The sequence below is a fragment of the Triplophysa dalaica genome, chromosome 6 (assembly GCF_015846415.1).
Source record: "Triplophysa dalaica isolate WHDGS20190420 chromosome 6, ASM1584641v1, whole genome shotgun sequence".
NCBI classification, from domain to species: domain Eukaryota; kingdom Metazoa; phylum Chordata; class Actinopteri; order Cypriniformes; family Nemacheilidae; genus Triplophysa; species Triplophysa dalaica.
In genome coordinates this window covers 20,260,553-20,382,020 of record NC_079547.1, presented here as the reverse complement: position 1 = coordinate 20,382,020, position 121,468 = coordinate 20,260,553, and the positions used below count along the sequence as shown (strand labels likewise).

Sequence of the window (121,468 nt, the reverse complement as noted above, 5' to 3'; positions counted from 1 at the left end):
AATTTAACTTTTTAACCACTTTATTGGTTTGATTTAGCAATTTGACATTGATTTTAACACAGATAGGTTCCACATGATATAAACATCTACACACTTTCATGAATCCTCTGATGACTTATATATCTTAGCATCTTTATCAAGGACTCGATGGAACATGTCTCATCAGCAACCCATCATTATGCCAAAAAATGTCTATCATCCAGACCGACTGACAGGGATAGCCCAGGAACGCCTAAAACACGTGAGAACTGGGCTCAGAAACCGCCTCCGGGAAAATACCTGTTAAATGAAACCGTGCCTTTCAAACTCTCACCTCAAACACAGATTGTGTCAATCAAACCATTTCACTTACAAAATCATCTGCTTCTGAAATTGCAATGAATCTCAGGTGGCATCAGGGTTTGACCTTAAGGTAGGGTGTCTCCCCACAACCACTTAAATAATCTTAATAAGCTTTGTAAAAATGAGATGAAATGAACAAAGTGTTTAAAAAAACACTGGGCTCCATGGTTTCCATTTCTATGAGGAGAGCCTGTTCACGCAACTTATTCTTTGTTTTGATTTTGCAATACAAAATCTTCTCCAGCGTCTGATTGGCTGTTGCATATAACACAAAAAAGTATTTATGTAACATGCCAGTCATGCCTGACAAATAGCAGGTGAATAGCCCATGTCAACACATTTAACAACGCTCTCATGACTGGAATTCTTAGCATACAAATTTGACTTTTACATTAATTTTAAAATTAAATGCATCTGCAACAAAATACTGACATACATTTTTTATTTATTTACTTATTCACATGGGTTATTTACATAAATAGTGACACATATCATGCTAGAAAATAGCTATTTGAGATATGGTTTAATGACGTATCTTATATTTGTATAATATAGAATTGTATTGACTGTCTCCCAAAAATGCGTCCTCTCTTTCGTCACATCCATAATGTGTAATTCCCTTATCTTAAATAGAAACGTGAATAAACAAATATTTTTCTGATGTCTGCACTCTATCAGCAGGGATTTCGGAACATATAAACAGATGGTTCAATATATCTGTAATAAATAAATACTTTCTATTTTTTTTTCAAGTTTTGACTGCAAATGTCACAACAATGAAGTCTGGGGAATTGGCAATCGGCAATTGGCAATTTTAAATTTGCAGTCTTTTCTGTAATTCGACAGTTTTTGGCTATATTTAATAAAATATTTTAATTCCTGGAAAATCTGTAAAAAAAAGCATAGAATTCTGTAAAAATCACTATTTAACAATGGCAAATATTTTATATTTAATTAATTTTATGATTTATTGCATGCTGATGGTCAGTTGTAGGGGAAATGTGTTGATAAAATCGGCCTATTACTTTCCCAGTATTTTGTTCAATATTTTTTTTTGTTGGTTGATTCTAGTCTAAAGAATCAATCGTGAGTGTTGAGGCACGGCTCACAGCTTCTATTTTGTAAACTTTAGGACTTTTGTAACCTGAACACCAATCAGGAAAAAGCTAAAGTTATATAATCACTAAATATACACACCCATCTCTTCCCAGAAGAATTGTTTTGATCACACTACAGACATTTCAGTTCATATTTTGATCAGCAGTAATCTTGCTAATCTTGTCATTCTGCCACAATGCAGCTATAAACTAAATATAATCTATGCAACAACCTAAAACCTCTTTACTAACAAATGTTGAATCCATGTACCTTACCAAAACATGTTTATATTTTGTTTTTGTAAAGAAGAGTCTTTTTATAATTATACAAATTTCCTTCATCTTTAAACACATTTTACATAAAGTTTCATAAGACATTATCCATTCATGCTGGTGACAGGTATATCCAATAGATGGAGCCAAACAACTCTTCCTGACTGTTAACCTACTTGTACCCACTAGGTGGGAGTAAAGAGTACATTAAGAGTACGAAAGAAGCAGGGCTGTGCAGAGAGCTTTAAAGGGGCAGGGTCTCAAAGTATAAAAGGGGCACATGGAACAAGGATTTAAATAGGGCTGTGCTCAAAACATCAATACTTTATATTGCGATGCATTCCTTGCCGATACGTGTATCAATACAGCTGCTTCTGTATTGATACATCAGCAATTCCCATAATGCATTTTTGAAAAAGAAAAACCTTTTAATATTTTCAAGTTTTATTCTATGACATAGAACACACCATTTATAACCCGCTTGTGATGTTTAAAGCCTTATTGTGTCTTAAAAACGGCGGTGCTAACAAGTTGCTAAAAGTGACAACTTCATACGTAATCGTGCTTATAAAGCTCACAAATAATGCAACATGGGCACAAATCTCTTAAAACGTAGATGCGGATTCATTCACGGAGTAATTACTGACCAGGGAACACATTTTTAATCAAGTTTGAAAGAGTTGTTGGAGGCTTGTTGGTGGTGCCGTTGATTTTGAGTGACCTTAAGTCTGTTTATTGCATAAACGTTTTACTTCTGCCGATTGTATTTCAGCTTTACAAATGATCATCACATTTGTTATTTTTGAAGAAAATCTTGATTAACAAAGGTTTATGATGTTTACACGTTTTGTCTATCACAGAGCTTATTTTTGAATGCATAAAACTGCATAGGCTTTCGGTTGAGGGAACCAGCGTGGCGCTTACTTCTGGGTTAGCCAACAAAACTACATAGTCTGTGAGGAACTGGATAGGGACCAATGGTTTTGTTACCAACATTATTCAAATGATATTCTTCCGTGTTCTGCCGAAGTAAATCATACAGGTTTAAAATATCATTAGGGTGTGTAAATGATGACAAAACTTTCCTTTTATGGGTGAACTGAATGTATCCCTTTAATAGCACGATAGTAGTCAGTCATCCATTGAACAGTAGAGAGGTCAGTGTGGTTTTCTGCAGGCCAACATCTTTCCAGGCCTCTTGATGTCAGCAGCTGGGTCTCACGGAAAAAACAGAAGACCTGCAATACAAACAATACAATTCATACCCATTACAAATCCATTCAGTCAAAAACTGTCACAACAACAACAGAACATAACTGTGACATGCAAAAATGGGCTAGTTACACTAGATGCTGCAGGTGAGCTTTGGTGACGCCAAGTTCCGCAGACTAATTTCCGGTCCTATAACACTATTGAGTTGTATTGGTTTAATGAAGTGGTCAGCAATGTAAAGAGGATCTGTCATGTCGATGATATATTACTTCCATAACTGCAGGCCAAAAATCCTCCTTTTCCCGTACAGTGTTATACGACAGGAAATTAGTCTGCCAACTCTGGCGTCCCAAAAGCTCATCGGCGCCAACTTGTTCAACTAGCGAATTCTGTGGCCACCACACAAACAAAAAATCTACTCTGTGTGTATGGAACCAAACTAAACAACTAGCTGTTGTTGATGACATCGCCGTACACACATGGAACAATAATTTAGGAGATTAATTCCTGCATTTTAAAGGAATTGTTTGCATAAAAATTTGTCAGGATTTGCTCACCCTCAGTTGTTACAAACCTTTAACACAAATTAAAAAAATTTAATGAAACTCTGTTATAAAGGCATTCTGGGTCACAACTGACTTCGATAGTAGTCTTTTGTCCTATTAGCTTTCCTGTAGCTCAGCCGTTAGAGCATGGCACTAGCAATGCGATATCGTCAATATAGGCAGCCGCAAAAGTCAGACCATGCAACACTCGATCCATTAACCTCTGAAAGGTTGCACCGGCCCCATGAAGGCCAAAAGGTAAAACCTTGAATTGATACAGGCCTCGTGGTGTTCGGAATGCAATCAGGGGTCTGGAAGACATGGTTAACGGTATCTGCCAATACCCTTTAGATAAGTCCATAGTTGTAATGTACCTTGTGTGACCCAACCGATCAATCCAATTGCTCACACGCGGAGTAGGGTATGAATCAAATTGAGATACAGAATTCAAATACCTGAAATCTATGCAGAAGCGGATATCCCCATCCTTCTTAGGTACAAGGACTGCTGGATGACACCACTCGCCATACGCAGGTTCTATGCCACCTAAGCTTAACATGAAGGCCCCCTCCCTCTTCAGGCTCTCTTGACATCTCTCTGGCACTCTGTAACTTCGTCTCCTCACCACGGCCTTGGGCTTCAACACCACATCATGTTGAACCAATCTTGTGAATCCCGGATATGCAGAAAATACCTTGTTAGTGCAAAGAGATCTCATGCTCCTCACCTTGGTTTGCTCTTGAACGTGTAACTGCCACATTACATTTTTGTACTGGAGACAACAGTTCAAACAATGCAGGCATATCTCTTCCCAGAAGAAGAATACATTTTATATACTTGTTGTTTGAAGTAAATAGAAAACTCTAATGTGCTGGCCCTGTTTTTCCTTTATACATTTTCTTGCAGCACTATTGTTTCTGTTTAAAAGAGGTTTTCCATTGTATTGAGAATTGACACTCCCTTCCTTCCCCCATCCTTCTTTCACCAGCTCTCTCCTCTCTTTCTCTTTCTGTTCTGTTGACAATGTTAACAATTATTTCCATTTAGGGCAACGCATGTCATTTAAAATGGCCAGTGTTTTAGTGTTCAATGCACATCTGATGAGCATCATAATAATTTTTGAATACAAATACTGGATAAAAATGTGTTTTTGATATTAGTACAAAAAAGTGTTTACACTACAAAATGTGTATTTCAGGGCTGTTTTAGAGTGTTAAGTTTCATATTCTGTTATTCATTTTAGAACCAATCTTGCATCTCTAAACTAAATTTTAGTCTGCAGTGCATACACATGTTTCATGTTTGTGTGTGTGTGCTGTATATTTTTATCCATAAGTTGCAGTAAGTCATAGTTTTAGGTATGAGCTGTATGACATTCGACGGCTTTATCACCATCAGTTTTGTAGGATACAGTTCTAGTGTGCTCTACATTGAATTAGAAATAAAGCAAAGGTTTTTGACACCCCTGTTGGTAATTATGAATTGATTGGACTTAGTTTAAAAGTGTTAGTATATTTAATAAAGTATGTATATTGCCCTTTTCAAAATTTCCTGCAATAGTGCTTATCTAATGTGTGTCTGAAGATGTCCAGTCACTTGCTGTGGTCAGTGAGGTGACCAGAAATTTTCTCCAGTGACAAGCTCGGAGAACTCATTAACCCACCTTCCTGAATAATCATCTGAATCCAAATAGATTTGGGAGGTGAGCAAGTATCGCAGTGCTGTCTAGACCAAGCCATGTGTGAAATCATCAATCCTGGATAAGATGGCATCCATCTCCCACACTCTTCTTTCACCTTCAAATTTCAAACTATAACATGAGAAAAGGTCAAAGTTAAAAGAACATGAGATTGTGAAAGAACATTTTTGATTGTTTTAACATGATATTTATCTTGCAGGGCTTGACATTAGGCAGTGTCGTGTCATTCACTTGACCGAGTACAAAAATGACTTGTCCAGGCAGTGTTATGTCATTCACTTGTCCGAGTACAAAGATTACTTGTCTGAAGATAAAAAAAATGACATTTCATTTGAAGTGTCAATAATTTAGATTCTGATTGGTCAAGTTTGCTTCTAAGCATTTTACCTAGTGTCCGCTGCACCTGAATTTGGTTATACTCTCCATGACTGCCATAGAACAAAGACAAGCAGTAATTGTTATTAGTGCATCAGGTCTGTACGTTCACTTTTCTTGCACATAGCACTGTTGCTTCAGAGGTTTAAAGTTGAATAGCACAGCCCAAACAGTAGCAACAATAGCCATCATTAAAAAATATGCAAGTGCAGTTCCTCATATGAATAGGCAGGTAATTGACAATGACATTAATTTTACATACTGATGGATAAATTAGGGGCTAATAATTTATAGTTTAACTAAATCTGTTTTATTTTTTCTAAGTTCTGTGTTTTTAATTTTTTAACTATTCAATACTGGTATATTCGTCCACATAAATTACTGTAGTGTACTATTGTATTATTTACTATAGTAAACCACAGTAAAATTCCTAGATACAATAGTATTTTGAACCTTACTGTAGTATAATACAGTGTTTACTACTAAAGTTTATCAATTTACTAGAAGGGCACTACAATTTTCTATAGCAAATACTATAGTACACTAGAGTATTTTGTCTGTGTGTTTGAGTTTAAGGTGCAGTTTGTAACAATGTTGCAGTAAAATATGAAAAAACCTCTAAGCTAGTGTTATATATTTTGTTCAGCTGAGAATTTACAATATCTCAAATGTTTCCAACTACTTGTAGATCATGAGAAAATTCTCACCATTCTAAAAAGTGACACCGGGTGTGCAGTCACCTGTCGATGGCGTCGTATACGCGTTCCCCTATGTTAAAAAAACGGATGACAACAGTGTCCTGGACAAATAAGGAAGTAGTGTCTAGCAAGCCACTCACTTGTTTCGAGCAGTCACTTATCTATGGACCACAATTATTTGCAACAATCATAAAACTTTACCTCATTTGCTAACATGATTTCTCGTTCCCGTTTGATTGAAGTTGAAGACAACAGATCCCATTATTCCACCCTCCTTCACAGCGTCATCAAGACACGGGATTGTTGTTGATTTGATCGTGAGCGATCTAGCGGCGGTTTTTACAAACTGCACCTTTAAACGAACTTTTATTTTGATGGTTTATCGGGAAGACGCTCGAGTTTTGTGTGTTTTAGGATAGCTCTACTTTAACAGTTAAATACTCGTGAAATAAACCATTAATTGATGTCACACAGAAATAAAGACACCGACAAACGCACTTCACACAAACGCACATGTCAAACTGTATCGCAGGCACGCTACACTGGCTAATTTATTGTTAGCACAGACAGATTTTATCGTAGCACGTGTCGCGATTTACAGCCCTTATTATGCTTATTATTTTCAAATTAAAAGTAAGTGATCTCTCATACAAAAAACTTGTCTTTACAGTTTGTTAAAATTATTGAGCCGATAATTGATTAATAATGTAGGGTTATCGTAGACTTAGATACAAAATTGACCACCCCCAGGTTTGTGTTTTAGCTCCGTTACATATTGTAATAATTAAGTTTCAGTCGAATATTCGTTTGTGTAAATTGTATCATTTTGTGAATACTGTTCATAACGTGTCTGTTAAATCAAGATGTTAGTCGAAAGATTTGTCTTCTGAAGCGTGTCACCTCAAATTGGCCGGTGCAAATTACGTTGCGCGCCATCACTCACCACTTACGTCAAAAGACCTGACGTCATATCCGGTAAGAATTTTAGGAATCAATTTTACGGTGTACTGGAAGGATTGTGTTGTGTTTTTAATAATAATAAAAATAGCAATAATAATAAACCATTATGTAAATTATCTTTTAAAATGAATTACTAAAATAATTGTATATGATCATTTATTTTATATAATAAGATCATGAATCATTACTTATTATTATTAGTAGTAGCAATAGTATTATACTCTAGATTGGAGTAGGCTCGTGCGTCAATGGCGTTCATGTCTCCATAGTAACGGCAGAGGGAAATTCGTCTACTCCGGCTGGAGTGAACAGATAGGGGCGGAGGAGGGGTAGATGTGTAAATGGACGGGACTTTAACGACACAGCCTGTGTCCTCACAAACCTGACATGAAGTGTATCACCGGCGGGATACATTTTGTGCATCGGTTTTCATTTTATGTTCATGACTGCGCTCTCGAGATCACGGAGACAACAGGGATATTTCACACTCGCGTAGCAAACAAGACAAAAGATTTTCGCAAACCTGGGGCTTAAACAGAACAATACGGACGATAAAGAGAGGTGAGTTCCGCTTGCTTATGACTGCGTAGTGTGCGTGTTTTTCCCTTTTTTGTTTTGCAGACGATTTAATACTTACAATAACTTATGTTCAGTTTCGTTAGCGCTGCGCTTTTTTATATATATGCTTGATGCATGATATTTGACAACCTCAACGCTTGACTGATGACATAAACATAACCTCGTATGCCATGGTCACTACATACTGCTTTTAGTACACAAACAGGTTATTCTTTCCCTGCTTGTATGTGGACTGTAAGCTATGAGACAAACTCTGTGGAAAGTGTTTATTTGTGAAACACAAGGTGTCATTTTGCCAGGAGCACCTGACTCTCAGATGGGCTTTTCAATGGTTGATGGCAGATCGATTTGTTTTACTTTGTTGTTAAAAAGAAAAACGCACTCTATCTTAATCTAACTAATCTAAAAACTCTTCGTATTCATTGTTCATTTTAGCAAAAATACCCAATAATATGGCTTGTGCATCCATGTTTCCTTGTTCACACATGTGAGAGCTGTTAATAAGGCACAAACTAAGAAACTAGAATGTTTTTAAACAACGAGGAAGACAAAACTATCAAAAAGCCCCATTTCCCACCGTTCCTGCAGACGCTGAACTTCCTGCTTCCCGTAAAAGACAAACAATAGGAGACAGAACATGTGACATCCTGAATATTATGTGAGGGTGACACACTTCAATCCAAATATTGGCGATACAATTTTTTGTGAAAAGCTTTTCTTTTGTTTTAGGAAGCAGGTGATCTTATTAAGAAAAAAGAGATTTGTGGGATTGTATTCTAGGGCTTTATTATGTGACTCAACAATTGATGTAAGCCAGAATATATTTTGAGCCGACAAAGGCTGTATTCAGATAGGGCTTTGTAGGAAGTGGACGGCATGTGCCGTCTAACAGACATGCATAATAAAATTACAGTAAGTGGCCTACTTCAGTTTAATGCATTGTATTGGGTCAGTTTCAATTGAATAGAGCTATTAACAGATTTAAAGAGTTCCATGAGTGCATCAATGGGTTTGCTTATAGAAAATGCTTTTAATGTGTAGAACATGCCCTTTCACATTAATGGATTAACTGAAGAACAACATTTTCAACAATCAACCCTTCCTGGTTATGTTTCTGTCTAAATGGTTGTTAGAGGCATCTTATCTTACTGCCCTTGTCAAATTTCTCTGTTTTTATCTAACACCACACACAAGACGATGATGTTACATGATATAGTTGTATATCCAGTATGTTCACGATGTGTAACCTGACACCCGACTCCCCTACCTGTTAGACGACAAAGGAAGACTCACCACAAAAGATAATATACCGCTCTTACGTATACACTGTGAGATGACTCTTCCAAGAGTGTAACCTGAACATATTTGCCCTTTAAGGAAGTGAGTCAGTTTTGGTTCAGTGAGAAGTATCTTAGAATTATTTTTGCACTTGTTAAATGTAGATTTAAATCTGCTTCTGAAAAAAAGAAGCCTGGTGGTCAATTTCTCTGTATGGGTCAGCAGTAATCTTTAAGCGCTGTGGTACAAATCAATTCAAAGCCACCACATTTGGTGGTACTGGCCATGCCTCTGAGGGGTTTGTGGATTCAGTTCAATTCAATTATACCAACTCGGTTACAAAGCAAGTTTGACCCAGTGTGAGGTAATTGATCCCTCATTGCATTAAGGACACTGGTGTCAGTCCAATTGACTGTGTCCTTAAAAAGGCATATTGGCAAATACAGAATTAGAGGGTTTATGTTGAAATGAACAAAGTATTGTGTGACAGAGTGTGTCAGTGTGGGTTTTTGAGTTGTATTATGCCGGCTGTCTGTGCATGTGCTTATGTTTAGTTAAATGAATCTAACACATCAATATCTGTGACGAATTGCTGTTAAATTCTGTCTGTGGACAGCTGTCAGAACACAGAGGGACCTTACTGTAAACTGTCAACCTGATCTCATGAGAATTCATTTTTTGTTAATATTTTACGAGGTGGCAAATTTAGATTTGTATGAATAGATACGATTATTAGAAAAAAGCAACACTGAAGGGCGTCCCCGAAACCTAACATCACTGGCATTAAATCAAACATGTACAAATTAAATCATACAAATGAGCCACCTCGTGGCTTTTGTCTTTGATGTCATTCTTTAGGTCTTTTTAGTGTCAAACTAGTTTTTTGTCAGTTAATACATTACTCTATAAATCTTCCACCCAAAAATGAAAATTCTGTTATCATTTACTCTCCCTCAGGTTGTTCCAAACCAGTTTAAATTTCTTTTTCTGCTGAACACAGAAAAAGATATTTGGAAGAAGGGTGAGTAAATAATGATAGAATTTCCATTTTTGTTTCTTTTTTGTTATCCCTTTAAAGGTTCATTAGAACCACTTAAAAATACAATTCGAGCTACAAAGCTAAATGTTTTATTGCGTATTGCTGTTCTGCGCGAGTTTGAACTTCCATGTTTCCTTTTACAGTTCTCGAGGGAAACTGTGCATAATCCCTATAATTATAACCCGTTTTCTCCTTTTCACTGGCAGGCAGATGTTCAATTACATTCCATCAATGCCCAAATGCGTCTATTAATATCAGACCACCTAGACACAAAGGGGAAGAATGGATGATAATGGTTCATCCGCTACTTTCTCTCCTGTCACTGCGACTGTAAATGTGCATGTTTCCCCTCTTGAGAAACATTGGGGTTGAATCTATGAAAACATCTTTACAGGGAAAATAGAAATCGCCTACAGTGTAAATCAATAGAGTTGTTTGGCACGGTTTCACAAAAATGGTAGCGCTGGAGGGGGGAATTTGTCAGTTAGCGAGTTGATTCTTCAGGTTTTCTTTATCTCCGTATTTCACACGAGTCTGGAAAATGTGTAATATGCTACACTTTATTAAAATACTATTTCATAAATGGTAAAATGTGTCAGTAGCACTTAAACAGCTTGTGACAACAAACTGAAGGAAGGAAATGGACAGAGGTCAGGCGACGGTCTAGCAGATGGTTTTCCATATTAGAATGACAGTCAAATAGACCACGTGTCCTCTTCCTTTGTGATGTTTATTCAATCTTAAAAGTATATAATCTGTCCGTGTAACAGATGTTGTATTATAATGGCAGTTCATTCTTTAAATGGCATTGAAGGATTGTTATTTAAAGATACTACATTACAGTCATTACTTTTGGGGTGCATGAAAACCCACACAACACAGGAAATGCAAATGTTTAATAATTAAATAAATAACGGTGCGTTCATATTTGGTCCGGACCAAAAAAATTATAATTTAGTCCTTAGCGTTCAGACTGGCATTTTAACAGCGAATCTAAAGAAATCGAACCTAAAAGCTTATGTGTGAAGTCGCAACATGATTATTATGAATTATATTTTAAAACAGACCTTACAGGACATCCAAAACATGCTGGGTTACACATACATGCTCATTGTATGCCTCCATATATGAGGGGATTTCTAGCAAGCCGGTAACTCGTGAAGATCTCACGAAGTGTTTAAAGTAGTAAGTTACAAATATTCTTAAAAACATTTTCCGCAGTGTGTTCTGCAGAAGAAAAAAGTCATATAGGTTTGAAATGACAAGCGAGGAATGAATGTTGACTAAAGCAGGTGTTTTGTAAGCTGAGCATCATATGACTAGCCTCAGGGTGGGGCATAGTCATTTATAAGATCTTGACAAAGGGCGACGACCTTGTCATGCCGTGAATGACCAGCAAAAGGTGATTGAATTGTTACCCAGAGGGGTGAGTAAAGCTTTAGAGGATTTTGTGACTAATTTGTCACTCACTACAAAATCAGCACTTCACAATGTAGTCTTAGTCATTTTTATGAGAAATGCTGAGCTTTTGCTGAAATGTTTTTTTTTATGCATGCAAAGCAAGATTTCTCGTATGGCTGGATCATTGTGATAAGATTTAAAGATTAGACTTAATGCGGCTTGTTGGGATCTAACTTATCATGCATGTGAATTTCGTAGCCGTGCAATTGTTTGCACTGTTGTACTGCCTTGTTTATACTGACACGGAGCAGGTGGCTGTGGGCTATTCACCAACATAAGACATGCATGATTTCTCTAAAAGTCATTTTGAATCTCTTTTCGCTTTGTTGCCCGTTTATGAATAAAGGGAAACTTGATTACAATACTGTATCGTACCACACTTCTATATATTTCAATACTGTACTATTACTATTTCACCACGTTCAAACACAGACAGCGAGTTCTGGATAATTTTGTCGTTTTGTTCTAGTTCTCTGCATCAATATAAGAAATAATGTGAGATCAGGTATAAACACTTTAAAGAAGAGAATAAGCTTCTTTGTGTGAAAAAACAGCATACAATGTGGCTTTTTACGGCACTAAACTTTATTGTTGAACCCAGTTTGTTCCAATAAAAATATTATTATTCATCTTTCAGCCAATTTCACAGCGTCAGGCATCCAGAAAGGGATACAGTTTTACTTTAGTGTGACTAAAGTGATTTGAACAAAGTATGACAAGAGACAAGATCAAGTGGTTTAGACCAAATGCTTTAAAATGTGGTGAAGTGATACTTTGCATAATGTATTAGGAGATGTGCTGTTAGGTTGTATGGACCTTTAAATATTAATAAGGACAAGAGACAGGGGATATGCTAAACATTCATGCCTCAGCAATCTTATGATTACCAATGCACAAAATGTGCATATTTAAACATGTTAGGATGAAGGTTCGATGAGTGTTGAGTTCATGTATTTCCCAGCAAATTGTTGCTGGTGTGATGCATATTTAATAAGGTTATGTAGATAACATATAATTTTGTGTTCTATGCAAAAATATTTAAATATATGAGTGATGAAATTCATAAATTAGTGTAACATTACAATAAAGATACTGTGAAAATGTATGAGGTACGAGGGTATCCTGTATGAGGGTAAGGTATGGTGACAGCCGCTATTCTAGAATATTGAATATAATAAATTGTAGATTACTTGACAAAAGATCTTTTATCGATCTTTCATAAAGGGTATATTTTGCAATAATGACTTCTTAGACATGCTACTTTAATGTACGTGAGCTATCTGTGATGGAAAAGACGGCAATGTAATAAAACTAGTACAGAAATAGGTTGAAATTGGCTGTCAATCATGCAGTGTATGGGTCATTATACAAAATAATTGATTCTGTGATTGACCAATCAGAATCAAGTATTCCAGAGAGCCCTGTATTAAAATCATAGATACCCCATCTGTCTTTATCAGATTTCTCCCCAGCTCTTCCCTGCTTACTCACTCATTCACATTTTATTCATTGTCTATCTAGCCCCCTACAGTGAAACTACATAGAATCCATTCATGGTTTTCATCTTCTGCAAATGACATTGAAAGGCAGTGGCCCCACATCCTTAATCTATCGTTCTGAAAAGTCCCTGCACCCACAATCCCGCTGGGACCTTATTAGAGGGGGCAGACAGACAGTATGCGCCAAACGCCGGGCAGAAGCAGCAGTGGCCGCCTCCCCCCTTGCTCCGTGGCATCTGTGTTATGCGCACACACCCTTTCTTTTCGTCATGGTTCAGAGGTTTCAACATAACCTAGCTCTGTGTGCTGTGGCCTACATCAGCCCCAAATCCCGGTCAAACAGACACTTCAATGGGCTCACTGTGACAGCCCAGATGCTAAAGACCCAACAAATACACATGAAGCAAGGCACTAAGATAAATACCCAGCTTTAAATATTTATAAAGGTAAATTCTTTTCGTTCCTTAAAATTTGTTTTGACAAGTGTTACTTGTCCAACCAAAAAATAATTTATTAAAACATATTTATTAGATCTCAGTTGTGAAGAAGCATTATTATTTTTACAGTGTAGCTATTTAAAGGGATAGTTTTCCCAAAAATGAAAAATTCTGTCATCATTTACTCACCTTTTGGTAAATTTGTTAACCGAACAGTGCTGGCACCTATTCACTTCTATTGTATGGACACAAAACCAATGCAAGTCAATTGGTTCCGGTTAACAGCATTCTTCAAAATATCTTCTTCTGTGTTCTGCGGAAGAAAATAACAAGAGGTCAATGAGCTTTTGGGTGAACTATTACTTTAACACGTTTGTTTATATTATAATGTATCTTTTTTTCAATCAGAATTCATTATCCAAAATAAATTCCTCTGCCAGCAATCCACCTGTCAAACCATCTGTAACCTAACAAAGACTGCAGTCATTGAGTGGACTGTTCAAACAGCCGTTTGGCGTTGCCTCTATAGTCTGACTGTGCAGTACTGTACACGATTGGGTTCAAAAGGCATTCCAGAAATGAGAATGCCAATGCAGACGCTGCACATCCTCCAAGCACAGTCATACACACTTTTAGGGCCATCAGCTGTTGATATGCACACGTGTAGTTCAAAGGAGCTTCATGTCATGTTCATGTTCTGTGCATGTGTGTGCCCTTTGGATGTATAAAATGCCTTCACCTTACAGGCAATTCATCGTGTTCATATTTCATTTGGTAATTGATGTCACATTTCAGCTATGCCGGGGGAAAGTACGAGATGAGGAGGCTGGCTGTTCGGCCCTCCTCTGGGTTCTCAGTGGAAATTAGCTCATTAATACAAATCAGAGTTTGAGGGTATCTATGGGACTGTTTCTGAGCAACATTGGAGCAGGGAAAGACAAAGAAAGATAGAAACGAAATGAGATTGATTGACAAAGGTACCATGAAAGGGAATTTATATTAACCAAGTCAATGTGTCCACGTGAAATTTCTGACTGTCCCTTTGTATCTTAACCAAAAGCTTTTGTGTTCATAACATGATTTGGAAATGAGACCTGAAAAGAGAAATCTCCTTCCTCCCCACCCCTGACAAGTCTAAGTAAAGGGTAGCAGAACGATCTCTGTCTTGACGTTTTAAAACACAACATACGATTGTCCTGTTTTTGTTTAAAATACAATACGCATTTACTTGTCAGCGGGGTGCCATCATGAGTCAATGAATGGGATCTCATGTCTGTAAGGCTTGAGGGCACGCACATGACACCAGACGAGTGCCAGAGTATGAGGTCATCATTTAATGTGTGGGGATTGTTGCTTTAATAGAGCAACATTTGTAACGGTCCTGGGGTCCGTTTCAATAAGTATGTTCAACCCACACAGAGTTAAAAGTTGATTTACAATCAGATCCGAAACTTTTTGGTTTCAGAACAGGTGATTTGAGTAAGTTCTATCAACTCTGGGTAGGCTTACCTTGAGTTGAGCGCGTTCACCACGACTACGACAAGCCATGATCAATAGAGCTCCGATATTACGATTCACCATGGCAACGGTACCAAAGGAGAAAGCAACATGGCGGTAGAAAGCGCTTGAGAGCGAGGCACACTTTACCCTCTGCACACAGTGGATTTTCTAATGTGCTGAAAATGACTTAAGTTTAAATTTATAAACAGGTTCCAAGAAACAAACAAATTAACCAGTAAATGAATAAATGAATGAAACAACAAATATAAAACAGAAATAACAAAAAAATGTTGTCTGTATTTATTCATTTCTTTATTCATGCACTTTATTTATACACTTTATTAAGTCATTTCCCATCCTCCACATTGTGAGATAATGTAAGGGAAAGAATATGCTTTGATGTAATACAGCCACGATGGCTGATGTTAGTGATGTAAGGATTGATGATATGTTTTGATATATCTAATTCACTGTACAGAATAATGGTACAGTTTTAATAAAAATGCACAGGGAAATGACAGAATTCCACTCGGGTCCTAAATTGCTCTCCTGAAATCAAAGGACATCCCTATAATGCAGCCTCTTCACACACAGGATTCTCTCAAGGGACATATGACATTTAAGTTACTGAGATGGTGTCTGTGTGATGAAAATGTGTTCCATTACTGTTTTAATGAATGAATGAGTTAAAGCACTCGCAATTTAAAAGGGGGATGAGATCGAAAGAAACTCTGGATTTAACAAAGAAAACCAGGTTAGGTTCACAGAGTAAGTTACTATGGTAACAATCTCTGAGCATAAGTAACCTCTTTTAGAAACGGGCTTGAGTTACCCTGCATCCTCGGGTTTGACATACCTCGCATTCTGAAACGGAAAACCCAGTTTCCCTCATTTCAGGGTTAATATACTAAAGCTCCTTTATGTAACGGGCACGCAAACCAAAGCAAAAGCCATCAATAGTCTCTAGGCATACTTCTGCCACATGTTATTTTCCCTTTTGAACATAACGTCGGTATGTAGAAAGAGGATATTGCATGTGCCATTTGATGTTTTGACGCGTTGATGTAAAAGCTGGTAGTCTTTGTTTTAGTTCAGATACATCCTTTTGGGTTCGACCGAAACAGCTTCAAAAGGCACAGCTGTGTTTACTTTTAAAGGTGCAGGTCGAATGTGAACTTCGGTTGCTCTTGTTTGTGCATGCAGGCATTATTTTCTCTGTATAGAGGAGCACTTTATCTGAAACTAGTCTCCTTTCTTTGTGTCTGTGTGATTGTATTTGTTTGTAGTTGCATTCCATTAACAATCTGCATGGAAGTTAGGAGTGTGTCTAGATGGCTTGTCTTTGTTTTGGTCTTGCATTAAGTGTCCTGTTGTCTCTCTCTTTATTTCTCTCTCTCTCCCTCTCTCACCTGAGAAGTTTCACTAGATTTGTCTCACTAGTTTTTATAAGGGATCCTCCAAGTAGGACCTTCCATCGGGAATGACTTTCAGTTGTTGTTTTTTGTTTTCTATTTGTACTATATTCTGTAAATTTAAATTCTGTGATGTTAATGAAGAAATGATATAGTCATAAAATGTGAGTTTGTTTGTGCAAATATATGTTTCAACTATATGGGTATTAGCTTTGATTTTGATAATGAATGATCTTTATTAGAAATGTTCTTATTGGAAAGGACAAACGGCTGTCATTTTTTTCAATTAACCCCATTAGGAGACTTTTTGCATGATCCTGCAGGGCTTGATTTTGTGAGTATGATCCACTGACTGCACATTTCCCTTTATTAAACTTCTGTACAGTAAAATAATATTATGAAATGAACAATAACACTCTTATTTTCTGGTGAATGTGAATCTTCAGATGTTCACACTAAGGTTAAGGAGTGACGCTTGTAAAGATCAATGCCAGACTTAAGGGTGTCCTGTTTCTAACCCCTGTGTTCATTCATACCAATGCTGCAGGGTCTTTAATTCCCAGAATGCACTTAAAACCTTGCCTCCGAGCATCCAATCACTGGTTACCATCAATGTCTCCTTTACCATCAGTCAACTGTTGAACATGCGTCATAACTATTTCAGTCATGGTTAAAGGCTCTTTACACTACTGTCTGAATAAATAAGCATATTTTTTGGCCTGTAAATAAATGCAAGGAGCTGTGAAATCTTTAGGATGGAAGATATCAATCTCATTTAACTGTAGCATCTAAGTAAATAATATATCATCGGTTGATCTTGAACTCAATTTTATTTCGTTTAATTTCTTGTTCTGTTAAATTTTCAAATTGAATATTGTTCTAACGTTGCTAGGTCCACAGGATAACATTGTAGTTGTTTACATTGATGAAGATGTGATGGGATTTGCTACTAATGGCTGGAATACACAACAAGACTTAAACTAGTCACTACAATTGCAGACTTTTTGAAAGTTTCACATAGAAACACACTAACTGATGAATTCTGCAGACTGGCACAGACTTTCTGCAACAAGTCCAGAATGAATATCTGGGCAAAATCTGAGCAAAAGTCTTGTAGTGTATTTTGGCCTTTATACACATGTCTAAGTAAGATATGTGGCTTGAAGTCCCTGTGAACCGGAAGTTGCTATCGTTTTTACTTCTGTATTTTGATGCATTTCCGTGTGAAATGGAATTTTAAATGATAAAAATAGTGGGTGTGGCTTTCGTCTTTCTTTGCGATTTGATGTATAAAAACAGCCGTTGCATTTTGAAATGGAACTGGCAGCAGACTGACAGTTTAAGGGGAGGAGTTAACGGCACCCTCCGCCCAACCCGTCTAACATACATCATTTAAAATGTATACACATTACAGGACGGAATGGCTTTTCTAGATTTTAACTAAAAGATAATGAGGGCACACGATTAAAAAAACAGAATAACCCATATTGATAAGCTATGTACAATTAATGCTGCAATATTTCATAAAAAAATAGGCATTGTAATTTTTTTTTCATTTCACTGGGAGTTTTAACGTACCAAAAATATTGGTAGTGCAAAAATTGAACTACTAGCTGGGTCAAACCAGTAGAATATCTTGTTTTTGCATGTATGCAAATTGCTTGACTTGTAGGTGACAAGCATAGAAAAGCAGCTTTTCTTGTCCCCATATTAACAGATGTGACCTTATTCTTTGAATAACCTCCTGAAGACGGCTGCGTCATATTAAAGTATTTAATTTATTTCTTGTCATGTCTGTTTATTTCTAATGCCTTCTACAAACAGAAAAATAAGACAGCTGTGTGCACTGCATATGCTGTGAACTTCTGTGTTATGCAAGACCCCAATAACACATGCAAGCACAAAATAGATTTTTGTTCATCAACAGTAGTTTTAAACTTTTTCCTTTTTTAATGCTAAACAGAATTTGAACAAGTTGTTAAACTGTACAATGCAGCTGTTTCGCGAGACTAATTTGGCGTTGGAAAATGTAGCCTTGTATTCCATTTTGTCAGACCACTATAATTTTGCACAGGAGTTCAAGCATGGGTGTTAGTCATAACACATCAGTCTCTTATATTCCAGATGGTTCCAAAGAAAGCATTTTTATATATTCCCTTTATGGAATATGCCGGGTGGAGATGTGAACTGTCTGATGGAAACTACGCCCAACAGACACACACTTACACACACATGTACACGCGGTCAGAAACAGCTATTGGTAACCCCAACATTCATACAATGCAGGTGAAGGAATCACTTTTGAAATCATGAAACAAAGTGACGGTTTTTGATGCACAGTTCATTTTAATAGTCAGTAAGTGTCTGTTTATACATTGCTCACAAAGAACAAAACAATGAGGATCTGTTTTATTGGCTGTATGAGCATCTGTAAAAGTTGGTCATGAGAGCCATACCCTTGTGAAAAGCATAGAAAAACCACAACGTTTGTTTATGAGTAGGGAGTGGAATGGTTGGGGCAGACATTGTGCGCGATTTGCGTAAAAAAGCGTGCGATTGTGTTCTCGCAGGCTTCTCTCAATAAGTGTGTAGATACTCATTGTGCATCGCTAAGAATGAGTATGTGTGTCATTGTGTGTGTTACGTGGCTCCAGTAGGCTCGTCTCTGACTTCGGATTGTTTGTGGCCTGCCCTCTCTCTATGCGTTACTCCAAGGGGGAAAGTCTTGGACGGAAGCCTACACAGAAAGCCTGAAACCCAGCCGGTGGCATACCGACCCTGGCTCTTCCAGGCTCCAGTGTAGTTACATCAGCTCCAGAAGGATCGCAGCTTTCTAGTGTGCAGGACAAACAGGCATGGCGCTAGGCATGTTTTGTGGCATAGAGGATCTCCTGGCCTCTGGGAGTCAGTTTATGTGGAGTTTGACTGAACAGGTGTTGAGAAGATGCTACGGTGATGGACTTGTGCCCTGTAGGAGATTCCTGCAAGCATGGTGTCTTCTGGGAGATGTTTATGAGGTAGGAGTAAAAAAATTATGACATTTCTAAATTGATAGTTAGAGTTTCAAAATGGTTTGGTCTTTGAATTTGGTGTAGCTGGAGATTGTCTATATTTTTGAGTTGTTGATGATATGCGAGTTGACTTTGTTCAGCATACCACATACATATCTTTTTAAGAGACAGATCTCAAGTATCATTATCAAGGTAAATGAAATAGAAAAATACAATGTAAAATGTGTTTTACATACATTTTTTTATTATTTTTGTACTTGTACTGTGTGAGCGAGTCAGTTGATTTTAAATAGTTTTATGTATGTTTTTTCATAGCACCATCTGCTCTTTTCGTTTAATATATATGAATGCTTCAATGTTGACTGAGGATGTTGTTTCTTATCTTATTGTTGCTAGTGCTGTGGTCTGTCTGCTGCCATTGTGTCTAATGAATGCTATTCTAGAAACCTTAACCTGGATTCAGTCATTCATGAGATCTAATATATAATATATGCTGCATAAACAAAGGTGTTGTTTTTTGAAAGGTTAAAGACCCAGTGAAATCAAAATGAAGGTTTTTGTCTTTTATTAAAAATGAGTGAGCCGCATTTAGGAGATATAACCATTTAAAACTGACAGTCTGGCACGTAGGCTCAAACAAATATAGAAGTTACATGACATCACGCTACACTTCAGGCTCCATTTCAAAGTTCTTGTCCAATCAAATCTTTAGAATCAGTGTCACTCACCAATGTATGTCAAACCACACATCACTGATCCTCTTATTTTTTTCAATAGATTTACACCACTGTCACTGTGGCTTTCACGCTGTAACATGCAGGTTTGCTAGGCTGAGACTGAATGTGTTGTAAACAAAACGCTACCGGTTGTTTTAAAAGGGGGAAGGGTGATATGCGCGAGATATGAGATATGAGAGCGTGAGATATGTCTCATTTTTCAGTTGCTATAACATCAACACATCAAATAATGCTACGTGTTCGAAAGCGATTGAGTGCGTCTTTAAGTGGAGCCGAACAGATGCTATTTTTTGCTACTTATTTATTGACCATATGGACATTGATTACACAACATTTACACAGACATACATATAAATTCTCTGCGGAAAAATCCAGATAATGCTGCGCTTTTAAGAAAGCCTGTTTCAATTCAGACTCATAATACTTTTTTTCAAAATAAAATTTTAGTTTGCTATATTTCTCTTAATTAAGTCATTAGAAAGTTTTTATTGAGAGTGATGTAACAGTCGAGTGATATTTATATATCCAGACAGATCTTCTCTCCAGATGTTTGCTCAACAATGTGTAGCAGTTTGTGACGGGTACTGTGAATCATTACATCCTTTTGTTTTTCTTGTGACTTGTAGAACAGATTTGTTTGTAGTTTTGTAAAGCAGTGTCTTTTTTTGCACCCCCCCCTAACCCTAACCCCCCCCCCAATAAAGACTTATAATCTTAAACTTAGAGCTTTATATAAACTGAATACATCTTCAGTTATACAATTCTGTAACATCAATTCTTTTGATTGGTGATCTAAAATGCCACAAAATCTGTGATCCCCTAGATCCATTTTGTGGTCCCCAGTTTGAGAACCACTGTTGTAGAGTATGTTTTTATAGCAATGACGAATCAAAGTGAATAAAATGCAAGATTTTTTATGTCATATGAAGTGTTTTTTGGCAAATAGACAAGCTTAGAGATGTATTTGAAGGTTTAAGTTGTATTTGTTAATTGACTAGTTGTGGAAGTCTGTCTGAGTACTTATAGGACCATGTGTTTGTGTTGGGGAGGGAGTGTAGGGCTTTGTTTAAACTCAGATTATAATTCGCGGTCAATGACCCATATGTCAAAAGCATTACACGTCACATGACCCTTTCTTTTTGGATGGTCACTCATTGCCTGACCCCAGCTTCTATGTACACACACAAACAGATAAAATGCATGTACTTATCATTATTTCAGGGTAGTTACATTTTCCTTTCCCAAATTAAGTTTAAACCATGTAATATATTCATTACAAAATTCTGTATTTTTAAAAAATCTATTGTTTGGTACATAATGATTTTACTGGCTGTTCAGTCAGACTGACATAACATCCATTCGGTGGCTGGCACAGTGATGACCTTATAGTCTGCAACTACACAAACAAGAGAGCTCTCAGCATCAGTAAATCTATGACAAGCAAGCAGATAACATATAAGTGGAGGATTGTTTTGGGGGGTCAGTGGAGGGCTTTTGGATGGGGGAATGCAGAAAGACTTATGGGGGCAGGGATGTGGTGCCGCATTAAGCTTATATAATGCTGAGTCGGGTACAAAGAGCTTTCAAGAACATTGGTGTTGGCAAGGTAAAGCTCAACCTGAAGCCATGAGGCTTTCTGCTGTGATAGTGGGGCAGATTTTCCTAATGTATGGTAATGGGTGTTGCTGCCTATAGGATCGATCTAAACAAAATGAAAAGGTTGACTCCCAAACTTGACGTTGTCGAATAGTTCCTCTGTTAAAGATCTATATTGAAACTAGTACCAATACATTTTGTAAGTGAATGTATGTTCTGTCATAACAATGAAACATTTTATAAAGCAACTGTTGTTCTTTAAAGGGATTACTTAAGTGACTAATTCAGGCTTAGACTGTGTAATTAACAAGTGCCGTAATTCTTTTACAGTAAGATGTCTTTAATGTGGGTTCCTATTTTTATAGGGACTAGCCAATTGTTTTATTTTATTGTTATTTATAAATGATTCTATTGTTTTAGTATTTCATTTACATTTGTAATGCTTTGCTCTTTATAAACAACACAAGTATTAAATCATAAACCCACTTAACAGATAAAGAGGTCACATTAAACTGGTTAATTCCCATGAGAGTGGTTCATTATCTTATCAGTGCATTATGCTGGTGAATCTGGTGAGGAGAGATAATATGGTTCTTATTAATCAAGCAAAATTGATGCACGGTCTGTGTTGATTGCTCATGCTTGAATAATTTTTTTAAGTTATGATGAAGCTAATTTTGTATATTATTAATGTTGTAATTAATTTGAAGTCATATGAAAGCTGATAAGATGAGGGCAGATTGATTACGTGCAAATATGGTAATATTATCATAATAAAGCTTAGCTTTTAAAAATAAAAAGCAGATTCACACAACGATGATTCACTTAGATTTGATTAAATTCTATTATGGTTCAGTCTTTTAAATACCCTGGGTTACGCAGTTGTGCAGCCATTGTGTAAGAAAACATGGTGTAAACCTAAAAAAATAAATATAAGCATTGTAGCAGTCTTCTCATGGTGAAGAGAACAATGTCTTCTTACAAGTTCAGGTTTACAAGAGTTCAAATCGGTTTAAGCCTCGTTGTAGTTGTATAAGTCTCTCTCTCTCTCTCTCTCTCTATCTATCTCCAAGTCTAGAGCATGCCAAGAAAAGCTAGGGCGATGACAAGATTTTAAAACCTGTGTTTGGCATATTGTAAAATATGGAACTTTATTTTTTATCATAAATACAAGTATGTTACAACATAAAGGTGAACAAATATTTATAGATTTAGTGGTTAAATATTGTCATTAAAATATGTAGAAATGAATGGTAGTAACTTTATCATTTAGATTTTTTTTATTTGTGTGCAGCTGAGACTACACAGAGATTATTCTTCACAATGAGATAATCCAATATATTTACTCCGTATAAGAGGACACACTCCCTTCACATTAGATTAGTGTTTATAAAACCATAGAAGGTTATGACTGATGTTCACATTTCTCAAGATGTAATTTTATATCATAGACATACTGTACATACGCATATATTGAATAATAAACATGTTCTACTTATTACCGCATTTACGTGCAGTGATAAGATGTGTAGAATAGATAGTGAATATATTTAGACTAATGTGATGCGTGTCTGACTTTGCCAGATGACGGAGGGCCGGCTGTGCCAGGTGCTTCTGCTGGATGACAGGCAGTTGGAACTGCTGGTTCAGGTAAAGCTATCATTTCCACCACATTAAACCATTAAATAAACTAATGAATGAGTGGATTCAAGATCAAATAAAATAAATATTTTATTTATAATAACAGCTGTTTTCTCTATCACAGCCAAAACTGTTGTCCCGAGATCTCTTGGACCTGGTTTCATCCCATTTCAACTTGAAGGAGAAAGAATATTTTGGAATTTCCTTCACTGATGAGAGGTAAGTTGATAAAAATGATTTATAGTCAGATTTATGAAATGACATTGCTGCAGATGAGCATTTTAGTTTCCACTACAGTGTCACTGGAAAGATGATTCTTGGCAGTCATTTAAATAATTAGATTCGTTGATGCCCTAGAACTGTGCAATTGTGTTATATTCCCTTAGCACCTGATGATGTGACAAATGAGGAAACAAAAAGTAATTTTACACTAAACTTCTGAGTGAAGTGGTGACTGTACCACCATTAATCTTGTAGATCTTACAATATTTCATTTTGACTCAAGTATTGAATTTGTATTTCAATTTGTTATCTTTTTTCATAAGGGGTCAGACAAAATGGCTACAACTGGACCGCAGAGTGCTGGACCATGACTTTTCCAAAAAGACAGGACCGGTTGATCTCAAATTCCAAGTCAGGTATGTTCAGAGATTGTATTATTGTCCATGCAAACGTATCCAGTAGGGGGCACCCCCGGCACAGTATGAGTCAAACTGCATCATTCAAAAACATGTTTTTTAGTCTTGTGAAAGAGGGTACATGATCTTACTGATTATTGTTTTGTTTTCTGTAGGTTTTACATCGAGAGTGTTGCATATCTGAAAGATGCCATCACTGTCGAACTGTTTTTCAGGAATGCTAAGATATCTGTATACAATGTAAGTGGTCTAAGTTTAAAATACCATAGTACGTTTTTACAGACGTAAGAGTTTTAAGATGTTCTTGTTTTAAGGAATAGTATCCAACACTTTTCCCCTTGAATTTTTGAGTGTTTGTTCAAGTCTTTCAAAGAGCATGGCAGGTGGGCGCCATTAGGGTGTTTTTTATTATGGGCATTTACACAAGGCAGCACTGGCACAGCAGGTTTACTGGATACCCTTTAGCCTCTTTTAAACTAAAATGGTTGCATTAAACCACCAAGGCTAATTCATTCAGAGATGAATGGGGGTCTTACATATTTCCTTGTTCTTTGGCACTCACATGATTTAGGCAAAATGTATTTTGATGCTGTAATGAGAAAGAAAAAAAGAAGAAATTGTAAATTGTTTTTTTTAAATCAGACATGGCATCACCAGAGTTAGGAAATATATTTGTATTATCTTTCCTGTAATAGCAGAAAATAAAAGTCTGGATCATATTATATTATATATATATATATATATAATATCTGCAAGATTGCTGTTCATTATAAGTGCATTGTAAGACTAAGCAGTGTGATCTGAGCTGTATATGGCGTGATGATGGGCTTGAGGGATTTTCTACGTTGCGGGACAGCGACCCCATGTTAACTCGTTAAACATGTACTCTTTCAACTGTCTTAAAGCCGCAAACTTTAATAATATTACCCCTGCGCACTAGAGAACAGTAAACGAGACATTCGTATTTATAAACATCGTGAATTAGCTTCGTGAGACATCAAAGTTACTTTTTTTGCTTTCCATTGATGCAAGTTGAAACACGAGCGCTGAACCTGCTTCAGACTCTACCACTTCGTTCTGGGGGTGATTCAAGTGATTTGTCGCAAAAATTGCGAATATGTTTATGGATTTTTTGTTTAATGCCCTAAAGTTGTTTATTAACGTTTGTTGTAAGTCATGAGATACATTGAACGTATGGGAGATCGAGTGTTTCATTTCTAAAGTTACGCTTTGTTGTACACATGGTATCGTCCAAAGAACCTGTGTGTGGAAAGTGGTCGGGTAAATAGTTTGATAACGTTACAGTGTGAGTGCTCGATGATAAAAGGGTGAAGCTGTAATTTTTCTTGTATTCTTTTCCTTTCAAAAATCTACAGGGAAACCTTGAGGTGGAGAGTGAGACCGTTTTTAAGTTAGCAGCATATACAGTGCAGGTGAGTGAGTAACGTTATTTTGAATTGCTTGCGTTACGTTTGACAGGCTCCCCGCGAGCTATTTTCACAAGCGATTTGAATCCGAACTGATTTAAAGCGGTTTTACATATAAATGCGTTTCAATGCTATACCGTCGTTGCATATTTGTGTTGTGTTGCAAGGAATTGTATATTTTAAGTAAATGTGTAAATATGAGATTTTACCGGAGTGCATGTCGAATATAAAGTTTGCAGACGTGAGACAAACCTCTTCAGAGTTTTTAAGCTTCTTACAGCATTGAACTGATTCACCAACACAACTCTTGTTTTTTCTTTAGGAGGCAAACGGAGACCACACAAGGTAAGAACAAATTTAACGTTAGTAGTTTTGTTGCTTTAAAGTTTCCGTTTTTATTTAGATTGAGAGATATATTAAAAAGGTCAGGGTTGAACGTTCAGTGGCATCCGAATTTTTTTGGACGCTCTAGGACACCGTAAGATACAGTGTATGGTTGTTTTTGGTGCCTTAACGTTGACAAAACCATTAAAAGGATATTTGATTTGACATGTTTTTCTAGCATTACTAGTTCCTGTTCTCAGAGTTATAATAAAGTGTACTGAACATTTTCAATATCACACAAATGTTTGCACGGGTAGATTATACATTGTATTGCGTCAGTAGATTTAATATTCGTTCAGAACTCCGACTTTATTTAGATGTTCTTGTTAAGTTGTCAAGTCAGACATGAGACATTCAAAATTCATATTTCAGAGTATTGGCAATGGCATTATCAGAGATCCCTAATATTTATTATTAAATTACAGAACCCTGATATTGGAACACTGCAATAGGGAAGATACAGTAGGAATAATGTAAAACGACAGAGACAGGCAGATTGGTGTCTTTTCAAGTTAATGTTTAGGCTTGTGCTTAAATGTTTTGTTTTAAAGCCTGGCCTGGTTGATCATTTACAAGTGGTACATTTAATGAAAGTGAGCATAACTGTCAGTCGTGTAAATAAATCTGATATATTCATCCATGTTTAGATATAACAAAGCTATGGTGTCTTTGGACTTATACCTTAAAAGGAACTGTGACCTGTGCATTTTGTGAAATCCATTCCATTTGTTTCTTTTTGGGTTAAATTGTTTAGAAATGTTTACTTTGTGAGCACAATGTTACAGGTTGGCCCGTGTCTTGGTTCTGCTTTTATAAATATTCTGCCAGTTTGTACGTCATGCTTAGCCGTAGAGACATTCATGTACACAATGTTAACATGAAGGACTGGTCTTGCAGCAGTGAATGGGAATACAGACAAATGATCTGTTGACCATAACAAATTAAAAGAATGACTTGGTCAGAAAGGGTTAAACCTTTGTTCTGTTCATTCTTTCTCAGTAGTCTTGTGGTGCATTATTGGAGTACGAAGCTTGTGAACTGTTAAGCAGAGTACAACGTTTTATCCCTCTTTTACTCTGAAAAAATTGACCATGCAACAACTGCTATTGTTTAGGTTATATTGGGGAACTTATTAAAGACCCCTTGGCTCTTTTCCGAGTAGGGATAACGGTAAAAAGTACACTTAAGTTTGCTAAAAGTGTATTTTGACAACTTTTAGGAGGATTATTCTAACATATAAATGGCCTTAAAGCCAAACATGGAATACAGTTCTAATTTTGCTTTGGCAGTGTTTTGACAATAATGTATTTATGGAGCTTTGGTTATTTTCTGTAGTATAATCGTTCAAAATGATGCTTATAGGTTGTGTTGCCTTCATTTGAAATTGCTGTCTGTTTGCACTTTAATCCAACAGGCACAATCTTAATTTTTTGGTAGGAGGTCTGATTAGGTAATGCAACTTAGTTCATTTTTATAGCTGATAGTCTATTCCTTTTGTTTTTTGCTGGCATATTACTAAGCAGTGTGTTTAAGTGGTTCTGGTAGCAGCATATCAGTACTGATAGCACCCTCTTATAGGTGAAGTGTGTTTAGGATCAAGCAAACTCTCAGACCTGTCTCTTTCTGTTTTTTGTTATTCCCATGTGCACGCAGGCTTGCAGATCTCGTAAAGCTGGAGCTGTAACATGTGGGCTGATCTGGAGGCCCAGGGCTCTAAGTTTATGTAGGAAGTTAGGAAGACCCCTGCGTCTTTTCGTATAAACCTACTCCTCTCAAAGTGTAAAGCGCGAGGGAGTGGAGACATCTCTCGTTGGCAGACGATATAGGGCGTCAAGCAGGATGCTGATGTCATCGGTCTGTAGTTTATGTCAAGGGTAACCAGGCGTGGGGCTATACTACATATGTACATGTTCGGTAGAGGAAGAAGCGGAAATGTTTGGAAGTCGTGTCATTTAATAAAATTATCCTTTTATGAAATTGTATGATGGTTTTTGATCTCGTTATATCCTGTTTGATTCACTTTGTGAGAAAATGACTATATGAAATGATATGATGATGATGGTGGTTGTAATCTGATAATACTATAAGCAAAGTCATATAAACATTCGTTTCAGCATCAGGTGGTACGGAGTGCCACATCAGACATTTTGCTCTCTAGCGGTCACCTTTGTTCCAAAGACATCGACATCAAATGACCCATTTCCCACCAGTTTTCATTCAATGAAGGCAGTTAAAAATAGCTGACACATGAGTAACTCATCCATGCGTTGCTTATGCTGGGTTAAGCGTTAAACCACCTTTCCTTGCCAACTTTTTGATAGTACAGACGGTGTAATGAATTCCAGATTGCTGACAGTGCATTTCGGTCTCATGGCGCCATTTTACCACATCATCAACCCAGCCTGCTAGATTTATACCATCAAACTTTTAAATCGCTGAACCGCAAAAGAAATAGCTTGAAAAGCTAATTGTGCCAGCAAAGTCAATCAAGGTTTTAATGGCGTGATAAGCTAGAGATGTCGCCGCTTCAATTTACAGGTGTCAATTCTGTACTCGGCTTCCTTTGTTTTCAATTAATTTTCAAAGTATTCTAACTCAGATGTTGTGTTTTTATCCAAACATTGCATCAGTTTAGAGTCTTTGTTTTCTGAGTAATTGTTTCCTTAAGAAAACCCACTTCACCCTTAACACGGGTATGAAAAAAATCTGTTCAAAGGTTTCTAAATCAGATCAGATGTTTGGAAACCCATGACATGAGGGTTTTCTAGGACATGGCTTTATAGTTTTGAATCCAGGTGTTGTGTCTTTTCTACTATCGTGTTGGTACCAGACAGAAATGTTCTCGTTTTGTGTAGCTTTTGTTCTAGTTTAATTGTATAATGTAAGAGTATTTTGCTACACCTGTTAAGACTCATAGGTGGTATTAACATGGGCTTTGATATTAAAGTATAGCACACTTTTTTTTTTAGATAAGAAGTTATTAGCATAAATAATACAGCATCTCTAACTGCCGTCTGTAACCTTACATGAGAGATCTCTGTAAATCTGTTTAAAATGTAGGCTCAATGTGAATCCAGTTTTTGTGGTTCTAGAATAGTAATAACTAACGCCGTTAACGCAGTGAGACTATTATCGCGCGTTAAAAAAAATGTCGTCGTTAATCTATTCTCAAAGTTGGGTTGGCAGCTGGGTCTATACTACGCAAGCTATGATGACTTTCACCTTGATATTTTAGCGCGGATGTATACCAGCTTAACTGCACTGTACGAGGCGAGAACGAGATTTTTCAACTCGCGTGATTCGCGTCATTCGCGGAAGCAGAAGCCGCCTCATCATCTCATAACCAGGGCTTCATTCGCGCGATTCGCGCAGCAAGTAGGTCTATTGGCTCTTTGCATTAACATATAAATCACTCGCGCTTGACGCGCCATTCGCGTTTGGTCTGAACACAACATAACGTTACTGTGAAATTACCGCATCAAACGTGACGTGCTAACATGGATGCAGCTATGAAGCCGCCGGGTTTGCTTCAGTGAATATTAATTTTTAAGAAGCTTCCCAATAGAAACATCGACAAGACTAAGGTTGTTTGCACCTTGTGCAATGCGGAATTGGTTTAAAAAAAACCACTTTCTCTCAACAGGTAGTGGTCTAGCTTTAGTTGAAACCAGTAACTTTGTATTGAGATCTGATGTATTATGGCTCCTGTATGACATATCGCTTGTTGCTCCCTCACTCTTTGTAAGTCGCTTTGGATAAAAGCGTCTGCTAAATGACTAAATGTAAATGTACTGTAGGAGCTCTTCCAGTCTCAAGTACCACCTAAACGGAAATCATCCCTTAGCTAATGCGGAAGTAAACACAAGTTCATCTTATTGAACATAATTTAATTTTCATCACCAATTATCATAGTAGAACAGCTTTCTCAAGCAGTTTGTGATGCATTTTGGAAACAGGAGATGAGCCCCTGGTCTAATGCGCCACCTGGCTTGAGAAACCCGTTCTCAAAGACTTACTTTTAGTCATTATTTGGGTAGCACACATATTCTGAATGCCTTCGGCAGAATTCAAATGAGCCATTTTAATCTAGATTAATCTAGATTAATTTTGGAATTAATCTAGATTAATCTAGATTAAAAAAATTAATCTATGCCCACCACTAGTAATAACATGCAGTTGTTTTATTTAATCGATCAGTGATTTCAAATGTTAATTCTGAGGGTTTAGTTAATAATTCTGCTGCTTGTTTTCAATATGAGAACCACTTTATCTAGACGTAAATTCCATTTAAGAGGCAAAATAAAACCAACATGCTCGCTCAACATCAAAATTGTACTTGAACATTACTTCATCCGTGTCATCACTTATCACTGCGGTGTACTATTTCAAAAGAATGACATATGGACTCCTCAGACAAGTTTTATCACTTAAATCACATTTTTTAACTTGAAGATATTCCCTACAATACTATTGTTATATTGCAAGTAAATATCATTCTTTGTGTACTGTTATTAATTATGTCTAAGTTAGGCTGATAAGTCCCATTAATAAGTCTATTAAGTAGACTTCATTTAAATCTAATAATGTTTTGTTTTCAAACTTTTAGTGATGAAAGCACAAGAACGGATATCAAGAAGCTTCCGGTTTTTCCCACCACTGTTTTAAAGGAGCATCCATCATTAGCCTTCTGGTAAGACTTGGAATTCACATCCACAGTTATACCAAGTGTGAAGACAGTCTAGAACCTCATACTTTAACCACACAAGTTAACAGCTCTGATATGTTGATGTGTTACTTAATATTATTCAGTGTCTAAAACTTACAAATAACACACAAATATTCCTGTCTAGTGTGCGTACTTAGAAGGTCCAAGCTGCAAGTCTTGGTGCTGATTTGTAGTGTGTAGTGTGCTTAGCCTGCAAACTGCAGTCAGTGTGTTTCTAACCAGCCTTGTTAATTAATTTGACTGTTAATTTAACCTGCCTTGTAGCTTCTGTAACTCCTAACGTGGTTGATGTCTACATCCTTAACAGGGATTGATGTGGCAGCTTTAATCAATGAGTATTTAGTGTGAGGAGCAGACAGATTGAAGTCACAGAACAGCCAGTGATCACTGAAGTGTGTGTGTGTGTGTATGAGTATGCAGTTAAACAGCTGTGCATCAGTGCAAGTGTGTGAGAGACAGCTGTGCAAGTGAACACAGACGCAGCTGTGTGTGTGCGTGCTATTGGGAGTGTAAAGCGGATTTTTGTTAGCATATGAAAACATAGATAGTTTTCACGATTCCTTTTGCGTATTATTGAACATGAATGGAAACTTAAAATTTGTGTGTTTACGTGGAACTGGATAAGGAGAACCACCAGAAACAGTGTGTATGTGATTCACAGGGCAGCCAGACAGATGGCATTTCACACATGGGTGCACCTGGCATAATATCTGACTAGTTTAATAGTTCGACCAGCCACGTCATTTAAACGGCACATTCACATCTTGGTCTCGTGCACAATCGCTGTTTGTTTCGCTTGTGTGGGTGGTAACCATGCTCTCTCTTTGTTTCATCTCTCTAGTGAAGATAAAGTAATCCACCATCATAAAAAGCTAAAAGGACTCAGTCGTGGACAGGCCATCATACGGTAAGCGCACTAATCATTTATATGGGTAATTTATAGAAAGCTAAAACAAAGAAACTTAACAGCAGAAACGGCAAGTCTGAGCTTGTTGCCTTTCTTCAGATAATTGCAGAGTTTGCTTATGCAAGATAGAAACTGCGTTGTTAATTAAACCCCGTTATTTAAAATGACTGCCAAGCCTATCAACACTGTCCTAATTTATTGTTAGCTCATTGAGATGAGACAAGGTCAGTTCTGTCAACCTGATTTGTCTCCCTGTATTGAAATATTGACCGTGCGCCACAGTGAAAGCACAGAGAGAAATCGATTGTGGGAATACCATCAGTAACACATTAAGAGATTTACCATTTACTAGGTGTAAAGGTTCCCCATCCTTGTTTTTGTGTGAAACACCTGCTTATTTAACCTTGTGTTATTATTTAATGACGTTTGTTACTTATCAACAGGTATCTTACATTAGTTGAATCCTTACCTGCTTATGGAGTTCATTACTACAAAGTGAAGGTATGTGTTTTTTTATTATTTTAGGCAACTGGAAACATTTCAGGCAGTAAATGCAAATTAGAATGTATATCTTAATGCTGGCTTAAATAATGGGATCTTGATTTGTAGTTGGTGAAATAATTAACAATAGTAAAATATGTGCAGTGTAATTATAATTGTGCTTAGCTAGCTCACTAAAATGTCTGCCGAGATCAAACAGGTTGTACCCATTTGATCTTTCTGTTTTACTGCTGTTGCAAAACATAAGTGGCAATTACCACTGCAATTACTTTTCTTTTCAAAACAATCCCTTATTTTTTGCAGGATAAGCAAGGTTTACCATGGTGGTTGGGAATTAGCTACAAAGGCATTGGCCAGTACGACCTGCAAGACAAGCTCAAGCCACGCAAGGTTTGCTTTTTGTTATTGAGCACAGGTTAAAGTGATAGTTCACCTTAAATATTGCTGAACACAAAAAGGATATTTGTAAGAATGTTAGCAACCAAAGAGCAATATTGACTACTATAGTAGGAAAAAAATATATTATGGTAGTTAATGGTGCCCCAAATCGTTTCCCACATTCTTTAGAATATCTTCTTTTGTGTTATACACAACAAGAAATGTATACTGGTTTGGAACAACTAAGTTATGGCAGAATTCAAATTTTGGGCAAGTTTCAGAGCCTTTCTTAAAGTCACTGTGGTTATGGTGATGCCGTTGCCATTTATACTAGGTTTGAACTCAACACATTTAGAAACGTGTTTATCCGACATGGTTAAAGTGACTGATCACGCAAATTTTTTTATTATGTTATCATTTACTCACCCTTATATAATTTAATACCTGAATAAATTAGTTTGTTCTGATGAACACAATGAAAGATATTTGGAAGAATGTTAGCAATTTTCAGTTCTGAGACATGATTGACTACCATAGTTGGAAAAAATAAATGGTAGTCAAAGGTGCCCCACCTTTCCTAAATTCTTCAAAAATCTCTCATTTTGGGTCCATCAGAAAAATAAATATACAATAATTTATTACTACTATGGTAGTGGATTTTGTCTTTTTTTTTTTTGCTAACATTCTGGTAACAAAATATCTTTCTTTGTATTCATCAGAACAAAGAAATGTATAAAGGTTTAAAACAACCTGGGGTATATGATGACAGAATTTTCATTTTGGGGTAAACTCTCCCTTGAACAGCACAATAGATAAATTGTGGCTCATGTACCAAACGCAGAGCCGCACCTCCGACATGCAAGTCTGATTTGGATGTTGTTTGGAAAAGCAGATTATATGTTCAGTGAAACGGTGAAATCTCTGTCTTGTAATAAGCCTACAAAATGTTCTACACTTATAATTAATTTCCCATTTTTAGACACTCGCATCACCCTTTCCTATTTGAGAGCTCAGAAACCATTGCTCTTTTTATTGCAAAGAGATTCCATACCACACTCATTACAGCAGTTGTTAATTGGCATTCATTACTTCAGTTCTCTGTAGGATGCAGCTGGTTGTGTATGTTCAGCCCTATTCCAGAGTGTTAATGGGCATGTCCCATTCTGTAACCGGGTTGCACGACTGCTATGAACACAAGCCCCTCCCTGTGCAGGGTGTAATTATGGAGCTTCATGGGGAGCGGGGATGGTCGCAGGGGCTGGAGCATTGCCAACAATCTGATGTCTGAAGGGGGACTGGATCCTTTGGCGGTGCCCCAATCAGCTCTTCCCCTGGCAATGCTATAAAGGTCCATGGGAGGTTTAGTGTAAACGGTGCTCTTTTTTCCCTTTTTGTCTTTTTTTCCCCTAGCAGGCAAATAAAGTAGTTTCATTTACGAGGAATTATCTTAAATGATTACACCAAGGTACTTGGATTATTATAGATGGATATTCAAACCTTAGTTTTTACATTCCTAGGAGAAATGTACATGGGGGGGTATGGTACAGTAATGATTTCAGATGGCATTACCGTGGTGCTTTAATGTATGCATTTGGGCTGAAATTATTTATAAGTGGTACATTAAGGTACTTTCAAAAACACCATGGTAGAACCAAAGTGAGTTAGGACTTTCTTGTAAGTGATTATACTACAAGCATAGTAAACAGCACAGTATTCCAGAGTATTCTCTATAAGAATACCTTAAAAATACATTGGTTTACCATGGTACATGTCCAAATCCCATGGTTTACCATAGTAAATATAATGCCTCTAAATCTAGTCATTTTTTTCTATCATCTCCTTTGTTTATTTTCTTGTCTTCTCGCTCAACTGAGTTCTCAACCGATTTTTTTAAAGTACACTAGCTCCTGTCAGAATCCAACCCATCATCTTGCCAGTATTGATTGTGCTTCCTGCCAAGGAGGGCAGTCTCTTTGTGCACCCACCCCCCAATTTTCTTCCAGTACGCCAAGCTCATTATGCAGATCTGGCCATCATTGTGCATTTCTCTAAGCCCAGACAATTGATCAAGCAATAAAACACAATTAGCTTAGCAGGGGGGCTTTAGAAGAGAGCGAGGGGTCTTGCAGCTTTAACTCTTCCACAGGCAGGAGCCATTGGGGTGGGTCTTGAATTAGATGCTTTCAAAACTTTTCGTCCAAACTTTCCCGGGCTCTGAAGCGCTGCCCGTGAAAGTGATGAATGAAGTGTTGTTTTTCTTGATTTTGGTCAGTTTCTTAAACCATTTTACACTCTAATATCATATAATTGCATTTAGAGGGATTTATTGCTTGAAACTGCTAAAGATCATTGCAACTTTATAGCTTTTTTCCCAGCAATTACCTACAACAGCCTGGCTTTGTGGCAGGGAAGAGTGCACAGACAAGCACCCGTTCAATTTTTTCTTTTTAAAAAAGGTCTGTTTTAAAGTTTTGAATATGATGTACTTCCATTGGGGTTTATGTGGTTTAGCATGTCTTTGTGTGAATGAGTTTTGTGTAAAAATACAGACAAAACATTTTTTAGACATGATGACTGTTGTGTCTGGGCAATCTTAAATGTGGTCATGACAAGTCATATAAAGAACAGAGATAATCTAAGTCCATTCAGGCAGTAAACTATGCTTATTTGATCTCATTTAGATACTATAACTTTACCTCTTTGAGGCTTTGAAGAGATTAGCACTTCACACCTGTGCACATTTACATCTCATTAAAGTTTCAATATGTGTATTCGTGGTGTCTCATGTCGCCTTTCTTTTTTGTTTCTAAAAATAATGTTCAGGGTTCCCACAGTTCATGGAATTTCTGGAATATCATGGGATTTTTCAGACATTGAAAGTCATAAAATTTTATACAGTATATTTTCTGTCAAACTCATGGAATATGGAAAAAATTTAAGTAAAAACGTATCATTTTTTTTCCATTTATCAAAATGTAAATGATCAACACTGTATTTTTTTATCGTGTTTTTTTACATTTTTGCGTATTGTTATGTTTATCTTCAGCGCCATTTTATTCCTTTCCCGCTTGTCACCTGGCAATCACTTAAGTCAAATGCAGTCACCTGTAGCTCTTAACTTAGGCAAAATGCTAGGAAAATGTAAATTTCAAGAGCTTTGTCTAAAAAACAACCACTTCAGAGACTGGGTTTCATTCAGGTCATAAAAATTCAACCTTTTACTCAGGAAAAAGTCAGGGAATTTGACATTTGGCCTAGGCCACGTTTACATGATAAAAATGGAAAAGTTTTTCCTTTTTGAATAGTTTCAAGAACACATGACAGCGCTATCAAAACTGTCTCCATTTACACGGATCCAGGAAAACGGATAAAACCGCTGTAGTATGCATGCCAGGCCAGTGGATGGCGATGTTGGTGTGTAAAGAAACAGGACGTGCCATAGCACTTGCACAGTTTTAAAATCAAAGTGCTTTTAATACCGTTTGTCGACGTATATATGTGTTTAACGTCTGGCGAATGTAAATAGTGTGTCTCTCCGTTGGTGTTATTGGTGCAGCAAATCCACATTTTGCTGGGGAAATGTTAATACATAAGCAGCGAGAGCTCACAGTACGGGAAGCTGCCATATTGTTTTGGCTATACTCATGCGTAATACGCATGTGCATGACGTCATCGTTTTCAGACTGTTGTGTCTTGCAGTTTACATGGAAACGAAAAACCTGTCTAAACGAATAGCCAGGACGCATAATGCGTTTGCATTTTCAGCTCAAAACGGTCTTGTGTAAACGGTCCCTCAGAGTGAGACCCTTAATGTTGCTTTTTTAATCATTTGATTTTCGCTTAAAGCCTTGCTTATCTTGAGTCTCTCGTTTATTTTGTTTAAATATTTCGGTTTTGCGCTGCAGTTTCCATTCAGAAAAGTATTGAGAAAAAGTTTTTGCTTCACACAAAATGTAAATGTTATAGTAACTAGGTTCATGCAGACAGTATTTGAGTCATGCAGGCTAGTAAACGTCCCAAACACTGACTGTGTGAACGTGGCCCATATGCTTTAAAGTGCCAGTGACACATCTTGGTTGAGGGTGTGTCCGTGTTCTTGACATATTTTTGTCATGCTTCATCACAATGATTTAAGGCGTGTTTAATTGTAAAATACTACTTTCACACATGCAGCGTGTGCATGTGCCGGTCTTTAGGTGTGTTAACAGTACAAGTATCGATACTGGTGCTAAAAATCTGTAATGAAGCTAATTGGTATCTTATTTTAGCATCAGCATTTCTTTCAAATGCTGGTTGTGCAGGTTTTGGGACTTTGCATTAAAACTATAAGGCCGCCAAATGGTTTCTTATTCTTTTTATTTCTTCATTCATTTGGTCTTTATTGTATTTGTTAATCAGCAGTTCTGAGACATGTCTTTCTTTCTTTATCAAGCGCAGACAGTTAAGAGGTGTTAAAAGATTGTTCCCATTGTCTTTCCATCTGTACAATTTCCATTTTCCTCCTATCTGTTATTAAATTGACTTGGGCTAAAAGAATTATGCTGAATAGCTTGTCTCGGCTTTGTAGACGACTGCTGTTATTGTATTGTCTTACAATAATTTATCTCACCCTGTCGTCTTTGGGGCTTAAATTGGCTGATTTTGCATTTAAGATTTTGGTGTCGTTATTCTGTAACTTAATAACTGTAAAGGAAGAAAATACTCCATGCTATGGTTAATGTAAAATAACCATACTACAATTTCAATATTTGCTCGTTTATGTTCAAATAAGACAGGTATTTTTGTTTATTCTGTACAAATTGTCAAAGACAGGTCGCAGGTTTGTCAGTGTAATAATTTGTTGTTGGATCTATCTGTCATTCAAACATTGTGAGGCTGGGTTTTTTTACCAAGAGGTGAAGAGTGCCATGGTCAAAGATTAATGATTACATGAAACTATTAGATTCCTCACATATTTGTCCTGGGAAGCGTAAGGAAGCCGTTGATGATGAGTTATGACCAATGGGAGGTGGATTACGATTCACATCACAAAGATGCAACACCGGGACGTGGATTAATGAGTAGCTATTGTAGGGTGTGTGAGTAATAATAAATGCATCCAGTCCTCTCCCAAGTCTAAACGAGAGGAATGCCTTTCTATGTATGTGTATTTCAGAGAAGGTGAACCTGTTTGACTGGTTCCTCTGGGAGAGGAAGCGAGTATCAGAGTAGGAGGGAGGCGGAGGTAGCAAAAGTATTAGGTGGTAAAATGGAAAGAGTTAGAGTTTCAGGAAGATGTTGCTGTAATCGGCGAGACGGATGAGGAGAGAAGCAAGTACTCGAAGAGAAGTTGTCTGACTCAAGGTGCTTGTGATGTCAATGGATGGGGGAGTAAAGGGGCGGAGCTAACACGCCTGAAACTCTTGCAACACCTTTCGGGCGCTTCGAAAGCACACAAGAGAGAGTATTGTTCAAGGAAGCTGCTGCTGGGAAACTTTAGAACAGGATTGTGCTGGACATATCCAAATACCCAGGGCTTCTTTTGAACTGGTAAGGTCGTGTTTATTTATTTAGAGTAGATTATAATGTTTCATGTCAATTTTGTGATTTAAATGTAAGTGTCAGGAACGCTTTACCGTTGTTTTAATCTGCTTTTGATAGTCAAATCCGATGATGTTACAGATCCTGTACAGGCGGTCATGTTACTGATAGACTCGTTCGTGCTGTACCTGGTGGGGAACGTTTATTAACATTCCTGGTTAATCCTCACCCCCACTAACTGATAGTAGCTGGATATTGTACTTTCCCTGTCGGAGTCGGAGTGAGCGGTGACTGAGCTCAGGGGAAAAGCTCTTTGAAAGAAAAGTTCCCATGAATGGCTGATCTCTCAGCAGCAGATGTTGTGCAAGGCTTTAACAAACCTGTTCTCCGTGCACTCGCTTTAGGGCAAATTTGATATTAAAGTCCGTCGTTCAGTGGACGCTTGTATTCTGTGATGGTTCTATTGAATGGGCAACTGTTTCATTGGTTTTATACGGGCTTCCTGCGAAATATATCAGATTCTATTGTTTATAGTCTAGTAGGGCATTAATAATATAATTCTCCCTCTGTGTTTGCTTTTGTAATGTATATATAAATGCTTAAATAAAAGGATGTAGATGTTTTGGATTGTTAAATCTCATAAAAACATTTTTGGGAATTGTATGTATTAGTATATGTGCATTTATTCATGATTTGTATGAATAAAATATATAAAAAATGAGAGACTTCAAAAACAAATATGGACATTTTGATGTATTTCCTTTAACTGTGTTCCTGGTATAGTTCCTGTTTAAACCCGTGTTCTTTCTCTTTGTAGCTCTTTCTGTGGAAGCAGCTTGAGAACTTGTATTTCCGTGAGAAGAAATTCGCCGTAGAGGTCAACGACCCTAAAAGGTTAGAAGATAAGATCATTTAACAATCAAGTCCAATGCTTTGACGTATCTTACATACATCATAAACCTCCATGATATTGTCGCTTCACACATACTTGCTTATGCACATTTTCTTTCTCAGCATCATTTCTGCATCCCTCACACTAGAGTGAATATTTATACGTTTATAATGATGCAATTTCTGTTGTTGTAGCTGCCGTGTTTCTGTCACTTAAATGTAACTGTGAGCCAGAGTCATTTACTCTGCATTGTAGTAGTAGTAAAGCCGGCAGGTTTGATCTGTAAACAAAAATGATGTCATCTCAGTTCTTGTGTACCAACCTGCCATATTGTAAATTGTGCCATATGTTGTAACAATGTTATGTCAGGTATCCTAAAAACTGGTTGTTTGATGACTATTGACTTATAAGTCGATATTACAAAATAATATTATTCAATCATCCTGAATACATATTACACTAATGAAAGTCATTTTTTAAGGCTCAGGTTAGGTAGAAATTGTGTCTTTAGGTAATAACTCCATAATTTTACTTTCTTCAAAGCAATAGAGGTGTTTGTAAACTAATGAACATGGAATTAACATAGCTGTTGATCTCAATCTTATTAGATATGTTAAGAATCTTTGTATACTATACAAATTGACCTGTACATGTGTTCATGTACAGAAGGACAGCCTCTAGACGCACATTTGGTCAGTCTGGTCAGGTCATCCACACGTGGTATGCCAGCCACTCTTTGATCAAAACCATCTGGGTGATGGCAATAAGCCAACACCAGTTCTATCTGGACCGCAAACAGACTAAAGTGAGTATGCAGTAGTAGCATCAGTAATATAAATGTACTCTTTGAAGTTGTTGAGATAATGTTATTAATATTTGACCTGTTGTTTTACCCTCAAGGCTAAAATAACCACAGCAAGAAGTTTGGGTGACATTGCCATGGATCTCACTGAGACCAGAGCCCCGAGGAACAGTAAGATGGTCAGGATGGAAAGTAAAGACAAACTCATCATGGCCAGCAATGGAAGCTTGGGCTCCTCAAGTAAGAGAGTCTATCTCACTTTTCTCAATGACAAGCCTAATGTACTCGGATGTTCAATAGTAAACTTTTTTACTTGCATTTAGATTCTGCAGACAATGAGGTGAATGAGGAGCAGAAGAAAGAAAAGATTGAAGAACTTAAGAATAAGCAAAAGAAACTGGAGGATCTTCTAGCGCAAAAGCTGGATGAGCTGAAGAAAGTCTGCCTTCGAGAAGCGGTTAGTGGTTTTGTCACTTTCCATAGACTCTATAATGTGTATCTTTAACAACCAATGAAAAAATATGTATATTTTTTGATCAGGAGTTGACCGGTACGTTACCTAAAGAGTATCCTCTGGTGCAAGGAGAGAAGCCCCCCGCCGTTCGCAAGCGAATGGGAACCGAATTCAAATTAGATGACCTTTTCCCTTATGATGCTGTAGGTTGCACTTATCTCAAACATTTACAAAAAGAGACGCTTAATATTGTAGACTTCCTTGTTTACTTATTTGAACTTTGTACTTGCAGGACCCAAGCTTAAGAAACCTCGAGGGCCGCTTTGCTCTTCAGAAGAAGATTGTGGAAGCAGCAAAAAAATTAGCTTATGAAAATGAACTCTGTAAAACTGTGAGGAAAAAGCGGAGGAGAAACCTTTTGGATGCTACGAAAAAGCTCCAAGTGATCGAGAATGAAATTAATGCTTACAGAGTGAAGATTGGCAAGGAGCCCACACAAAGAGCTTCGGTCATCATTGCTGGTGAGTATCTGTTTTAATAATAGAAATTGTTGTTTTTTAGAGGCAAATATTGGGAGATTTCACATTCACTAATAAGATTAGAGAGGCTGTGTTGTGAATAAATAGTAATGTTTAGGCACACCATATAAAATTGCTCATAGAAGTAAAATCTCTCGTCTTTTAGATAATGTGAGCCTTGACAACCTTTCCGACTGCTTGACTTTGGATGATGGTGAGTATTGATGATATTTAATGCCTGGTATAAAGACTGTCCCACTTAATGCTTCAAGCTGGACTAGTTTTGTCCCCTCTTAACCATAACTTTTCTCTTAGATGACTCTTCATCGCATAGATCACGTTCCCGTTCAGTGCAGTATTCCCCACGTCCCAACTCGACAAACTCCTTTCCTGCGCAATACCATTCAGATCGCACTAATCCCATCAATGACGACAACCAGGACTACAGCGGGTGAGAATCTCATTTATAAACATACATTATTACTTCATCTTCCTTTTCTCTGCCCACGGCTGCTGTTTACCTTTGTGCCAGTCGAGCTAGTAGAGACCTGCGAGTAACAAATCAGCTCCGCATTCCTGCCTACCCCGGCCTCTCCTTCCTTCACAATCTGCTCTTATCAGCACAAACACTCACAGTGTTAAAAATAGTGCCCCAGGAATAAGCGTGTCACTGCTTGACTGCACAAACTCCGGCAATAATAGCAGAGTGGGTGGAACGGGTATATACACACAGGAAAACTGGTCTGGAAAATTTCACAGGGACAACTGAGCAATTTTAGAACGAGCCGTTGATGGAGAAGTTCAATTGGGGCGGATTGTTGGAATCTGTGAATATAATTGTAATACAGTGGACGTACACTATTGTTATTTGATCATTGTTCTTCAAAAGCATTAACTAGTAGGTGTTGTATTAGTTCTAAGATGGTAAATAGGTGGCATTCCGAGTAAAGCCCTTTTCTTTTTGCACGATAAGAACTCCACCCATAAAGCATTGTTCTTATCTGTGTTTTAGATTAAATCATGTCGAAGTCCGAGAATCTTTGGGCTATGTACATGAAGATACTTTATCAACACACAGCAGTCCCTACCATCAACCCTGCCGTCAACCCCATGATTCCCGGAGCATGCCCCCCACCCCGCAGCTTCCCCGCAATGCCTACAGCAGTATCCAGCTCAGGTAGCTAGATAAGCCCCCTCGCTTGCATGACCTTGCAAATGTCATATAGGTTGAATAAGTTATTATGTTAAGTTAATACAGTACACGTTGTTTATTTTACTGTTCTCTGCATGCAGCACTTATTTTCGGCAGCGCAGTGGCAGTCTGGAGTCACAGTCACAGTTCCTTACAGAGAGCGAGCCACCTGAGCCAGTCTACTCGGGCTCTCCTCGCCGTAGCAACAGTACCGAAATCCTCGACGACGGGTCCTCCTACACCAGCCAGTCCAGCGTAGAGTACAGCGTACCCGGCTATCATTCCCGCGCCCAAAATCGCCACAGACGGAGGCAAGGCAATATTTACGCCAACACTGGCAGCATGCCCAATCTAGCCCAGCCTCGGCATCAACCAAGCACTATGGCCTATTACATAACCGGATACCCACAGTACATGGAGCCTGAAACGTACCCAAAAGAACCGTACATGTACGAGACTGAGATGGAGGGACACTATAACGTTAACACCTCCTACCACAGACACCAGCCCCCAGGGGTCTACGGTCAGGATGAGATGGACGGTATTGCACACAACATGTATGCCACATTAAGGCCATCAAGGAACCGTCCACCATCTAGGAACGATAATGTTGCCATGAGCATGCCAAAGGCTGAAGTGGTGGAACACTTGAGGGGTTGGTATAACCGACAACACAGACAACAGGGTTATGATACGTACCGACACCCCCAGCAAAACCTCGGCTATAGGACCATATCACCTGGTTATGTACGCAGTGACAGTATGGCTTCCTACTCAACAGGTAGAGAAGAATGTTTAATTTGGCTCTAGTTGCTTTTAACATCTCCATGTTAGAAATTACATTTAAATGTTCGGGTCGTACTTTACATGAGAATTTAAAGAAAGTATATTTTGCAAGTAAGGCTGTCAAACAACTAATCTAGATAAATAGCTTTTCAGAATAAAAGTTTGTGTTCACATAATATGTCTGTGTACTGTGTGCATATGAATTTTGTATTTATAAACACATCCACACACATATTTAGCAAACATTTACATGTATTTGTTTATATTTTGGAGTTATTTAAGTTATATTTGGATTTTTATTAAGTTTTATATTTTTCTGAAATGTATACACTATGCATGTGTGTGTGTTTTTATAAATATTTCATTAATATGCACAGTACACAGGGATGTATAATGTAAACAAACTTTTATTCTGGATGCGATTAATTGTTTAACAGCTATATTTGCCAGTGTTCTTTGTGTTGCCGTAATAATGTTTTTTGCATTCTGACATAAAAACTACTTTAGTTATTTTTGTGTATTGTTGCAAATCGCAATGTTTGCTAAATGTTTTGTAATGCAAATTTAAAACTGTACCTTAAACATTTTTGTAGTGTTAAAACTTTGCCATTACCATAGTGTCACAAGGCAAAAATACAGAGCATTCCTAAATTGTGAAAATCTTTCTGCGAAATATAACTTATTTATTAGTAATTTTATGTAAAATACAACTCTAGTATTTAGATTCTTATCTGCATAGCTGTGATTCACTTTAATATGATAAATGGTAATGTTTTCTACATAAGGTTCAGCATTCATTTCCTTTTATCTTTATTTTATTGGCAGTGAGTTCAGGGAATTGGAACGGTCGAGCGGTCATGGGAATGCCTCATGAGTATGAAATGCCTCTTGCACACCATCAGTCTTATGGCTATGCCAGTCTCCATCACGGTCACTCCTTACACAGCAGGTAAGACTCTTCTGTGTTCCATCTTTGATAATTATCTCGTTAGCGTTTTACAGAACTCTTATTTAGAGTTAATTATCACCATCTAAATGCAATGCCAAGAGCCGACCTATAATAATCCCTCACACCCACAACACCTAAGTAGCCACAAAGCATCACACAAAAACAGCCTTGCACTCTTCGTCAAATGCATATTAATGCCTTTGCAACCACTTTTTAAAGTGTGATCTAGTTCATTAATGTACATGAATGTAAAATAGTAAAGAATCTAGCTGAGATATTGCTAACAATCTGCCTGACGTTTTGCTCCCGGTACCTGCTCTCACGAAATTTTCTCCCCATGACCGTTCTTTTCCTCACAGACCCGAACGTGCTTGGCACTACCCTGCCAGCCCTCCGTACTATCCTCCTCATTACTCCCAAGCTTGCTTTTCCTCCCTTCCTCCTCCTCCTCCTCCCTCTTGCTATCAGACGAAGCAGACCGGCTTATCCCCGCCTCAAACCGTCGGTGCAAAACTTGAAAGGGTTAATAATGCTTCGTTTTCTAAGTGTAGCCCCTGATAGTAAGTAGACGCCAGCGTGTGGGCTTGATCTGTCTGTACTTGCCGTTATTTGTTTTGTCGACGTCCAAGGGCGTCTGGCTTGTGTGTTGCAAAAGTTTGGCTTTCGCCTGCATGGCTTACTTTGTGAACTTGCCTGTGTTTCTGCAAACAAACGTTTAAGTTAGTTGTTCACCTATAAATGACAATTCTGTTGTTTACTCATCTTCATGGTGTTCCAGCCGTCTCACAAAGAGAGAGGATGTAAGAAACATATTACGGCTTTGTGGAGCAGGCTGTCATTCACAGAAACCAACCCACCGTGGCTTTTAAATGTCATTCAATTCAAACACGACACATCAAGACGTATCTATGACGAATGACAAAGCTGGCGCGGAACAAGTGACGTTTTGTCATGCCGTGTTTGAATCGAATGCAAGCACGAGATTTAGGGGCCAAGTTTTGGAGCTCACTATTTATTTTTGTTCCACGGAGAAAAGTCGGTCATACAGGTTTGGAATAACATGAGGGTGAGCAAAAGATTGTCATTTTAGGGTGAGCAAACCCCCATCAACAAACATCTGTGGTAGTCAACACTGTCTGGCTGTGCGACAGACACACACAAGCACTTATTATCAGTTTTATCTGACTGCTTACCCTTCCTCCCAAAGCAGCCGTGACCCCCATCTGCTGCCTCTGCCTCCTGACCCTCTTTTGGACACATTCCCACCCGAGTTCGGGTGGATGACTCCGGGCAGGAGAAGCCCGTTGCCAATGGCTTTAGAAGTGCCTGGTGCCGTTGGCAGCGATTATGCGATTTTGTAGTCATAACTAATGGCACAGACAGCACATAAAGTGGTGAGATGTGTATATATGAACCCACAATGACTCTTAAAGGCGAATCACTCAGGGGGTGCAAATCTTTTCTTGAGCTCTAAGGCTGCAGTGTTTTCCAATGCACGTTCTGCTGCATAAATCTACTCACGGGTGGTGGTGTGGTTGTGTGTCTTTTTTAAGTGGTTTTAAGGGAAAGCATGTGACTCATGCACTGTGTTTTTGATTGCTACGTGTAAGTTATGACTAGCATTTGTGTGTTTTCGTACGGTCTGCTAACACTGTGATGCATTGACTTACAGATTCTGTCCAACAAACACATTTATTAATCAAAACTATTTATTTTATTGACTGCCACATAAGGAAATAAAGCTAGTTTCTCGACCAGATATACTGAATCCCTCGTTACAAAGTGAAAAAATGCTGCAAAACTAGCTTTACAAGACATGCAAACCATTGGCCTTTAACTGGGTTTTGAGTATATCTGCTGCTTAAAGCTGCAATCCGTACGTTGGTTAGTTAATTGCGTTAAAAAAAATAATGTTGAAAATTGTAACCTTTCTTTACTTGGATTCGCAGCGGTAAGCTTATAAATGAGATAAATTATTGTAATATTAACTGTAGAATATGAATTTGCAGAAAATGGCTTAGATGAGTACGTAGAGACTGCAATTTTATTTTTTAAACAGGGATGGTGATAAAGTGTCAAGTTATGGATTGCAGCTTTTATATCTATATTGTGTAAACAGTTTCCTAAATTTGGGATTAAAATATTAGTAAGTCTTTGTCCTTTCGTGTTTTTCTTGTTAAATGTCCTCATGTGCATTTACTGTAGGAATGCAAATGGTTATTTCATCCAAAATGACAAGAAAGCAACTGAAATTATCATAAAAGTAGTCCCTACAGTCTGTGGGCCATGTTTTAAGACAGCTAACGTCATGCAAACGCTAGATGGATACAGCAGGAACTTCTTTTATTACACTATTGTGATGCTTTTACATCATTTTGGAGCTGGAATCACTTAAAGAAAAACAGCTTTTGTATTCCATTTAAAAATAAAATGTTTTATTCATTTGTTCTCTATTTGCAGATCGTACATGGACATAACCCAACACGATTCATACACGAGCAGTCCAATTGACAGCGGTTTTGACTCTGAAGACCAGCAGAAACTTTATTGGCACACAGACTCAAAACCGGGAACAATTGTGTAGAGAGGGAGTGGAAAAAATCTCACAGACTCTCATGTGCCTTGCTCTCAAAGATGGAAACACACCAGCCTTAACAGGAATGTAACCAGACAAGAGCCTTTAAACATGTGGATGGTTGATCCTGCTGGGCGACTTCTAAAAAGGGCAATGCCTTTTCTTTGAGAACTGACTTTCGGAGAGCTTCAGGTTGCAACCTTTTTAAAGTGATAGCACTTGGGTGTTAAGACTGAACTGTATTTGGACGAAGCTGCTTTGGAAACTTGGGGTGGAACTTTTAATCCTGTATTGTACAGCAGGTCGAATGGAGTGGTTGTGTTTTCAGCCAGTGTGTACAGAATAATCTCATAACACTCATGTGACTTTGAAGGATACGGCAAACATTGCAATTACAGCAGACACAGGCAAACAATAATATGAAGGATTGAGCCCGGACAAATTTATTTTGTGCTTAGCTTCACCATAATACCTTTCAGTGCTTTTTCGCCCTCTTTCATATGCTGATCTAATCTTTTCTAAAGAAAAGTTTTACTTCGTGTTCGGTTTTGTTTGAACCAGTAGTATGTGGAATGTGATTGTGCAGGAAAAGCCTTTGTATTCAGTATTTTCTCACACTAATGTCTCACTTTAAGTTTATTTACACTACAGTTGTCATTTCAGGTGCATGTGTCTGCACTTGTACACCGGTGCATCAACCAGTAACACACTGTTTTTGATTCATGTGCAACTGATACTTGAACCAATCACAAGCAGTATTACTGAGCTTGTTTTTGTGTATTCCAAGTAGTTGTCTGTCATGCCTGGGGTCAACTTTTTACTTTGCGTGAGCCAGTGCAAGTGTTATTTTTTTCTAATTCTGCTGAAACAGAGAGTGAATCTTTTTAGAAACAAACAATTTTTGGCTAAAGTGGCAGATGTAATGCGATGGCAATTGTTTTCATACATTCATTAACAAACTGCCAGGTAGAGTACAAGTAATTCTAGGCGTTTATAACTGCACTTTTGAACTGTAATGGATTTTGCTCAACTCTTAAGATTGGAACTATGATGTAGCGCACAGTTTTTTTTCTTTTTCCAACAGAAATGTAAATGTATTTGTAAATAATGTAAAAAGTTTGTTACATTTTTCACCTTTTAGAAAGATTTGTTTTTATCATTTGGAAAAAATTGTTTTGAAAACATAATATATAGTTTGGATTTGTCAAGCTGGTTCTTAGAAAATTCTCTACAAAAATGTAATGGGAATTAAAAAATACAAAAATCCATTGTCTTGTTTTTCAACATTTTAATCCTTTTTTGAACAGGAATGATTTTATATACTGCTTGTATCAAACTTTTCAAAAGTTCTTATATAATAGTATGCATGAAGAAGTCATTTAAACCATGTGCAGCTAGGATGACGTCAGGAATAACAAAATCTTGTTGACAGCCATTCAGTAAACAGCAGGGCTAGTTATTACAATTTAAATCGTTTTTAATAGTTTAGCACTCGCATCCAAAAAAGTGATTTTGTGAAGTATAAAAGTTCTGCATACAGAGACAAAAACAGTACGATGGTTTGCTCAGATAAGTAGTTAATTGCTTCAATTGAATAAAATGCTTCTAGGAAAATAAAACCACAGTAATGGTTGGGCATTGCTGATTTGTGTTTCTCTCACTTGCTTTGAGGGCTTTGTCATTATTTTCATTGTTACGTTCACATGTGAAGAATCAAACCAGTTGAACATGTTATGGCACTCAAAGAGCACGAGCCACTCCCCTAAAGATAAGCAAAGATATATATCCAGTTGCCATGGTGTCATGTGTTCACACTGTGAAGTAACAACAGTTTACTTGCTTTTTATATGTACCTTTGATAAATGCTTCCAATTTAATACTTCAATGTCTATTTGTAGAGAAAATAACAAAACACAATTTGAAGAGCATGACTGACAATAACCCCCTTCTAAGTTTGTGTTGAGTTGTCTAAAACAATCTTGTGACCCTTGTGCATGTAGATTTTATGCGTCAGGCAGATTCTTTGATTCAAAGCGTCAAGGTATAGTTTTTATCTGTGTTGCCAGGGAATTTAACCCATGACGTTCGCTTTACCAACTAAACAGAAACCACTTTACTGTGGCCTTTGATCTGCTAATAAAAAAATATGTTTGATCAGTGTATATTAAAGCAATAAACCCCAAGAAGCAGTGGGTTACAGTGCATTTTATAACATCTAAGGGCGTTGTGCTAAGGGCATGCTTTTATAAAACGGTTAATCCAAATGCTTAGCAAGGTTTCATAAAATAAAGTAAATTAAATGATATTTTGGCTATGGGGTGTGGTCAGCCGTTATATATCGGGGTATTTTATAACTGCTTAGAACTACGCTCAGCCAATCAGAATCAAGCACCAGAACTGACCGTTTTATAATTTATATTACAGTAATGAGAAAAACAAAACCAAATCCTGCACACTATAAATCCTTGCAAAAAATATACAAATACATCTACATTGTATGTTTTTGCCAGGATTTGTCCTTTTCAAACATATGAGAATTTGGAGGAATAAGTTCATATAAAATAGCCAGACATTACTTTAGATTTTACAGTAAAATGTGATCTTCACCTCAAGTTCAACTCCGCGAGAGATCGCAAGATAATATTTTAAGTGCACTGTACAAGTACCTTTAGGAAAAGTATCTGCCAAATGCACAAATGTATAAAAACACCCTGAAATTCAGCCTGCTTGAAGTACCTCTCCCCACCCCCTCGTGTGATCTCACCTCAGAGAAAGACACAGAGGTTTTGTTCTGATGAACTGTGTCCCAAGGCTGTTTGCCCTTCACTCTTACTGAAGTGTAATGAGATGTTTGCACTGCAGCTGTGCTCCTCTGTCTAACCTCCTCTAGCTCTCGTAGACACCAGCTGTGCCAAACTATCACAGAGGTCATCCCCAGCTGACACAAACCTTATATTAGACTACCTTGTATTCCGTTTGTCAAGTGGGTTTCCGATAATGCGCCTTACCTAACCATGTCAGAAAACTCTTTTATCCACCTGTTTGCAATGTAATGTAACCATACTGTATATACAGCGACACCACTAGTGAACCAACATGTTATAACCATTCACAGTTTGCTCTCACAAGAGATTGTTGCTATAATGTGGTTGCCTTTTTATCAGTTACTATTTTCATATGCATTACTTGACAGTATTTGCAAAAAAACAAAAACATGTGATATCACATTTGGTTTTATTATCTTTTGCATAGATTGATGTAGACAAAGATTAGTACAGCATTACTAAAAATTCAACAAATACCACAAAGATTGAGTTATTACACCTTGAGGGTTAAAGTGGATAGTTCACCCAAAACTGAAAATTCTATCATTATTTACTCGCCCTCATTATTTTCTTTGTTCTGCGAAATACAAAGGAAGATATTTGCAAAAATGTCAGTAACTAAACATCTCATCCCCCATTTACTGCCATATAGCAGGGTAAACAAATACTATGGGAGTCAAAGGGGGATGAGATCTGTTTGGTTACTGACATTCTTCTCAATATATTCCTGTGTTTAGCAGAACAAAGAAATTTAAAAATGGTAAATGATGACAAAATTCTATACCTTTGAGGTAATAACCATGATTTAATAAGCTCATTTAAATAACTGTGTGATCTGCATATTATTGCACAACACATAACACTGCAAACATTTGAATATTGCATAAAACTGATGACATTTTGATTTTGTATGACACTATAACATCACCTTGGTTTTTTCACAGCGTGGAGATTAAAATCAGAATGGCACCCACACATTGCTGACCTCATAAATACATGACCTGAAATGTAAACAAATCTGTGGTTCGTCACATCATGTAAATGTAAAAATACAGATTCCCAGCCTGTCATTTTCCCACAACATTTCCATTTTATCTTCATTTTAATTATATGCGCAATAGACATTTTCAGGTTTGACTCATATTCATGTTTTGTAAAACTGTTTAAAATGTTCCTGATATTTCCAGGTTGTGCAAAAACATGGGAACCCGAGTACACTGAGGACGCCAAGAAGCTCAACGTGCATGTTGTTGAGAGAAATACAGTAGATTTTACAAATTGCGCCACTTGAAAACATTTCTTCATTTATTTGTGAGAACATCAGAAAGGAAAAATATTGTTTATTCGTTGAGTTTGCTCTCCAGAAAGCTTTGAACCTTACTGAGGTTCTCTTCTTGTTGCCCCAGTGCTTCAAGTATGATACTCATGGGTGATTTTTTGAGTCCTGCACTTTCCATCTTATTCTCCAGTTTGTTTTTCATGTTCCGGAGGCGGAGTGATGCATGTGCGAAGATCACTGAAATGCAAAATGACCACAAAAAAAATGAGTTTTACCTCTTGTTTAATATCTACGTCATGTTAGCTCTATGACTTAAATTACATAGCAGTTACCAAATCCAGAATGATTTTGCACAGACATACTTCTAATGAGATATGTCACATTATTTCTTAACACATATTACCATCAACTGACAACAGACTGGTTTCTTTTGCTTTTACTTCTAAATTGTAAGCACTGTATGACATTGACAATATTTCTCATACACTTACAAAGAAGCGGTAGCTTAATGCCAAGCAGGAACACCATGACTCCACCAAAGAGTGACATAAGGAGGTAGCTCACCACCAAGACTAGGAAAACAAATAAGGTAGGGTTGTCCCTTTTGAAGCTCTTGATCATTGCCTTGTTCTCCCCTGCCCATACAGAGCCAATGATGACTGAAGTGATCACTGCTCCGCCGGTGAACATGCCAACAGGATTCCATAACCTGCGGAGATAGAATTGTACAGTGATAGGAAGTTAATAAAACTAAAATTGTGTTAATTCAAAGGCTGCATCAATGGTGACACCTACTGGTTATAACGTATAAGTACATGAGCATACAATGCTTGTTTTAAAACATAATAAAGCCCCAAACAACTCAAATTCATGCTTGTTGGTTTAGACTTTTATTAGTGTTTTAACGAAATATTAATATTAATAATAAAAATATATTAATATGAAAATATATATATTTAAAGCAGGTCAGAGAAACCTCATGTGTTCATCACATCTACTGTTAACAACTTAAAATATATCAAAATACTTTGTGCCACTATTAACATTATGTATTTGAGCAGTTTTTAATTCCATTGGGATTGATGTTGGCATTATAGTGGCATGCTATTGTATTACCTAATGCATTCATGTAAGTGTTGCTTCAGTGTTCAAACTTTTTGGGCTACTGCATACCAACTCTCATTGGTCAGTGCCATGAGTTTCCCCCTTTGTTATTGTTCAGTCTTAGCAACTGGTTTGAACATTTCACCAAATCCCCAGACATAGACTAGCCCTCCAGATTACTGACACCGCTGTCCAGATATACATAGATACACATTAGATCATGTTCTAAATTAGATATAAAACATTATTCTTTAACTTGAGCACATGATACAGACAATGTCTAAGGAATAGTCACTTGTCTTATGCACAACATTCAATTCCTTATAGTGATGGTGCCAGATGCCACACCATGGTGATGAATGATTACCATTCACTTACCATGGTATTTACTTTTAGTCAAAAGAAGAATACCATGGTTTTACCTGTAAGAGTAACATGGCACTTTTTGTTAGTGTTATATTATAAGAAGAAAGCACTTTCAGTACAGTACAGTATTTATATTTATCGTCAACGTCACGTTTACCAAATATGACCCATTGTTCACGTTGACATGCCCAAGAGATGTTTACAATACTCTTTCAAAGTGTGACATTAATCGAATACTGCAATCGATTTACAACCCACATTATACACACAACATGCATGAGGTTCACTGACGACACATTTTGTTATCGACGAGCACTTACCCTACAAGCATGAAAATAACGATGATCACTAACAGATAGTTTGTCTGATAGTACAAAAGATTGCTGACCACCCTGTTGTTCCATTTCGCCAAATCTTGAGTGTCTGGTTTGGAGAAACGCTCTGAACCTGGGAAGAAATCATCCAAAGATCTCAGAGGAGCGATCTCCACTTTAGCCATTAAACAACTTTAACCGGACAGGAGCCGTACAACTGTCTGTCACTACTTTTGTGCCACTTCCTCTCGCGATGTCATTTGGGTTCATATGGGCGGTTACTTTAATAGTAAACAAAGTGAACCGGAAGCTGCGATGTTTTTTCCTTCCGTATTCTGACACATTTCCGAGATAAAATGAATTTCAGTGGAGAAAATTAGTGATTGTTTGATAGTTTCAAATTAGATCTGGAGAATTCTTGCGACTTTTGTGGTGTAACAAACGAATCTGTGAGACATCTTTTCTTTGATTGTATATATTAAAAAACGTTTTGGTTTGACGTCTCAAATTTAATAACTTCAGTTCAAATGGAACTTTATGATGTCATATTTGTTTTTGTACAAGATACCATTGATTATAAAAGTATAATATATTTTCTGGTACAACTTTTTATTTTTCTTCAATATCAGTCATGTGAAAAAATGGGCTTAAGAGAAGCCAAATTTGAAACTTTTTTTTAAGAAATATTATATCAATATAAAAAACAAAAAAAAGACTTACAAAGCACTATGTAATTTTCATTTATGTACTTATTTTTTTTTAATCCATGACATAAATTGAGTTTTGTATGTTTTTACACTTTTGTACTATAATAATAATAAGAATGGTAAGTCTATAAACGCCAAAAAATTTGACAATTAGTGGGCGTGGCCTGCCTTTTCCACTGCGATTTGATTGGATGTGTAAAACAGCTGTTGCATTGATTTTGATATTAGTTGAAGTGGAGGGCGGAAGTGCATTTTCCGATTCTAACTAAATATTATGAGGGTACATGAATTTTAAGTAGAAAATGACCCACATTGATAAGGTATTTGCTATAAACGCTGCAATATTTAAGGAAAAAATAAAAATGGTAATTTTACTGGGACTTTAAGTTTGAAGACTTGATACAATCGACAACCAGATAATCTTAATATTATCACATCGCATCCTTGCCCATTCACAAAATAATTAACAAAACATTTACTATCTGATTAAATTACGTAAAATAAACGTTTTACGCGCACAAGATGGGCGGGACTTTAAAAATCTAATCCAATCAGCAATCTTCATTGCTTGTTCTCGCTCCTTATGCGTGCTTCCCGGAAATGCTGTGTGAGACGTGGCTCCGCCTATTCTTGCTGTCATGGCTGAACGCGGTGCAGTAAGGTAGTTTTTCGTCTGCTTCAGGTGAATATATATGTATATATACATATTTGACATTTCATGTGTTTGTGTTCATTGTTTAGGAACCACAATTATAGTCATTCGTAGTTTGTATAATTTTTATGTGCCGCTAAACCGAGTTGCCTCAAAGAGTGTCTCACAATCATTTGCATTTAACTTACAAAACATAGTTATCTTTGTAACGGGGATATTAGATGTCATACTGACGCCATTTGTTTGTTGTTTCAGTATCACAGATGTGGGCTAGAGTATTTCTGCGTCCCAAGCTGTTCAACCGAGTTCATCTCACGCGGAGTCTGAGGTCATTCATCACCATGCAACTGAAAACTAAAGAGTTAAAATCTTTATTCACTGAGGGGCTTGTTAGCCTTGCGGGTAAGTTCACTTAATATTCATTCAAAATGTTAAATAGCTAACATATTGCCATATTATGCTATTTGTTTTGTAAGAAATGTACAGTGATTTTAAATATTGTTTGACAAATATTTAGACCAAGGTCGTGGGTTGGATCCCAGGGGATTGCACATACTTAGAAACAAATGTATAGGACAATGCAATGTAAGTCGCTTTGGATAGAAGCGTCTGCCAAATGCGTAAATGTAAATTAATATTTATATAAATGATGTATCAGTTGTTGAATGCTTTTAATTTTTTAAGGGCTTTTCATGTACCCTGTACGTTTGTTTGGTGCTTTTCATTCATTTTCCAGTACAAATAATTCATAAAAAGTCAGCAGTTCCAGACAACTCATGTAATAAGTATTTATAAACAATACATTAACAAATGTCTACCAAACTATGTTTAAGCATTAGACTTTAAAATAAGCAGATGTATTAATGAACTTCATTCTAAATCCTCAGAAATATTTGAAAAGCAACAGTTTGAGCTGAGAATCGCAGGAGGTGCTGTGCGGGACCTCCTGTCAGGAAAACGGCCTGAAGATGTGGATTTTGCCACCACTGCCACACCTGAGGAGATGAAGACCATGTTTCAGAAAGCAGGAATCAGAATGATCAATAACAAAGGGGAGAAGCATGGGACCATCACTGCCAGGGTACTATTCAGCTGTTTGGATTAGACCCACATACAGTATTTGTGCCTGTGTGCACCCTGATGCATCCTGTCTACCCAGAAATTCTTTCTTTTGTTGGGTAATCTTCATATGAGTTTGGCTGTTCGTCTGACTTTGTATATTGGTTGTGTAGCTTCATAATGAAAACTTTGAGGTGACCACTTTACGAGTGGACGTACAGACAGACGGGCGGCATGCAGAGGTGGAGTTTACCACTGACTGGCAGAAAGATGCCGAGCGCAGAGACCTTACTATAAACTCCATGTTCTTAGGTAATGTATACCATTTTAAATTTATATGAATGGATTCCTTGTTAATTTGATGTTGGCCATTTCAGATTTTTTAATACACAATTTTGTATTCTTGATTTGTGTATGTACAGGGTTAGATGGAACTCTGTACGATTATTTCCAGGGCTATGAGGACCTCAAGAACAGGAAAGTACGGTTTGTCGGCAGCGCTTCACTAAGGATCCAGGAGGACTATCTGCGAATTTTGAGATATTTCAGGTACTAGAAAAAAAGCAGACGAAGCAAACTCTAAATTAGTTGATTAAAAAGATGATCGGTCATTCGTTTGACACTTTTTACCTTGAGAAAGGTTGTCAGTTTATTATCTCGGTGTCAATTTGTGGTTAAAAAATATTTAATGATGGACAATATCTGTTCATTTCCACTATATTTAAATGGACGATGTGGTTTATCGTTTATGTTCCTATCATACTGGCTGTAGATTCTACGGGCGGGTAGCAGCTGAACCTGGACAACATGAACCTGAAACTTTGAAGGCAATAAGAGATAACGCGAATGGATTGGCTGGTATCTCAGGGGAGAGGATCTGGGTGGAACTGAAAAAGATGGTGGTTGGACATCATGCTGGTCATCTGCTGGAGCTCATCTATGAGTTGGGTTTGCCTCAGTATATAGGTGAGAATCAAGAAATAAATGCGAATGTGTAAATGTCACACAAAATCATTTGTTGTAGTACAGACTGTTTCCGTGCTTTTATACAGGTCTTCCAGTAGATGGCAATGTAGGAGAAATGAAGCAGATCTGGCAGAGAGCATGCGATGGCTCTCCTAAACCCATGACCATCTTGTCCAGTCTGTTTCGAACCAAGGAGGATGTGGAAAGACTAGATCTGCGTCTAAAGGTTTCCAGAGAAGAGAAAACCCTTGGAATCTTTCTAGTCAAGTACAGACGGGACCTTGTTAAGGGGAGAGATGACCATGACAGCCTTAAACCCTACACAGATTTCATCATTGATGTATGTACATTTTTATAAGCTCCCTATCATATGTTTCACACAAAATAAGTGTTGAATTATTAGTTGCTGTACTTCAATTGTTGCCCTTTTGTTTTAATAAACAAAATACAAATTTTCAAAACCTCATTTTTGTATTTTTAATTGAAATATCTCATTTGTCTAATTTCAGTCTCGAGAGCTGGACACAAAGAGTAAAGTACTGGAGCTTCTGAAGTATCAGGGAGAAAAGAAAATCTTTAATGAGCTCAGTAGGTGGTCCATCCCCCGTTTCCCAGTCAGCGGGCATGACCTACGCAAGCAGGGCATCACCTCAGGCAAAGAGATTGGCACCATCCTTCAGGAGCTCAGGGACACGTGGAAGAAAAGCCGCTATCAGATGGACAAAGAGGAACTCCTGGCCACGCTCAATACATCCTGATACAAGACTACAGATGTACTGTACATGTTCAGCGTCCACACGCTAACACAAGTAAGAGGAGTAAAGAAACCATCAGGGCCATCTGTAGCGTATGTATTATAATTTAAGATGCAGAGAATGTCATCGTCACATTTAAAACACTGTTACAAATGGTATGACATACATAGACAAACACTTTTTTAGGTTTTGCTAACTACGCATGAAGTTGTTGATTCTTTTTCTCTGTAAATGGCAATTTAGTTTGACAAGATCGTCTTGGATTAATATTTGTTTAAATATGCAAGTTGAGGGTTGAAAAGATGCAAAGTTCATTTTGTTCATTTGATGCAGAATTTTGCCCTTTGGTAATTGCGAAGTGGTGTAATTACAAGGAGGTAATTTAGCTGTCTCTCAGTGATGAGATAAGATCACTTTCATGAAGCCGTAGCCATGGTTTCATTATGAAGAAAAATTATGTTCCTCTTCTCAACGGTTCACGGTTGTTAGAAGGTTATGTAACCAATTCTCCAGGTGTTTACTTTGAAATAAAGTAGCACACATCTCTTCTTACTGTGTGATGTTCTATTCAGTGGGTAGGATTCATTATATTTTGAGTGTTGTTCATCGTTAATTAATTTTCTGTTATTCACAACTCACTAAGTTTTTGGTTATAGTAGCAAAATGCACTGGATTATAGAAGTATTGGTCAAGTAAAATGTATTCCCAGAAAGTGAGTGACTGGAAAAGGAGTCTTGCTGTATTGATTCTATACCCTTTTGTTTCTAAATCCCAAGTTTCCAGGAACACACAATCATTCCGGCCTTGATAAACATAAACATGTTTAAGTTAATGTGAATCGAGATGAAAAAGTTAAGATATCCATTCCATATGTTATTATTTGCAAACAATCATCAAACGCCCATTCTTTTTATTCATCTACATTTGACATGTTAAAAGGTCAAAAGGAGTATACTCAAGATATTTAATGTTTTCACACTTGACTTGGTGAACAGAAATGAATACTGTCTTAGAACATATTAAAAAAATACTTTAAATATTGTCAAACACAAATTATAATACATCCCTGCTGGAAAGAAAACAACAATCAGAGAAATTCTAGTTGGTTTAATGGGTACAATGGGAATTTTATTGGTTTTAATGGAGCTATACTGGACCTTCTGGATTGGTGAGATGTTGTCCTGGGGATGGGAACCATTAGAACACCAACAAACTGGGTAAGGCCCAGAACACACCATGGTTTTAATGCCATTTGTAATGGAAACCATTTTTATTGTTTTGCAGGGATTTGCAGGTTGTTTTATTATACATTTATTTTCCTTGTACGCCGATTTCATTGTGCCTCTTTTAATTCAGCACATCACGCCTCACCAACGTGTGTGCTTCATGCCATACTGAGTGCGCAAGTGAAAAAGCCCCTCCTTCCGTCACCTAATCCCACATATAAAAAATGTCAAGCCTTACCTTTATCTAACCACGCGCATGAGAAATGTGAAAACGGTGACTCTTGTATCCAGACGGAATGCGCCCTCAAAACATGAACTTTCCTTGATTTCCACCTTCCATATAGTCTCTTAAAACGTTACGTAGAAAATGTCTCACTATAGTTTGAACCTTAGCAACGTGAGTTTGGAGTTGGAAGCGACGGGAGATGAACCCCGTGATGAATATCTGGCGCAAATAGAGATCGCGTTGCTCAGCTTTGTATTTCTGTGCGCGGTGATGCTGAACTGCGGTTTGCTGCTGGCGCTCTGGAGGGGGAGGCAACAGGTGTCTCGGATGCGCGTGTTTGTCACGCATCTCTGTCTGGCCGACCTGGTGGTCGCCTTCTTCCAGGTGTGTTCTCAGCTCATGTGGAAGTTGACGGACCGCTTTCTCGGTCCCGACCTGGTATGCCGCTCGGTCAAGTATCTTCAGGTCGTGGGCATGTTTGCGTCCACTTACATGATAGTAGTGATGACGGTAGACCGTTACCAAGCGGTGTGCAACCCTATGGTGACTTTCCAGAGAAGGCGAGCGCGCTGGAACCTGCCAGTGTGCGTCGCGTGGGCTGTATCTTTTATTTTAAGCATCCCGCAAATCTTCATTTTCTCCCGGGTTCAGATCGCCCCGGGTGTCTTTGACTGTTGGGCAGAGTTCGATCAGCCGTGGGGACTTAAAGCGTACGTGACTTGGACGACTCTGGTGATATTTGTTCTGCCTGTTATAACTGTCATGGTGTGCCAGGTGCGCATCTGCCGTGCGCTTCAGATTAACGTGTATATGAAAACGCAGCAGCAGAGGAAAGATGGAAGCTCGAACCCCCCTTCCTCCAGAGCCAGCAACGTGGTATCCGTGTCCAAATCTCGGATAAAGACTGTGAAGATGACGGTGGTGATTGTGCTGACCTACACCATTTGCTGGGCTCCGTTTTTTACAGTGCAGATGTGGTCTGTGTGGGACGCCTCGGCTCCAACTGGAAGTAAGTGGAATAAACATATTCAGGATGATTTTAAACATTTAATTGCCCTTTAATGTTCCGTACGTGTCCGCTAGCTGTGCGCAAAGCAATGGTTACGCACATCATTGCGCACTCCCTTTGAAAATTGATATTAATAAACAAGGTCTAAACTATGTTTATTTTATTTCAGACGGCACCTTTACTGTCCTCATGTTACTGGCAAGCCTGAACAGCGTGGCCAATCCTTTTATCTACCTTGTTTTTACAATGAAGTCCCCAAAACTGTTAGGGGTTCTACTGTGCACGGAGGACAGCAATGGGAAGGAGTCATTGCCTGAGGAAGCCACAGTGGTCAGCTCTCTTCATATGAGCTCTAAAAGCCCTTCTGACATACGGTGATAAAGTTTTCCTGGAGCTCAGTGGTAAGAGCATTGCGTTAACGACGCAAGGTTGTGCGTTCGATCCCAGGGGATTGCAAATACCTGTAAAATGTATAGGATAAAGCAATGTAAGTGGCTTTGGATAAAAGCGTCTGCCAAATGTGTAAATGTAAATGTAAAGTAAGAGCACTATCAGAGGTAACATCTAAATACTCCGGTTCCACTGTATATATTGTATACTTATATGTAATAAAACCTCACAACTCAAAAGGTTCGTGATCAATTTAAAATAGTTTCCATAGGACAATTTAGCACTTAAAGGTAATGGATTTAATACCTAGGGAATAGCATAATGACACTTTTTTTAAACACACTGTAAATTGCTTTGGATAAGATTGTCTCTCAAATGTGTAAATGTACATTTTAAGGTTACCCCCTGCTTGTAAAAGGCACGTGTTAGAATGTCATTAAGTTGTATATTATAATTCCTTTATTTTACTGTACAATACAAACAAAGCATCGGTGTTGTGCAGATCAGATTCAAGAAGAGTGTGAATACACACGGGGCTGTCGTAGTATCATATTAAGACCAAATAGTCTGGTGTGGTAAAGCTAGAAATTAGAATTATGATAGGCCTATTATGAAAATGCTTGTACATGCTGCTCTATCTGTTTCCAATAAAGTGCATTAATATATGACTCCATCTGGCATTGAAATACACGTTCAAAACCACTAAGTAATTTTAAGCCACATAAAATATTAAGGTCATAAGGAGAGAAAAAACGTTTAAAGATCACCAGGCACTTAAAGCACATACAACCTACAGTTTTAGTTTCAGTTCAGTGATGTCCTTAGTGGATACTTAAAAGTTGTGGTCTCATTCTTTTCTGTAGTGATGACGGATCACAGTCAGCATTGTTTTGCATTCAGCAGTTTCTGGCATAAATTTTCACATGAAAATGTACAAACTTTTAAACAAGACACACATTTAAATTAAAACTCTGTTATTATTATTCTCTATATTGATTATCAGTACAAATTAGTGTAATACTGATAATACAAGATATGTGATAAGACATGTTTGCACAGCAGATCTAAACTGACCGGGATTTTACAAAGCTGGCATTTAGGATGTAGTAAAATCATAACAAAAAGAACAGTAAGTAATAAGAGCATCAATTAATAAAATCAAAAGCACTTTGGCTGCCATAAAGCTTCAAGTGCTATTGAGAAAAACATTGAGTTGCAATTAGACAATTCACATTTCTATGCCATTATTTATGTCTTGCCAGTTTCATGTCATATCTTTACATCTACGTCATCAAAGTCGAGCATAAAAGCATTTTTAATAGCTAGTCTGTTGTCAGATGTTCTTGACCTACTTGTGAATATGTGAAAAGCATGCTTTTAAAGTATTTGCCGGTAGGTCAGACATGTTCTGCTAATGTATTGTGGTTTGCAAAATGGAGGCACATGTCCTGTTGTAGGTCCATTTTAAGGCTCAGACGGAAGTCTTAATATATGAGGCAACAGTGAATGAGCTTTTTACTTACAATGTGCATCCGGCAAATATGTCTGTGAAGCTGTTTTCCTGAGAAAGACCCATATTTTTGTACACAGAGAAAAAGTGAAAGTGATAAAAGTGATCATAATAGTGTTTATGCACCTTATTCATGTTCAAAAATGTATCCAAACATGTATCCATATTTTCCATTTCTCCAAAAACAAACTATAAGTGCTTCTTAACATCTTGTCTAAAATCTTTAGGGTTTTCATATCCGAGACTACAGACTCCAAAAACAGCATGTCTTATATTTTGTGAAGGTACAGCCAGTCAGACTTCAAAATGGAAAACCGATTTTCTATTTATGAGAAATTAACATGGGTGAGAGTTTATTTGTGTTGTCAATTACTCATGTGAACCGTTTTCAACACATCTCTTTGTCTGCTTTCATACCTGTTCAAAGAAGGCATCAGTATGGCTGTGATTCTTTTAAAGAATGGTACCAAATTTGACTTAAGTCCTTCATCCCCACTGGTTTATTAACAATAAAGTATACAACCTTTTCATCAAGCTGCTTTTCCTGCTGTTGACATCCATCGAACGTTTCTGTTTTGCACGGTTCTTAAAGCTAAAAAAGGTCAGAATTTTTTCTTTATTTTAGAAACCTTTGTCTAAAATGTTTATTGAGGAACCAAAATTTTTTCTTTTTATGGCACTTTTGTGTAATAAAACAAAAAAAATGATAAGAGTCATGTAGGGCTAAACGATGGTTTGCAAATTGTTCCAGAAATAACAGTGAACAATATTCTAGAATGTGTTTAAACTTTATGCTGACCATCATAAGTTATTCTTTCAGATGTCGACTGGAAAATTGTGCACACGTTATTCGAACACACGGAAATGTTGTTGACATTGTTGAACTCAGAGTTCAGCTGTTGTTACTCTGGTGGAATAATTGCATTTGCCAAGCTGACACTCAATTATTAAAACTGCCTCCTCTGATATTATAAACATTATAATCATATTACAAACATTCTATTCATTTACATAAACATTCCTAGACATGTGGTCAGACATTGCGAAATGTTCTTCCCTTGTGGTTTTCAGAAAGGAGCTAGGCATTAATGCAAGATTTGAAGCGTTCCAAAAACATCATTCAAATGTAAGTAAAAACCAAGCTGAAATATCAGATAATAGCACACTTTTGAAACCATTCATGCAGGAAGCCAGTTCTACCTGATCTTACCCTCGACAATGAAAAATTGGTTTTCAGGTTGATTCGGTCATGTTAATATCATGAACTTAAGAAAATTCAAACACCTGACGAAACATTTTATAAAATTTGTTCATGTATTGCAATTAATTGTCAAAGGGGTAAATGACATGGCTAAAACGAATATAATCGTTTGTTTTAGATGTGATGCAATATGTATGCAAAATTTAAGATTAAAAAATGTTGTATTTCCAGATACCGTGCATGTTTGTATCTCTTCTTTCCCCCGCCTCTCTGAAACGCGCAGATTTTTTACAAAGCTCACCGCTCTGAAAAGCGAGGTGTGCCATGATTGGCCAGTTACCCAGTGCATAGTGATTGGTCGAATACTGCAAGCGTGTGACGGAAATGTAACGGCTCTTACCATACAAAGCAATCGTACCGACATGTACGCCCACCTTACTTGCGTGTACATTTGGGCGGTCTTAGTCAAATCATACCACGAACTGACGTAGATTTGTGGCGGTGTGGATACACGAGGCGTTTCAGGCAGTTCTGGGTGAGCATTCACTTTTACACAGAATGCATCTTTTGTTCTTACACTTTAATATTTGCAATTTCACGTGTCTAATATATGCATGGGCAACTTATAACACACCAAAGAGACAGAAAAAACATTACCCCTTTAACATATTTTAACCATATGCACACAACAATCTGATTTATTTTTAGTGAATGACATTCACAATTTTGAAATTAAATTATTTGTAAAATACTATGTATAGTTGTGATTTCAAAAACTGCAACAGCATTAATGCAAGTGTCTTAATGTACCAGAATGAGAATATGTTTGTTTTTGATTCTCAGAAAACCCTTTGACTCCACTAATGTGTGCATGTTCTGCATAAAGGTGCTGCTACTATTTATTGCATCCCATCAATTTTTCCATCAGACAGTTCCTCCACTGCCTGCTGTGGCTGATTTACATGTATTAAAGGGTCAACAAGGTTTGCACAATACTGTAAACGGTCGCCTCTGTTTAATGTGCATAAGAACCAGTGGCTGTCAGACGCCAAAAAAATCACCATTTAACCATTAACCACAAAAACTTCTCTCTGCTCAGTTTTGCCATGAGATACTTTTCACTGTGAGGATTTTCCATATGTGCAAGTGAAATGACAGCTATTCCAAAATGACCACAAATACATGTACGTTTTTGGCATTTAACAGATTCTAAAGCGATGCACAGTGCATCCAAGCTATACATTTATAAATACCTGTTCCATAGGAAAACCAAGGCTTGTGCCACGCTAAGTGACAGCAAGGCTGGTCATTATAGTTTCTCGGCGGACGCTAATTTTCTACATTCAAGGCAATGGTTTGCAGCATCTGAATGGGACGTTACATAACGCAGCAATCACAACACGACCCTGAACGTTTCAATTTGTGCTGTAAGGCAGCCTGGCCCCGACTGTACTGTGTAACAACTGTAACAATGCAGCTGTTGTTTTCTGCCCTCTTCTTCTTTTTTTCTGACGATGGTCGCTTAAAACCGTCTAATAAACATTTTTTTGGGGAGCAATGCATTCGCCAGTTTCAATAGATGGCTAAACCTGGTGGATAAACTAGCCGTGGTAGGTTGTATGGACATTTTCATTTACAGTAAGTCATTTAGCAGATGCTTTTATCCAAAGTGACTTACAGAGAGTTCAGGGAGAAATAAGCGATATGTCATACAGGAGCCATAATACAATAGGTGCTAATACAAAGTTACTGGTTTCAACAAAATCTAGACCACTACCTTGGTGGCATAGTACAGTACATAATATTGCATGTTACTAATTTCAAAATGTTCACATGCAAAACAGATATTGTTTGTTTCATTAATACTGTATATTATGATGAAAATGACAGAGAAATCGCTACATGATGTATTTTTTTTAGTTATTCCTGCTAAATAGCTCCATGGAAAAATGCAACAGATGGGTGAATATACCAAGCAAGGATTGATTTTTCTTCTTAGAAAAGCTGAATCTTTTTTATGTCTGCTGTCACCATAAGTGCTGGCATTGTTATGGATTTCAGAAGAAAAAATGGATCAGTGTTTTTTATTGACACACAGTTTTGAAATTTCCAAATAAGCTTTGAGCATTTTTGAACTTGCTCAGAAAAAGCATGAAGGCATTCTAGGCATGCGCGTGTTAAAATTAATGAACTTAAATTCCCAACATAAATGTGTGCATGTTGTGTATAATTGCAAACCTATTTAAATAAAGATTATAGAGTATAATACAGCCATATACAGTATATCAATACTAGTCACATTTTCGTACACTTTTTTGCACGGCTAATCTTTATTTTTGTGCACAGGTGGTTTTTTTGGTACTGTTCAGAAGACATGTGTCTTATCCTCAAAAGACATTTTCTTGCGCTAATAAGACATTTCTTTTGGATACTGTACCGGTAAATGGACACGGGGTGCAAAACTTGCAGTATTCAGTATGATAATGAAACAGTGTGTTCAATTTGATTCATGCAATTATTATTTTTATTTACCTATAGTAAAGGTGCATTCTTAAACACACAGTGCATTATCTTTAGCTATGTTAGTAAGAAAAACATAATTTTACTGTACTGTAGATTCTTACATCATACCTAATTATACCTAATGTACTGTATTAAAATGTGTGTGGGACTGCTTTTAAGTTTTAAAGGCATAGTTCACCCACGAATGAAAATTCTCTCATCATTTACTAATCCTTGTCATTCAAACCTGTATGACTTTCTTTCTTCTGCAGAACACAAAAGACGATATTTCAAAGAATGTTGTTAACCAGCACCCATTGACTTGCATTGGTTTTGTGTCCATACGAGTGAATGGGTGCCGGCGCTGTTTCGTTACCAACTTTCTTCAAAATATCATTTTTTTGTGTTCCGCAAAATAAAGAAAGCCATACAGGTTTGAATTGAAAAGAGGGTGACTGAATGATAACAGAATTGTCCTTTGTGGGAGAACTATCCCTTGAAGAAGTAGAAAGTAATTCAACGGATCATCACATTTGGACCTTCTCCCATACACAGACTTTTGGCAGCTTTTTTCAAGAATGTGAAAAACTTTCTCAAGGCAACAGGCATCCCCACTTATTTTCCCTCTGAGGATCTGTATGAGTTTGTGTATAAGAGGTGCGAGAGAAAAAAACTTTTCAAGCCAGTTTGATCGGATTCCTTAAACTCCCTGGAGACATACTTATCCCCTGTACCCTATAGACACGTGTTTGCAGAGATCCCAGAGATGAATTCTATCTGTGACTAGACCCTCAATGCTCAGCATGTAAAAATGTAAAACAGAGGTAGCCATACAGAGTGACCTTTCTAGTTCTTTATAACAACAAAACAAGTTTACATTTTTTATGAATAATATTTTTTTTTGTATTCTGAATCAATTAGCATTAACAATGCAAGCTTTACTCCAATTATGATAAAGACGTACAGCGACTCCACGTCGACCGAGACTGTTGAAGATGGCACACACAGGACTTAATAGATGATTGAAGGCATCAGTCATGCACATGCACATCTTGCAGCATCCATATTCCCCTTATTAGTGAGAACCTTGAAGAGCTCGGAGTCATCTCACGCTTTGTTGGAGTCCAATAACACTGTGCACGTGAGCTTTTAATTACAATGTGTTCCCGGCTCCCTCTGAGAGCCAGCATCGAAGTGAGATGTAAAGGTTTGCTTCTACCTATTTCTTCCCTTTGACAGGGTTTCATAATCAGATGAAAGAAAAAGCATTTCTCACCTTCCCTCATTTACTCACTTTCATGTTGTTCCAAACCCTGTACAACTCCTACTCGACTGACAGACTCACCATTAACTGTAATTTTCTATATTTTTTCATGAGCAACGAAAGTAAACAGGCACTATCTGAGGCTGTCAGTCCATAACAGAGGTTGTGTTTTACAGTTTAGAGGAACATTAACTATGATAACAGAAATATAATTTTGAATCGCATTCATCATTTACTCACCTTCAGGTCATTCCAAACATGCATTCTGCAGAACACAAAAGAAAAACATTTTTAAGAACGAGTGTGACTAACCAACACTGGCCCACATTTCCCAAAATATCTTCTTTTGTATTTCAACAAACAGGTTTTGGAAGACATGAGAAAGAGTAAATGATAACAGATTGTTTATTTTTTGGGGTGAACTATTCCTTTAAGAAATTGTGAAAACATTTAAACTCCTTGTAAGGGATTTAATCGTGTCTAAATTTAGTTTTTGTAGGCATTGTTTAACACTGACACTGAGATAACTCAGTTTTTACAAATTTGCAAAAACCATGTTTCTTTGTTGTGCATTCCATTTAGTATCAGTCAAACTGCAGTTGGTTTGTTTTGATTTAAGCTATAATAACTAGATAATCCATCCACCTCACAGGTGTGGCATATCAAGATGCGGATTAGACAGCATGATTATTGCACAGGTGTGCCTTAGGCTCGCCAGAATAAACGGCCACTCTAAAATGTGCAGTTTTACTGTATTGAAAACCAGTCAGTATCTTGTGTGACCACCATTTGCCTCACACAGTGCAACACATCTCCTTCGTAAAGAGTTAATCAGGTTAATGATTGTGGCCTGTGGAATGTTGGTCCACTCCTCTTCAATGGCTGTGTGAAGTTGCTGGGTATTGGCAGGAACTGGCTGTCGTTGTACATCCAGAACATCCCAAACTTGCTCAATGGGTGACATGTCCGGTGAGAATGCTGGCCATGCAAGAACTGGGATGTTTTCAGCTTCCAGGAGTTGTGTACAGATCCTTGCAACATGAGGCTGTGCATTATCATGCTGCAACATGAGGTGATGAATGGCACAACAATGGGCCTCATGATCTCAACGGTTTCTCTGTGCATTCAAAATGCCATAAATAAAACAAACCTGTGTTCTTTGTCCATAACATATACCTGCCCATACCATAACCCCACTGCCACCATGAGCAAGTCGATCCACAATGTTGACATCAGCAAACCGCTCACCCACACGACGGCACACATGGTGTCTGCCATCTGCCCTGTACAGTGAAAACCGGGATTCAACCCTGAGGAGAACACCTCTTCAAAGAGCCAGACACCATAGAATGTGAGCATTTTACGACGACCAATTGCAGTCAGGTTGAGACCCCGATGTATGCAGATGAGCTTCCCTGAGACTGTTTGTGACAGTTTGAGCAGAAATTCTTTGGTTATGCAAAACGATTGTTGCAGAAGCTTTCCGAAGATGGACGTGGAGGTCCTGGTCTGGTGTGGTTACAAGTGGCCTGCGGTTTTGAGGCCAGGTTGGATGTACTGCCAAATTCTCTGAAACGCCTTTGGAGATGGTTTATGGTAGAGAAATGAACATTCAATTCACAGGCAACAGCTCTGGTGGAAATTCCTGCAGTCCGCCTGCCAATTGTACGCTCCCTCAAAACTTGCGACATCTGTGGCATTGTTATTTTTTGTGGCCAGCCCAAGGCACACCAGTGCAACAATCATGCTGTCTAATCAGCATCTTGATATGCAACACCTGTGAGGTGGATGGATTATCTCGACAAAGAAGCGCTCACCAACACATATTGCGATTTGTGAACAATATTTGAGAGAAATAGGTATTTTGTGTACATAGAAAAAGTCTTAGATCTTTGAGATCGGCTCATGAAAATAGGGGGCGAAAACAAAAGTTTTGCGTTTATAATTTTGGTCAGTGTATGTGCATGGTTTATAGTCTATAATCACAGTAAGGGATTGTTCAAGACTTTTAGTGGGATTGAGCAGGAACACAAGAGGCGACTCTGAACGTAAAATAATAGTTTGTGATTGCAGTGTCTGGCTTTTGAAAGACATGCCTGTAAAGGTAGAAGTAATTGCAGTACATGTAGTCCAATTTTCCTTACTGTTACTGCTTTCTTTCCAACTCTATATCTGTCTGTCTGGATTCAAAAACCTGCCCCCTTTTTCTTTCTCTATGTAATTCCTGGAAAAGCTTTTACACATGGTAGGAATACACTGCAAAAAATGACTTTCTAACTTAGTCTTTTTTTCTTGTTTTCCAGTTAAAATGTCTACAAATTCTTAAATCAAGATACATTTTCTCGATGAGTAAAATGGCCTAAGAAAATAAGTCTTGTTTTTGGGGAAAAATATGAAATTTCAGTGAATTAGTGCTTTAAACAAGCAAAAAAATCTGCCAATGGGGTAAGAAAAATAATCTTGAATTAAGGTTGACCTTTTTCTTAGTCGCTCAATTCAAGGTTATTTTTCTTACCCCATTGGCAGATTTTTTTGCTTGTTTTTAACAAAAATTCTATGAAATTTCATATATTTTTACTAAAAACAAGATTTATTTTCTTAGTTCCGTATGCTCATCAAGAAAATGCTTCTTGATTCAAGAATTTTTAGACATTTTTACTTGAAAACAAGACAAAAAGTCTAAGCAAGAAAGTCATTTTTTGCAGTGTATAGTCAACGTTCAAGGCCTTGCTCTCAGTATGGGATATACTTAAGCATCTTTATATTCCATATCACGTGCATGACGTATCGATGAAATTAATCCATGTTTTTGACGTTCATAAAATGAATATGCATTTTTGACTAATGATGGCCGGTAGATATCGGATGGCCACTTGTTTACTGCCAATCTGAGTTGTTTCATGTATTTCTGCCGTAGGGCCCGGGAAATTACCAAATGAATGGAGTACAAAGTGAGTAATCATTCCAGTCAATCATTGGGACTTCCCATTCCCCAGTCTTTGGGCACACAAGGCCTCTTTCTACCTTTTTCCCCCTCAATTCAAGCAAACTTTAATGCAAACATACTCTTCTTCCCACCAAACCCTAGTGGATCGTACCAACCTTAGGGGTCGATTGACACCCCTAAAAAAGAATGCACGTTTAGTTCGGCATCTCAGCTTTCACGTATACTTTTAAACATACAAGCACGATCATGATAGCACAACATAATACACATTCAAATCATTCCATTATAGTATTTCAACGCATTCATATCCATCTCTGTTCTAGTAAATGGTACTACCACCCATTAACAGTAATTCGGGATATTGACATCATCAGAACACTCCCCTCCAAACATGACCAAACTGGTGAGTTATACTATGAAATGGATTGACCAATGGACGTATACCCTAAACAATAAATCTGACAACTTCAAAGTCTATGTTCAGTTCTTGTACTCCGCTACAAAACATAATTTGAACACTATATTGTCATTGTCTCCACACTATATCAAATCATTAATCATAAAACAATAAATCTATACACAACAATACTGTGAACTGATGTTCACGTGATGACAACCTATGTGTTCTTCATCACAGACATATTGCTTAAAAACAGACAGTATAGGCTCTATAGAGAAATTGAAAGGGCTGAGATCAACCTGACACAAAAATGACATTGCAATCTAAACTAAAATTATAGATTATTGAGTCACAAGTCTGGTTCAGTATGAAACCCTTAACATCAGACACAGCTGAGCTTTGCCTTTGGGCATTTTGGCCTTGAAGCTTTACCACCATTATAAGTTTAGAGTGCCCCATGGTAGCACTTTACTTCTGAGATTAGTGGGCGTTCAAGTGGGTCTCTACCCTTTGGCTAAGTGGACCCTGCTGTGTGTGGAGGTATTAAATGGGAGGAAAGGTGTTTACGTGGAAAAAGTGACTATTCTGGGTGTTTATAAGAGAAATCATGAAAAATCACATATTCAATGTAAGGATCCTGATTGCATTCAAACAGTGTCATTCTTCACGACCAAAAGGATCTTTTAAATCAAACAAATTATTTAAATTTTTTCATTCCCAGCGATTTTTCATAGAGTGTGTCACGAATTGAATGTATCTATGCATTGTGTCTTTTTGATTAAACAATTTTGACGACAAAATGAGTTTGTTCTACTCTACTCTAGTGAGTTAACTGTTCCGTGGAGATATTAACATTAGATCAGCATATCAGTCAATGTATGACTCACGACCCATCCACCTCCATAAACTTGAAAAGGAAGACACAAATGTATGTTGAAATGATTAAGAGGCACAAGCACATGCATTTGTATTCATAATTACATGCACAAATGGCCATAAATCATAATAAAGTGACACTGAATTATGTTAATGCTATAAATGCAAAACCATGTTTGTCTGTGCATATATGAATAACTATGTGGTGTTTTTTGTACTTTACTGTCACATTTGTTTTATAGCTTAGTGATCACTGATTTTAGTGAATATATAATATATCAACTACAATTTTTGTAATTTTCAAGGATTCACAGTGTTTATTGTCATACAAGGAAACAAGTTGAAAATGAAATTCTTTGCTGTCCACAATGAATGCCAAGACAGTGCAAAGCTATACAAACACAAACTATACACATTAACATACAGGCCTACGTACAATGTAAGAAACATAATAATACGAACTGTGCAGAAACATAATAATAAAACTAAACATAGACTGTGTGTATGATATCTATGCATATGTACATTATTAACTGTTCTGCGATCCCTCTGAAAAGGTTTCCCTTTTTTATTTAAACTAAGATAAAGAAAATAAATATAAGTTAAACGTTTTTTTATGTATAGGTAGGCTTACTGTGTGTCCTAGTACAAACGTTGTATGGACTACAAACGTTGTATGGACTACAAACATGGCAGTGTTTGACGTCAAACGCTATTGGCTCTCGAGCGGAAGTTCCTTGGCGCGATGTTTAAAAGTTTGCTGTCAGATATTTTAACGATGGTGCTCTTTGTCATTCTGGATCTTGATGGACGCAAAGTGGTTTCCTTTAACTTTCATGACGATGGAATGGATTATTATGGAAAAGAGCGGGAAGGGGATTTATCCATTTGATTTCCATGGATGAAAGAAGGTTGAACAGGCATGAGGATGAGTAACCATACGTATTACTATTATTTACTTCGATAATACTCCATTATTTAAGCAGGATTAAACACCAAAGGAAAAAATCTGATGGGGAAACACGAGAAAAACGAATTTTATTTTAATAAATGTCATTTTTGTGATTCCCATGGGCAGTAAAGATTATGCAAGTGCGACATCTTGTGGCAAACTGCGGTATCGCCTTCTCTAAACGTACTTTTTTGTGTGGAACATTACAAGGCCTCAGAGTCAGTTGTCCTAAATAATAATAACATGCTTATTTTTTTACAAGCCGTGTTTTGTCTTTAATAATAACTTTAATAATTTTAAGGCCTCCTAACTTGTAAGTTTGTTGAGGCCCGCTTGTTCAGTTATAGGCTACTGCGCTGGGGGTACAAAAATTTACTCATTAATAAGAAATGTAAAACTATTTCAGAAATACAAATCGCACAAAAGGACATTTCTGATCAGAAATCCTACTTTTATTTTCTATTTCAGGATCATTAGGATTTTACCTGGCGTTGTGAAAATGTTATAATTATATTCTCTACAAATGCATTGCCTAAATTAGACAAAACCCTGATTATTTTCATATTTTTCCACATTTTTACCTTCTTTTCTTCTTTGTTTTGTATGTTGCTCATTTTGGTTATCCAAATGTGTAGGTGCCATTCAAGCATACTGTTTTGTTAGAATTGGAGCCATCATTGAACAGTACAAACATCAAGTTAGTCTCCAGGGGGCGATAACGAGCCATGTTTCAGCAGTAAAACAAATTGCAAGGTAGTGCAGAAAATGGAGATGAGGGCATGAAGGGTGGCCATTTAAATTTGATTTAATACTCTAGAGAAGATCTTCTACCTTCAGCAGACTGAGAAATGTGTGGAAGAAGCAGGAAAGTGCTGTGTGGTAAAGATATTCACCTTGCACTTAAACATCTGGTTTAGTTCACTGATCAATAAGGCGAATCTAAATAGTCAGTGCAAACAGGGGATTTTGTGAACTCGCAGGGATAGAGAAAAGACATTACATTGTGTTAACTGATCCCTGATCACTTGTTGTGTTTCACACTTTCTTGCCAAAAATCAGTGTGATGTGCTTGTAGTTCCAAGGACGTAGATAAGTTGAAAAGACACTGCAGGCATGACTCTGCACTTCTGCGCTGTGTGCGCTCACATTTGTCTCTTTAATCTTGAACATCAGTGATAATAAGGAGGCAGCAATGGTGTTAATTACCCTCTCAGCAAGATACAGAACAGCATGCCATTATCGTGAATGGGAGACCGAGTTATTAAAGGAAAAATTGCTGCATATTTTAAGAACACTGCCTAAGCGTGCGTTACATTAGTTCAGAAGTTACCCAAGTATGAAAATATTCAAGCTGTGCTATTAAATGGATTGTATTATAATACAGCTTAAAATAAAGTTTGCAGGATATATAAATATTGAAAGGGTTTAATAAAATATAGAAACAAACTTCATTTTGAGTTTTGTGTAGAGGTCCAGTTTATGAAATTTAGCGGCATCTAGTGGTGAGGTTTTGAATTGCAACCAACGGCTCACTACACCCCTCACCCTTCCCTTTGAAAGCACTGCGCTGCTTACACAGGGCTAAGATGTGATCACTTTTTCGCTTCTTTGCCGAAGGAGATAACGTATTTACGAAACGCACTCTGTAGAGAATGTTTGTCCGTTTAGGTCTACAGTAGGAACAAAATGATGTATGTAGATAGACATAGATCATTCTAAGGTAATAAAAACATAACGCTTCCTTATGTAAGGGTTTTATACACCTCTGAAGACATCAATTCTGATCATCAATTTTATATTATGTTGCTTTTCCGTCAATAGATCCTCCCAAAAATCACACATTCCTTTATTCCAATAAGCTATTTTTGTATTCATCAAATATATGTTTGTAAATCTCGAATTAAATTGTAACCTTTGCAACCGTAACAAGTGTGTTACAAATCAGCAAGGCTGTATAAGCCTAAGGCCATAGCAAAGAATGGAACAGCACAGTATGAACCGAGACATTTTCATGTATTATTCACTTTTTGTAAATTATTTTAATACTCATTAAATAATTTAATCGCATTACAAAGCGCCCAATAAGGGCAGATATAACCAAATTGAGAGAAACATCCTATTTATACAGGCCAGTTTACAGGGCACCGATTCAGGGGGCAAGAGAACAAACTACTGTTGAAAAGGAAATGGGATTTAACTTGGCAGCAGGTCCTGAGTTGAAGACACAGATTTCTCTGTTTGCTCTCAGTTCACCTTATTCATCCACATCGGCTGTAATTTTTGATTTTCTCTGTGGTATGTAGAAAACCTTATGCTTACAAATATTGCTACGGTCAATTTTGTGTTCATTTTTCTTTTCTTTTTTCATTTGGCTCTACATTATATGAAACACTATAATGGTCTTTGTTCAAATTAAAACAATGACCTAGTTGTTTTCGTCACATTTATGCGGGTCACAATTTTGTCCTGCATCACTTTTGTTTGTTTTGTTGGTATACTTGAGTTCCTTAATGGACTTTATTCCGCTCAGCTCACCAGAAGTTGCCTTTGGCAACACTTCGTAATGCCTGATTGGCCAAGATTTCCCTTCACGATACATCTGGGCCAATGAAAGCGCAGTACTCAGAGACAGCAGGTGCAGTCTGCACCTGTGTAGCAACAGAACACCGTTACTTGGCAACGGATAAAGCCACTCAACTGCTTGTCGCTCCCGCAGAAGGATAAAAATAACAAGAGAAGTGCTGCTTCTCGTTTTCCACCTTATTTTTGTGGGACACAGCGCTGTTGTAGGAAACTAACAGCCTTGGAATATGTTATACATACTAAATGGATTAAACATGCTGTTGTGTCAACAGGAACCACTTATGTACGGCTTATATATCTCAGTCTCTTGTGAAGTAATACGGCAGCAAAAACACCTTCATTAAAATGCATAAGGCCGTGCCCCCCGAAGATGTTCGGGGCAAACCTTTAATGTGTTCTGGCTTTTACGGCAAGACGTCTACAGCTCGGAGTATTCTCCTATATATTTGAAGAGTTTTATGTCAACCAGATGTTTGCTAGTGAAGACGACTAGCTTTGAAGCTGATGGGAATTCAAATGAAAGCGCCAGCTCGTGACAGATCCTCTGAATAGGCCTTTTCTCCCATGTGACGCTCTTAGTTCACTTCTGTGAGCATTAAATTCAAGGTTTTTTTTGTGAACCTTGTGTACGTGGTTTCCTAAAGTTAAATAAGAAAATCTAAATAAATGAGTGTGAATGATCAATGCAGGGAGGAAGGAGACAGACAGATTGACAGACAGATAGACAGATAGACAGACATACAGACAGACAGACAGACTAAGTGAGGAGAGGAAAGCAAGCAGACGGTCTCAGATGGGGTGGTTTGTCACAGATAAGCATGAAGCTCTCTGTAGCCTCTCCCAAAGCCACATAGCAGAGCGGAAGAGAGGCTAGATAACACAGCAGTATCACTGCAGCCTGCTATGACCATAGAATACTGATGAGAAAACTTGGTGTGTGTTCATACCCGTGCATTTCCACATATGTGTTTACATCTGACTGTCAGCGAAGGTGTGAATCATGACGGCGTGTCTCTTTGTTTTAATGGTATTGCCATTGCCACCATTCTGTGATAAAACTCAAAACACAAGCTTTTTAAAAAAGCTCCATGAAATGTTTGTGCAACAAAAAATGGAAAAAAGTGATGATATAAAAAACAATAAACTAAATCGTATGCTGCTATATAAATAATGAAGACATTAAATGCATTTTTATAATGTAATGTACTTTTATATTAACTATAAGTAAATATTTTAAGATCTAGGATCTCATGTATGAAACTTTGATATTTACTCGCCCGCAAATTGTTACAAAGCCTCAAAAACATTAATTGTTCTGCTGAATTCAAAGAAAGATGTTTGTAACCAAATATCTGGGCCACTATTGACTACGAAAGTAGGGTCAAAAACTAATATGGTAGTAAATGGTGACCCGGAACTGTTTGGTTGCCCACATTCTTCAAAATATCTTCTTTTGTGTTCAACAAAACAATTTATACAGGTTTGAAACAACAACAAATAATGTTTATTTTTAGACTAAGTACTATCACTATAAGTGTGGTTTGTTTTTTTGTTTGGGCTTGGAGGTGGAATAGGAATATCTGTGTGTTTTTTTTGTATCCAATGCTGCAATGCATATACACTAAGATGGCATTATATTGTAAGTGAGTGGACTGTGGGTGTAAGAAATCCTTGTGGGCTGAAACTATAAAATTACTAATCCCTTTGCATTATATATGCAATGCATCATATATGTATTACTGCCTGCAGTTTGTCTGTTTCAGCAATGCATGACTACACCGAATGATTTCACAGAAAATATCAGAAAATCTTACTACCAGTAGTGTATACTAACACACTGGTACATACTGAGAATCACAATAGCTGAAAATCGATACACAAATAAACCAGAGATTGTTCACCAGTGGAACTGGAAATTGCAATACCTGCGTTGTGAGTTCGTGTGGGGGTGCGTTTGGATGTCTGCGCATAAACGACAGCGAGAAGCTGACCTTTTTTGAATGTCATGCTTTATGCGTTTTCTCTGGATGGTGGAGCGTTTCTGTATCTTGCCTCGTCTCCTTTTGGCACGGGCTGTCATTCACTGTCAGTCCAGTTTACCCAGAGTGCTATGGGGTTCATTATGAATCTCATCTGTCTGGAACGCCCAGGCATATTAAATACATTATTGCAATTGGTGCTTGGCATACAAAGCAACAGTCAGACTGTACTCGGAAATAACTTTGTGCAACACATGCAGATTTATTTGGTTACTACACAAATATTGCATTGTTGTAACAGATAAACATGATACAAAGTTCTCTGATCCCAGTTAATGATGCACCTAGCTGCATTTAACATTTCTACAGATGTTTTTTCCTTATTAGACTTTTATAACTTCTATTTTAACAAAATGTGCACTTGCGTGCAGTTACATAAGCTTAACTTGAAAGTGTAAGAAGTAGAAGTAGAATGCAACCAAAAATAGTTATTTTCTTAATCTCTTAAGATTCAATATATGGACCTTCGGTATTTATCAGAACCCAAGATTTAATAAAATGTGAGAAGGTTTGCCAAACTTGTGTTGTTTCCGTCTATTTGTAGCATCTGCATAACATTCTGAAACATTAGGAAAGGGCAGATGAGGTTTTGGCAAGTTCTGGGCTTGTATAACAAGCGTTTAATAAAGAAAGTCTGATTGCTTTAAAAAAAGCCATTGCCCTTTTCTGCAGTTTACTATGTCTCTCTTTCCTATAAAATTGATATCATTGTCACATTTTCCTCTCTCCAGAGTTATTTTGCATGCCCATTAGAGTAAAACTATTCTCTCAGGCTAACAAGCCTTTGCTTTTTTGCGTTTGTTGCCTCAAGGTCATTAAGCCCTGATTAAGTCTAATCACTCAGAGTCAACAAATGAGCCTTCATTAGCTCCGGACTGGCAAAGGATAAGTGGCCAGTGCTCATTGGAGAATATAGGTGTCAGTAGATAGAACATGGGTTTTAATGAGGGCATTACCTAGATGGAGGAAGATGTGCTATGTTCCTATATGAAGAAATGGATATTTATTTCATGTACACGCTAAAAAACAAAACAATTTGTGCAATCGTGTCATATTTTTCAGATTGATATTTGTCATATTTTGATTATTAATTTGCATTACATTAATGTTTCAGTATAACTGTTTATATTGAAATAAATGTCTAACGGTGAAACACAGACCCTTATCTGAATCATCAAATTATCAGCAATATAAATATCGGCTCATTTTTTTATGTTATCGGTATTGTCCGATAATACGATTTTAGGCCGATATATTATAGCCGATAAATCCGAAATCATTTCCTCTGGTTAAACTTTTTCATCTGCTCGCTGCTCGCAGTTAAATACAGTACAGTACTGTCTTTCTGTTGTGGTCATTCATTTACTGATATTGGCAAAACATTGTTGATGTTGGTACAGTATGCAGATACAGTATTTATGAACGTGTAAATTATAGGAACAAAACCACATTGTTTGAATCCTACTGCTGACTGAATGCTTTCTGTCTTAAGACTTGTTAGACATGCAGCTATTGAGAACACTTTTCTGGGTTGCTCTGGAAGAACATCTATAATTTGTATATTAAGAAAAGTTTGAAGGTTAAAGAATCATTATAGTGCAAGGTAAGCATGATTTTCAGGGGAAAAAGATAACTAATGGTTAACTTGTTTTCTGCAGTGAATGTTTTCAAATAAAACCAGTTGCCCACTTTTTGCCATTTGTTTTCAGTCTTAGGGAATTTTATATGAATATTTAGATATTGTGTATCGGTTATCGGTGTAAAATGTTAAATAATGATCGGTTATTGGAAAAAAATTACATATCGGTGCATCCCTATTAATCATATAAACTTATCTAAAGCTCTATGCCATTATATCGGTTTAATGTCTAGAGAAACAATAATCAAATGCAACGTAACAGCGATTCTCTTCTCTGGAGTCACATAAAAATCTCTTTTTGCTGTGATGTCGAACAAGCTCTTCCCAGAGTCTTAAAGTCTGGATTTGACTTGCAAATTCCTGCATTTTTCCTGACTGGCATCTTACTGTAAAAGTTATTAATATTAATGAACCGATTTGCATTCCATTCGAAAACATTTTTGCTTTATGGGTCCATGCGTTCGCCTTGCTGTTACGGTTATTCATTGCTGAAGCAAATGCTCTACTTGCCACTGATACCTGTGCACACCTGTTCAGGTGATGACATTGATGTGAAATTTGATTAGAGCCTCACGCAAATATTCTCACTGTCATAACAGTGATGACCTGAGCGCCGAAGTGTTGCGATCCGTTCCATCTGTTGGACTGTATGTAATGTGTTTCTTCAGTTCTGTTTTTGCCATAATAAGAAGATGGTGGTATGTGAAACTAGTGTTAAAACAGTTGAGGATTCTGTCCACAGTTTCTAACGCAATATCTAGGTTGGGAGTTTGATGTCTAAACACGTGCTTTTATACCCGATCTTTTCTTAAACAGGTCAGCATCTGTAACTATCTGTGGCCTACATACTCTGTACTTATTTTTTTTATGTAGGGCTCTAGATGCTGTAATATCATGTGCCTATTTTGGGATACATTAATCGATATATCCTGCAGTCAAAATGAATGAGTGTTTTGACCTATCATGTGTTTGTGTCTTTAAATGCATTTTATTGTGTAAAGCGTTTTCTATATGTCAGTAAACATACAGTAAGTTTTGGGTGTAACTTTTAAGAAAGTCAAGATTAAGAAAGCGCTTGTTTTCTTCCCTGCATTGTTTATGCACTTTTATAATCATGATAAATTGTTTTATATGGCAGTAAGCAAATATTGCAAATATAAACCTTGTCGGGGTTATGAACATTTTTTTTTTTAAAGATTATTACAAGATTTCAACTTGGCTCTCAACACTTCTGCCCTGACTTCTTTTCTCAGCCGGGCACATCCGGTGTGAGCAGAGTTCATATTTAACATCCTGCCTTTGTTTGGCCTGTCGGTTTTCCACTTATTCAATTATGTAATGCTATTACATTTCATTTGAGAACCAATCGAATCGGAAGATCAACATTCTATTTCCTCCCCGTGGCATTCGTGGAGATGTATGGCTGGGGTAATTGAATTTCTCTGCCTGTGTTTGTGGATTTTGTTCTTGACCGAACGGGTCCTGTAGCTGAACCTCAGGTGCACCGCACAGCCTAGCCTTATGAGCACAGATCAAAGATGGCTTTGAATGAGAGAGGTTGGATGTTTGGATGTGTTTGCCTCACGGTGTGCAAAATGTGTTTGCCTCACGGAGTGACCGGATAAGAAGATTAGCCATTTTGTTGCACCTATAAGATATTTGAGTCTGGAACATTGCCAGGATGTGAGATTGGCAATACTTGATTTCTAAATTTTCTCTCTGTATGTTTTATTTTACTTTTCTATTATTTATTGGACAGAAATTTTTGTTTATGGAAATGTCCTGGTTTGTATTTATTCACATTTACTCGTGGGCAGTTTGCAGATCATTTATCTAAAGTCACAAAACTTGCTTTACAAAGTAACAATTTTTTTAAACAATTATTAGCGACCACACCTGTTGGATGTGTTGGACCCAGGTGGTCCCAGTCTTTAGGACTTTAAAGCTTCTCAACATGGATTCTGTCTCATGATGTAGCTGTTATGTCTCATACTGCTGCATTTAGACACATTGCTGTGGTAACATTTTCCCAAGGCTCAGTTTGTCTGAACCTTTCAAACAACCTGTGACAAAATCTGTCATATTAGGTTGAAAATGTATTTTGCATACAAAATAAAAAAAACAGTAGTGATCTGTCTATGTTAAAGGTCCAATGTGTCATTTTTGGGAGGATCTATTTGGAGAAATGCAAGATAATGTCATAACTATGTCCTCGGAGTTGTATCTATCAAGACCTTAAATAATAAAGCATTTTGTTTTTATTAACTTAAGGCTTGTACACACCAGGATGATAATCGTGTGCATTTATCGCCGACGTTTAACGCCTCGTAAGTAAACCAAAGGCGCAAATGGGATGTGGGTTCACACCAAACATGAATTAAGTGATTTGCGTGAGTAAATTTCATACAAAATAAATGCAAAGATGCGAATCGGGTGGCGTGATTATTTATTACCCTCTAGTAATAAAGAGCTGGGAACCAATGGTTTGTGTTTGGTGTGAAACCAGCATGAATGTGCACACCGATGTGTAAAAGTACCACTTTCTTTTTAAACGCCTCGCCTCCTTTTGGGTTTTGACGCTGCTTTGAAATGCTTGCTTGGTTTGTATGGTTAAATATTTAACTTGAGTAAGAACTACAGCAATGTAATAATTCATTCTGACGGAAATTATTCCTTATTAAGGAAATAGATCTGCCAGAGCACATGTTGCACATTTTGACTAATTTGAAAAAGTGTCTGACTTTAATAAATCTGTGAAATGTTTGGCAAGTAGACTATTACATAGCCTCTCATGTCCTTCGACTGAAACACTGATTGATGCTGTTGACTGCCGCCTGCACACACATTTGACATTGCATTGGTAAAGGTCAAACGATCAATAACTTGCCCTGCGGAGCTTGTGCGTCGCATGCAATCTGAATGTTGCTCTCTCATACCTGATGTTTTGATTGTCTTTATCTTTTATTAGAGATAAAACACACACACACATCTTAAGATGAATACGGCAGCAGTATCAACCTTGACAGATCGTATGTCTTGAAGAGGGCCATCAACTGACAACATGCCAAATTGATAGAAATGAAACAATATAGAAAACAAAGCAGAATGTGGCATACTATTTCAAACCTTACTTGGAGATATTCATCTGCTTGGATAAAACAGGTTTGAATTGCCCCAGGAATGTGAGCCGCCTCAGCAGTGTGATGGGAATTGAGCATGTTTTTGTCTGGCAGTTTTTTCTTTTCTCAGCAGGCTTGTTGGTTCCAACAGCTTGTGCTCATTTTCCCAGAACACATTTAAAGAAACCCTAGGTTATTTTTCTGCTGTTGATTGTAATATCCATCTATTTCAATGGGACCGGATGATGTTATTAATGATGTTGTTTACCCTTTGTTGTGTAAGTGGTTAGGTTATGTAAGTACAATATTGATTTTTTTCTGATGATAAAATAGACCCTGTGGGATTTTGGCGCGTCCATTTGGTGTTATCACTGACCTTGCGTTAATAATGGACGTTCAATTGTGTTTGTGTGTACATTTTTTGGCAAACATTTGGTAACGAGACAAATTTTAACCAAAGCCTATTGAAGGCGATTTGTCCTCACAAATTTGTCAGGATTTTTTAAATCTAATGCCTATGTGTATGTTAACCTTTTCATTTTACTTCTACGTTAATTAAGGGATTTGAAAGAAAATTCTCAATGCTCATTAGAAAATGAATTGATGTCTTTTTGAGAATTCAGTCATCACTGTTGCAAGTTTAAGTGCCACTTTGCCACCTTTTTTGTAAGGTGTGTGTTTTCCACTTCGGAAATGTGTTGCCTTCTCCAAATTTACATTCATAGCAGTGCACTCTTTACTTTATAAGGCCCATTTTTAGTTTTGTCAGACTTTGCTGTAACTTTTGCTGGCACATGGGACAGTCATCAGCATGGTAAGCATGTCTCAGATCTAAGACCATTGTCCCTGTTGATTTGCTGTCTCTTACTAAGGTGGAGAGGAAAGGTTTCTTTCATTGCGAATTCTCATGGCTGACATCTCCAGGCAAGCATCCGCTTCATCTTATAGCAGATGCAGCCGATAATCTCTCAGGTGTGCACCTTCTTTCCATAACCTTCCACTTTGATGGATCGTAACATTTTGTGCTTGTTTTTTGTCTCGACGAATGGTGTTATAGTTTGGAGTTTTGTCATAAATATAACTTAAAAAATAGAATAAACAAAAATGTATCCTAAACTTTTATTTAAAAACAATAATTTAAATTTTCTCCAGTATTCTTCTGTATTGCATTTGAAAATTCCAAGCTTTACAAATTTAGGATTTTTCTATACATCGCACAGTCCACTGTTTTTTTTTGGCTACATGCCTTTGTGCTACGACATAAAACCCCTCATTGGTCAACCCACAAACAATGTTTTTCCATGTCTTCCATTGAGTCAATAATACATGGAATTGTGGCTGAATAATTGATCATCCACTTTATGTAATTGTTACTCCAAAGCGTTCAATTATTCATAGTTGGGAAGTTGGATTGTCTGGAACCCCAGAATAGCGGCCGAGCAAAGCATCAGCGTTTGAAGGAACTGGGTTTGATTGATGTATGTCTGCCATTTTTTAGTGGTAGGTTGATCTATTTGGGAGTGCAGTATTTCACAAAAAATGATTTGTAATCTCAAAGTGTAACCCTGATTCTTAATTCTTCTGTGGTACAATTTGGATTTGAGAGGCCACGGGCACAACATTTTTTTTTTGGGTAAAAAACTAACTACATAACCAGATTGGCACTTCCACACAAAAGGAAGAAAATTATTATTATTATTATTAAGGAGATCTGGGTCTAACTGGATGGCAAGAAATTACTTGGGCCATGTCCCACCCTGAATTATTCAGTGCTACTGGTCCCGACAAGGCAAACTATGGTCTCTGATGCTAGATATGGTGAAGTAAGAAAACATCTAAGGAACACGTCTTAAGTGCATCAAGAGCATATTTCGTTTTGAGAATGTATTTTACTTGATGTTGCATGGTACGTAAGTGGTCACGTAGAGCCGGCTGGTTATCATAAATAAATACTCCCCAACAGAGTGATCAGAAAAATAATAATAAACATAATTGTGTAATCTACCTTGCACCAAAAAATTTAACATAGGAATGAATTACAGTAGTTATGTAGGCTATTTTATTTCTTTTCTGCTAAAATTACCGTAACAAGTCCCGGTTTGTCTGAGTGCATTATATGTTATTATATAAAGGAGTAATGTGGATATTTTTGCGGCATCTAGTGGTGAGGTTGTGAATCGCAACCAACGACTCACTCCACCCCCCTTTCGAAGAACTACGGTGGCTCTCACAGAACAAAGATGTTGACAGTTTTCACTTCTTTGCTATGTTCACAACTTCATTCTCATAACCAATTCAGGTAGTTATTCGCACTTAAAAAAATGTTACATGTATAATTTTCTATAAAAATACAATTATTGAATGATTAATAAAACTTGCTTTTGGGATTGACAGTTGAGAAATTTGAATGCCTTTTTGTAAAAAAAATGGTCAGTACAAGTTTTAATGTTTAAATAATGTTTTTAAACATTTCATGCATTGTTTTAATAAATTAAAAGGAAATATGTTGATGCAAGCGTTTTTAAGAAAGTCATGTTCGACATATAATAACCCTTTTATCTATTTTTTGTAACTGTAGGCCTATATTAGATCATCTGTGTTCTGTCTAGTACATGCTGTCTAATAATCTGAAACACTAATAGCCATCATGTCAAACATTTTACAGCTGTTGAGTTTGGCAGCCTGTGTGGTTGATAATATAAGCGAGCATTCAGAATAGCAGAATGACAGCAACACACAACTCATGGAACACTGCAACACTTTAGTTTGTTTGTTGTCAGGTCTGTAGAGGTTTAGCCTGCAGCTCTGCTTAAACTCTCTCTCACACACACGCAGTGACACCACCTGTGTTTCATCTGTCCAGAATTCAGCTCAGCCTCCATGTTTCCCGTCCGCGTGTCATATCCCGTCTGAGCCTCTGTCCGTCTCTGCAGGGACTCCAGACACAAACATATGGTGTTTATTTATTGGCTAGAAAGATGGGGGACAAAAGTTGAGTCTGGGAAATAATTGAATAAGCAGAACATTCTTTTATGGATATTTTTGTATACAAGAAACTGTGTTTCTATGAATCTAAATGCTGGTGGTTTCCAGGTGCCGTCTTCTCTGTTCCATGGCAACAGGTTTTGAAGTCTTAACCCACTAAGCTTCTTATGCATGTATATAGAAGCTCCTTACAATGTATGTCCAAATCTTATTTCTTACCTCACGCTATAAACGACACACAGATAAGCACGTATATCCTCCATTAACAGGAAGTGTGTGTGACTGTGTCAATGAAGTGTACGCATATGTTTATGTGTGCATGCATTGTTTTTGCAGTCTGTGTGATCTAAATATTGAACCTCCGACTGCATTTCTTTTATCCCAGAATCCTCTTCATCTCAGCTGTCAAATAGGGATTATAAAGTTAGTTTAGATTCACACAGCATTCACGAGGTCACTGAAATGCAGCCCATGATGTCTAATTTGTCTTTATATTTTATGCAGGAGTCTCTTGCCGCCTTGTTAATTTTAAGAACAGGTGTCAGTAAGTTTATATAGACGGTTATTATTGAGGTATAACCAAGATCTCATGGTAATGATTAAAACGATCTCATTAATAATAAAACTTAGATTTTTTTTCTGTAACCTCGAAAACTTTGATAGTATACCACTCCATCCTAAATAAATCTCTATTTTTACAATACAGTTCACTTTCTAGGATGTCGTCAGCTTTGTGGTTGTAAATTTACTGATCAAACCATTTATTTAAATTGCTTTATAGGAGATGAAAGCATTTTTTAGAGTATAAAATATTTCGTGTTTTTATTTCTTATACATGCGTTTGTATACTTCTGAGAGATAATCTCTATTGCATATGTTTAAACTGTGAATGTTTAATGAAGTTCTAATTGCATATTCTGTCACTGTGGGTGGTTATGCATGGATCTACATCTTCTACTCATTAAAGCACAAAAACATGTTTATCATTACCATACTTCTGATGAATGTCAGTTCATGTTTTTACATTTCATGATATTAGTTGGATTGAAGTCGTTCTCTTGTTTGAAGCGTTGGAAGCATCATTGATGGCATGTGAAACAGGAAACTGCATTTTAATTTCAAAGCGCTGACACCAGAATCTGACATCTTCAAGGATGGTTGAGGCTTTGCGTTTGACAGAAACCAGGCTGTCATCACGTACCGGCTTCCTTTAGATGCGTCTTACCTTTGTTCTACGAATGTTGCAGAAGGTTGCGTTTTTTTTCTGGAAATACACTGCTCAAAAAAATTTGGGAACGCCTAAATCACACTGTATTAGATCTCAATGCACAAATTATGCAAGCTAGAAGTCTTCAATTATATACTTTGTCACATTATTTCGTTCTCACAACAATATGGAATGGTCAATGAAAGCCAAAATCATAAACTCATTCAGGGCAGGAATTTCAGTAAAATAACTGTGAAAATGAAAATACTTGCTGAATAATTTAATCACAGTAACTCATATTTTTAGCAGTCAGTAATGTTGATGGCCCCACATGAACTCCCAACAATGTCTGGAAATACTCCTGGTGAGATGGCAGATGGTGTCCTGGGGATCTCCTCCCAGACATGGATCAGAGCATAAGTGAGGTCCCGGACAGTCTACGTATACATGAGATCCCAGAGGTTCTCAACTGAATTTAGGTCTTGGGAACGGGAGGGCTAGTCATTGGCATCAATGCCTTCATCAACCAGAAACAGCCTACAGACTCTGGCCATATGAGGCCGGGCATTATCCTGCACCAGGAGGGATCTGCACTGCACCAGCATAAGATCTGACAATAGATCTGAAGATTTCATTGCGTTACTTCATAGCATGTGGAGGTCTGTGAGACCCTCTTAGGATGGTCCTCCCCAGACCACCCTTGCTGTTGCCTATTCAGTGTACCTGTTGTCACTTTCATTTGCACCAAAACAAATAAGAATGGTTCACAATCGCTTGTGCTTCATTACCGGGTTGATTGATATTCCTGAAGGTTAACTGACTTGGTGTTATACTAGAATGATCAAGTGTTCGCTTATTTTTTTTGAGCAATGAAATGGGAATTAGGGAACGTCTTTATCACCATGGCGACTCCATTTAGGTCACCTCCATGAATTTTGGCACTATCCCCGGGCGATCTACCATATTTTTCATAACAAGTTCGATTTTGTGAGTTATAGTATTATTACCCATGCATGCTTTACATGTATACATTATGTTTTATTCATGCATTCAGGAATCTAATAATTCGAGCATTTGGGAATTCAAAGCAACGAGAGAAATGACGAGCGAACATCAGTGATCTATGACACTCTCGGTGCACAATGCCCACTTGCCAACCTCATTATAAGATAATTAGCCGTTACTAATGTGGATCAGCCTCCATTTACACGTAGCAAGATTTACTAGCCGCTCTGCATTATCTCAGTAACACCAAGAAGGATTTTATAGAGAGATGCCAGAGCTCATTCTTTCATTGGTTCTATACAAATGGCTTTGTGATTGTTCATCACCCTTGCAGTCCCAGTTTAGGGCCTATATGTGTGCGATTTGCATTAATTATTGTTTTCAAAGAATTATGGGCATTAATCATGGTAATTTATGTTTGATACTGAGAGATAATGTAAACTCTTGCTCATCATCCCAATTATCATTGTCATAGTAAAATGTTTACAGTGTTAAGCTTGTTTTAAATGGAAAGTTCACCCAAAATGAAAATTCTGTCATGAATTACTCAATCTCAAAATGTTCCCAGCCTGTCTAAATGTCTTTGTTCTGTTAAACACAAAGAAAGATATTTGGAAGAATTTTAACTGAGATTTGATTTCTGGTGCACTATTTACTACCTTTAAAATGGTGGTCCAAGGTGCATGTTATCTTTGTGTTAAAAAATTATATATTAATATTATTTCAACCATGGTAGTCAATGGTGCCCCAGACATCTCCTTTGCTTTCTCTTTGTGTCAATCAAACAAATATTTTTTTTACAGGTTTGGAACAACTAAAGGGGGAATAATTCATGATAGATTTTTCCTTTTAGGGCGAACTATCCCTTTAATTTTCCCTTAAGAAAATTGGAGTTGGTCTTGCTTGTGCAAAACCTGCTCCCGCAAAATTGTAGTGTTACCGTAATTCTGCCACCTTCCGGAATGAGTGTTGCGAGGGGTTGGCACAGTATTGCTTTATGGTCGCTAATTTGTTTGATGTCTTTGTCTGGTGTTGTTTTAGTTTAGTTTAGTGTCTGGTTCCAAGACGTGAATCTGAACTCTCCTTAAATGTAAATTTGTAGTCTCGCTTATCCGAAAACCATTAGTTTGAAAGTACATAACTTCTAAATCTATTATTTTCATATAATGTACTTGTTAGATTGCACAATTGTTATGCAAAGATTTTTTAGTTCGGTTGATAGAACAGTTGACTTGGAGTCCTAAATTTAGATGTTGTCTACCTGAAACCACTACACATAGTCTTAACCTCCTTTGCCCTCAGTGACCATCAATCTAATCTTTAATGTCAATGCAGTAGATGATATTTGCACTGTTGTCTACATATAAAGGGAGACAAAGTACACATGGATGTGCTATTTATGCACAAGCATACATGCATTTATCTCACGAAATGGCACACGCCCACAGAACATGCTGGGCCGGTGACAGTAAGTAGGTGGATGATGAGGGATCATGGCACCAAAAGAAGGGAGGGGAGGTTAGACCGCAGGTACATTCTTCATCACAAGCAGTGCCCTGTCAGCTCTTGTCTGGAGGTCTTTCCTCCCCCTCCACCAGCTCAATACCTCCTGATGCCTTCTTTACACCTTACACATTCTGTATAGACCCCTCTCCATTTTATTTACTTACTTTAATTTACCTCAGTAAATCTTGAAGACCGTTTACAGCTGTGTAGATTAAGAAAGCATCTGTATTCATCAGAAGCCTCCAGTTTGCAGTGATTTGTGAGTCTCTGTTTTGCTCTCCATCAATGAAGTATAGGTATATAATGAGAAAATAGTTATTATTGCTGTAACTCAATGGTGACGTGCTGAAATCGCTCCTTTCTAAAGGAAATCCTTCTGCGCTCATAAAGTCTTGGAATTAAACCATGTGCTCCTGTCACACATCTAATGATCTGATACCAAATCTCATTTACTGTTAATTTAAATGACCTTTCTGCTCAATCAAACATACTTGAAATAGTCATCTCATAAGCAGGGGTGTCCAAACATTAAATGGGTAGATAAGTCTTCGCACTTTTTAAAGTGCATGCACTTCTAAGATAATTCCAACCCAGTGTTGGGTCTTAAAGGGACAAACTCAACTGTTGGGTTAAATTTACTCAGAAAATGTTTATATTTCAACCGAATATAGGTTAAACATATAACACCAGGGTTAAAAATGTGATTTGTCAATATTACACAGCAGACGATTTAAATGCATTGTTTTGAATCAGGTAAAAGCAAATAAGGATCAATATTGATATTATCAATGAACAGATTTTTCTCCTAAATTAAAAAAACACATCTTTTATAACCCAGGGGGGTTAACTAAGCTGTTTTTTATTTCGGGAGTAATCAAAATACATGCATGAGTTTGTTGACATACTGTTAAAGCTAAGAGTGGTAGAAAGTTGATGGCTTCGCTGATATCATGGAAGAAATGAATAAAGATTTCCTATTAACTTGGTTAACTCTTCTGAATCTGGAGACACGCTTTTATTTCTCGGGAGAAAAATGTGAGAAGCAGGAGACTCTATTTGCTCTTAGTTTAACCTCATTTCAGTCTAGAAGAATATCTGCTTTCAATTTAATGTCATTGCTGTCTGAATCTTTCTCTCCTGTTGTTCCCATGAAGCACAGCTATAGTATTTTTAAGCTCGACAACTCACAGTCCTTCACATTCTTCTAGCTCAAGAGGTAGAGCATGGTGCTAGTAACACTATGGTCGTGTGTTCGATTACCGAAGAATGCATGTGATAATATAGTTGTCTAGCTAAAAGAAGCTTCAGTATGCTTTTCTGAATACGACCTCTACCCACACCATCATCAGGGGCCACAAGCAAAGTGGACTTTAAGTCTTAGCCAAAAGTACCTATTAACATCCTTCTTATTCCCCCAAGCCTCCCTTTTTCCAATGCTCACTGAGAACATGTAGGAAGGTTGTAACCATGTCAACGCTATATAGATTGCTTTCTTGAGTTTGGTGTTCTAACAACAATCCATCGAGACCCAAAGGCAGGGCACATGAGTACAGTGTGTTTGTGCAATAAAATGGTTAAAAATAGCTTCTGTAAACAGGAAGATGTAGCCTGGTCCGCTGAGAACATCTTGAACATCATGATGACTATTATTAATAAATATCAAACTAGTGAGGTTTCTTAACATTATATGTACAGAGCACAAATTCATTGCATTTTCCTGTGAAATGAAATCATTTAACACATAAATTACCTTGTGTTTTTTATACCCAATATGATGTTTTTTTAGGTTACGTGACTGTGTCTCTAGTAATCAATGGAAGATTAGTACAGGTTATAATTGTGTAAATAGACAGTGCTGTATTTTTGTAGTAAACTAATAATTTAAATTATTTCGTATTAATTAAATTTGAATAAAAAAGGAGACCTAACACATGTGTCCTTGAAACTACAGATCACGCGTGTATTATATACTGAAGTAAAAGCAAGTGATAGTGTACTAATGTGTCAATCTTGCAAGGTCAGCATTTTTACATTAAAAGGCTGATGAGGGTGAACGATCTTGATTGGGTGAAGTAGGAAGATGCATCCCAGGATCCATCGCAGGATGGTTGAGTCCCAGGAGACACACTTGACGCCTCATGCAGCAGAATGCTGGCCTAATTTAAGTGCTGCTGTTTAAGCTGATCAAACCCAATACACTCAAACCCTTCCAATTTTCCAACTTATTCAATGTATGACCTGTTTTTATTATAAATGTTATTTCATATTTCATATTATAAAAAGTGAAAGTTTAAATATAAATTATAGAACACCATATGACACTTGAGTTTACCTACAGCATCATGTCAACTGCAATAGGAGCAGATCTATAATGTCAACAGTAGCAGCTCGCTTGTAATTTGTGGGGTAGAAAGCACTTACTGTCTTCTGGAGTGGATGTGTTTAAATATTAAAACCAGGCCTGGCGAACGTTCTTCCATTCTCTTGAAGGCGTGGCGAAAGTGGCAATGTGCCAGTTGAAATATGACTGAGAGTAATGATGGATATTACTCTGGCATCTATATTGTGCGGGTTAGTGATGAGACAGAAACATGTGCTGTTACTTGAGAAGGCGGCGGCTCGTTTTGAGGGTGACCTCTGGAAAGGTTGTCCCAGTCGTGCCTCTTAAAACTTTTTGATGGAAAGTGGCTTTGATGGCAAAGAACCGACTCTTATCTTTAGTCGAGTCTCGGATATATGGCACATTTAAACAAACCCCAGTGGAATTGTGTTGTCGGGGTCTTTCATTTCGTATTTGAAGTAGAGTGGAGAAGCTTGAATTGCACATCTAATGGAGATTATGAACCTTTTTCTTGGTTATTTGATTTGAGATCCATGAGTTTTAATAATAATTTAAACCGATAGTTAAATGGCTCATAGTGATCACTTTACATCTCACCAGGACCGTCTTCAATTTTTGCTGATAGCTTAGACTGACAAATAACAGAGAGAGACCTGTTTTGACCCCGCTTCACAACACATCACTAACGCTCTGTCAGATGCTGGTAATGACGCACTGTAAAGTGTCATGATAGGACTGACTACAGAGCTGTATAAATTATTGAGAATATGTTGACTTTTGAATAAGAGTATTGTTTTACGTGACTAATTTACAAATCGCTTACACCGTGTCCACACCAGACTTGAGCACCTCGTGAATCCAATGTGGACAAAATGTAAATTCTAATGGGTTGCATTGTCTTTTGTCGTGTCTTGTCGTGTCATGTTAGGCATTAAATTGTTAATATAATTTAATATAACACTAAAGGCTTGATCACACTAAGGATAGTAACTATAAGATAAATTAAATAAAATTTAAATGTAAGAAAATTTAACTATAATAAGGAAAATACGGAGATAATTATTGTTGGATCACATTTTTTCTGCTGATGAATAATAAAACAGTGACCCAATCAAGAGCCATTTGAATTTAAAGGGGTCTTGCTTTTTTTTTGAATGTATGATTACATTTTTTAACAAACGTGAATGTATACAAGATTAAGATATTGAGAGGGCTCTTGGATTCAAGGTGTAAAACAGCACTAGACCAGTTTAGAAGAAACAACGTAATTGTCTCCTGTGGATACTGACATTGTTAATGTTACAGTTATTGTTCTTTGTGCGAATGGGCTTTAACTCAAGCTGACCTAATCAGATTTTTTGATGAGTTTGGAAATCATGCATTGCAAATTAAATTATTAAAAATATACTGTCTAAAAACATAAACTGTAGAAAACGCATTGGTGTTAGATTGTTGGAAGTGTCTGGTAGGGCAGTATACATGAGTGTTTTTTTTTTTTGCATGTACCTTGTTTTGTTTAAGGTTTGCTTTTGGTAAAAGTAATAATTCACCAATTATGAATAAGCCTCATGCTTTGTGACATCTGAGCAAAAGAAATCTTGAGCAATAGAATTGGTAACACTTGCCGTGGTGAGTACCAAAAATAAAATCCTGTAAGTATTCTTCACAGACATTTTTTATTCCATTACTATAAATACCTGCTAATTTGTTTTCCACAGCAAGAACATGTGAAGATGCTCAATTTTTTTTGGAAAATAACTCCAATTGCATGAATTTCTCACTTTGACTGCCTTACACCCTTTTACAGCACAGCTGGAAACGTATCTCCTGTAGCGTAACAGCATTCATGTATTAACATGATAAAGCCCCAGGAGACAGAATCCCATCAATTCTGACAGTTTTTGCTCCACTGCCCTAGTAATCACAACATTTACCTGATGTGCAATATTCAGGATTCCCAAAGTGAAAGTCTTACAAGCACAAATCTGTTTTATTTGTAGTCTGTATATAAGCTTGCCATCACATCACATTGAAATTGTGCTGTCTGAATCTCCATTAAGTCGCATCAGTGATTCAGGAATGGCATTTGTATATTATTTCTCATTTAATACTTACAAAATGGATGTTCTCTTGCACATATACACTTACCTAAAGGATTATTAGGAACACCATACTAATACTGTGTTTGACCCCCTTTCGCCTTCAGAACTGCCTTAATTCTACGTGGCATTGATTCAACAAGGTGCTGATAGCATTCTTTAGAAATGTTTGCCCATATTGATAGGATAGCATCTTGCAGTTGATGGAGAGTTGTGGGATGCACGAAGCTCCCGTTCCACCACATCTTAAAGATGCTCTATTGGGTTGAGATCTGGTGACTGTGGGGGCCATTTTAGTACAGTGAACTCATTGTCATGTTCAAGAAACCAATTTGAAATGATTTGAGCTTTGTGACATGGTGCATTATCCTGCTGGAAGTAGCCATCAGAGGATGAGTACATGGTGGTCATAAAGGGATGGACATGGTCAGAAGCAATGCTCAGGTAGGCCGTGGCATTTAAACGATGCCCAGTTGGCATTAAGGGGCCTAAAGTGTGCCAAGAAAACATCCCTAACACCATTACACCACCACCATAATTGCATTAATTAGAAATTGAACAGGTGTTCCTAATAATCCTTTAGGTGAGTGTATAGCCCTAAATTGAATTTCTGCAAAAATAAATGGAACCGTAGAATAGCTCCGTTAGTTATTTAACCAGCTGAGTCAAGCTCCTGGTAGAATTCATGTTTTGCATTGGTCATAATTTTATGTCGAGCGAGAGCCACACCTGTTTAGCATAAGAGAGTTTGATCTGTGTCCCAAATCAAATTAATTATTCTTTAAAGGTGAAATCTGTAACTTTGAGATCGCAATATTGCGATCAAAGTTCTGATTGCAACTTTATTACTACATTGATTTTAATAGACGTTTTAGAAGGCTATATTAATGGTTGACCAGATTATATTACTTATAATGAACATTTATGTCGAAAAATTTGTATCCACAACTGTTCCCTGTGAAGAAAAGTGCTGAAGCTTATTTTGGCTTTTGCTTCAACATCTATTTCTCACTTGTTGGCAAGAACCAATGTCATGTCTCCTGTGCCACCAAGCAGGTACATCCACTTTATTTGTGACACCATGCTCTCTGTTTCTCATTCACAAGCACCCACTGGCGGGCACTCTGCAATGCAGAAACTGTGAAAATGACATTTATGGCGCAAGAGGAAGAGACATACTTTTACAATGACAGTTCATTAGCATGACGCCTCCCACAAGGGGACCTCGTAGACAATGTGACTAATGTGTTTCCAGTAGCACTCATAGGGAATGCAAACTTGAAGTTGACACTGCAGCATCCCTGAAACCACAGTGTTTACTAATACATTTTATGGCACTCCTGTGACACTGTAGACGGTTTTCTCCAGGGTTTAGTGATGGACTTTTTTAGGCAGATCTAGGCCGGACAAGACAGGAGTAGTTGGTGGAATCTGTATTTCAATCCCTACTTTTCTCTTGTTTGTGGTCCATGTATCCTTTTCTGCTTGTGTCATCGATGTTACTCAGGGTCCATTTTATATGGTCAGTGATTTATGACTTTTATTATATACACATGATGCAATTTTGCATAGGCTTGTATTGGTTTAGGGCTTTGCATTCATCCCCATTGGAAGGAACATCAAGAGTCATCATCCCCCTACTTCTGTAATCAAAGAGGTTAAATGTCTCATTGCAAAGGATATTTTACTGCAGGTTTGGGGAGTAATCTTCTCCGTCAGCCTTACAAAACTCATGAGTGCTAAACCAAGGGGTTTATTTGAATTAATTTTTGATTTACAGCGGCCAGCAGCGTTGTATTATACATTTGCAACAAATTGCTCAGTCCAAACACGACGGTGGCCACCATAGTACAAAAAGATGTTGTTCTCATGTTGATGCAGGGAGAGCGATTAGAAAGAGTGATGTCTTGTTTATTACATAAAATAAAAGGTCGGTGGATTTTAAGTGTAAAAAGGACAAAAGTCAGGCAGGAGCTGTGACCTGTGCTAATATTATAAAGACTTTCCACGCGTTAGGACCCGTGGTACTAAGGTTTTAAGCAGTGATACTCATAGATATCTATGGAGTTACTTTCTAGCATAGAGTTGTTGGAGAGAAAGATCGTCTTAAAATCACCCCGGAGGAGTTTTGATTCGGATAAGTATGTGAGTCACATTGGTTTTTCTGATGTAAGAACCTAGATATGTTGTTGTTTTTTGTTCTATTATCAGCTGTGTGATGGAGCAGTTTTGAGCATCATTGATTATCTGGAACCGCTTCAATATTGTTCTCGTCCAGATACTAAAGTGAGAGAGTGAGAGTGTGTTGGCGTTAAAACTGTAGAGAGAGAGCATTTTACTCTCTTACTCAATGATGAATTAACTTTCATTTAATCTCCGGGTCACATGTGTTCTGAACCGATCAAGGATCATCCACGATCCGTTTCACCAAATTATCGCAGGGGAGAGGGAGTGGAAATGCGCGTTATAGAGCTGTTTGTCTGTTTAGGGAAGCTTTACAAAATATGGCACCGAATTCGATGTATGTAGGCCCGCTCTGTAGGTAGATACAAACAGCTTATTCTAATGTATCAGAAACATAACTGTTCTTTATACAGCTCCTTATACACCTCTGAAAAAATAGTTTTGTATAATTTGTCAATAGATCCTTCCAAAAACCCTGTATTGTTCCTTTAACTGTGATAATACAAAACAACCAAAGCACTTTTTCCTTCATTAAACTGTTATATTCTGTAGCGTTAACTGAAGAATTAAAAGTTCACCTCAAAATCAAAATTGTGTTATTTTTTTACTCGCCCACATGACGTTCGACATGTTTTAAGACCTCCCGGCGTCTTCTGAAAATACAAATAAATATATTATAGGTGACATCCGAGAGATTTCTAGGCCTTATAGGTTATAATTGTTTTCAAGGACCAGAAAAAGTACTCCTAGTGGCTCAATATAATTTTTTTGAAGTGTAGAGAATTCTTTGTGCGTAAAACAAACCAAAATAAAAAATTTAATCGATATATTCTCCTCTGTCTTGTCAATCTATGGCGTGTGTTCACAAGAGCACTTCGACGCATACACATTCGGTGGGGGCAGACGCCGGTGTTCTGACTGACCACCCGAAATTGCAACTCTTTGTTTACAAGCACGCTGTGTAAAAGCTGATCTTTGCAAAATGTCTGATGATTTCGATATTGAGGAAGACTTGCACCCAACCGAACGCGCACTATAGACTGACAAGACAGAAGAGAATATATAGATTAAAGTCGTTATTTATGTTTGTTTTCACACATAAACCATTCTTGTCACTTCAAAAAATTGTATTGAGCCACTATGAGCAGATGGACCAATTATAGATGTCTTAAGTACTTTTCTAGACCTTATAAACAACAACTATAACATGATGTCAACGAGGAGGCTTGGAAATCTCTCGGATATCAACTAAAATATCTTTATTTGTGTTCCGAAGATACGTTGAATGTGATAAAAAAAATAGCACAATTTTTTTTAGGTGAACTGTTCCTGTAAATGCACGAAGTGGCTTTGGGTACAAGCATCAGCCAAATTCATAAATATAACTATTTTCTTAGAATAAAAATAAGTGTTAATGGGGCTTGTTTGGAAAATGGGATGCGTTGTCACAATATACCGGTTTTGCCAATAACCGTGACATAGAAAAACACTAGGATTGATAATGATTTTATATAAAGTATCTGATAATATCGTAATCAATCCTTTCGTTTTTACAATTTGTTTAAACTTTTGCCTTAAGAGGCACAATGGTTACAAACTCTCCACCTCACTACATTCATATTTTCAATTACATTTTCAATTCATTGGCCAAAAAGGAGAAAGCTAAAATTTGACCGAAAGTATTGTTAGTATTGTTAAAGTATTGTAAATATGTTTAAGCCCCCCCCAAAATATATATTGTTATAATACTGTCACCACGGAGGCTTTTGGTCACGATAACCGTGTAGTGAAAATCTGACATTGTGACAGCCCTATCAATTTATTTAAATGTTTCAAATCATACATTGTGGGACCGCTGTTGCCAGTCCGCTCTCACCAACCCATCGTCCCAAGTTTGCGACCAAAAACCTTGAGCTGAACCAAGATTACCATTGAGATTGGCCTGGTGTCAAACCATTGTCTGCTTTGCCTTCCTTCATTCATCAACTTAGGAAACCCCCATTAGAGGGCAGATGTTCTATTCTCAAAGCAGTTGCTTGAAAACATAAGTATAGGAATGCTGGTCTGAGGCATGGGGGTGGCATGAACGTCTCCCATCATTCCCAGCCTCTACTATAATGAGCTTGCTCTGGGGTTCCGCAGCGGTCGTGAGCGACTCTATTGAACCCTGACAGAGTGCAGGGCAAGAGCCTGGCGTCAGGGTCAAGGTAACAGCGATCAGATTGATGAATATGGATGACATTGCCCCATCTGCTCTCACTGCAGTGTGTAAACAAACACAGGCGTGTGAATCGGAGGCAGGCGACGCGTTCCCACAAAATGACTCTTGTGTAGTAAGCCATGGCAAGGAGATGCAACTTTCCCAGCTTTATGTGGACCAGCAGATGTGCGTTTGGTAGCCTCGCTTTGTGTCGGAGATGCTGTGAACTGTTTTTGTAATGGTTAAGTGTATGAGGCTTGAAGTCTGTTATGTAGCCATAAATAAAGCTAAAGTACCTGTAAGATTTATGCTTACATTGTTATAAATGCATTCTTCTCGGGGGAGAATTCTGCGAATTTAATTTACACATCTGATACGTCTACGGTTTTGTCCTCTTTCATGTGTTACACCGACAAATGTCTCCAAGGGGACTGGCAGCAGACGGCAAATGTCACATTTGTATAAAGCTAGGTTACAGTACAGCCCTGCGTGCGGATTCTGCCAAAACATAGCATTTTATAAACGAATCAAAGCAATTTGCCCGATAATCACATAACGAATAAATTAAATTACATAGAATTAACAGCGAAGGTCTCCTAGGTCTTGATTCATTGAATGCCTGAGAGCCAAAAAACAGCCGTTCAAGTCATATTGAATTTATTTACAGAGACAGAGATTGCAGATGGCATCTAATCAAGATTTCACAGGAGGCAAAGTGGATTAGAAACTGTTAAATTTTTTTGAGAAGAATCCACTTGCTACACCGTTGTGTGGTGACCATCATAAGTGTCTTAAGCTGTTTGCAGTGGGGGTTTTACCATTGGCTGGTAGTTTGGTGTAGTGTTTGTAAGCCCCATGTGGTCCAACTTTAAGCCCCTTCTGTCTGAAATGCCAATCAGCTGTGCAGAGTGAATACGTTCTGAATTCACACACGCTGAATGGCGGTCTAGCGAGTTTAAAGAGAACTATTGTTCCCTGATTCTTTCTGCCTCCAACTAGCAGGTGTAATCCATGTTATATGCATATAGTCATGTTAGAATAATTTTAAAATAAGGAGCCTGCAAACTACAGCATTGTCCATATGTCCATAAAATAATCAGAGTTTGTGTATAAGCTGATTTTGCTTGATACCAATATAAACAGCTTGAGTCACATTCTCCATCATTTTCATAGGATAGTATATTTTTCTTATGCGGACCACCCTTATTGTTCTGTACATTTGCTTTGTTGTTATAATGATGTAAAGTGATATTTTATCATTAGTGTCTAACAATTATAATAAAACTGTTATGATGTCAGATGTGTGTTAAAAACACTCTCTGTCCAACTTGTAAAGCAACTAGAGAGCAGAGACAGCAATGCCATCTGTTACTCACATGCTAATACCCCCAAATCCCTCTTGAATCATCTGGTTAGCTCTTTGTCTGTATGTTGTGAAGAGTGGCTTCGCTTTGTGAATTACTTCACACTGGAAATAATAATTGAGCACATACTTTTCAAATACTTTATTATGAACCCTCTGCAGTAAATAAATAAATGCATTATACAATCTGGCAACCCACGTTTTACAGAGCTTTCTTTTTATTAGCACTTTTCTTCTGTAACTAGACCAAATTTTACTGATAAATTCTTGATTACTGTTCCTCTGTATTGATAAAAGTCCACAAATGCTTTGTGATGGGGATGTCCTATCTTTATCTATATCTGCTGACATTGTTCCCAGATTCATGCCTAAAAAACAATAGGAATAGTGAGAGGAAACATCCGCTTTTGCAGAAAAATGAAGGAGTCAAGATTATCTGGTTCAATAATAATTAAATTCTATATTGTGTAAAGCGTACGGGAGAAAGTCACTATTCAGCATTCACATTCACTCAACATTTATTCACATGGCTGGTGCTTTGTATCCAAAGCGATATATATATTTATATATATATATATATATATATTTATATATATATATATATATATATATTGCATTCAAGCTATACATTTTTTGAATACTTGCATAGCCTTGGGCTCAAACGCTTTACCTAAGTGTTAGGTGCTATACTAGTTGAGTCATGTCATGATATTCAGCTTCTTTTGTAAGGTTAAGGTGAGCTTTAGATGAACCACAAAGACACATAGTAAACATTGAGTGCATAAAGGTGTATTGTAAAAAAAATCAAAATGGTCTGGTGTAGTTCTAGGACAATAAAAAGTATAATACACAATGAGAGTTGCCTAAAAAAGTATACAGTATATACTCCGTGTGGCAGGAGAGCTGATCCTGGTTCTTCTCTGCAGATGTTTATTGTCATATTTTCCCTAATCTAGGACAGGTGGGATATGTTCATTAGAAGGATTTTGTTGTTGATTTAATTAATTCATAAGAGAATAACAGGAAACACAGTGTATTTTCTGCAAACGCTGGTGATAATATTAGCAGTCCACTTACTGATTATCTTCTAGTGTTTATGCAATAGTTATTTTGCTGTTCTTTTTGCTTCTATCCATTTTCCAATAGTGCTTGAATCATTACCTTATTCAGAAAAAGAAAATATATAGTATGATTTTAAAGGGATTGTTCACCCAAAAATAGAAAAATCTGTCATTTAAGTTGTTCCAAACCTTTGACTAGCATATTAGGAACAATCTAGCACCATTCAATACCATTGTAGGAAAAAGTTACAAGCCTTCTTCCAGATATCTTTCTTTGTGTTCAGCAGACCAAATAAATGTAAACAGATTTGGAACAACTTGAGGGTGAGTAAATGATGACAGAATATTCAGTTTTAAGTGAACTACACCTTTAAGGTCATTCTTGTTTAATAGCTTTTTTGAATAGCTGCGTTTTACTTTGGTTTCCAAATGAAGAAAGTCGCTAGTTATAAAATGAAATGTTTGTCTCTGTCCATATATAACATCTCAGTATGTTAAATTATACAGATTAAAACTGATTTACCTTAAGTTTTGTGTTTGATAGGTGGAAAATCGATTAGTAGAAAGTAAATCACTGTCTGATTTGAAGCCTAATGTCTTTAATATGTGGTCAAAGGATGTTGTATTTAATGGATCACCTATTAACTTTTTTTGTCCATAGTATCATAAAAACACCCACAAGTTTATCCTCCAACCCCAGTTCTTTAGAGAATGATTTTGAGAGTGTTCTACTATACTATCCATGGTGCTGAATTCTGAAGTATAACATGACTTGCACCAAGAATAAACGAGTTGGGTTAATGCTTGCACATACTGCAACACTGTGCATGTAAAACATATCTGCAGTAAAATAAATGCCTTGTAAAAAAAAATTACCCACTCAACTATCCAAAGATACCAGAAGAACACTGTAAAATATCCATAGCAAGGGCTTATCTTATTCAATGTTTTAAAAAACATATTTAAAACCACTGAATCATAATGAACCAATGGAAGGGTTTCTAAGGGTTGAGTCAGGCAGAACTGGAGATAAATGCACATTCATGTGGATATATTTGGTATCTAGGCAGAGATGCTTAATATTTAAACCGCATTTTCACTAAATGTGATGTGGAGAGGAGATTCCAGAAGAGGACATCTTTTGACATTAGAAAATGAAATATTGCACAGTTCTTAAAATTTTTAACAATGTTGTCTTGAGGTTCTGATTGAACCCTCTGGTGCATATATTATTAAAACAGAAAGGAACAGTTTCTTTTAATCATCATTCAGAAATATTAATTTTCTCCTAAATTAATAGAACATAAATGTCCCTGAGAGATATTTGGTGCATCGCCACTTTCGTCAGCGATGTTCAGTATACGGTATGTTGTCAGAACGAATGTTACATAAAAATCACAGACAGGTTACAAATGAGATTTTGCAATGAAAGTAAATAACATTTCAAAGATGCCTTATTGATTCCATGCCTCAGAGAGTTATAATAATCTGGAAGTGTCTCTCCAATACTTAAGCTTTATGCATCCATTTAAGGTCTCATGAACTGTGCTTGTTTATTGTTTTATACTGTTATATAAGGTCTACATTCAAAAACATCAAATCAATAAGTAATAGGCTATTTTCTAAAGGGGTTCTGAGGCCGGCTCTGCAAACGCTCGGTTTTAATGGGCCTGTTGAAGACTTTTTAAGTAAACGCCCACTGCTTTGATTGGATAGCATTTTGAGTAGTTGGAGCCTGCCGTGAATATGGTTAGGGAATCAACCTTTCCTGTAGCTCAGTGGTAAGAGCACTGCGTTAACAAGGCAAGGTTGTGGGTTCGATCCCAGTGGATTGCACATACCTAAGTATAAATGTAGAGGATAATGCATTGTAAGTTGCTTTGGATAAAAGCGTCTGCCAAATTCATAAATGTAAATGTAACGTTAGCTATACATTAGCACCATTCAGAGTTTTCGCACGGCATCAGTATTCTCTGGAGACCTCCTGTGATTTATAAATGACCTACCACATCAGTATTTCATGTGACGCAATCACACGGCATGATTATACTCAAATTTACTGACTTATTTCCCGGATATGATGGCAAGGCTTTGCGTATAGTTTGTATAGTCTATAGTTGTATTGTGTTTAATGATATATGACCGTACCTGTACCTCACATTGTGACAGCCCTATCAATTTATTTAAATGTTTCAAATCATACGTTGTGGGACCGCTGTTGCCAGTCCGCTTTCACCTGCTATTGAGACCCGTGATCGTGAACTGTAAATTTTACGTGAGTTTCCATGATAAATTAACAAACAGGAGACTCCCGGTAACTTATGGATATCATACAGTACCCGAAATAATACCAAAACACTTCAAAACTTATATTGTCATTGGCCCACCACATCACAGAGATGGCAATTCGCACAGGCTTTAGATCACAGACAACCGCTTCAAGTATTACAAATGACTTATAGTCCCCATGTAATACTAATCTTGTCCGATAGTGCTGAGGGCACATCAAGCGATCTCTAACCAGGCATAGTGATGCATAGGACAAAAATTTTTTACTCACATAAGATTGCTGCACCATTCCTATCGCATCCAATATTCACAGCACTGCTTTAAATTTTTTGTCATTCTACAAATTTAGTGTCGATCTCTGCCTTGTTCACGAAGGAGTCCTTGGAGAAATGAAACGAAAAAACGCTTCATGTTCTTCCCACATGAGCTGGAACGTCTTTAAGATTAAGCTTTAACCCTGCATTACTAATGTACTGTATTCTTTCACAACCAGAGGTGGCACAATATTTAGCTATCTTTAACGGCATGTTTGTTTATTGCTTGCTCGCTCTATCTGGTTCCGTGCCACTTCAGAATTGTCATGCGCGAACCAGTGGGCGGGGTTAGAGAAGTAGTCGTAGATATTCTTTTTTTTTATATTTGGGGGGGTGTTCAACCTATCAATGTCGTCATAGATGGGTGCATTCCAGAACATGGCGTTCACTGGGCCTGTTGTCAATGACAGATGTAATCTCAGCAACAAGGGCGTTTTCTCATGTAACACTTACATGATGTTCGCGTGAATACGATTCCCTCTTACATAACAAAAGCTTGGGTTAAAATTGTGATTTTAATTCATCACTCCTTTAAAACAAGCTAGCTACAAACATCTAGATTTGTATACCTTTAAATTCAAGTGCAATAAGTTGTCTAATACCTTAACCATAGTTTCATTTAAACAATTTACTTTTTCAAACTTCCATTAGCACAGCCTGTCCTTGGTCAGATCATCCAATTGCTGATTATTCTACTGAATCAAGCCGAAACATTTTACTTTGTCCTTATTGCTTGTGTTAATCAGACCTCAAGTGTTTTGTTTTTTCAGTTTTCATGAGTGGAAGAACAATAGCTGGTAAGTGTGTGGATGCAATTTGTGATTTGTGGCTCTGCAATGCAGCAGTTGTACTAATTCATTGTGCACTTATGATAATGGACCTCAATGGTTCTTCTTGATCAGGATGAAGAAAGTTTGAAACGACGTTCCTCAGTGCACGTATTATTCGGTTTCAAATAAGGGAACTTTGCAGTCTAGAGGGAGAGAGAAAGAGAGTGAACATGCGAACATGCTTTGCTACAGGGGATTAGATTCCCCATCAGGGAAAGATCTCTCTTAGCCAGTATCAAGCCATCCAATCTGCCTGGCAACCGTTGCCGTGCATGCTTTAGGTCTCTGGGCTGTATGTGAGAGAATGTCTTGCTATGAAAGGATCTTTCTCACCCCACCCATTCGTTCCTTCCTATCTATTCTCTGTGGAAGGGGTCATAACCCTGACCCCAAACATTGTGACCCCATGACAAGAGATTTTGCTCTTTCTCTTCTTTGTTTTTGAGGAGGAGGGTCACCTATGGTGGCACAGTCATCCATCTCTAAGAGATTAATGAGAAACAAACTGCAAAATACTGAAAACTTGAGATACGCTGAATGCTGGTCTTTAAGAAAAGTGTGATTTTAATTTCCCTACATAATTGTTGTTGATTATGAGCAATTAAACAGGAACTAACCCATTAGGATTGCATTGTTTTGGCAGCAGCTAACTTAAGATGTTTTGACATTACAAAGCTTCTGATTATATAAAAATTATGTATATTTGACTCGGGACACTTGGAACCTTACCGGCTTTGAAAAGCATTAACTTATTTAAAGAAAACAATTTAAGAAGTTTACATCTTCTTTGATCAACCCCTGCTCTGACTTAAATGAATACACAAGAACGAAGAAAAAAGGCATTGACTAAGTTAAAAGTGGTAAAGATGTTTAGCTTCAACACAGTCTCCTTGGAATGCGAGACAATGTCACAAACTGTAATCCATTAATTTGTGTTCATGAATTTCCCCCTTTTTTCATGTCAGACTTTCAATTTAACGTATTTTAATATGCGGTGTCTTTCATATGTATAAATATTTGTGACCCTGGGGAATAAAACCAATCTTAAGTAGCATGTGAAACATTTTTAGTAATCGCCAAAAATACAGGGTGTTGGTAAAAATGACCGATTTTCATTTATGCCAAAAATCTTTAGGATATTAAATTAAGATCATGCTCCATGAAGATATTTTATAAATTTCCTACCGTAAATGTATAAAAACGTTATTTTTGTGAGTGTATGGCCTGCTCTGATTAACAACTTCAAAGGCGATTTTCTCAATATTTTGCTTTTTTTGCGCCCTCAGATTCCAGCTTTTTAAACCGTTGTTGTCCTGCCAGATATTGTCACATCCTAACAAACTATATATTAATAGAAAGCTTATTTCTTCAGCTTTCAGATGATATAAAATTTCACTTTAAAAAAATTGACCCATAAGACTGGTTTTGTCGTCTAGGCTCACATATTGAAACGCAATCTGCTTAGAATTCAAACCTATTTTACAAGGTGGCGGCTGTGATTTTAGGGTTTTGGGTATGGAAGGTGTTGGTGAGCCATCTCCTAAAATATGTATGACTTCTTCTCATATTAGGTTATAAATATATAAATGTACATACTACACACTGTACACACACTTTGTACTGTGAAAGTCATGCTGAGTGACACGAAAAAAAAGTTGTGCTGAGTGACACTATAAAAGGGTGTAATTCGTGTCCATGAACACGAATCAATAGATTGCAATTTTTTGCAAACTGCCTTGAGACTGTGTTGACAGCCTGCTGAACTTGGCCATATGCTCCTGTCTTACCTGTACAGAACATCAAGGCTCAAATCCGCATTAATATTCTGCCTTACCGACAGATTGACCTCTGCTGCTACCTGATGTCCACTGGTCTCATTTGACTCAATGGCTCTGTGAACTCTATCGAAGTAAATACTGTACATGCCCCGCTGCAGCAGATAGCGAAGCTAACCCTGCAGGCTGTTGCCACTATCTACCGTTTAACTTCTGTTAACCTATGTGTCATGAATGAAACGTCACGACATTCTACCAACAGTGCAGGTTCATGCTTGTACTCTGGAGGTATTCATTAGTAAGTATCCATACAAAATCTTTTCAAACTTCACAAAAAACAAATGCGAATTAGTTGCATTTCCATCAAGTTGTTGAAGCAGATAACGGTGGTAAATAAAACAGTTAATAAAACAAGGCAAGCACAGAAAATGGAAGGGAAAGACATTAGTAATTAAACATAGGTTTAATGTTTGCCATGTCAGAATTTTTTCCGCAAATGAGAGCCCAAAGTATATTCCGGCCTCCCGCATCCGCGCCCACGGGCTGCCTGCATGAGGTAATTTTCGTCATCCGGAGGGTCCGCGGTCGTCGGAACAGTGTGATAGAAACACCATCTAATGATTTTTTCTAAAGGAATTCCATATTTTATATTTGGTACATTTTCTTTTAAAGGAATAGCTTCTTCAAAATAAAAATTCTGTCATCATTTTCTCACCCTATTGTCATTTGTATGATTTTCATTCTTCTTCAAAATATGAAAGATGTTGGTAATCGAAAGCCGTTTGTCACTATTGACTTCTGTTGTATGGACACAAAACCAATAGTCAATGGGGACCAATGATTTTCTGTTAACAACAGTTTAAAAATATCTTCATTTGTGTTCTGCAAAGGAAAAAAGGTCATACAGGTTTAAAATAAGAAATAATTTAAAAAATGACAGAATTTTAATTTTGAAGGTGAACTAACGCTTTAAGTTGTAGCCATTTCATATCATCTTTAAAAAGCAACCTACTGTTTGAAGGGTAAGGTATTCCTGTGTGGGCTGACTGAACATGTCTGTGTTACGCATTATTTAGGATGCTAAGGGTTTCCTCTTCAGTAGACATAGCTGACAAAAAACAAATGGTTTTGTTTATTTCCTACCTTAATGAAATAAATCAATAACTTCAATCAATATGTTTCACCAGAACATGTTTTGCCATGGAAGCAAGACCTGATCGTATGTACTTCTAATACATTTAAGATTTTCTTTACACTTAATATATCTTATATTTTGAATATGTAAAAATGGTCAACACATCACAAATTAAAACTTGAGATTGATTCCTGCTTTTAGTTTTTAAATGATTGCAATGATGCAATTGAAAATGTATGAATTTACTTTGCAATTAAGTACATTACATAATTGTATATTACTCAATTTTTGTGTTATCCCTGAGATAATACATTTTCCTAAACAAAGTTGAGGAATCTGATTCGTTTTTTAAATAAATATCACATCATCCTTTTAAAAGTAAAATAAATTGCTGTAATTTCAAACATTCCGACTTAATGTGTAAAGTTTTCCCTTATCAGGTTTGTGCCTCATCTGAGCAGACTAATTAATAGGCGAATAAATTAGCTCTGAAATATGTTTTCATCCTTCACATATCTCATGAGATTTTTGAGTATTATTTATTTATTTTGGGCAGATTATTTAGAGCAGAAAGTTCTCATCAAACCACCACGTTCAGTTGTCTCCTATACCACAAGAACACTTCAATTTAATTGTTGCAATTTTACTGCATTTTCTTTCTTTAAGCTACTCAGTGATGTTTTTTAAAAACAATAGTTTTATCTCAAATGTTAATTTCTTCCCCAGAACAACTCGCGAGGATCGATGGATTGCGAAGAAAAACTTCCTTGCAAGTGAAGATCCCAAACAAAGGGACAATGTCTCATTGTAAACCTTTGGTGACAGGGACACCATGCCGAGTCCTCCATCATAACGTCAAGAAGGAGGAGGAGGTGGAAGACGTTCTCACAAGAGAATAGCACCTCCTTAGCATTTCGGCTTCCACGCCCCGCGTTATCCCCACCGTGCACCCCCAGCGCACGCCTTTGTTCGCATCACAACAATCCCTGAACAGATGGTGCTCTGCTTGGGAATCGAGTGACAACCACCGGCTAGCAACCAATCACCTGCTCGGGAATCAGCTGACTCGCCTGGACAGCGCCAGGTGCTGTCATCATATTTTCCTTGGCGAAGCAGCACGGGTTCAACAACACGGAGACGCGGCGGATAGTAGTCAGTCAGCGCGTTCCCGTTGCAAGGATACCTGCAAACCTGGCCATGCGCTCGGCGAAGGTTGCACATGAACGTTCGCGGAGTGGATGTAACGGAGAGATGCACTTGTAATCATCAAACAATGCATTTTGCGGAACTTAAAAACGACGAGATGGATTTTTTTTCCTGAATGTATCTTCTGTTCACAAGGGCATAGATACAGTATCTGGCATCTGAAACAGTCAACGCCAAAGCAGGACTTCAATGCCATTGGGAACGTGTAGGCTTTTAAGCCAAAGAGGTTTGTTGAGATTTATTTAAAGATGATTGCATACGGTTATTTCCTTCACGCACGGCCATATCTGCATGCACAACCAAAATAATTTCAGGTTGAGCTAGCGCACCATTTCATACGTAGCGCAATATTTTTTTTAATCTGTATTTTCACTTACAAACCTTTGGGAGCTCTTAAAAGATTCTGCATTACATAAAATAAAAAGTAATTCGAAATCCCTTTATGTAAGATTTTCCGATATTGATTTTGGGATATTTGGGGAAAGCTGCTTACAGACATATAGACTGGCTACGTGATCACCATTTACTGCATTTCATCGCAAGGACGCTTCGGCTGTTGCGCTCGAGTTGTTCAAGGGCAAAACGTGCGTGATTTTTCATAATTTACGGTTTGTTTATAAAAAGAGCCAGAGTCGAACGGTAGCAAATGCTAATCCCATGCACAACCCTGTAAACGTGAATGTGTAGCATATGGAATTTGAAAGGTAACGAATGCGTTTTTATCCATTGAAATAAGCATGAATTGACGTATTTCTTTATTTAGAGTTATACAAATGTTCTTATTGAATATCTGCCTTTCATATTTTAATATGTTCATAGGAATCGATGTGAACACATCGAGTCTCTGCAAACTATTGTATAGCCTACAACAGTTGCGATTTATGCAATAATTGTTGCGGCAAACTTTGATCTGATCGCGTTATCGCTAGCGCGCGCTCGGGTCTGGTTAGCGATGCAAAAATGTGATTTGAATATCAATGTCCGCTCCAGCAGATGTTTCGTCGCTTGCTCATTCGATATACGGAGACGCTACAACTTCTTTAGGAAAGACAATATACACAGGAAGACGTCTTTCAGACAGGGAAGGATGTATAATAAGGTCTGAGGAGGAGGGGGCGACGCCACCCCTCGTTGCAGCTGTTGCGTCCGCAGAGCAGAAGTTGTTTTTTGACATTTGATGACAAACGTCTCTATACAACAACAACGTAAGGAAAATGTCGGGCATGTGTTGAGATGTGGATATATTAGCCTGCAGGTTTTACATCTTTCAATGGTCTTGATCACAGGTAATACATTATTTTCTTTGAGAATTCAGTAAATAGTCTTGTACAGAATACTATTGCATACCAAATTATAAAGTTAGACATGAAAGAGGATTAAATGGGTCTGTTTGGTGGTCTGTTGGGATGTTTTCCTGTTTTATAATATAGTTACAAGTTGCCTGTACAGTAGTGTAAGAATGAAAAAGGTTGTGGTAGAGAACAACAGTGTGGCTTTTTTATGGGTCACAGAGATGGACCCGGCAGCTGTTTGACTAATTATGAAGACGTAATCTGGTTAAAAAAATCACCCAAGTATCACTGGGACAGCAGGTGAAGGTACAAAAGACATTGATTTTGTTTGGCTTAAGAATAAAGATTTCTTACTACTTTCTTACAGAGACATATCTATGAATTTTGTTATGTTAAATAAATACATTTCAATGTATTTATTGAATGAGTATTAAAGTGATATTTTTAATTGTTACATTACAGATTTTAATTTAAGTTTATGCATTTTTTAGAAAATAACATTCCAAATTCCAAATTTAAGAACACAAACATGTTCATATGGTATAATTTAACCTCGAATACAAAGTTGCAAAAATATATTATACATTGATATCTTTAAATGTTATATGTTATTACAGATCTTAATTTAAGGGTATGCGTTTTAAGAAGATAACTTTTCAATTTTGTTCAACATGTTCATATATATTTTTACCTAGAAATAGAAACAAAAGTTGCAAAAATACATGTTTTTTAATCATTTATATTAAAGAGCGAACTGTGTTAGGTATGCATCATTGGTCCAATTGAACTATCTATTGGTCATTCTATGCAACAAATTTGTGTTTATATTAGTGATAGGGTGGAGATTAGATCTCAAAATACTGAAAATGCAAAATCAGCTTGGTAACTGTTACAAGTAATTCCGTATGATTTGGAACATACAAAAAGTGCTGAAAATTGGAATTGGACCTTTGGGGTTTCCGGTGTATTTACTCCTCAGCAAGCAGCCTTATTCAGTGATGCAGATTTGCAATCAGTGTTCTTTATGGCGTGCACAGTAGTTCCCAGCTCTGCAGCACTACTGCCGTTGACATTACCCCACTGTTTAACCCTGGGCAGAACTATGATTCACCATGCAATTAATAATACCCCTCAAATAAGAATTGGAAAACGTAGACCTTGTTAAACATTGGGTATAAAAATATCTGCTCTCTTGGCTTTTCAGAAGCCTTCTCGATCCTAGAATGACGTTGTTTGTTTTCTGGAAAAAGGATCTTTGTTGAGATTAAAGAAGAAAATACTTTAGAGTTGGAGAAAACACTGTAATGTTTGTCAGAACATTTTGACGAGCCTTTGGGGCTTCTCCAGTTGTTTATTTGGAGTTTGGTATTGTGTTGTGGAATTCATTTCCTATGTTTCCCCTGCCTTTACATATATAGGGATAGAAAAGCAAATACAGTTTCCTGGAAATGTATTTTCAAGATATTTTAAGCCATGTAGACTGTGAGAAAAAGACCACAAGACAGTCAGCTCTATTCAAATTACATCTGTTACAACAACATTTATCTTTCTCTAAAGTTACTTACAATTGAGAGCATACACTTATCATTAGTGTTTGTAGCTGTATATCACAGATACATGTCTAAATCTAATACTGTTCATCAAAATCATATCTCCTCCTCTGTATTTTTACAACCATTTTGGAAACTTGACATATTTGGATCCTTGTCCACTTACACTATATGAGCAAAGTGCTTCTCAGCATCTTTGCATAGCTCCTAGTGTACACTTTGAATAAACCTAAGGCTCAAAGTTAACACGTTCCCCAGACTTGAAATAATACCCTCTCAGACGCTGGCAGAACAATGACCCATAGATCAGATGCTCCTTCAAAACAGAAGTCTTTACTGTCTGCAGAGAAGAGATCTGCATCTGTTTAGTGATCTGAAATGGCAGGTGTTTCAAACGGCTCTCATTGATTTTCACAGCTGTCATTTATCTAAGACTAGAGGAAGTTATGGATGACAGGCTGGACAACAGGAAGCTAGCTGGAAGCAGAAGTTCACCTAATGAGGTTTGAATGGCGTGCAGTCATTAATTTGACCACAAATTGGGAGATGCTCACATCAGAGTGAATATGAATGGACATGATCAGGGTGCTGTATTTTTGTGGCACTTAAATCAGAAATTACCAAGATCTTTATTTTTTTATATCCCTTTCGTTATCATCGTGACTGTGGCAAGTACCAAAAATTAAAAACTGAAAACAACATATTTTTTTAACATCATTTTGTATAAATTTTATTCAACCTTACACCAAATTCTGATTGGATGAGAAACATTCAGAGCTGTTAAATGATTCTAAACACCTGTGTCCGTGTACATTCTATATTAATGCGCCAAGTTGCTATGTTGCTTGGCAACCATGAAACCACCTGCAGTTAGGATAATGGACTATATAATGTGCTATAAGATGTGTTACAATAATGATGTAGTCGCTCGCTGTTTATAAAAAACGATTATTTAACCACAGGTATGAGGTTTTAGGGGGGCACGGTGGCTTAGTGGTTAGCACGTTCGCCTCACACCTCCAGTGTTGGGGGTTCGATTCCCGCTTCCGACTTGTGTGTGTGGAGTTTGCATGTTCTCCCCGTGCCTCGGGGGTTTCCTCCGGGTACTCCGGTTTCCTCCCCTGGTCCAAAGACATGCATGGTAGGTTGATTGGCATCTCTGGAAAAATTGTCCGTAGGGTGTGAGTGCGTGCGTGAGTGAATGAGTGAGTGTGTGTGCCCTGCGATGGGTTGGCACTCCATCCAGGGTGTATCCTGCCTTGATGCCTGATGACTCCTGAGATAGGCACAGGCTCCCCGTGACCCGAGGTAGTTCGGATAAAGCGGTAGAAAATGGATGGATGGATGAGGTTTTAGACCCTGTGAAGCATGGTGTCGCATAGCTTCTTGATTTAATTGACCAAAAAAATCAAAGCCACATTTTAAAGAGAAACAATAAAAGCCCTGGCTATTTGTTGTTTATTTAAGCCCTAAGGCACTGTCCATCAACATTAGTTTTGTTGGTAACAAGTTTGGATTGAAGTCTGCAAAAAGATCAATAAAACTCTCAGTGGATTTAATGAAACTGAAGTGGTTCCCCCTAACTACACCCATAAAACCTTAATCTAAAAGCATAGTGATGAAATTGGGGCTTAATATTAAGCTTTTACTTACAGTATATAGTCTTAAATGAAATTGTGATCTCTGGATTACTTTTTGAATATTCTAAGCAGTGCTGCTAAATGCTGAATCTGAGATTGACCTTAATATCATTCAAATTACATTTAATTCATATTAGAATGGAAGAACATAAGGGGGTGAGAAGTGAATATAAGCAAAAGTGATTTTTACAATGGAGAGTGGCATGTTATGTATCATCATTTTTATGTATCATATCGTCACAGTCTAAAACATTGTATGTCCAAATTAACTGATAAAAAAAGGAACCTTGGGTATCGGCATTTTCATAGTATTCAAAACTTCCAGAGGCGGCCATTTTTTTTGTCAAAATCCGTGACTTCAAATGGTTGCAACCTAAACCAGTTCTTTTAATGCTACATCGACGCACACACGTTTAATTCCATATAAAACAGTTAATATGAGACGTGAAACATAAGATCAGATATAAAAATACACGGAGACAGTAGGTGGCGGTATTGGCACCAGCCAGCCTGCCTGCCATAAAAAACGAATGCGTTAAGTAAGCGTCTGTTCAAGATAAACATGCATTAAATCATAGTCTAAACTTTCTTAAAGACGGCAGTTTAAAGCTATTTAAGACATCATCATCCACAATATCGTATACTTTATACATTATGAGAATATACTGATAAGCACAATAATAAGATGCTTGTATTAGAGCACAAGTGAATATTTGCCCCTGTCAGCTAATGACCGCGAGAGAGAAGACAAAATTGACAATATATATTGACAAATCAACATCATAAAGTCAAAATCTGGATAAAATGCATTGCATAAAAAAAGCATCAAAACATTGTGTATATTTAGTTATTTACAATGATTTTGGTTAATAATATAAACGTTTCTATTGTTTCTGACCAACAATATTAAAATGAATGAAAATACACCATATAGCGTCTTTATATTCTTTCTTTAATATTTTTGCATTATTTTGTACTGTAAGCATCATTTATTCTTCAGCGCCTTATATTTACTAAAGAACTGATTAGTGTGTCTGTGTTTAGTTTGGCTGCCTGTGCGTGCAAATATTTAACGTCATCGAAAAAGAACATGGTGGCCTCCTTAGGTCAAAATGATTATTACAAAATATATTTTTACGACAAAATGCTAGTAGTGTAAAGCTATAGAGCTTGTTAATCGATGTCACGCCGCGTTAAATGTTGCACCATCTCGAAAGGATGGCTGCTAGTGGGTTCAATGCAGTGTTTCGTTATTCTTGTTTGATTAGGAAATATAACTGTGATAGGTCGGTCTTGCTGTGTTAAGAACTGCAATAGTATTAGGCAGAGTTGTATTATCCTCCCAAGATGGCGGCGCCACTGCAACATGCAACATTGGGCGTGACATCTACTACAACATATTAAGCCATATATCTCTCTATATCCTGGGTTCCCTTTAAAATGATAAAAGTTACAAAATCCAGCGAAAAACATAAAGGGTGAATAATAATAATAAATTATGGAAAAAAATAAAATTCATAAAATATGGAAATACAGTACAAGGTTTCAGAAGGACAGCAGCGATTTGAGTATTTGAAGGGTAGCTTAATAAATAATTTATTTAAATTAGGAATCTATAAATACTATCTATGTTCATTTAAACTCTTTCTGAAAGAAAGTTACAGATAGATATTTTGTTTTAATGACCTCATCAAGACATTTCACTCAAACAGTTTTGTGTGATACAGTACTGCATTACAACCTAAAGACTGTATTTTATCACCCAAGTCACACCTGATTTATTTTCAATCTTTGCAGTGCTAATAGATTGAACAGCCATAGAGAAACTTTAAAACAACATGGCATTTTCAGTGCGAGGTGTCATGCTGTATTGAGATAACACTGTTTTGGAGGAGATAACACTGGCTGGGATCTTTCCCTTTTATGAGAATTGCTGATACAGGCAGTAACAGTCAGCTCTCGGTCTAAATTACCCTGATGCTTCCTCAGCCACATGGGGGAGATCAGACCTCTTATTGATTTCCACTCTCACATTAAAAGACTCATTTACACCAGCTGTACCATTTGCTGGGAAGTGCGCGGCTTGAAATTGCTAGTTACTGTCCAAGCTCATATTTCTTGGTGGATTTGAATACACAAGTTCCTCTAAAGCTTTAAAATAAAAAGACTCCAGATATTGTGGCTTACTGATAAATAGAAAAAGAAGAAAATATGAGATGTTGTAAAAAATAGGGTGGATATGTTCTGGGAAGTTTTTAATAGTTAAACACAATAAAAACCTATAATAACGTCTGTGGAGGAGGAGTATTTATTCTTAATGTAGTTGGTATTTGGCATGGATTAAATCCACGTTGCTCGCTGTATGTGTGATCGAGTCAGCATTAGCACCATATGGGATAGCAGATGTCCTGTGTGCTGCTCTGTCAAAGACCTAATATGCCACCTTTTTGTGCGGTTGGCATGCAGTGGATGCTTTACATGCTTGGTATTTCATTCCAAACCTTAAAATTACTCTCAAGAGCTATATTAGTGCTGTTAACATAAAAATGTTGGATTACAGTTCGAGAAAAAGAAATTTGCTTCAGCTTTTGCATAATGTCTTGGTAGTAGAGATGCACCGATATATCGGCAAATAATCGGTCACGGTGGCTAGAAGCAATTGGCAATTTTTCACACTATCGGCCAGCAGCCGATATTTTATATAAAAAAGTCAATGATCAGGGCCGAAATATCCTGTCAATCTAAAGAGGACAGGAAAATGGCAAAAATATGTGCTCTATATATGTATAATGGTAAGAAATATCCCCAGTTTGATGGTCAATATTTATAGTCATATAAATTAATAACATTCAGAAAGTTAATCAATATTAATTTAATTTTAAGAATCGGTCTTGGCAGATATCACAGATATCGGTATCGGTGGAGAAATTTAGTATCTGTGCATCTCTGCTTAGTAATATTAGGTTATAGTTTATATAATTAAAATAGTCTGAAAATGTTTCAATCCTTTCTATTAGTAATACCGAGTCAGAATTAGTTAGAGCTCTTTAGTAATAACTTATGATATAAAATACTGGTAATTTGAACTATTCTGAGGTACACACTGACAAAATGACAGTTCTGTATATATCTCAAACTTAAACATTTATAAGTCTGTTGATGGTCATTTCACACATTCTGTTGAGAGTCTCTAGTGATGAATGGAAAAACTAATGATTTGAAGTGTTGTTTGAAAGATGAAAGCACTCAATTGATTTCCACTTCTGAGAAGTGTTTTATATTGCCCCAGCATAATAATCAGCTAGTTTAGCATTTTTATGAAAAGTAGTTAATCTGCATTTACAGGATCAGACTCATTTTTACGCTGTTGAACATTTGAAATCAATAGAATGTTTTCTACTCGTAAATCAAAGATTACAAGGCAAAGTAAAACTGGATAAACAATGTTTCGATTGTCAGAATGCGTAATCCCCACATTGATCTCATAAACTCCTTCATGTCTTTATAGAATTAAATTATGTTTATAGCTTTTCAGGTCACAAAATTTTTCATTGTTGTAACTCTAGCTTTTCTGTTTGTTTTCTTTTCAGGCCAACTCTTCAGTCTCAGGTTCAAGCTGTGAGAAACTTTCAGTGCTATATAAGCACACAGGAACTACACCCTTGTAAATCTTTCCGAAGCTCTTTGACTCCACCGCTTCAGCAGCTTTCAGAAGGTTAAAAGAACCTTCTGCCACACTTCTGTTGAAAGAGAATCTCACCTCACCATCTTTCATCTGCTAGAGAAATTCTAGCAAAGATCTAAGAGGATAAATACTTACAGTCAGAATGGCAAAAGGGACTTTCTTTTTTGTAGCGCAGGGCCAGTTTTGTCTTTTCCTGCCTCTGGTTTTATTTGGCATCTCCTCTGTTCAGAGTACAGAATGTCCTGAGCTTTGCGTCTGCGAGATCCGGCCTTGGTTCACGCCCCAGTCCACTTACAGAGAGGCGACTACTGTTGATTGCAATGACCTTCACCTCACGCGCATCCCCGGAAACCTGTCCTCCGATACGCAGGTGTTGCTTCTCCAAAGTAACTACATTGCCAGAACTAGCGAGGAGTTGGAACAGCTGCTGAATCTCACAGAACTCGACCTGTCCCAGAACAACTTCAGCAACATCCGTGATATCGGCTTGACCAACATGTCGCAACTTACGACGCTTCACCTGGAGGAGAACCAAATCGTTGAGATGCCAGACTTCAGTTTGCAAGATCTCACCAATCTGCAGGAGCTGTACATCAATCACAATCAGATCAGCTCCATCGCTCCCAGTGCCTTTGCCGGTTTGCGTAACCTGCTTAGGCTCCATCTGAACTCCAACAGGCTTAAGGCCATCGACAGCCGCTGGTTTGAATCAACCCCCAACCTTGAGATCCTTATGATTGGGGAAAATCCTGTGGTTGGCATCCTGGATTTGAACTTCAAGCCACTTACCAACTTGAGAAGCCTGGTGTTGGCGGGAATGGAGCTTACGGATATTCCCGGCAATGCCTTTGTTGGACTAGATAACTTGGAGAGTCTCTCTTTCTATGACAATAAACTTGTCAGTGTTCCGCAGGCCGCTCTGCAGAAACTTCCGAATTTGAAATTTCTGGATTTGAACAAGAATCCGATCCGTAAAATTCAGCGAGGAGACTTTAAGAACATGCTAAGGCTGAAAGAACTCGGCATTAACAATATGGCAGAACTTGTGCTCATCGATCGCTTCGCCCTGGATAACCTTCCGGAATTGACCAAACTTGAAGCCACAAACAACCCCAAGTTTTCCTATGTAAACCGATTAGCATTCCGTAACTTGCCGTCAATAGAGAGTCTAATGCTTAATAACAATGCTCTCAACTCCCTGTACCAGGGGACAGCAGAGTCCCTTTCCAACCTGAGGGAGATCAGTGTCCACAGCAACCCTCTGCGCTGTGACTGCGTCATTCAGTGGATGGGCTCGAACCGGACAACCATTCGATTCATGGAACCTCTTTCCATGATCTGTGCGACGCCACCTGAGGTTAGAGGGCAGCGTGTGAAAGAAGTACTTTCTCACGAATCTACAGGTGAATGTCTGCCCATGATTTCTCATGACACCTTCCCCAACCACCTCAACCTGGACATCGGGATGACTGTAGAGCTTGACTGTCGTGCAATGGCCGAACCTGAACCAGAAATATATTGGGTTACACCATCTGGTAACAAAGTAATGATAGACACAATATCCGATAAATACCTTCTCGACAGCGCAGGAACTTTGCGCATATCCCATATTCAAGTGGACGACTCCGGTCACTACACTTGCGTGGCCCAGAATACAGAAGGAGCTGACACACGGGTGACCGCCATTCGGGTGAACGGGACTCTTTTGGATAGCACTCAACTTATGAAAATCTACGTGAAACACACAGAGTCCCACTCGATTTTAGTGTCCTGGAAAGTGAACTCCAACGTCATGATGTCCAACCTGAAGTGGTCATCGGCCACAATGAAAATTGACAACCCACACATCACCTATACAGCTAAAGTTCCTGTAGATGTACATGAGTACAACCTCACCCACCTTCAGCCAGCCACTGAGTATGAGGTTTGTCTCTCTGTCTCCAATATCCATCAGCAGACCCAAAAGTCTTGTGTCAATGTCACAACCAAACACGCAATGTTTGCTGTTGAGATCTCCGACCAAGGCACCAATTCGGCTCTTTCGGCTGTTTTGGGAACAATACTGGCCATCATCAGTCTGGGGTCCATAACGGTCTACATCGCCAAGAGATGGAAGAGGAAGAACTACAATCACTCCTTAAAGAAATACATGCAGAAAACCTCCTCCATCCCCCTAAATGAGCTGTATCCACCCCTAATTAATCTTTGGGAAACGGATAGTGAAAAGGACAAGGAGGGTTCTTCTGAAACGAAACCCAGCCAGGTCGACACGACTAGAAGTTATTACATGTGGTGAAGCCTGCCAGACTTTTCTTCTTCAGAGCACAAAGACACATCTTTGCCTATTTGTGCGTCAAAAAGACATGGATTTTCCTTTTTGTCTGCTTTGCTTACAGCAAGCAACTACTCAGACTGATATCTCTGACTTTTTAGTAGAGTGTATTGCCTTTCTTCTTTGACTTTCAATATGGCAGCTTTGTTTAGCTTCCGAGACATGTTAGTAGCTGTGCTTTTTCTTTCATTATATTTTAATAGCACAGCGTAGATTATGTCAAGGATTTGGGTCGACTGATGCTGTAGCACCGTACCCGATCCGACATCGAAATGTCTTTGGCAGTATTCATAGAGAATGCATTCTTTCTTTCTCTCTTTCGTAAGACAGTATAACTGTTGTTCTTTGAGATATATTAACAAAATCGTCCTTGGACTCCACTGTAAGCTGACAAGGTGAATTTAGACTTGATACACTGTCTATTGAATAACGTTAGCGATTGTTCTGTAATGTTGTATCAACTTTAATTTGAACGTTTTGGATTTTCTCAAAAATAAGTTTTGATTTAGACGTTAACTTTGCAGATAAAAGAACTGTAAACCAGCAATAGAAACGTGAATGTTTAATATTTAGGTAGTAGAAATGCTTTTTTTAATGATTCAGATTCTTCTTTTTTAATTGGCTAGAATCTGTTGATCACGTAAGTTTTGTTGTCATTTACACATGCAAAATATGTTATTACGGCGCAAACAAAAATAAAAATACTGTTTTGTTCAGATATTTTTTATACAATGGTTGTCAAGTGTCATAATTTGAAACGCTATCAAAAATGTGACTCCCTATAAAAGATGTCTTACAGATTTGTGTGATGCCAGCAACATCTCACCCCATGAGATGCTTTTACAGGTTTTCCCATTCATTAATTAGACTATGGCGGTTCGCCAGGTTCCGCCATAGTTTAAAAACGAACCAATTTTTTTTACACTTCTCAAAACAACATAACATTGTGTTGTCTGTTTGCCTTATTGATCTATTCGTCGCGACCTGCCACACGTCCGTTCAGCACCTATGTCTCTTGACATGATGACGTCACAAATATGCAAATTATTGTGTGATGTCACCAGCGCCATTGTCTCTCAAAATCCTGTGGAAAACACTGCTTTTGTGAATTTGTGAGATGAGGCCTCCATCATGCATATTATAGTGATATTATCACACATAGGTGCAAACTTAGGGAACTAGGAAAATATAAATGTTTTCCTTTGAATTCTAAATGTGGCGGGGGACACAACAACAGGTATAAAGCAAACACGTCAGGTAAGTTATTTCTTACTGTTACTGTATTTCTATATTTTACTTAAAAAGTTTACTTGAGTAGAGTAAGTACTAGATTTGTTATGTACTTAAAAACACATTTTTAATGTAGAGGAGTAAAAACATGCCAAAGTAAACGTCCAAAGTAAAAACATGCTGATAAAAACAGATGCTTGAGTTGAGTAGAATACTGCTGTCCACCTCTGCCTCAAAGTATACTAACTGTGTCAATTGCTGAATTAAAAAGAAGAAAGATTTAAATCCCATAAGTCATTTTTTGGAGGATCTATTGAAAGAAATTAAGTATAATATACATAAATTTGTCTTCAGAGGTGTATAAAGTCCTTACATAATGAAGCTTTATGTTAATATTACCTTAGAATGAGATATTTCTATCTACATACACCTCTAATTATCTTTCATGGAATTCGGTTTCTACAGTAGCCCTAAACATCCAAGCTACTCCACATGGCAGGTTTCGTAAATATGTTATAAATTGCAAAAAGTGATGAAATCGTAATTCTTTGTCAGCCACCGTAGTGCTTCGAAAGGGAGGGGTGAACGGTGGAGTAAGTTGTTGGTTGCAATTCGCAACCTTTCTCCTAGATGCCGCTAAATTGAATACACTGGGCCTTTAAAATACTGTGAGATGTTGTATATGCTTCAAAATTTTATTTTAAATTAGTTCTGTCAAACGATTAATCACGATTAATCGCATCCAGAATAAAAGTTTGTGTTTACGAAATATGACTGTGTACTGTGCATATTCTTTTTCTATTTATTAATACAAAAACATGTCGTACATGTATATATATTTAGGAAATATGTAGATGCATTTATTCATATTTAACAACAATTGAAATGATCTATAAATATTTATTTATTTTAATGTTATAATTTTCTTAAATATATGCTTGTATGTGTATGTTTTTATAAATAAAAATTGGTATGCACAGTACACAGACATACATTATGTAAACACAAACTTTTATTCTGGATGCGATTTAATCACGATTAATCATTTGAAAGCCCTATTATAAATCTGTTTATCAACTTTATTCATTCTAATAGATATAATTATGTGTGTAATCTCACTATTCCCACAATGACAAAGTCGATTTTCTGTAATATTTGAAATCACAGTCAGTGAAATTACACTTTTGCTTTATACCAAAGGGAATACTTAATTACAGGTTCATATATCATGTGACATTAGGTTTCTCATTCACCCTCTGCACAGTACTTTCTTAGATGGAATACTAGAACATAGAGCGGTGCACGGATGTAATGATAATGCATGAGACTGGGACAACTCTAACAATAATTAAAACAACATTTTGAAACTATCCAGACCCTATTTTCTTTTCGACCCTGTGTTGGATGGGTGTATTTGAATCAAACCAATTTTTCTCAAAACAACTGTGTCGTCATTTAGTGATGTTTCAAATCATTTCAGTTTTATAGCTTTCATTCATTTAAAGCCAACTGTTTAGTTTCTCTCTTTAATTCCTTCTTCGTTCAGTTTCTAATGAAGCTCCTTTGACTCTTCAGAGACCAGCATATAGAATGACTGGTAGATTTATTACAGTGAGCCAGGTAAAAAGACTTAAAGAATCGCCGAAACCCAGAGCAAAGGATTTGCCAGAAGATTAATCCGGAGGAGGTTCTTTCTTGAGCCATTGAGATATTTAATTGCTTTCTGCCAGCAAGTATTGACTCTGTGCCAGGAGCTCTTATATTGAGTCATTAGGGTAATTCCCAACAATATTTATCATATTTTTTATTTACCATTAGGCTATAAGACTAATAATGCTTGATATTGAAGTCCATTTATTTATAGGAAATGTTAGTGATTGATGACAAATGTACTCAAAACTTATGACATTGATATACATGATTATGATTATGTTATAATATGACATACAGAAACATCTGTGATACCACATCAGATCTATTTCAATACTTCAGTTCCAAAGCATCTGTTAGGAAAATCTAATGTTGTTCATTTTTTTACCCTGGAGTATCGTGGCGATAAAAGGTTTTAAAGATTTTGTTAACTCATGAGCTTTGTTAACATGTTGAGTAGGACTTGGTCAACACTGAAATGTCAACTACAGGTCATTTGGGTTGTTGCGATTCTATGTTGGCTAATGGGGATGGGTTTCTAACACGGCCAGTGTTGTAAAGTCTCCCGATGGAATTATTATTGATCTGAAACGACTGTATTGATTTTGGTTTCAAAAAGCTAATCTTAAACTTAACAAGTGGAACATTGGCATTTTTTCACATAATTTCTGACCAGGGTTGAATCCATGTATTAGATTACCAAAAAATACTACAAGATTGTGGATATCATAAAATTACTTAATATCAGATTGCTACCACACCTTAATTAAGTCATCTTTCATAATAAAAAATGTAGGGTAGACCTATAACAGCGATGTCTTGAGTAAGCGGTGAAGCTTAAAATGTGTCACATCTGCATCTTTACTGTGCTAATAGCCATAGAGATTGGTCATTGCAGTCACAGCTGTTGGTTCAGGGGCATAAGAGATAATTCACTGGAACTGTGATAAATGAAATGACCTTTCATGCTCCCCCGACTAGATTTCTCTATTAGGATGGCCCCTTCTATTGAGCATGGCCTGCTGTGTAGCGGGATCTCTTAAAGGAACAGTTCAACCAAAAATAAAGATGTTGTCATAATTTATTCACCCTCATGTTGTTCAAAACCTGTTTGACTTTCCTTTGCACAAAAGAAGATATTTTGTGAAATGTCTCGATGGTTTTGTGTCCATACAATGGAAGTCAACGTGGGCTTGTTTACCAACGTTTTTCTGAATATCTCTTTGTGTTCCACTGAACTGTTTGGTGGTTAAAGCACATTTTAATCACATCAGTAATCAAGCAGTTTGTATTCTGTAAACGTGTGTTAAAATTGTGTGTAGTACATCTTCTCCCTACGGTCCTGTTTCTGCAGCAACCCTTCATTTCTCTACCTGCCAAAACTGGCAGTGGGTGACTGTTAGATGCCTCCAGGCGTTTAGACGGAAATATCACTGACAAGGTCAAACCCTCCACTCGAAGAGCTGCAAAAAACACCTTGTAGCCCCTCAAAGGTGTTAAAGAACGTCTTCAGCGTGAAGCAGCTGAATATTAATAGCAGATTGATAGACTTTTGTCTGCCATAGTCTTTTGAAACGGATTGGAAAAGAGTGTTTTATGGGTGAGACTATTTATTTTGAGATCTCGAGCGTCCTTTGCCGGTCCCACTCCAGTCTCTAATCCAATCCTTCAATATCTGTTATCCACTGTCCTTTCAATTTAAAGAAAAAAAGCCCCTAAAAAACTACTTGTGTTGTCAACAATTGTCTGATTTGTGTCTTTTATTTTCTATAAGAAATTTTAGAAGAAAAAAAACTAAAAAGTACTCTAAACTTCATTGAAGTTCAAGTGTAAATAAATATACATTATGAAAATTTTAATATGCTCATGAGCTATAAAAGAGCAACTATAGCATCCATATGCAGCCGTGCTTGTCAGTCCCTATTTTGGCATCATTATCACCTGATAATCATTTATCATCCAATTATCACCTGAAAATGTATGTACACAAGTGATACATCTCTTTTGAAATCTTTGCAGGTGACAGAAAATCCCATTTGCTTGTAAAGAAGCTGTCATGCACTTGAACGAGTCACTTATCATCAGTAAAACAGCCGTTCAATAAAATACAGTTATCATAGTGTTGACTCAAGGCATTTTTTACTAGAAAAGTGAGGCTTTAGTGACCTTCCTTTTTGCCATGGATGGTGAGTATGTTTTAAATATAGATTCTGTATTTTTTCTTCTTAATGATGAAACTGTGCTACTTTTCAAAGAGGTTTGTTTACCAAGCTGATCACCCACCCACACGGTCACAGCAGCCGTTTTTAGATCTCTATTCATCTCTGTTCACGTGGATTCTATGGAGGACCAGGAGAGTCATGTGTAAAGTAATAAAGCATTTCATTGTTTAATAACTAATTCTTCAATAAAAATAGGCATTAATCCATTTATTTCTAATTTCATTTTTTAATGGGCAATAAAAAGCGTGATTGTAAAAATAATTATTAAATTAAATATTAATCCATCAATAAATACTTCAATTTAAAATGGGACTTTTAAAAATCAACATAAAACACGAAATAAATACACCATTTTAAAGCGCATTAATGAATTCCTTTATAAATAGTGGAATTTCAAAATCTATTTCAAAATGCGAT

The 121,468-nt window shown here is 37.3% G+C and overlaps 5 protein-coding genes and 1 long non-coding RNA gene across 10 annotated transcripts; 4 read left to right on the top strand and 2 right to left on the bottom strand.

Annotated features, from left to right (window-relative positions):
• Positions 1-1,984: 1,984 nt before the first annotated feature.
• LOC130424615 (uncharacterized) lies at positions 1,985-7,173 on the bottom strand. 2 transcript variants are annotated; one of them, XR_008906962.1, is made up of 4 exons: positions 7,142-7,173; positions 5,133-5,279; positions 3,925-4,134; positions 1,985-2,950 (listed from the first exon to the last, which is right to left on the bottom strand). It is a non-coding gene; the product is annotated as an uncharacterized LOC130424615 (long non-coding RNA). The 2 variants fall into 2 exon arrangements; XR_008906963.1 differs by lacking the exon at positions 7,142-7,173 and adding an exon at positions 6,251-6,344.
• Positions 7,174-7,488: 315 nt separating this feature from the next.
• frmd4ba (FERM domain containing 4Ba) lies at positions 7,489-47,306 on the top strand. 4 transcript variants are annotated; one of them, XM_056750420.1, is made up of 24 exons: positions 7,489-7,762; positions 23,335-23,400; positions 23,516-23,610; positions 23,937-24,029; positions 24,185-24,269; positions 25,406-25,462; positions 25,779-25,801; positions 30,447-30,530; positions 31,408-31,473; positions 31,917-31,974; positions 32,278-32,364; positions 38,690-38,766; positions 39,431-39,569; positions 39,665-39,806; positions 39,890-40,023; positions 40,107-40,223; positions 40,313-40,541; positions 40,705-40,752; positions 40,854-40,989; positions 41,551-41,715; positions 41,832-42,511; positions 43,342-43,465; positions 44,676-44,859; positions 45,926-46,061. In XM_056750420.1, the coding sequence occupies exons 2-23, from the start codon at positions 23,335-23,337 to the stop codon at positions 44,824-44,826; spliced, it is 2,856 nt and encodes a 951-aa protein (XP_056606398.1). In that variant the 5' UTR covers positions 7,489-7,762; the 3' UTR covers positions 44,827-44,859; positions 45,926-46,061. The 4 variants fall into 4 exon arrangements, with proteins under 4 accessions (XP_056606398.1, XP_056606396.1, XP_056606395.1 ...); XM_056750418.1 differs by lacking the exon at positions 7,489-7,762 and adding an exon at positions 19,164-19,423 and having other exon boundaries at positions 39,434-39,569; XM_056750417.1 differs by lacking the exon at positions 7,489-7,762 and adding an exon at positions 19,165-19,423.
• A 1,951-nt stretch (positions 47,307-49,257) lies between these two features.
• Positions 49,258-52,206, bottom strand: arl6ip5a (ADP-ribosylation factor-like 6 interacting protein 5a). Its single transcript, XM_056750426.1, has 3 exons — positions 51,935-52,206; positions 50,636-50,853; positions 49,258-50,381 (listed from the first exon to the last, which is right to left on the bottom strand). Exons 1-3 carry the CDS (start codon positions 52,111-52,113, stop codon positions 50,206-50,208), a joined length of 573 nt encoding a protein of 190 aa, XP_056606404.1. The 5' UTR covers positions 52,114-52,206; the 3' UTR covers positions 49,258-50,205.
• A 1,024-nt stretch (positions 52,207-53,230) lies between these two features.
• On the top strand, positions 53,231-56,615 carry trnt1 (tRNA nucleotidyl transferase, CCA-adding, 1). Its single transcript, XM_056750422.1, has 8 exons — positions 53,231-53,317; positions 53,543-53,689; positions 54,175-54,368; positions 54,520-54,658; positions 54,769-54,895; positions 55,119-55,312; positions 55,399-55,652; positions 55,822-56,615. The coding sequence occupies exons 2-8, from the start codon at positions 53,551-53,553 to the stop codon at positions 56,068-56,070; spliced, it is 1,296 nt and encodes a 431-aa protein (XP_056606400.1). The 5' UTR covers positions 53,231-53,317; positions 53,543-53,550; the 3' UTR covers positions 56,071-56,615.
• A 701-nt stretch (positions 56,616-57,316) lies between these two features.
• On the top strand, positions 57,317-59,583 carry avpr2b.1 (arginine vasopressin receptor 2b, tandem duplicate, 1). The gene is made up of 2 exons (XM_056750425.1): positions 57,317-58,528; positions 58,698-59,583. Exons 1-2 carry the CDS (start codon positions 57,661-57,663, stop codon positions 58,904-58,906), a joined length of 1,077 nt encoding a protein of 358 aa, XP_056606403.1. The 5' UTR covers positions 57,317-57,660; the 3' UTR covers positions 58,907-59,583.
• Positions 59,584-70,405: 10,822 nt separating this feature from the next.
• Positions 70,406-116,681, top strand: lrrn1 (leucine rich repeat neuronal 1). Its single transcript, XM_056750421.1, has 3 exons — positions 70,406-70,529; positions 104,971-105,676; positions 113,523-116,681. Exon 3 carries the CDS (start codon positions 113,760-113,762, stop codon positions 115,911-115,913), a length of 2,154 nt encoding a protein of 717 aa, XP_056606399.1. The 5' UTR covers positions 70,406-70,529; positions 104,971-105,676; positions 113,523-113,759; the 3' UTR covers positions 115,914-116,681.
• Positions 116,682-121,468: the final 4,787 nt, after the last annotated feature.

Excerpts from the sequence above, each read along its gene's own strand:
- arl6ip5a (XM_056750426.1), bottom strand. The coding sequence starts at position 52,113 with ATGGCTAAAGTGGAGATCGCTCCTCTGAGATCTTTGGATGATTTCTTC. Across the intron at positions 50,854-51,934 it reads GTTATTTTCATGCTTGTAGG|GTTATGGAATCCTGTTGGCA; the intron begins GTAAGTGCTCGT and ends CTATCTCCGCAG. Across the intron at positions 50,382-50,635 it reads CATTAAGCTACCGCTTCTTT|TGATCTTCGCACATGCATCA; the intron begins GTAAGTGTATGA and ends TTTGCATTTCAG.
- avpr2b.1 (XM_056750425.1), top strand. The coding sequence starts at position 57,661 with ATGTCTCACTATAGTTTGAACCTTAGCAACGTGAGTTTGGAGTTGGAA. Across the intron at positions 58,529-58,697 it reads CGCCTCGGCTCCAACTGGAA|ACGGCACCTTTACTGTCCTC; the intron begins GTAAGTGGAATA and ends ATTTTATTTCAG.
- trnt1 (XM_056750422.1), top strand. The coding sequence starts at position 53,551 with ATGTGGGCTAGAGTATTTCTGCGTCCCAAGCTGTTCAACCGAGTTCAT. Across the intron at positions 54,896-55,118 it reads CGAATTTTGAGATATTTCAG|ATTCTACGGGCGGGTAGCAG; the intron begins GTACTAGAAAAA and ends TACTGGCTGTAG. Across the intron at positions 55,653-55,821 it reads ACACAGATTTCATCATTGAT|TCTCGAGAGCTGGACACAAA; the intron begins GTATGTACATTT and ends GTCTAATTTCAG.
- lrrn1 (XM_056750421.1), top strand. The coding sequence starts at position 113,760 with ATGGCAAAAGGGACTTTCTTTTTTGTAGCGCAGGGCCAGTTTTGTCTT.
- frmd4ba (XM_056750417.1), top strand. The coding sequence starts at position 19,262 with ATGGCGCTAGGCATGTTTTGTGGCATAGAGGATCTCCTGGCCTCTGGG. Across the intron at positions 31,474-31,916 it reads CGTGGACAGGCCATCATACG|GTATCTTACATTAGTTGAAT; the intron begins GTAAGCGCACTA and ends ACTTATCAACAG. Across the intron at positions 40,753-40,853 it reads CTGCTTGACTTTGGATGATG|ATGACTCTTCATCGCATAGA; the intron begins GTGAGTATTGAT and ends CTTTTCTCTTAG.